Genomic DNA, 144,179 nt, shown 5'->3' on the forward strand with positions numbered 1-144,179 from the left:
AGTCTTCATTCCTAGAGACAGTATCATCACATGAGAGAATGAGCGCGATGTCTAATAACACACAGAGGATTTTCACCTATTCCAGGTCATCCTCCGTACCTCCCCAAAACAATAAACCTATTTTTGGCTACTGTCCCAGAATGCACCTGGCTGATTGACTGACAGGCTCTTTACTGAGGATGTTAATGGAGAATGTGCTAGTACATTTATATACACCTAAGCTAACCCGCTCGCTGAAGCCACGCCAGTAACAAATAATTCCTCACGTTGACAGGTTGCCATCTCTCCTAATTTCCAGCAGACTGTGCCGACATATTTCCATTCGGCTCGGATTAAACAGCTGAGAAAATGAGCTCCCAATCAATTTTCCAAATGAAAACACTGGGGCCCTGTTCACCCATTTCTCTCCCTTCAGAAGATACTGCCATCCATCTAAAACAGACAAGAGGGTGCACTGGTCCTAGGGGAGATAACTCAGGAAACAACCTGAGCAGGAACAGAAAGCCACAGTAAACCGATACAACCGTGCGCAAGCACACACACACGTGTGCATACACACACAATCATAAACATAATAGCACACAAAGACGCATACACACACTTACTCAAAAGCACAGACTCACACACTTTGTGAAGTAAGTCACCCTAACGCACACAATAACACAATAAATATATTATCAGCAATATAAACATGATCTATGGTTGTCAAAACAAATCATTAGCCTTGCGACCAACCCCTCCCTAAAAATACATGAGTCAGCTGCTCTGTTTGCTTACCCATTGATGCACATTATTGATAGCAAAATGTTCAAGGCATTTCAATGAGAGAGCATTCATTATTGAGGTTATCAGTAATAGAGAACACCAAGAGAGGAGAAAAGCCTTAAAGAAACAGTCAAGACAGAACATTAGATACCAGATACCGTCAGTCTCAACCAGACCAGCGGCTCAGGAAACGACATACATGTGGTCATGTAGTCACAAAAACATTTTGAAGTCTGTTTTGTGTCTGTATTTTCTCCCGTGTCTGATTCGGCAGCTTAATGCCACGATGGATACCATTGACAAAGCACGCATTTCATGAATGAATGCACCACGCTTTCTCTCTCTCACAGTGAGGGTGGTGCTATCAGGGCTAGACAGCTGTTATTCATAGGGCTGTCTTTATTCCTAATGCGATAAAGGAGGTCATTTATGGAGGTCATTTTCCTCCACTGTCTGGCGCAGTGAGTGGATCTGGAATATGGCCAGAGCTACCTCTAGTGGAGAGAAATCAGAACTAACTTGTTTGGTATGGGGTTCTTCTGTGCTATTTTTACTGAATGGTTGGGTAAGGCTGTTAATACACAAGAAGTTCACTTTGTGAGTGCAAAATGGTAGAGATCTGTTACAGTAACAGCAATACAGCCTTTGTGGTGGAATTATTGTAATCAAAAGGAGAGACTTTTAGATTTCTTCAAAACAATCTACCTTTATTATTTAATTAGTGCAGTAATGGAGCTGGTCGGTAATCAACCCTGGAGGTGATCACTGAGAACTCAAGCAGCTGGTTGGAGCCACAGCATTTTATAGCAAAGTCCATCCTCCTTCAGTCTACATGACAAACAACAGATGTATGGAATGGGTCACAAGGTTAAGATTTTGTATGAAAGATACTTATAATTCACAATAGACAGTATCTTCTGTAAAAACATGAGAACTTATTGTGTAGAGACCAGTGTCTGCCCCCTCAACTCCATACTGGAGCCATCTCCCCCTGGTACCCCAGTACAGAAACATTAACTCTTGCTCTGGAATGAGGTATCACCCAAAGACATCGTAAATATTCCAGAGGCCCATCCTCAGTAGAACACACACAGATGAGCGTTCTAACAACCCCTTATTCTGTTGCTTAAAACAACCATTTGATGCAATAAAAGTATTATAACATAATCTTGCATTTTGCTTACACCTTGCAAATTAAAATCACATAGAAAGTCATATCAAAGTGGGTCAATACAAATAATTGTCTGGAACAAAATGAGTTTATTGTGAAATTGGCTTGATTCTGCTTTGATGTTTAAAACAGTGATAGAAAATAACCAGATACTGTACCCTGGAGGGTAGCCAATAAAGTTTCTGCTTCCAAGTCCAGAGACAGTATGAATGTGTCCTTGAATAGGGTACATAACCTGTTGGCACAGACAAATATGTGGCTGGATAAATTAAAAGTGTGCCTTGGAACAGCAGCAGTTGCCAAACATAGAAATTGAATTCATTAATCAGTATTGCTGTGCCCATAATCCATAATCCTAGGTCGAAATCTCCCAAAGTACATAAAGATGGGCAAAGATTTCTATGCTGTTCCTGGTTGACATGATATGGACAGCTAACTGTTCCCTTTGTATCATTCAGGTGTTGCTTGACTGAGAGGTTTTATGACGAAGGTGCAGAGGAGACCCCAGTGGTCGCTGGTAAAGCGTTGACAGTCATCCAACCTCTTCAGACCCACCAGGGTCATGCCATCTGGGCTGACCTTTGACCCCTTGCCGGCCTGCCTCAAGAAGATGCGGTCGAAGCGCAGGCGTGCGGGGAAAGGGAGGTCCTTGTTGTCATTGGTGACACAGTCCCAGGTGTACCGGCAGTCTTCCGGCTGGCCCAGGGACTCCCATACGTCACAGATGCTCTCGGGTAGACCGCCCTGGTTCTTCACCTGGAAACACACACAGACATGTTGCAGACATACACACATGATGTACATGTCAAACACATCGCTCCCTCTCCCTGTCTCACCTCCCAGTCCCTGAGGTTGGTGTCTCCCCCAAAGATAACGCTGCAGTCCTGGGGTTGCTCCCTCATTGTCTTCCACACCGTCCTCAGCTGGTTCTGGCGTTCCAGGGATTTGGGCTTCATGCTCTCCATGTGGGACGTCATCACACACAGCGGATGGCCAAGGAAAGAAACCTGGTCCACGACAGTGAGAGCAGAGAGACACTGAGTAAGGGCAGAATCATAACTTGAGATCTGCATGTGTAACTTGAATATCTGTGCACATTTTCTATTACTTAATGAAATTTGATGGAATGAGAGACGACAGGAAAAGATAAAGCAAGGTAGAGTGTTCTTACATGGGCCATAAGCAGGTTTCTCCTCATCTCTGTGGTAGGGTAATTCACTAAGCTACTCTCCAGAAGTTGAACTCTGGACTTCCTTAGCAGTATGGCAGTGAAATAGCTTCTGTCACTACCTGGGATGGACCATATCAACATAACACAGGAAGGATAACCATAAACACAGTCATATAAGTACATAATTACAGTCATATAATCCACATCTGGCCAAAGAAAAGCTAGAAATTCTCTCAAATGACTTATAATGACTGAAAAGGTATTTATAATGCTATTGCTTACCCGGCAACAGATGATATGGCTTCAGAACCTGCTGTAAAACCTGGTAAATTGGTGAAATAACCTCTTGCAGTAGCACAATGTCAGGATGGTACCTTCAAGGGAGAAAGAACATGAGAAATCAACACAACACTATTTCACTGCTTAAGATGTTGTTTAATGACTTGTAAACATATCATTTTGTTCTGTGACTTGACCAGAAAGTTAATGAAAAAAAATAACATTGTTTTTGATGGATAATAAAGGTTCATATGTGCAGTTTTAACAGGGAGGGTAAAAATAATTTACTCTGTGACAAAAGTGAATTCGAAAATTGTGCCGAAGATGAATCTAGGACAGACTTCAAAAGCAATGGGCCAAAATCTCATTAACTGTGACGACTGTCTCCCTCCGATTAGTCACAGCTTCTCTCCACGCAGTGGGAGGGTGGGTTATGGGAATGACACACAAACATCTCATCCTAAAGACTATATGAAGAAATGTGTTGTGTGTTGATGTGACTCACTTGATCAGGTAGTCCAGTAGCTTTGAAAGACGTTCCTTGATATCGTCCAGGTCCAGGCCGTCTATGTTCCAGGTCAGAAGGGTGAGTTTGTTTGGATCTCCCTTTTTCTTAGGTTTTTCCTCGTCTGGAGATGACTCTGATGACTGATCTGGCTGATCTGGTGATGACTGTTGTGGAGATGACTGATCTGGTGATGACTGGTGTGGAGATGACTGATCTGGCTGATCTGGTGATGACTGTTGTGGAGATGACTGATCTTGTGATGACTGGTGTGGAGATGACTGTTCTGGCTGATCTGGTGATGACTGTTGTGGAGATGACTGATCTTGTGATGACTGGTGTGGAGATGACTGTTCTGGCTGATCTGGTGATGACTGTTGTGGAGATGACTGATCTGGTGATGACTGGTGTGGAGATGACTGTTCTGGCTGATCTGGTGATGACTGGTGTGGAGATGACTGATCTGGTGATGACTGGTGTGGAGATGACTGATCTGGCTGATCTGGTGATGACTGGTGTGGAGATGACTGATCTGGTGATGACTGGTGTGGAGATGACTGATCTGGCTGATCTGGAGATGACTGATCTTGTGATGACTGGTGTGGAGATGACTGATCTGGCTGATCTGGTGATGACTGGTGTGGAGATAGTGCTGAAGGGAGCGTGGCTGGGTTTTGATGCCCTGTAGATGGTTGGGCAGGATTACGTTGTGCTAGTTTGGGTGTCTCTGGTTTGGGTTGCTCTGGGATAGGTTGCTCTGGTGTAGTTTTCTCTCGATTAGATTGCCCTAAGGGTGGGTCAGGTTGCACTGATAGGAATTTGGCTGGGTTAGATTCCTCTGATTGTGGTTGAACCAAGACAGACTGCAATGGGGTAGATTTTCCCATCTCTCCCTCCTTGTCCTCCATCTTCTCGGCACTCCTCTTTTTCTTTCCTCTCTTCTTCTTTCTCCTCTTGGAATTTCCAGAGGCTGTAACCTGTTGGAGGGAGTCACTCGTCTGGTTCTTATTGCCATCTGCTGGCCTGTTTATGTAGGTGTCATAAGATGATCACAAGAGAGGTATTAGTTAATCAATTATGAATGGGAAAATAGACTGACTTTACAAAATGCCAGACACCTATAATAATATGGCCACTGATTTAGTAGATGCTTTCTTTTATCCAAAGTGATCGCTAACACTATTCAGTGCAGTATGTGGCTCGTGTAGGAATCAAACCCACCACATACCAGGTGTTGTCCCACTGTGCCCCTGTTGTGCCGAAAAGCTCCCCCCTGACCGAATTCGCCCCTCCCTTTGCGTGAACGCGCACGCACTCAATTCTTCATTACTGCGACTTGCTTGCTAGTTGAGATTTCTGATCACATTCGGCTGCGTTTCATTACATTTTTTATGTCGGTTTGATAGCGGGGGAGGCACTAGTAATGTCTGCAGTTTTAGGTTTGGCTATTTGTTTCAAGTGTATTAGTCTATAAAGAAATATCTTTGCCAAAATTCGTCATCTCTCCCATGTCGTATTCGACTAGTAGTGTTGTAGTAATGTTCATTGCTTGCCTACATTTTACTCCCTCCTCAATGTTTAATATAACACACATACATTAATTATTAATTTCGGTTGCCTATCCTGACGTTTGTTCTATAGAAAGTATTTGACTCTGATGTGTGCCGCAGAAAGTATTTGACTAGCCACAAAATTAAGGAAATTGGGGGGGGGGGGGGCAAGCCTATTTTCTTGCCTGACGAAATTCTCCCCCCCCCCCATTGGTGAAAATCTGATATCAACTTTGGAGGGGACAATTACATTACATTTTCTCAAGAGCAATTCCTGAGGGGGACACCAAAAGTAGTGCTGTAAAACATAGCCTACATTGTAATATGATAAATGTATATTGAGGAACCAAAGAAATAAGGTGTTTGCCGTACTCCTAACTACCGGTACCCAAAACTACACAACTAATCACAACAGCAATACCATTGCCTTTAACAAATCTTAGTTCAGTCACCAGTTTAAGTTGAGAGTGGGGGTATCCGTGGCATTTTCCAATTATGTTCCTATTTTACAAGTCAAAAAAAATGGAGAACCTTTCATAATGTTGCCAAACAAAGACTCAACAAACTTACCTGAGACTCCCTGTGTCTGCCAGTCTGTCCCTGCATATCTGTCCCCAACTCTGCTGTCTGTGTGCCATCTGTTGCCTGCTCTGCCTAATGACATCATTGTGAAACATTTCCATTAGAATTTCATTTCTTTCTTATGAACATTTTATCAACTAGTCTTTGAGATATTAGGCTACTAGGGTTCTTACTATATGTTTTGGTGTATTGAAAAATACTCTGATGTCCGTCTTTTATTTTTCTGCCATTTTTCAACCTGGCTGGCTGGCTACACACACAGTGTGTAGGTTATTTACAGTAGGAGATGGGCTTCTATCATCTTCAATCATTCTATTTGGGCTTCGATCTAAAAGGTAGCTAGCAAATGTGAAACGGATTAAAATGACAAGAGTTGACAGCTGTATGAGTTCACCATTTACACAACATATGCTGCAACCTTTTGTAATTTTAATAGTTTGTTTCATATTGGCTGGCTTCCAACAATAGCTGAATTTGCAAAGCTAGCGAGCACCAATTCAGTTTCAGTGGTGTTTGCTATAATCTTTGCTACCCGGGTTAAATAAAGGTGAAATAAAATAAATAAATAAAAGTTCACTTGCGACAATTTAGCTTTTGCAACGAGACCATTAAATATATTTAAGACAATGGTAGAAGAGAGTATAGTTCTGTTCAGTTTGGATTTCAGTTTATCGCTAACCTTATCACAGGGACTTTGAAGCACTAACTTACATCCCCTGCATGCTGATTCCATCTTTGACGACGCCACATAAATGGAATAGGTACTAGCTAGCTTAATAGTTAATATTTGCGCGCTAGCTCTGCATATTCAGCTAGTGTGTGTGCGCGATTGACTGGATTAACCTCACTTCAGTTACGTGCATTGAGTGCCTTTCAGACAGTAGATACGGCCTCTCTGTTACCGAGTAAGGAACTGGCAGTGGATCAAACCATTGTGAGGCAAAGGGTGGGGGGGTTGCAATCTTTTGAAACTTAAAAACGCGCTATTAAGTGTCTATAATCAGCACAATTGCTTTCATTGCGTATTATTAATATTATTTAAATTACATAGTTATGTTTCAGTGATATATTGGGGGGGACAAATCATATTTTTCCCAGGATGGGGGGGTCGTGTCCCCCCCGTGATTTCCGCCCCTGCACACTTTAGAATCATTTTTGGTGACCTATCATGACCTCTGATGTGTGCCACAGGAAGTATTAGACTCTAGTCACAAAGGGAAGTGGTTATTTCAGCAATAATAGTTTTCAGAGAGCTCTAACTGTTCTCTCTAGCCATCTCTCAATCCCCCATCCCATCGTGCTTTTCTCTCTTATGGCTTTTCCTACATTTTTTTTTACACTTTTTTCCTGTTTTAGTTTTTAAGAATGTAGGTACAGTAGTAATATTAAAATAATAACAACAATAAATCAAAAATTTGTACTCTGGGCGAAAAATAAAGTTCAAATATATAGGTCAACATGTGTGCATATCCATAATCACAGTAAACTGTTATAATAGGAAAAAAAAGATTAAAAAAAGAATTATACTAATATAATAAACAAAACTATGACTGAATGTGCCTCCATGAAGAATCCCCTCCCCAATAGGTCTCTTAGCCCTCAATAGGACACCCCCAGCACCTCCACCATCCCCATCAACCTCCCCCCACCCCTGAACCACAAAACACAATTATTATAATAATAATAGAAATTAAAATAAAAAATATATATACACATACATACACATGTACAGTACATATACATAAACATATTCACAGGACACTCAACTTATCTCTTCTCTTTTTTCCTACATCAGATATGCAGGTGACATTTCCACGTGGATGACAGCACATAATCAGCAAGACGGAGATGCTCTTCATCCGAGGGATTGCCTGCCCATTCTCAGATGTTAGATAATATAATTAATATAATTGTACATTAAAAATAAAAATGTATATGGATTTTTCAAGGTTGTCTTTGATCCAACTTCTGACTAGATGACCACTAAAACACATGTATTTAAATAATGATGTTACAAGAAACCTATACTATTCCCTTGTTCCCTGTTTGCTCAAAAAAATGCATGTAAAGATGTATAAACTACTTGATTATGTTTTGCTAGATGACCTGTGCTAACTGTGCCACTTCTGTGGGGAGGTGGACAATAATGAGGAAGACACTAACTGGGTGATTGCTTGTTCACTTCTAAAGGCACATTTTTAGGACTACGAATTTGTATAAGCAGTAATATTTCTGGAGATAGTATCATCCACTTTCTCTGATAATGAAATGATTGTAATTCAATAAAATGTTTTTAATGTTTTAAATATATTAACATTTTTCATCATAAATTTCAGATTGGTTGTGACTGCTGCCCACGATGGTTCCACCAGTCCTGTATGAAAACCATCCCATCATTGGAGGATTATGTCTGTGCTGCCTGTCAGGACTAGGTTAGGGTTGAGTTCCAGGTGACTGTCACGTTCGTGTGGAGAGACGGACCAAGGCGCAGCGTACGAAGAGTTCCTCATTTTTATTATCAAGTGAAACTTCAGCAAAACAAAACAATAAACGAACAACGAAACGTGACTACGTGGTGCACATGCACAAACACAAAATAATATCCCACAAACACAACGCTTACCAGCTGCCTCTTATTGGGAACCATACCAAGCAAACCAACATAGAAATAAGAAAACTAGAACACCCCCCTAGTCATGCTCTGACCTCAACACCATAGAGAACCAAGGGCTCTCCATGGTCAGGGCGTGACAGTACCACCCCCCCCCCCACCCAAAGGTGCGGACTCCGGCCGCAAAACCTGAAACCAGATGGGGAGGGTAGGGGGGGTGACTAGTGTCGGTGGCGGCTCCGGTGCGGGTCGTAGCCCCCGCCCAGGCCCTGGATCCAGCCATGGCGTCGGACTGAACGTCGTGCCTGGACTGAGCATCGGCGCAAAGGAAGGCTCCGGCCTTGGAGTGGTACTGGATGCCGTGCCTGGACTGGGCACCGGCGCAGAGGAGGGCTCCGGCCATGGAGCTGGGTTGGACGCCGTGCCTAGACTGGGCACCGGCGCAAAGGAGGGCTCCGGCCATGGAGCTGGGTTGGACGCCGTGCCTGGACATTGGCGCAGAGGAAGGCTCCGGCCTTGGAGCGGTACTGGATGCCGTGCCTGGACTGGGCACCGGCGCAGAGGAGGGCTCCGGCCATGGAGCTGGGTTGGACGCCGTGCCTAGACTGGGCACCGGCACAAAGGAGGGCTCCAGCCAAAAAAATCTTGGGGTTTCTGTGGCCGTGGTCCCCGGCATTGTCGCTGTCCCCCTATGCTCCTTGGCGACTCCCGCCAAGGACGGGTCTTGTGTCCTCTCATGTCCTCCCACGTCCAAAACATCGTTTCCTCATTCTCACGCTGCTTGGTCCTTTGTTGGGGTGATATTCTGTCACGTTCGTGTGTAGAGACGGACCAAGGCGCAGCGTACGAAGAGTTCCACATATTTATTATCATGTGAAACTTCACCAAAACAAAACAATAAACGAACAACGAAACGTGACTACGTGGCGCACATGCACAAACACAAAATAATATCCCACAAACACAGGTGGGAGAAAGGCTACCTAAATATGATCCCCAATTAGAGGCAACGCTTACCAGCTTCCTCTAATTGGGAACCATACCAAGCACACCAACATAGAAATAAGAAAACTAGAACACCCCCCTAGTCACGCTCTGACCTCAACACCATAGAGAACCAAGGGCTCTCCATGGTCAGGGCGTGACAGTGACGGTATCACCTGGAAAACTTTCCATAAAAAGTGGACTAAATGTTCAGTCGAGCTGTTGCAGCTTTCCAATATTTGTTTATGTTATTTATGGTATTTTTATATTTGATTTACTGTCATTTTATATCTTATTTTGCAAATATCAAAATTAGAGGTCGACCGATTAATCGGCATGGCCGATTAATTAGGGTCGATTTCCAGTTTTCATAACAATCGGTAATCGGCATTTTTGGGTGCCGATTATGGTCGATTACATTGCACTCCACGAGGAGACTGCACGGCAGGCTGACCACCTGTTCTGCGAGTGCAGCAAAGAGCCAAGGTAAGTTGCTAACTAGTATTAAACTTATCTTGTAAAAAACAATCAATCTTCACATAATCACTAGTTCACTACACATGGTTGATGATATTACTAGTTTAACTAGCTTGTCCTGCGTTGCACATAATCAATGCAGTCCCTGTTAATTTATCATCTAATCACACCCTACTTCGCCAAATGGGGGATGATTTAACAAAAGCGCATTTGCGAAAAAAGCACAATCGTTGTACGAATGTACCTAACCATAAACATCAATGCCTTTCTTAAAATCAATACACAGAAGTATATTTTTTTCAACCTGCATATTTAGTTAAAAGAAATTCATGTTAGCAGGCAATATTAACTAGAGAAATTGTGTCAGTTCTCTTGCGTTCATTGCACGCAGAGTCAGGGTATATGCAACAGTTTAGACCACCTGGCTCGTTGCAAACTAATTTCCCTGAATTTTACATAATTATAACATAACATTGAAGGTTGTGCAATGTAACAGCAATATTTACACTTAGGGTTGCAGCCCGTTCGATAAAATATGGAACGGTTCCGTATTTCACTGAAAAAATAAACGTTTTGTTTTCAAAATGATAGTTTCCGGATTTGACCATATTAATGACCAACAGCTCGTCTTACTGTGTTTATTATATTATAATTAAGTCTATGATTTGATAGAGCAGTCTGACAGCGGTGGTAGGCGGCAACAGGCTCGTAAGCATTCATTCAAACAGCACTTTGAGTTTGCCAGCAGCTCTTAGCAATGCTTGATCACAGCGCTGTTTATAACTTCAACCCTGTCAACTCCTGAGATTAGGCTGGCAATACTAAAGTGCCTATTAGAACATCCAATAGTCAAAGGTATATGAAATATAAATGGTATAGAGAGAAATAGTTGACCGATTACGATTGCGTCATAATAACTACAACCTAAAACTTCTTAACTGGGAATATTGAAGAACTGGGAATATTGAACCACCAACTTTCATATGTTCTCATGTTCTGAGTAAAGAACTTAAATGTTAGCTTTTTTACATGGCACATATTGCACTTTTACTTTCTTCTCCAACACTGTGTTTTTGCATTATTTAAACCAAATTCATTATTTATTTGAGATTAAATAGATTTTATTTATGTATTATATTAAGTTAAAATAAGTGTTCATTGTTCGTTCAGTACTGTTGTAATTGTCATTATTACAAATATATATATATATATATATATATATATATATATATATATATATATATATATATATATATAAACATCGGCCGATTAATCGGTATCGACTCGTTTTGGTCCTCCAGTAATCGGTATCGGCGTTGAAAAATCATAATCGGTCAACCTCTAATCAAAATGTGTATTTCTTATTTAATGTTTGTTAACAAACTTAACTTTCTGTAATGTTTTTGTGTTATTGTGTGATAATATTTGTGTATTATCATTATTTTCTTAAACATTACAAAATGTTTCTAAAATAAATATGCATGTTTCTTTATACATTAGTTTTGCTTTCTGTAGCACACACTGCTGGTCAATAGGAGCTACCAAAATTATTCTGAAGCCAGGCCTAACAGTCCCAAGATAGAAGGGGGGGGGGGGGGGGGCAGAATTTCGGCAGGCAAGAAAAAAAGACTTCCCGAACCCCCTCCCCCTTCTAATTTCCTTAATTTTGTGGCTAGTCAAATACTTTCTGTGGCACACATCAGAGTCAAATACTTTCTGTAGGACAAACTTCACGCAAGGATAGGACACCGAAATTAATAATTAATGTATGTGTGTTATATTAAACATTGAGGAGGGAGTAAAATGTAGGCACGCAATAAACATTTCAGACCAACTACAAGTCGAATAAGACATGGGAGAGATTACGAATTTTGGCAAAGATATTTCTTTATAGACTAATACACTTGAAACAAATAGCCAAAACGAAAACTGCAGTCATTACTTGTGCCTCCCCGCTATCAAACCGACATAAAAAAAATAAAATGAAACGCAGCCGAACGTGATAAGACATCTCAACTAGCAGGCAAGTCGCAGCAATGAAGAATTGAGTGCGTGCGCGTTCCAGCAAGTCACAGCAATGAAGAACTGAGTGCGCGCGCGTTCACGCGATGGGGGGGATTCTGGCAGGGGGGAGGTTTCGGCACAACACCCCCACCGAGCCTAGTATAACCTATCGTAAACATATATGGCTTGTCACTTACCTTTCCACTGAGTCTTGTTGCTTGTCCCCCATCTCTGTTCACCTTTTCACTTTTACACAGCCGTTTCCCCCATAGGTACAAATACAAACTGCATCCAGCTCCACTTACTCCCAACTGACAGAGTAGGCCTACAGGTCCTTTCCAAATAAAATGACATGTAAGTTAGGCTGCTTACTTAAGCCTACATGCTACATAGTAATGCAGATTTTCAAATTCAGACTATAAAAATAAATACAACGATTTTCGTGACGGACCGTGGATTGCAGTGGAAGTTCAGTCTGGAGACGTTAGTTTCGATTCTTCGTAAATACGCCCCCTCTCGAGAGAAACCACGCAGTCATTTGGTGAAACTGAAAGTGAACCGACTAGGGCCAGACAATAATAATAATAATAATAATAATTATAGGTGTTCTAATTTTTTTTTTGGGGGGGGGGGGGGGGTTATGTACCTGTTGTTAGTCCTGTTTGAAAATCCAATAACTGTATGGATAAAAAAGTAGTAAATTATTATAATAGGTATAATGGTGATGATGGCTTAAATATCTTATATGCCTATACCCATAAGGCTCATTATTATCTTTGAACATGAAATTATTCTGTATACAGTACCAGTCAAAAGTTTGGACACACCTACTCATTCAAGGGTTTTTCTTTATTTTTACTATTTCCTACATTGTAGAATAATAGTGAAGACATCAAAACTATGAAATAACACATATGGAATCATGTAGTAACAAAAAAGGTTAAACAAATCAAAATATATTTTATACTTGAGATTCTTCAAAGTAGCCACCCTTTGCCAAGATGACAGCTTTGCACACTCTTGGCATTCTCTCAACCAGCTTCATGAGGTAGTCACCTGGAATGAATTTCAATTAACAGGTGTGCCTTGTTAAAAGTTCATTTTTGGAATTTCTTTCCTTCTTAATGCATTTGAGTCAAACAGTTGTGTTGTGACAAGGTAGGGGTGGTATACAGACGATAGCCCTATTTGATAAAAGACCAAGTCAATATTATGGCAAGAACAGTTGAAATAAGCAAATAGAAATGACAGTCCATCATTACTTTAAGACATGAAGATCAGTCAATCCAGAAAATTTCAAGAACTTCGAAAGTTTCTTCAAGTGCAGTCGCAAAAACCATGAAGCGCTATGATGAAACTGGCTCTCATAAGGACTGCCACAGGAAAGGAAGACCCAGAGTTACCTCTGCTGCAGAGGATAAGTTCATTAGAGTTACCAGCCTCAGAAATTGCAGCCCAAATAAATGCTTTACAGAGTTCAAGTAACAGACACATCTCAACATCAACTGTTCAGAGGAGATTGCGCGAATCAGACCTTCATGGTCGAATTGATGCAAAGAAACCACTACTAAAGGACACAAATAAGAAGAGACTTGCTTGAGCCAAGAAACACGAACAATGGACATTAGACCGGTGGAAATCTGTCCTTTGGTTTGATGAGTCCAAATTTGAGATTTTTGGTTCCAACCGCTGTGTCTTTGTGAGACGCAGAGTAGGTGTACGGATTATCTCCGTGAAACCGTGAAGCATGGAGGAGGAGGTGTGATGGTGTGGGGGTGCTTTGCTGGGGACACTGTCTAACTGTCTGTGATGTATTTAGAATTCAAGGCACAAACAACCAGCATGGCTACCACAGCATTCTGCAGCGATATGCCATCCTATCTTGTTTGGGCCTAGTGGGACAATCATTTGTTTTTCAACAGGACAATGACTAAAAACACACCTCCAGGCTGTGTAAGGGCTATTTGACCAAGAAGAAGAGTGATGGAGTGCTGCATCTGATGACCTGGCCTCCACAATCACCCGACCTTAAACCAATTGCGATGGTTTGGGGTGAGTTGGACCGAAGAGTGAAGGAAAAGCAGCCAACAAGTGCTCAGCATATGTGGGAACTCCTTCAAGACTGTTGGAAAATCATTCCAGGTGAAGCTGGTTGAGAGAATGTGCCAAGAGTCTGCAAAGTTGTCATCAAGGCAAATGTTGGCTACTTTGAAGAATCTAAAATCTAAAATATATTTTGATTTGTTTAACACTTTTTGGGTTACTACATGATTCCATGTGTTATTTCATAGTTTTGATGTCTTCCCTATAAATCTACAATGTTGAAATAATACAAATAAAGAAAAACCCTTGAATGAGTAGGTGTGTCCAAACTTTTGACTGGTACTCTATATTGAAGATATATCGTCCCCCTCCCCTGATATATCCCGCTGGCGACACTTCCTCCCCTTGCATGGAAGGCAAGCCACCGAGGCCAGTCAAGGATGGTGAGCAGCATGACATGAGCAGCTTTTCCCCGAATATCAGTGCGCACTAATTTTGCTCAGCTGCAGAGCAAATTGCCTCTCGAGACCTACCACCACCCATTCGGCTGCGCCCAAAAGAGCTACAAAGGATGTCTACCGGTAACAGCAGCAGGGGAACAGTGGAGAAGGATGGTGCAGTAGCTGGCGTGAATAAGACTGTAGCAACCCAGCCGAGCTAGGTGTATTTCGACTGCACATTGTGTGAGCGCCGGGAATTTACAAAATGCCAGCATAATTTGTCTTATCGACTGGAACAAAGACTTTCACTTCCACCGCTATTTGGATACATTGTTGCACCCTTCATCCTTGGTGAGTGTCTCACGTGTAGCTAGCTACATCTTTCGCAAGTGCTGTATGAGCAGTGAGTAATGGAGGGCTGCTTTGAATAGTTGAACTGCTCTGGCTTGCTCGGTAGTATCTATTTCATTTCGATATCTTGTTGTAGACTACACATTCGAACCATGTTATAACCCTCAACAACCGTGAGGTTAGTAGGCTATTGACGTTAGCTTCCCAGTCTAGAAAACAGTTGGTTGCGTCATCATCAAATGCCTCATAAAACCTTTTTTCTCCACCTCCTCTCAGTTGCTGTCCTTGGTGCTGGAACAGCGTTTTATAATACAAGGGATGTGGATGGAGAAAGTAAAGGAAATCAGCTTGTTGACTTTATTGGATGTTGTGTTTTAGTGCGACCACACATTACCAATATGTTAGGTTTACTCATGATTAAGTAATTGATTAATTAATTAGTTATTTAGAGAGCCTTCTATGGTGTCAGCTTATTCAGTGACTTCCTCAGCATGGTATGCAAAAGGACAGACAATGGGGATCAAGCCTGAGGCCAAATTCAATGCTTTGTCCTGAGTTCAAATACAGTGACCAACAGTGACCCTTGATCTGTAGCCCTATATTAGAATCACACTTTATCCTAACCACTACCCTTAACAATTAGCTGAAACAACTTAAATATATGATCATTGTTTACCTACACAGTATGCGGAAGCAACAGACCAGTAAGCACACAGTATGGTGACAGTAGTAACAGGTTCCCACCAGTAGAGTCCACCATGGGAGGTATGGGCAGAGAGCGGTGCTGTGTCATCCTTGCCAAGGTGGCATGTGGCTTTACACTGAGTCACACACCATCCACTCAACATGAGGCAGGAGGATACTGACGGCCATTCTCTGTGGGTAGGAGAATCCATGTTGCTTTTGTGAGTGAGTATCAAAGTGGTCATTGGTAGATACAGTAGGTGATGTGTGATTATTATTATTAATATCTGGGACAATGAGTAATGTGTCTGTGATTTCTTCTGTGTTCCAGGTTTAGATCAGTCTGTCCGGTGCATCATGCAGACAGGAGCTCACCTGCTTCTCTGTCTCCTCCTGCACTATGTGGAAGGTTAGGGGACATCTTTAAAATGACATTCTTGTAAATGTACCTCATGTTAAATGAATATTTTTGCTGTGTGTTCTATGTTGTATTTGTATTGTAGCACACAGTTAACAAACAGCAGTCATGTTTGTATTGAGTTTCTGATTCCCATGTTGTCAAGAAGACAATGGTTTCACAAGAGATGCTTTTCGGGGGTTAAAATGAACAATTAATAACAGGATAATGAACCCAAATGTGTCCTTTAAGTACCTCCAAAAAGCTTATTGATTCATTCTAAGAGTGGCAGTATATTTGGGTGATGTTTACCAGGATCTGCTTGTGCACTCAATATCCCCTTGTGAGAGCAGCAGAAGAATTATGTTTGCTGTTATTGAGTCCATTTATTCATTATCATAAACTCTCCACTGTGACACAAAGAAAGCAGATGATGCCTTTTCCCTCAGTTATCAGATGATATTGTTGAGAGCTAAGATGTGAGTATACCTAGGCTCACAGTATCAGTGAAGTGATCGCTGAATAATTCATGCTAGTTTCCCTCCGTTTAATGCTTCCATCTGACTCTTTCTGATTTTATTGCTGACCTTTACTAAATATAAGCAAAGTTTAAGCAAAAGCTGTTTTACCATATATCTCTGTGCTCTGTACCATAGCTGCAGATGCGTCACAGTGCTGGCAGGGTGCGACCTACTCAGAGGCTGTGGTCTCCCCGGCCCTGAGGAACAGCAATATCTTGCGGGTGCCAGACGTGTCATCTCTGGCGCAGTGTGCTGGGGCCTGTTGTGATCTGCCCGGTTGTAACCTGGCCTGGCTGTTTGAGCGTCGCTGCTACATCCTCAGCTGCCAGCAGAGGGAGAACTGTCAGCCCAGACAAAGACCTGGAGCTGATTCCTATATGGCCTTCCTGCAGAGAGGACCCCCCCAGACCCTGCTGCTCCAGTCTCTGGTCAGGGGGGAGCCCTACCCCAGTCGCTGGAGGCCCCGCCCCTCTGGGGACGTGGAGGCCCTGAAGGACCTAGCCCTGTTAGATGGGCCCCAGACAGATTTTGGTGACCCAGGTGGGACGGATTTGGAATACCCTGAGAGTGAACTTGGCCCTGAGGATAACGGTGGGGATCTTCCAGATTGGCCTGCAGCATTGGAAGGGAGGGATGGTTTCAACCTATCGGAAAGTGAAGGCAGGTTAGAGGGGCTGGGATTTGCAACAGAAGGGGCTGAGAGCAGCCTGCCCAGTCCTTCCACTGGGGCGACAGTCAACCAGGGGGCACCCCCCAGTGACCCCACGTCTGGCGATACACCTGAAAACAAGAAAGTAAGTGTCAGATGGAACAATGGGCAGGAATCATGACGCAACAAGAAATGATGGCATGGATAGGGTTGCAGGCAGTGTGAGGACCACATACATGTTTGTCAGGACATGGTGGAAATAATACTGAGTTACATAGATGTTCTACGTTCCATTGATCCAGTACAGTGATTAGGATTTAGATAGCTCACTATTAGTGAACAAACTGGCCATGAAAAAGCAGTCTGTCTAAATTAAGGCAGACAGTTGGAAATATCTCCTGTAAAGACAGCTGGGACATTTTAAATAGGGTTACTTCCCTGAGGTATGATAAACGGTCACCCAGCTGACAGTCTGCATATATGTGTGTGTGTGTGTGTGTGTTATTACAGTGGCATTTTGCTGACTCAGTTGCTCTGTAGTCACATTCACTCAGCGCGCCTGACCTTCACGTATCCTTTGAGGATAGGACATACTGTAATCCATATAGCTTCTCTTGCTAATGTAGGCTTGTCAGCCATTCCCAGGAGGGGGATTTGGAGAGTGTTAATTTGGGAATGAGCAATACAGATTCTATATTAGAGAGTCATCATTTACTAATACGAATAGTAATGTATTTTCTGTTGTGTTTTCATTGTAGGATAGTGAACTACAGAACACATCCATGGCCAGCTCAGGGCCAAAATTCACGCCCAAACCACAGAATGACAGTGTTCACTCCTCCCAACCGAGCCAAGTAAGGACTTCCCATCCCAATAAAGCCCCAGCTCATCTGTCCAGTACTGTACCCCTGACCACATCCACACAGACAGGTACTGCAATAGGTTTTTGTTCATTGGATTTTTAAAATCTTTATTGGTGATCGTAGGTAGTCTTTCATATTCTTTGTTCCCCCTGTTACATAACCTGTTTCTATCTAATATTTTGTTGTTTTATTCTCAATCTCTTGTCTTTGTATAATCTGACAATCCTGTAGAGCTAACATTGCCCAGGGACACAGTGGAGCTGGTAGCCTCCGTCGGCCCAGAGCCCCAAACTGGTACAGTCACAAACACAAGGGTTTTTACAAGCATGATCGGAAGTTTATTTCCTGGATTAATTAGAAAGGGTACACAGCAGTCACACATTGCTGACAGTCCTAATGGATGGAATATCTCTTACCTTACAGCTGCGAGAAGGAACCAGACCCCCAAAGCCATCACCCTCCCAGTAACCGAGGTCGTGTCACTTCCTGCCAGCTCAACCATCATGAACGGCAGCCGTATGTATGAAATAGTTGGCTTTGGATGGTGACTAACCTTACCATAATTTTACTCTTTACTTTTAGAGTAGGCCTACTAAAGATAAATATATATCAGATGAATGATCAGAGTCACAGCTCCGATGTACCATTAAACACACTAATATGAATACAAATACTAAATACTTACTGTGTGTGGTTAATGTAAAAGTGTATTTTCAAATTAATAGATGCAGCAAACTTAAACTTAAAAGCAAATGTTGTTAGTGCTTGTGTGTGTATGTGTGATTGGCTATGTGGCTGGGTGCAAATTCATATGAGTAAATATCAATGATTTTCGACTTCTTCTGGCTGGGAGGGATATTGAAGAAGCGTTTGGATTTGGAGTTGAGTCCTACTCGTTCCATCTGGCTGGCTGCTCTCTTCTGTCCCCTGCCAGACTCCCCTGAGGTACAGGTTGAGCTTCCTCATTCCATCTGGCTGGGTGTTCTCTTTTGTCCCTTGCTGATAGAAGATTTATCTGACGTACTGGCAGAGCCCCCTTCCATCTAGAGTCTGGGTTTCACCCCGTTGCAGCTTGAGGATTACTTTAGGCCTCTGCAGCTGGCTCTATTTCTTTTCCAGTTCCTTTCTTTTTATTTATGTATTTTTTTACTTCCAATCTTTTCATTTCTTTCTTTGTTAAGTTGTTCAGCTGCTTCTCTGTCAGTGGGCAGGAAACGTGACCAGGCACCGGACTGGCACTGCCCTCTACATGCTGCACAGGACACTGTGAGACCCGCTGGGACGGCTTAGGACATGACACAGCCGTCTGAGATGAGCTTAGACAACCAACCTTCCTCAGGATCATCCTGATTTCATTGGGGTTTCTGGGGTCAACAAGCAGGAGGGACTCATATAGGACTTTAGCCTTTTGGGGCTTTGACGGGTGGTGCAGGTCACCAGTAGCACTGTGAGCCAAGAGATGGAGCTGTGACTTTTCCCCTTGGAGACCAGACATTTGACATGTAGGCCACTGTCACTTTGGATCCAGTGATTCTCCTCTGACTTAGATATATGAAATGTGGGGGAAATGATTGAGTTTACAAGCTGAATTTACATTATTTCTTATAGCTACAATACATACTGTTTGCTTGACATAGAAAGACTCTGTGAGGACTTATGGGCTATTCCTGTAATGGCTGTCTTCGTCCTCAGACGAAACAGAGAAGTCATCGTCTGAGAAAGTGGACCAATACGCAGCGGAGTTAGTGTTCATCTTTGTATTTAATTACGGCAAGAACACTATACAAAAACAAAACAAGGAAACCGACAGCCAAACAGTCCTGTCAGGTGCAAAACACTAAACAGAAACAATCCCCCACAAAACCCAAAGGAAACACATGCTCCTTATGTGTGACTCCCAATCAACAACAACGAACTTCAGCTGTGCCTGATTGGGAGCCACTCATGGCCCAAAACAAAGAAATACAAAAACATAGAAAAAGAACATAGAACGCCCACCCAATGTAACACCCTGGCCTAACCAAAATAAAGAACAAAACCCCCTCTCTATGGCCAGGGCGTTACAGTACCCCCCCCCCCAAGGTGCGGACTCCGGCCGCAAAACCTGACACTGAAGGGCAGGGTGGGCAGGGTACGGGTGGGCCTTCTTACGGCCGCGGCTCAGGTGCGGGACGTGGCCTCTGTTCCACCCTTGGCGTCGCCCTCTTAGGTGGCGCATCTGGCCGCGCCGAAGTTCTGGTGGGCGACCCTGACTTCGCCCGGCTAGCGGGCGACCCTGGCTGCGCCAGGCTGGCGGACGACTATGGCTGCGCCCGGCTGGCGGACGACCCTGGCTGCGCCCGGCTGGCGGGCGGCGATGGCTGCACCCGGCTGGCGGGCGGCGATGGCAGATCCGGACAGGCGGGCCATTCTGGCAGATCCGGACAGGCGGGCCATTCTGGCAGATCCGGACAGGCGGGCCAGTCTGGCAGATCCGGACAGGCGGGCCGCTCTGGCGGATCCGGACAGGCGGGCCGCTCTGGCGGATACGGACAGGCGGGCCGCTCTGGCGGATACGGACAGGCGGGCCGCTCTGGCGGATAGGGACAGGCGGGCCGCTCTGGCGGATCCGGACAGGCGGGCCGCTCTGGCGGATCCGGACAGGCGGGCCACTCTGGCGGATCCGGACAGGCGGGCGGCTCTGGCGGCTCCTGACTGGCGGGCGGCTCCTGACTAGTGGGCGGCTCTGGCGGCTCCGGACTGGCGAGACCCACTGGAGGCCTAGTCCTGGGAGGTGGCACAGGACGGACCAGGATGGGGAGACCCACTGGTGGCCTGGTCCTAGGAGGAGGCACAGGACTGACCAGGATGGGGAGACCCACTGGAGGCCTGGTCCGAGGAGGAGGCACAGGCTTAACCAGGATGGGGAGACCCACTGGAGGCCTGGTCCGTGGAGCAGGCACAGGACAGACCGGGTCCTGAAGACGCACTGGAGGTCTAGAGCTCACGGCCTGCACAACCCGTCCTGGCTCGATGCCCAACCTCCCCCGGCAGATGTTAGGAGCTGGGATGTAGCGCACCGGGCTCTCCACGCGTACTGGGGACATCGTGCGCTTTACCGCATAACACGGTGTCTGACCAGTACTGCGCTGCCTCCTGTAAGCACGGGGAGCTGGCTCAGGTCTCCAACCTGACTCTGCCACACTCCCCGTGTGCCCCCCCAAAACATTTTTTTGGGGCTGCCTCTCGGGCTTCCTTGCCAGCCGTGTTCCCTCATACCGTTGGTCCTTCTTTCCTGCTGCCTCCAGTCTTCTGAGTGCCTCTACCTGTTCCCATGGGAGGCGATCCCTTCCGACCAGGATCTCTTCCCAAGTGTAGGATCCCTTGCCGTCCAGGATGTCCTCCCATGTCCAGTCCTTTCTCTCCCTGGTCCAGGATCCTTGCTCCTCCTGGCGCTGCTCCTTCCTCCGCTGCTTGGTCTGTTGTTGGTGGGGGATTCTGTAACGGCTGTCTTCGTCCACAGAGAAGTCATCGTCTGAGAAAGTGGACCAATACGCAGCGGAGTTAGTGTTCATCTTTGTATTTAATTACGGCAAGAACACTATACAAAAACAAAACAAGGAAACCGACAGCCAAACAGTCCTGTCAGGTGCAAAACACTAAACAGAAACAATCCCCCACAAAACCCAAAGGAAACACATGCTCCTTATGTGTGACTCCAAATCAACAACAACGAACTTCAGCTGTGCCTGATTGGGAGCCACACACGGCCCAAAACAAAGAAATACAAAAACATAGAACGCCCACCCAATGTAACACCCTGGCCTAACCAAAATAAAGAACAAAAACCCCTCTCTATGGCCAGTGCGTTACAATTCCTAATGAACATTAGAGCATATTGTACAGAATGGCTTTCAGGCCAAGCTAGCCTACTTTAACATAACATTAGGGTTGCATTTTAAAATAAACAATGTCAAATAATGAAAAAAGAGATACTAGAACAAAACATCCCAATAAAAGAGGGGAACAAAGAAGTGGCCATTTCCACCGTGGCATCTATATTCTACTTCTAATCGCCTTATAAACTAACAATTACTATCTTATTGTAAACAAAATAAGCTATCTGTTTCAGATATTGCGTAATTGAATAGTTTGTATATAATACTATATAGCTGGGGTGGCAGGTAGATTAGTGGTTAAGAGCGTTGGGCCAGTAACCGAATCCCAGAGCCGACTACCTGAAAAATCTGTCGATGTGCCCTTGAGCAAGGCACTTAACCCTAATTGTTCCTGTATTTCGCTCTGGATAAGAGTGTCTGCTAAATTACTAAAATGTTAATGTAAGACCATATTCATTCAATTGAGAAATGGTTTTCGCATCAGTGTGTTCTTTCTTTTCCAAGTTTGTAACAACCTCAATAAATAATTTGTTTTAGCTGTTGGGTTCATGCATTATCTAAATATTCATCATCATGACAGTGGCCCAAAATGAGAAATGGTAAGGAGAAATATTCCCCTGTGGGTGTCAAGATGCTGCTGGACATGGTATGGATGAATCAGTAGAGGGCAGTCTTCCTCTTGTCTTCAGAGCAGTAGTATCAGACAGATGAATGAACATTACAGATCAAGGAGTTCAGTCTAATATCAAATACTGGACTAAGAGCCATTAGGGCATGCACACTCAAATGCTCCAACATTTATTGATGTGAAACAAAAACAATGTTTCAATCGAGGATGAAGATCTGTTTTGGGTCGTAACATTCTCTTACTGCTGTATTTAAATACCGTTAGCCAGTATTTCAATCTGTTGAAGAATTTGAGTCTGCAAGTCCTATCCAATTATTTGAATATGAATTCTATCAAGCACCCACCTAATAATATACTATGTTGTCCGTTTACAGAATAGATTTGGCCTATATTATGACTATCTTGTGTTTGATGGTCCCTCACAGAGAGTACTGATGATGGAGTGATGATCAGCCATCACTGGGAGCAGGTTGGAGGTCCATCCATAGAGCTTGGAGCTTTCTCAGACACACAGATTCTCAATCTATCCAACCTTGCCCCTGGAGAGTACACGTTCAGGTATGGGTAGGACCTCTGTGGCCTAGACTTGGGGTCCAATTAAATTTAATCTCAGTCAATTCAAGGATTGAAATTCAAATAATGAATGGAAGAAAAAATAGTTTGTGTATGCTGCTCTACCATGGAACACAGGTCAGACTGCACTATTAATCATAGTTGGTGTTTAACCAACAGGAATACAGGACCAAAGGTTTTCTGCCTTTAGATAGTTATATCTATGAATGAAGCCTCATGGAAACGTGACATAGATACTGTGTAAGCCATTACCATCAATGTTTCCCCCACCACTACAATACAAGCGTACAAGAGTAGCTGGATTCATCTTGATTTTTTTCCAGGTTGACCATTACAGATTCTGCCGGGTTGTCAGACTCCACCACGGCTGCAGTGAAGGTCATTCAGCCAGTGGAGAATGACCAAATGCCCTACCCCAGCCATGTCACCCTCGCTCCCACTTCCAGCCCTGGCCTTGCTGCTACCCTGGCCCACAGGCAGGGTGACCCTACTACAGCCACCTCCTCTGTCAGTACCGCTGCCACTCAGATGACAGGTAAATGACATAAGGACAGTATTAAGATTATAACAGAGTATCAGATATGTTCTACAACATTGTATTGTCCTCAGGCATTCCTTTACCCTAGTCCACCTAGTAGTAAACCTAGGGGTATCAAAACATGCATAGGACATGTTTCAACAAATTATCTGTTTTGCTCTGTCCCATAGAGAACAAAAGCACCCCCATAGCTGAGGTCAAGGAGTCAAACGGAGCCCCTGTGGCTGTAGTGGGTCCTAACAGGCAGCTGACCCTCCCAGTGACCAGCGTCACCCTGGACGGAAGCAGCAGCACTGATGACCACGCCGTCACCAGCTACCACTGGGACACCATCAGGTACCAACGCTGTTCATATATGTCAAAGGTTGTGTCCAGAAGAGTCTATAAAGATATGAAGAACAAGCTGAAGAGCTTTCTCATGATGTTTTTCTGTGTTGTTTTGTAGAGGTCCTCCAGGGTCAAGGACAGAGGGTGTGGACAAGCCCGTAGCCATAGTAACGGGCCTCAGAGCGGGCCGCTACACATTTAGTCTGACTGTGAGTGACCAGGAAGGGCTGACAGACAGTGCCTTTCTCACAGTCAGTGTTCAAGAGGGTAAGAAAACACAGGTTGGCATTTATTGGGATGACTCATGTACTGGAGGCAGCTCTGCAGAGAGGTCACTAGCTGGCACAGCCACAAAGCAATACAATTTGATTTTAAACCTAACCTTAACCACACTGCTAACCCTAACAATAATTAATGACAATAAACGTCAACCTGCTAAGAAAACACACAATGCTTCAATCACAGCAAAAGTGTTCAAAACAAGATGAGACATCATCACCCAGGCTGGTTGAGCATGATGGTACTCATCTACAGCCCGTTGTCCATCCTCCCTCAGCCAGAAGCCTTCCACCTGTAGCACATGCCAGCGGCAGCCACACCCTCACCCTGCCCAACAACTCCCTGGTGCTCAGAGGCTCAGTGACGGATGGTGACCCAGCCGAGGTGCACTTCCTCTGGGTCCGGGACAGTCAGAGCCCTGCTGCTGGGGTGAGTGAGAGGAGTCTTGATACTTAGGTATACGGTAAATATAGTTTGAACTTGTAATATGCTGTTAGCTAAACTGGTAGGAAGGTAGGAAGTAGGAACTACTTTAAGGTAGGAACTACTCTGTCCTGTTGTTTCCCCAGGACGTACTATATGGTTCAGAGCAGCAGGCCTTCCTGTGCCTGGCCAACTTGGTGGAGGGGACCTATCTGTTCCAGCTGCGTGTCACAGACACCCAGGGACGCAGCAGCACTGCCACAGCCACCGTGGAAGTGCGGCCAGGTAGATGTGTGTTCTCAGACTGTGTTTCCCCACGGACCATGACGAGCATTAGGAGGAAGAGCTGAACAGCACGTACAGCATATGTGTGTTCTGTCAGAGTGTGTATGTTCTCAGACAGTGTGTGTGTCCACAGACCCTGGTGGTCGTGAGGAGGTGGAGGTGGAGGTGTTGGTGGCGCTGGCCCAGGTGAGTGTGTCACAGAGGGACACAGTGCTCAGACAGTTGGCTGCACTGCTCCACGTCCTGGACAATGACATCCACCTCAGGGGCCTATGGGGACACTCAGATCTCAGGTACTGCCCGACGCAGCAAACACATACAAAACACACATGGTTGTGTTTTTACACATTGTATTACTGCATTGTTTGTGTGTGTGTGTGTGTGTGTGTGTGTGTGTGTGTGTGTGTGTGTGTGTGTGTGTGTGTGTGTGTGTGTGTGTGTGTGTGTGTGTGTGTGTGTGTGTGTGTGTGTGTGTGTGTGTGTGTGTGTGTGTGTGTGTGTGTGTGTAGCACAGTGCTGAGGTTCTCAGTGCAGGGTCCTGAGGGGCCAGTCCCTGGTCCTAAACTGGCCAGTGTGCTGCGTGGGCAGCTGCTGAGGGAGAAGACTGACTACCTGCTCTTCAGAGTCCTTCGAGTGGATACAGTCAGTGAGTACCACAACACAGAACACCACATCTTACCTTATCATACCATATTATATCAAAGCCTGTTACAATGTTACAACAACATTATAGACCATCTCTGATTATATTACATGAGAGATTAAATTAGACTAGATGACATCTCATCACTTGGTGACTAATAAAGCTGTCTGTCTTTGTCCTCTGCCTTGGTGTATGCTGATCCTGTTTGTGTATTGGTGTTCATCCCACCACCCACACAGTGTGCTTGCTCCGCTGCTCGGGCCGAGGAACGTGTGACCCAATCACCAAGGAGTGTGTCTGTGACCCCTTTTGGACGGAGAACCTCATTCGCAGGTTCTTTGGTGACGGAGAGAGCAACTGTGGTGAGCTATGTTCATTCATGGGTCCTGAGAGGATGATATACTTTTTGCCCCGTCTGCTGTGAGATGCTACATTCACAGTGCCAGTCCTTTCTCTCTTCTGTTTGGCAGAGTGGCGGGTTCTCTACTTCATCCTGTCCTTCTTCATGGTCATTGTCTTCATCATGACAGTCACCTGGGCGTGTGTGTACTGCTGCAAAAGGTCACTTTTCTTTTCTTGAACAGACACACAGCAATGTCATATATAGATTTTATGATTAGCTGTTTGTTAAAGGCCCAGTGCAGTAAAACATGGAATTTCCTGTGTTTTATATATACACTACCGTTCAAAGGTTTGGGGTCACTTACAAATGTCCTTGTTTTTGAAAGAAAAGCACATTTTATGCCCATTAAAATAACATCAAATTGATCAGAAATACAGTGTAGACATTGTTAATGTTGTAAATGACTATTGTAGCTGGAAACGGCAGATTTTTTATGGAATATCTACATAGGTGTACAGAGGACCATTATCAGCAACAATCACTCCTGTGTTCCAATGGCACGTTGTGTTAGCTAATCCAATTTATAATTTTAAAAGGCTAATTGATCATTAGAAAACCCCTTTTGCAATTATGTTAGCACAGCTGAAAACTGTTGTTCTGATTAAAGAAGCAAAAAAACTGGCCTTTAGACTAGTTGAGTATCTGGAGCATCAGCATTTGTGGGTTCGATTACAGGCTCAAAATGTCCAGAAACAAAGAACTTTCTTCTGAAACTCGTCAGTCTATTCTTGTTCTGAGAAATGAAGGCTATTCCATGCGAGAAATTGCCAAGAAACTGAAGATCTCGTACAATGCTGCGTACTACTTCCTTCACAGAACAGTGCAAACTGGCTCTAACCAGAATAGAAAGAGGAGTGGGAGGCCCCGGTGCACAACTGAGCAAGCGGACAAGTACATTAGATTGTCTAGTTTGAGAAACAGTTGCCTCACAAGTCCTCAACTGGCAGCTTCGTTAAAATAGTGCCCACAAAAAACACCAGTCTCAACATCAACAGTGAAAAGACAACTCCGGGATGCTGGCCTTCTAGGCAGAGTTGAAAAGAAAAAGCCATATCTCAGACTGGCCAATAAAAAGAAAATATTAAGATGGGCAAAAGAACACAGACACGGGACAGAGGTACTCTGCCAAGAAGGCCAGCATCCCAGAGTCGCCTCTTCACGGAAAAGCAGCCAACAAGTGCTCAGCATATGTGGGAACTCCTTCAAGACTGTTGGAAAAGCATTCCAGGTGAAGCTGGTTGAGAGAATGCCAAGAGTGTGCAAAGCTGTCAAAGCTGTCAAAGGCAAAAGGTGGCTACTTTGAAGAATCTCAAATATAAAATATATTTGGATTTGTTTAACACTTTTTTGGTTACTACATGATTCCATATGTGTTATTTCATAGTTTTGATGTCTTCACTATTATTCTATAATGTAGAAAGTAGTAAAAATAAAGAAAGACCCTGGAATGAGTTGGTGTGTCCCAACTTGACTGGTACTGTGTATATATACAGTATTTCCACACTGAGGTTGGAATAATACTGTAAAATTGTGAAAATTATGATATTGCCATTTTAGTGTAAGAACTGTTTGAAAAGACTGCCTGAAATTTCTGCCTGTTTTGGTTGGATGGGGTTTTGGTCTGCCTGGTTACATCGCCTGGTGGTAAATTAGTTAATAGACCAATAAGAAAGAGAGTTCCAAACCTCTCTGCCAATAACAGCAAGTTTTCAGTTTCCCCCTCCCCACTCAGACCACCCCCAGACAGTCCTAGCAAAATTGTTGCTTGAGAAATGGCTATTAGCTAACAAGTCATTTTTTGTATCTTTTAGACTATTTTAATTGAAAACAATCACAGTAAGGTACTTAATTGTTACCTGGAAATGATTTGATATTGAGATTTTTTTTACGGCTGCATTCGAACTTTAATAGAAATGTGTTTTTTTATGTTTAGGAGGAGTCGCACTAAGGTCAGGAAGAAAACCAAGTACACTATACTGGACAACATGGACGAACAGGAGAAAATGGAGCTAAGGCCCAAATACAGTAAGTGTCTGATTTTTCAATCAACATTTCAAACATTTCCTGTGTTTGGTGACCCTGCCATGATCTACCCGGTCTGTCCCCATCTCAGACATCAAACACAGGAGCACAGAGCACAACTCCAGCCTCATGATGTCCGAGTCAGAGCTGGACAGTGACCAGGACACCATCTTCAGCCGAGACCGACCGGTCCGGAGCAGAAACCGGACCAATGCTCAGGCTGCCCGCAACGGGAACACCTTCGGATGAGCAGGAACACACGAAACCGGGGTGGTTATCGGACAACATGAGTGAAACCCACTTTTGCGATTGTGGCAGGGGTGCACAGCTCGAGTCCTCGAGTGCCATAGTGTCTGCTTGTTTTTGGTCTCGTCTTCTATTCAAATACTGGTTTCGACCAGATGTGTACTTTCTATGACATTCATTGGACGACTTAGCACCAGGGAGATGTGAAAATCCAAGGGCCGTAGAATACTAGAGTTGGGCATCCCTGGATTCTGGGGACTAACAGTAGCATTGAGTTTACATACATACAGACTGTTTGAATGATTCGACACTAAGGATGAAGGTGCTCTTTGTGAGGAGCACAGTGAGGTTCTGTGGCCTCACATACTTCTACAGATAACCAGATTGGTGAATGTACATACAACTATCCATTATGCATACTAGTCTACCGACTACTACTGACCTTTATCTTTGCCTTGTTATCCAATAATGTTTTTTTTTACTGTCATTATTTTATAGGAAATGGAGACAAGCCCAACCCTGGTTGTGAGCGTCTGACGCCTCTCCTGTAAATTATTTGACAAATTGGATTTGTCAAAATGGCTTGAGTGCACATTTGGGGAAAAGTCTCATAATTCTTACATTTACTACCCAGAATCCATCTTGTGATGCTACTCGTGAATGATTTAATCAGAATCTAACTCAATTTATCTGGGATCCTCTCTATGAGTGTCTTTGACTTTTACACAATACAACACAGCATTTTACTGTATCTGAACTGTATTGAGTTTGAGTTTGCACCCTTGTCCTCCAAACTAGTTGTATAGTTTTGGTATCTTTCTCCTTTTAAAGCTTCTTTATGCTAAATAAGCATAATAGGTCTTAGAAATGGGCCTGAAGAAACAGAACCAGGCATTTCATGGGACAAGCCATAAAGGTGCCAAGCTGCACTATGCACCATAAGCTTGTGGCTGACAGAGACGCTGTTCTATCCAAGTACTTGGCAAAGCATCCTTTCTTCCTTCCCTTGGTAAGATCTATTATCTAACTTGAACATGGTGGGTGACATGCTTTCAATCAGTAATTCCTTTGTGTAATGATGGATTTTTTTGCCTCCTGAATTCAGTGTCAGAGAATGTCTGATTACATGAGTATAGTGCAAAATAATGATTGACAGGACAGTCAGGACACACAGTTTAAGGGTTAAGAAGAGGACTGTTGTATTTGATAAGTAACGTTAATTTGCAGGACAGGTAACCATTGATGGAATGGATAAAATACTTTAGACATTAAAGTAACATAAGCATGTCCAATGGTTGCTTTACATTTTTTGTTCTCGTAAGCGACTGGGGAGATATTTCCCCAATATGGACGGAAACACTAATAGTCATGGATTTTTCCCATTACACCACCCAATTTTTGGTATATAATTTGTTTACTTAACTAATTACAGCTACCAATGTTTTTACAGATAATATATTGCCAGAAATAAAACAAATGCATCAAATCAATGAACAGTACTGAATTCTGTGTAGTTTTCTTTCCTGTCCATAATGAATAGTAAGATGAAAGGCAGTGTTTCCCAACCCTGGTCCTCCAGTTCCCTCCACAGCACAGTGTTTCCCAACCCTGGTCCTCCAATTCCCTCCACAGCACAGTGTTTCCCAACCCTGGTCCTCCAATTCCCTCCACAGCACAGTGTTTCCCAACCCTGGTCCTCCAATTCCCTCCACAGCACAGTGTTTCCCAACCCTGGTCCTCCAGTTCCCTCCACAGCACAGTGTTTCCCAACCCTGGTCCTCCAATTCCCTCCACAGCACAGTGTTTCCCAACCCTGGTCCTCCAGTTCCCTCCACAGCACAGTGTTTCCCAACCCTGGTCCTCCAATTCCCTCCACAGCACAGTGTTTCCCAACCCTGGTCCTCCAATTCCCTCCACAGCACAGTGTTTCCCAACCCTGGTCCTCCAGTTCCCTCCACAGCAGTGTTACCCAATCCTGGTCCTCCAATTCCCTCGACAGTACACATTTTTATTGTAACCCTGGACAAGCACACCTGATTGAACTTGTCAACTAATCATCAAGCCCTCAATGAGTTGAATGAGGTGTGTTTGTCAAGGGCTACAATGAGTGTGTACTGTTGGGAGTACTGGAGAACCAGGGTTGGGAAACACTAATCTAAGATAAACCAAATGATATTGTTCCACAAACAACAAAGTAACTCACAGTCATTTATTTTATATTTTCTGAAATACTCCATTAATATTTACAATAGTTAGAAATATATATTTTAAAAATTTTTACAATAAGAATGTCACAACTAGAAAACAGAATTTGTCAAATCATTCAAACGGCACTTAGGAGACAATGTTTGGCAAGAGACATTACTTCAGTTTCAGAGAACACAACATTTACATTGCAGGCTCAGATACAGCACACAGTTTGTACCACCTGTCTGAATATCGTAAGGCAGCTCTACTGTATAATATATTGTATGTGGGAAGACTAGTGCATTAACATATGTTTGTTAATATTTCTTTCCCTGTATCTGAGCGATGAAGGCTCTCAATGACAACATATGCAGAGGATCAGAATCACAATCATTTGTGAAGGAATCATATTTGAGGATTGTAATCCATTGTATTTAAAAAAAAAAAGTGAAATATGATTAAGTAACTGTTACTAGAGCCTAAGAATCCTCCCTTTTCTCAACATCACCGCTTCCTACTTGGGGGTGGGGGTGGGGCAGTGGACCCTCAGGGGGTTAGCCCTCCAAAGCACATGTACTTGACGTCCAGGTACTCCTCGATGCCGTACTTGGAGCCCTCACGGCCTAGGCCCGATTGTTTGACCCCACCGAAGGAGGCCTCTGGGGTGGAGAGGAGACCCTCGTTGACCCCCACCATGCCTACCTCCAGATTCTCCGCCACCCGCCAGATCTGACTGACGTCCTGGGAAAAGAAGTACCCTGGGAGGGGGTGGAGAAGAGCGTAGTTGAATGAAACTCATCAACTCAGATTCTGAGATAGACTTTCTATTGACATTAAATAATAAAATTTGTAAATCAGACTGGCTCTGTCAAATAATTATTCTATTATAGGTTTGAGGGATTTTCAGACATGACAGCAAGGTGCATACAATAATGTTTAGCTCACCTGCTAAACCCACATGAGATGCATTGGCAATGGAAAGTGCTTCCTCCTCTGTGTTAAACCTGTCATAAGGAAAAGAGAATAAACACCTTGAGTTAGCTCCCATTTCAGCATCCATCCAGTCTTCAGTTGTCTGATCTCTCCTAGCTCCACTGACCTGATGACTGGCAGGAGAGGACCGAAGGTTTCCTCTCTGGTACACAGCATGTCTGTGGTGACGTCAGCCAGCAGAGTGGGCTGATGGAATGAGCCATCCAGACGCTTCCCCCCCCTTAGCACCTTGGCCCCCCGCGACACTGCATCCATTACCTGGTGCTCCACCTGGGAGAGACATAGGAAATCATAAGGTTATGTAACATAGAATATAAACAACATCATGCAGATAATACAGTTATAGTATAGTTATAATACAAACACCCTCTTGACAGAAGGAACCAGGTTACCTTCTCAGAGGCACGGACATTGATGAGGGGTCCCTGGGTGGTGTTTGGGTCAGAGCCGTGGCCCAGACGGAGCTCTGCGTCCATGGCTTTCCCCAACTTCTCTATGAAGCGATCGTGGATCCTACTCTGGACCAGGAAGCGGTTGGAGCAGACACATGTCTAACGGGGGTCAAAGGGCACATTGAGGGACATGGAGGTTAGGCCACGACTTAAGACACCCCATTTTAGAATGACACGCAACATTTCGATATGGTGTATTTCACAGTTTGAACAGCACAGTAGACACAAAATGATTTGTTTTGAGATAACTCCTATTCCAGTACCTGTCCTGAGTTCCTGAACTTGGAGTTCATGGCTCCCGCCACAGCCTTGTCCACATCTGCACTGTCAAACACAATGAAGGGGGCATGGCCACCCAGCTCCATTGAAACCCTCTTGACGGTGTCAGCGGCATGCTTCAAGAGAATCTGAGGATGAGGGAGGAGTTATCAGGAAGATCACAGGCCTTTTCATGGAAAAATTATCCACCTACAATATTTAAGACTAACATGAAATGTATATTGCATTTTCAGGATTGATTAAGCTAACTCTGAAGCCATTCTAGATCCGTTTCCATACCTTGCCAGTGGCAGTGGATCCAGTGAAGGAGACCTTCCCCACCAGGGGGTCTGTGCAGAGGACAGTCCCAATGGAGGGGGTCTTCTCTCTGGAGCAGGGAACCACGTTAAACACCCCCGCAGGGATCCCGGCCTGACTCGCCAGCTTTACACACACAAAAAGTAAACATATGAATTAGACAAATGAAGTGTCATTGGGGACCCAGCCACAGTGCACAGTGAGTGTTGTTGTGGGAACGGAAGCACTGACCTCAGCGAGCGCCAGGGCAGAGAGGGGTGTGTCCTCGGCAGGTTTCACCACGACGGTGCAGCCCGCGGCCAGGGCAGCACCCACTTTCCTGGTGATCATAGCACTGGGGAAGTTCCACTGTGTGTGTGGGGGGAGGGGGGAAGGAGGATAGGCTAGGTGTTACGCAGGAAGTGAAAAGCATTACGAAGGTAGCTCTCCAGGACCTAAGTTGGACATCCCTGACATGTAGTAGATGGATGAAGCATTACGGCTCACCGGAGTGATGATGGAAGCCACACCCACAGGCTGTTTGAGCAGAAGGATCTTACGGTCCTTGGCAGCTGAGGGCACAACATCCCGGTGACACGGCGCGCCTCCTCAGAGAACCATTCCAGAAAGCCAGCAGCGTAAGCAATCTCCCCCAGGGACTCCTTCATGGGCTTGCCCTAAGAGGTGCAGAACACACAAGTGGTTTACAACTCAGAATGAAATTCAAATCATTACAAGGACAGCACCCCTGTTGCATCCAGCAAGACAATACTCACACACTCAAAGGTGATCAGCTTAGCAAGGTCCTCCTTGTTCAATGTCAACAGATCGTACCATTTCCGTAGAAGGACACTTCTTTCCTAAGGAAGAAAACATTCAATCAGATCATGGAATCAATAAGTTGCATGATCCACAAGAATCTGGAAGAATCCATCTGGTCTTACTAGCGCTCCCTGAAACTAGCAGCTCCTGATAACAGAGATGGAACTTGATGCAACAATGTTTGCTGTGTATTGAGAGTGTATGAGGTGTTGATGGTGAGTGGTGACTCCGGCTGTAGCCTTTCCACTCACTCAGTCCCTCTCGCTCCGAAGCATTGCTTCACATGCATGGCAGCAGAGCATTTATTTGCATGATGAAAATGGGACAGAGAGTCGGAAAAGGGGGGATGGATAAAAAGACAGGGGGGGGGGGGGGGGGTTGTTGGCTGCATGGACAGAAGAAAACCAGTACAATGAAGCCATCTTTACCAGATCAAAGACAAAACTGGAGTGAACAGGATTCTCCCCAAACTACAGCATAAGATGTTGGAGTCAGACTTTGATATTCTCTCACTTAGTGATGTATTAATATGGCAGTGAGTGAGTTGCGCTTAATAATTGCATAATCACTCATGGACTATTAATTGGCCGATTAATTAGGGCCGATTTTCATAACAATCAGTAATCGGCATTTTTGGCCGCCGATTATGGCGGATTACATTGCAATCCACGAGGAGACTGAGCGGCAGTCTGACGACCTGCTACGTGAGTGCAGCAAGGAGCCAAGGTAAGTTGCTAGCTAGCATTAAATGTATCTTATAAAAAACAATCAATCTCAACATAGTCACTAGTTAACTACACATGGTTGATGATATTACTAGTTTAACTAGCTTGTCCTGCGTTGCATATAATCAATGCGGTGCTTGTTCATTTATCATCGAATCACAGCCTACTTCACCAAAACTGGGTGATGATTTAACAAAAGCGCATTCGCGAAAAAAGCACAACCGTAGCACCAATGTACCTAACCATAAACATCAATGCCTTTCTTAAAATCAATACACAAGTATATATTTTTTAAACCTGTATATTTAGTTAAAAGAAATTCACGTTAGCAGACAATATTAACTAGGGAAAATGTGTCACTTCTCTTGCGTTCAGTGGAAGCAGAGTCAGGGCCACCTGCAGCAGTTTGGCCCACCTGGCTCGTTGCGAACTGTGTGAAGACCATTTCTTCCTAACAAAGACCATAATTAATTTGCCAGAATTTTACATAATTATGACATAACATTAAAGGTTGTGCAATATTTAGACTTAGGGTTGCCACACGTTCGATAAAATACGGAACAGTATTTCACTGAAAGAATATACATTTTGTTTTCAAAATGATAGTTTCCAGATTTGACCATATTAATGACCAAAGTCTCGTATTTCTGTGTTTATTATATTATAATTAAGTCTATGATTTGATAGAGCAGTCTGACTGAGCGGTGGTAGGCAGCAGCAGGCTCGTAAGCATTCATTCAAACAGCACTTTCCTGCGTTTGCCAGCAGCTCTTCACAATGCTTGAAGCGCAGCACTGTTTATGACTTCAAGCCTATCAACTCCCGAGATTAGGCTGGCAATACTATAGTGCCTATAAAAACATCCAATAGTCAAAAGGTACAGTTGAAGTCGGAAGTTTACATACACTTAGGATGGAGTCATTAAAACTAGTTTTTCAACCACTCCGCAAATTTCTTGTTAACAAACTATAGTTTTGGAAAGTCGGTGCATTGCTGCAGGAGGGACTGGTACACTTCAAAGTAGATAGCATCATGAGGAAGGAAAATTATGTGGATATATTGAAGCAACATATCAAGACATCAGTCAGGAAACCAAATTGAACCAAACTGAACATGTTTCATTATTTATTTGAGACCAAATTGATTTTATTTATGTATTATATTAAGTTAAAATAAGTGTTCATTCAGTATTGTTGTAATTATCATTGTTACAAATATACACTGCTCCAAAAAATAAAGGGAACACTAAAATAACACATCCTAGATCTGAATGAATGAAATAATCTTATTAAATTATTTTTTCTTTGCATAGTTGAATGTGCTGACAACAAAATCACACAAAAATAATCAATGGAAATCCAATTTATCAACCCATGGAGGTCTGGATTTGGAGTCACACTCAAAATTAAAGTGGAAAACCATACTACAGGCTGATCCAACTTTGATGTAATGTCCTTAAAACAAGTCAAAATGAGGCTCAGTAGCGTGTGTGGCCTCCACGTGCCTGTATGACCTCCCTACAACGCCTGGGCATGCTCCTGATGAGGTGGCGGATGGTCTCCTGAGGGATCTCCTCCCAGACCTGGACGAAAGCATCCGCCAATCCTGGACAGTCTGTGGTGCAACGTGGCGTTGGTGGATGGAGCGAGACATGATGTCCCAGATGTGCTCAATTGGATTCAGGTCTGGGGAACGGGCGGGCCAGTCCATAGCATCAATGCCTTCCTCTTGTAGGAACTGCTGACACACTCCAGCCACATGAGGTCTAGCATTGTCTTGCATTAGGAGGAACCCAGGGCCAACCGCACCAGCATATGGTCTCACAAGGGGTCTGAGGATCTCATCTCGGTACCTAATGGCAGTCAGGCTACCTCTGGCGAGCACATGGAGGGCTGTGCGGCCCCCCAAAGAAATGCCACCCCACACCATGACTGACCCACCGCCAAACCGGTCATGCTGGAGGATGTTGCAGGCAGCAGAACGTTCTCCATGGCGTCTCCAGACTGTCACGTCTGTCACATGTGCTCAGTGTGAACCTGCTTTCATCTGTGAAGAGCACAGGGCGCCAGTGGCGAATTTGCCAATCTTGGTGTTCTCTGGCAAATGCCAAACGTCCTGCACGGTGTTGGGCTGTAAGCACAACCCCCACCTGTGGACGTCGGGCCCTCATACCACCCTCATGGAGTCTGTTTCTGACCGTTTGAGCAGACACATGCACATTTGTGGCCTGCTGGAGGTCATTTTGCAGGGCTCTGGCAGTGCTCCTCCTGCTCCTCTTTGCACAAAGGCGGAGGTAGCGGTCCTGCTGCTGGGTAGTTGCCCTCCTATGGCCTCCTCCACATCTCCTGATGTATTGGCCTGTCTCCTGGTAGCGCCTCCATGCTCTGGACACTACGCTGACAGACACAGCAAACCTTCTTGCCACAGCTCGCATTGATGTGGCATCCTGAATGAGCTGCACTACCTGAGCCACTTGTGTGGGTTGTAGACTCCGTCTTATGCTACCACTAGAGTGAAAGCACCGCCAGCATTCAAAAGTGACCAAAACATCAGCCAGGAAGCATAGGAACTGAGAAGTGGTCTGTGGTTACCACCTGCAGAACCACTCCTTTATTGGGGGTGTCTTACTAATTGCCTATAATTTCCACCTGTTGTCTATTCCATTTGCACAACAAAATGTGAAATTCATTGTCAATCAGTGTTGCTTCCTAAGTGGACAGTTTGATTTCACAGAAGTGTGATTGACTTGGAGTTACATTGTGTTGTTTAAGTGTTCCCTTTATTTTTTTGAGCAGTATATATATAAAAATCGTCCGATTAATCTATCGGCTTTTTTCGTGACCCAATAATCGGTATTGGGGTTGAAAAATCATAATCGGTCGACCTCTATGATGGACAGTAAAAAAAACAACAATGCAACCTGGAGTGGCTACTTTGCGGGCCAAGCTATTATAGAGCGTACACTACAGTACAGGCCCCAAAACAATGAACCCTGGGATATAGGCTATGATGCTTGTAATAGATGTCATTGTGCACTTTGACTGTCTCTATTTGGTTATTATATTCTGCCTAACATGCATGTCACACTGTTGATTTCATGCAACTAGGAAATGTGGGGGAAACGGTGGTGCTGATGAAGAAGGAAAACAATATTAATATGCTATTCACAGAATTGTGGATCGTGAACTGTCAAGTCAACTGTCTTACAGCATAATTAAAGTAGAGGCATACTTTCGCTGTGTGTTGTTTCCAGGAGTAGAATGCCTTGTAGGCTGCGTCGATAGCTAGTTTAGCTTCTGCTGGACCTCAGTCTGCGACGTTCGCAATCTCTTCACCCGTCGCTGGGTCCAGCACTGGGAAGGTAGAGGGAGCAATTGCCCGTTCACATAGCCCTGCGTTCGGAGAAGCTGAGCGGAAATGTCGAGGCTGTATTGCCGATGCATGACAAATGGTAGGCCGAACTGGCGGAGGAGACACCGACTTCTTAGGAGACAGAAACTACCCATAGCAGGAGAATAGCTTTATCCACAAGAGGTTTCAAGTAGAATGCTGTCTCGCTCTGTCAGTCAAAGAAAAACTGCTGCAGTGAGTGGGAATTTCAATAAGGTTGTCGTCCGTGGATAGATACGAGTTTGAACCCTTCTTTAAGGCGATCGATGTAAACACGTGATCATGCACACACACAATACATTACTGACTAAGTGAAACCATAATTCGTGTGCTCCTTCGCTCAAAATAGATACATTATAACACAAATGTCATTATCGAAAGCAGCAAAATGTGTAGGTACATGTATTCTTCGTATTGACTGCAAGTGCTACAATACGTTACAATGCAAAGACAGTATCTAAGATACTAGGCTAGTTATAGTTATGAAATAAGCGAATGTATTGACAAATAGTTTGTTACAACGTTACATCGTCTGTCTTTCCCATCGCCATTGATGTTTAGCTGGCCAATCCACGCGCTTGGATATCTTCTCTTGCGTCCAATAAGAGCCCGCAAACTATAACCAGCTTCCCTGAAATGTAGGCATGTGTACATTGCATCATTAGTAAAGTCTTAAATCTGTCAAAGTTCAGTCCTTTCAGTCTCAAGCCGACTTTAAAGGCGAAGCTGACTAATCTATAAATCACATTGCATCAACTGCTCAATGGGCTTGTTCGACATTTCAGCAGACTGACGACTAATGATCTACAAATCACCTTGCATCATAAATAATGACTCGTTATTAATAATCAGACAGCCACAATTTAACAATGATACATTTAAGCAATACGCCTGATCAATATACCACGGCTAAGGGCTGTTCTTATGCATGATGCAACAGCAGAGCGACTGGATACAGACAGCCATTAGCCTTGGTATATTGGCCCCATCACAAACCCCCGAGGAGCCTTATTGCTATTATAAACTGGTTACCAACGTAATTAGAGCAGTAAAAATTAATGTTTTGTCATAGCTGTGGTATAGTCTTTTATAAACTGGGTGATTTGAGCCCTGAATTCTGATTGGCTGTATGACCGTATACCACGTGTATGACAAAACATTTATTTTTACTGCTCTAATTATGTAAATAACCAGTTTATAATAGCAATAAGGCTTCTCAGGGGTTCGTGATATGGCCAATATACTACGGCTAAGGGCTGTGTCCAGGCACTGCTCATGAGAACGGCCCTTAGCTGTGGTATTTTGACCGAAACCACACCTCCTTGGCCTTATTTGTTAAATATGTCAGCCAATCACAATTCTAGGCTCAAACCACCCCTTTATAATTAAGCAATAAGGCCAGTGTGGTAAATGACCAATATACCCCACCTTAGAGCTGTTCTTAAGCACAACACAAGGTGGAGTGCCTGGACACAGTCCTTAGCTGTAGTATATTGGCAATATACCACAAACCCTGAGGTGCCTTATTGCTATAATAAACTGATTACCAACATAATTAGACTAGTAAAAAAAAGTCATACCGTGGTATTCAGTCTGATATACCACAGCTGTCAGCCAATCAGCATTCTGCGCTCGAACCACCCAGTTTATAATTCCGTTTTGATACTCTTGAATGCAGCCAAAATGATCTAGTCCCTGCTATCTGGGATCCTTGGGACATCCCTAACCCCCATTGAAGTTTAATGTAAAATGGTTAAGGTAGGAACATCCCAAAGATTCCAGATTGTACTGACCAATATTGTTTGTAGCCTAGTCAGGCAGTTACAATTTACATGACATCAAGGTTTTGATGTGCTGTAACAGGGCCAATATCTTAACTGTTTAACGCCTTAGTAACGAGTGTCTTTGCTTTAGCAAAACACTAGATAGACAAGTGTTCGTTCAAAAATCTGATTTAATTTATATGCATAACATTGGAAGACAATTTCATTCAATGACACTTACTTTGTCAAAGGTATATTGACTAAAAAAATCCAACTCTTCATTGAGCAAGGTAACAACTACATAAATCAGATCATCCTGTACTGCATACAGAGACAATATAAGGACTAAAACAGGATCTCATCAAAAGTAAATGATTCAAAAATGTACACATTTACATATAAAAACATGAAGTCTTATAAATGCAATCAAGGAATATGTTTGAAGACTTGACCGTGACAAATACTTTTCAAAACTCAATTGAACAGCTTGCCATGCAAAACCATTTTACACAAAATGCCTAGGGGGAAGGGAAGAGGGGTGGAATCATTAGTCCAAAATGTTTTGCAACAGAAACAGTTTACTAAAAACCGAAAGTTTATTGGTCAAATTCCTGTAGGTCCCTCCCCGTTTGGTTCTAGTGAATACACCCCAGCATACATACATACCACTGCCTTGTTGCTATAAAGCTGTTATATGTGCATCAAAACCCCAGAGGGAAAGATTTGAAATCCTCCACAGAAGACAAAGGCAGTGGACAGCTACAGTGAGAGGGGCCTTATTCTATTTTGACTGGTCAAGTCAAGAAATACATTTAAAATCAACAATGTGTGAATTCATGCATTGCCTGAGGACATGTTTCCATTTACAGTGACCAACCTTGAATCTCTAAACACTGTTCGTTTAGCCTAAATACCCTTTGCTTGGGATCAGTAGAAAACTGTAAAGTGTATTAACAAAGCAGATTATTAACAAGCAATGACTCAAATGCATAAGCCTTAAGTAGCATGTTAAATATGACCTAAGAGAAGTGTGCAGTCAAGTTGGAAATGACAATACAGAAACAAAAACATTTTGATTCAAATAAAAACAAACACATAAAGAAGTAAACCTGGGGTTTGAGCAGTTCTAAGGTAGGCACATTCTTTTGATTATCCTTTTCCAGAATTGGAACGTTCCCACAGTTATTTGTCACAAGGACCGTTTTCATGTCCTTTTTTATGTCCTTTAGGAAATCAGCTGCAACGAACAAAACAAAACAGACGGTTATACAAAGAAATCAGTCTGCCAACAGATAAAACAATTGAAAAGCATTCACACACACACACAATTGTTTGTGGGTAATGACTGACAGACTTGAGTAGTCTAAGAGGCAAGCACAGTGCTGCTATTCCAGAACACCAAGGGAGGACAGGTAACTCACCGTTTTTACTGTCTGCTTGACATAGTCCTTTCTGCTGGTCAGGTCATAGTCTGGGTATGTGTCGTACACCTGGGACAGAGAAGTTGTTGCGTTAGACTTTTACAGGTAAGCCAACCATCATTGTGATATCAAATCAGAGATGTTTGAGAAGCAAACATACCTTCTGGCAGATCTTCTTCATGGTCATCTCCTCCAGGTTGGCGTCTTTCAGCAGCCTCTTCACCGTCTCCTTTAGCTGCTCATCTGTAGGAGGCTTCTTGATCATCTTGATCAACGGCTCATCGTCGTCCGAACTGTCGAGTGCTGCTATTTAGGAAAACAAGCAGGGAAAAACATAACAATAAGCATTAGGCTACAGGTTGCCAATGATGTATGAAACGTGCTATAAAAGTAAATCTACAGATTCTTACCATTGCCCTTGTTGGCTGTCTTTTTCTGGTTGTTACTGCTGCTGTCTGCTTTCTTGGTCTTAGCTGCTGGCTTAACCGGTGCTGCCCTCTTAGCTGCCGGATTATTTTTTGGCTGAGGACAAATCAATCCATGAGTTCATTCCATTAGTTCAAGATAAAAAAAGACAAATGGGTAAAAACCCTATCCAGATATTATAGACATTATCTATTACATACAAATATGGACACAAACCCAAACTGTTGACTTTTGTATTCATAAGACTTGCTGTGAGTTTAGCAAATCCAGAATCTGGGACAGATTGACAGAAGAGTCTCACCTTCTCAACTTCACTCTCGCCATCTTTCTCATCCTCATCCTTGTCTGAATCAGACTCAGACAGGTCGGAGTCTTCCACTTTTGTTTTCTTTTTGGCAGGAGCTGCCTTCTTTGCTGGTTGCGCACGCTTCTTGGAAGGTGTTCTCTTGCCCTTGGCTGCTGGATTTGACTTGGGATCCTGATTGGTAGGAGAGAAGGGACTTCTGTGGTTAATCTTTGAGTGACAGAACAGGCTGACCGTTCCCTTTTACAGTTCTAAAATATTTATATAGTGGCACTAGTATCGTCCAAGACCAAATAAGGGAAATATCAATTTCCAATGGACAATACCTATCAGTTTACATTAAAACATTTCAGTTCCTCACCTCATCGTCGTAGTCTTCAGAATCATCGGTATCGTCATCGGTCGTCACCCTTTCCCTCTTTCCCTCTTTCCCGCTCTTCTTTTCAGCGTCCGACTCGTCTTGTTCTACTGTGACTCCTTGCTCGTCGTCCTCATCGTCATCACTGCTAGAATCAGTGACGATAGCTTTGGACTTGCTCTCTGCTTTGACCTTCCGGGGGCTGCTGGATGCACTCCTGTCCTTAGCCTTGGTCTTGCTCCTAGAGTCTTTGGTTGAGATATTCTTCTTAGACTTCTTCTTTCTCTTTGAGATCACAGGCTGCAGATGGGAAGGATAGAATTATAGGTAGGGCCTATATGTTTTTGAAGACCTCATTGGTGAACACAGTTCAGTTTTGTATTCTATTTGACAAGACAACAAACTCAAGAAATGTCTACCTAGCTAAAGAACAAAGACCAATCACTCACATGAAAATGACTTATTTGAAAAATAAAGAGAAGACCTGTAACTCACCTTTCCTGATATTCTGGGACTCATGAGGAAAGTCATGATCCTGTCGATGAGGACTGACTGGTTTCCACCCTTCTCCAGGTCCAACACTTTACAGATGTTCCTCAACCTTACACATGTTATCCTGAATCAGTGCACACAATTACTAGTCATTAGTTCGCTTGTTTATAATAATGGAGTAAGTTTGATCCACAATCACAACAATATTTCAGATAATGTTTAAACATGTTACTTCATTAAAGCCGTTAGAAGCACCTTATGTGGAACAATGTTAAAAATGTTCGTGTTGGTGCCCCTAGGGAAATTCAGAAAGCTGATTTGAGGACCTTTTTACTGATGAATGTGTTCATTTTTATGACTGTGTTTTTCTTTCTGGTTGCATTTATATGTTGATGGGTGTATTTTCTGTAATTCAGGACTCATCTGTAAGAGACCTTGATCTCAGTACGACTCCCTGATAAAAAAGGTAAAAAATATACAGTACCAGTCAAAAGTTTGGACACACCTACTCATTCAAGGGTGTTCCTTTATTTGTACTATTTTCTACATTGTAGAATAATAGTGATGACATCAAAACTATGAAATAACACATATGGAATCAAGTAGTAACCAAAAAATAGAAGTGTTAAAGATCAAAATATGTTTTAAATTTGAGATTCTTCAAAGTAGCCACCCTTTGCCTTGACAGTTTTGCACACTCTTGGTATTCTCTCAACCAGCTTCACCTGGAATGCTTTTCCAACAGTCCTGAAGGAGTTCTGACATATGCTGAGCACTTGTTGGCTGCTTTTCCTTCCCTCTGCGGTCCAACTCATCCCAATTGGGTTGAGGTCAAGTGATTGTGGAGGCTAGGTCAATTGATGCAGCACCCCATCACTCTCCTTCTTGGTCAAATAGCCCTTACATAGCCTGGAGGTCATTGTCCTGTTGAAAAACAAATAGTGGGACTAAGCCCAAACCAGATTGGATGGTGTATCGCTGCAGAATGCTGTGGTAGCTATGCTGGTTAAGTGTGCCTTGAATTCTAAATAAAATCACAGACAGTGTCACCAGCAGAGCACCCCCACACCACCTTCTCCATGCTTCACAGTGGGAACCACACCATAAAGAGATTATGCATTCACCTACTCTGCATCTCACAAAGATACGGTGGTGTGGACTCATCAGACCAAAAGACAGATTTCCACTGGTCTAATGTCCATTGCTCGTGTTTCTTGGCCCAAGCAAGTCTCTTCTTATTGGTGTCCTTTAGTAGTGGTTTCTTTGCAGCAATTGGGACCATGAAAGCCTGATTCACACAGTCTGAACAGTCAATGTTGAGGGGTGTCACTTGAATTCTGAAACATTTATTTGGGCTGCAATGTCTGAGGTGTATTTAACTAACGAACTTATCCTCTGCAACAGAGCTAACTCTGGAACTTCCTTTCCTGTGGCGGTCCTCATAGGAGCCAGTTTCATGATAGCGCTTGATGGTTTTTGCGACTGCGCTTGAAGAAACGTTCAAAGTCTTAAAGTAATGATGGAGTGTCGTTTCTCTTTGCTTATTTGCTGTTCTTGCCATAATATGGACTTCGTCTTTTACCAAATAGGGCTATCTTCTGTATACCACCCCTACCTTGTCACAACACAACTGATTGGCTCAAATGCATGAAGGAAAGAAATTCCACAAATTACCTTTTAACAAGGCACACCTGTTAAGTGAAATGCATTCCAGGTGGCTACCTCATTAAGCTGGTTGAGAGAATGCCAAGAGTGTGCAAAGCTTTCATCAAGGCAAAGGGTGGCTACTTTATATTTTGATTTGTTTAACACTTTTTTGGTTACTACATGATTCCATGTGTCATTTTACAATGTAGAAAATAGTACAAATAAAGAAAAACCCTTGAATGAGTAGGTGTGTCCAAACTTTTGACTGGTACTGTATGCATGCATATATATATATATATATATATATATATATATATATATATATACACACACGCTACTACTGTTGTTTCATAAGTCCTAATTGAGAAAACCTCTCTCCTTCTTACTTCATCATCCTCTCCTTCTTCTTTATATAGGGATCACTGTCAACCTCGAACGGGAAGCCATTGAACAGCCGCATGTTTTTCCTCATTGTGGCAATCTGAGGAGGGAACCATCAACAATGACAACCGACTAAGAACAACAACTCTAGAGTTGTTTTACCCACACAGGGGTGTCCATTGTGACATTACTCAACCTTTTAAAAAGTGTAAGATACACTTACCTTACCTGGCATATCAAAGAGAATTGTATGAAGCGGTTTCAGATCTGGAACCTTCAGCTTTCCAAGGTGGTGGTTCACTCGCACAATGTCTCCTAATTTATCTCCACCACCTGAGAGGGAGTGGAAATTAGGTTTGTACTGTTAAATAATGAGCTGACTACAGAGGGCAAAATGATGGTGGGAGCATGATATGGGATCCCAGCGGGGCTGGTACATGATACAGTTGCATCCCAATACATAGACTACGAGAATGATGAGAACTTATTTACAAGCTTCATTCTGTCTCATGTCAACAAAACTTTGGAAAAGTTCTCTGTGCTCATCGCCTTTGGCGATAGACATGTCCGAGGATGCTCCATCTTACCATTTTCAACTTTCAGCACCTTCGCAGGTTTCGCAACCTGGAAATCAAGTCTTTGCACCGTCTTTTTCTCCCTCTTCCCTTCAACTATTTGAGATAGAGCTGCAAGAAGAACATAACAGGTCAAATATAATTCATTGCTGCTGGCTTCATCAACTGTAGCAAACCAGGCCTCTGTGCATGCAATTACTAACAAGCTGGACCCATGCAAAGCTGAAGAAGGTAAAGGAGGGTTGATATCTAGCTAGATACCTGTACTGAACTATAAGTTACAGTGTAGGCCTATTGAGCAAAACGGGTTCATAAACATCATTGACTTATCATACTTATGTCTCTACTCATTTCATTCCGTGGTTTTCGGGCATTATATGGTGAGTCGGCCAGGTCTTCAACCTTTGGTTCTTTCTCTACAACATCCGACAGGGGACAAACCTCCATCTTTTCATCCATAGCTTCAGTCATGTCAATGCACTTTGTAACATCTGCTGACATGCCCTGTTTTGGAAGAAAGAAGTTTCCCCCATCAGTTTAGCCAGATATCCCTGGAGAAGCACCTGGCTATAGTCCCTCCTTTTTATGTGAATTATATTAACTACAACATTAAGCTAACGTTAGCTAGTCAACAACTTTCCATCGAACTTAATGTCATGTCCGAGAACATTGTTAGCTAGATAGTTTTTGTTCAATTGCATCGTTTGTGCTTGCTAACCACTTATAATCTGAAATTAGTTATCTAACGTTACCTAGTTAGTTAAAATTACAATCTAACAATTTACCCAACACCAGATAGTTGTCATTATTAGTATACATAGCTAGCCAGCTACAACAGTACATTCAAATCTTGTGGAGTTTAATTTTTGCAGTGTGGCGCCCGGAGACATGATTTGGCGCGCAGGTTTGTTTTGAACACAGAGAGCTAACGTTAGCCAGCTAGCCAACTAACGTTACGTAGACTACGCCATGTCTCAATGTTCACCACCACACAGACTGAAAACTAGCTATCTTGATATTTGCTAACCTGTTGAATTGACAACGATGGTGTTTAAGTAGAAACCGATCAACGGGATAGTTAACTAGTAAAGTCAATACATTCCCGCTGATGCTGCCTGACTTGGCTAGTTAACGTTACCGCGGTTAGCTCAGTCTTCTTGTCAACGTAGCAGCCAGTCAGGCAGCTTTTTAGCTACTGAATGCATTTAAAAGCTGAATATTTATATTTGTTTCATCACTATAATTATACTTAATATGACCATTCTGGCTCATTCGAAATCTATAGCCAGCTATTACAGTATGCCAATATATTCAATACTTTACCTTGTCACCAAAACAGAATTGGATTAGGTTCCAAATGGCGGGGTTGTTGAGGTGTGGGCGTCAATGGGCAATCATTTAGATGACGTACAACACAACATTAGAAATGAGTCAATCATGACTAACTAAACCACACAATATTATAAATGAGCCAATTAGGACTAATCTAACATCCGACGTCGTATATCCCTGGTTTTATTGGTCGATTGGATAATACACTCAATGAGGGGATTCGATTATCTGTCCCGAGTTACCCCGGTGGGAAGAGTTTAATGCGGGTGAAAAAATGCGCGGCCTCAAAATGTGCGTTCGAAACAACTGGTTACTCAGAGAGAGAAAAAATGTGCTCCAAATCGATTTGAATGGTCCGCCAACTCGGAATTCCAACTCTGGAACTCGGACGTCTTTCTAGAGCTCCGGCTTTCCGACCTGAATATCACTGACGTCATGATTCGACCTTGTATTTTTCCGAATTCCCAGTTGCTTTGAACCGGGCATAAGCACATAGAGTAATGAGTATATTGTGTTTTTTGTTTTGTTTTTACACGCAAAAGTGATTGCTTTTGATAAAAACGCTTTATCTGCCTTCCCACTGAAAACTAGTTAGAAAATTCGAATATGTCGTTACAATATTTTATGGAAAATAGATATGTTTATGTTTCTGGATGATGCATCATGCTGCCTTGTTAACAACATAACCTAGTAGCGCAGATTACTGTTCGAGTTGAGATTTGCGCTCCTCCCTCTCGGTTTTTGCCCGTTCGCGTCACGGGCCATTGACCGGTGCAACGCGGCTCAGGTTAATATAACTCCCTCAAGAGTTAACATTTTGGCATGTCAATTAATCAGTAGAAATCGATCAACGGGACACGCTGTACAGTACTTTCTGCTGCTACCGCCTTTATACCTTGTTGTGCAGGAAAACAGCGGGGGCAAGGGACTCACCTGCTAAGGCCTAAAACTGATGAGGCGACTGTTGCATTTGGGCTATTTCACAATATTAGTGCTTTTTCAGAATGGGATTTTTTAAATTCTATCTCACACTAGACTGAGTGTATTATGGAAAGGCCGGGTTGCTTTCTGTGTTTAAAATATAGGTTTATTTATGTGACTGGAAATAAAATATTTAACCTTTAAAAAAAAACTGCATCTTTGATGCACGGTACTCTCTTTATGATTTGTATGCTACATGTGCCATAACCACATTGTACCATCAAAATACATCTTTGACCAGGAGTAAAAAGACAATCTCCATCAAAGTTGACAGGCTCCACTCAGACAACCATTCTGCCAATGCTATAAATGCCAAGTTTTCATCTGTCACCACATCATTACCTACACTACACCTGTCAGACCTACCTAGATTTTTGCCAGCTATGCCACGCCCTACTGTTGAACCATGGGAAATGCACAGGAGACTACTCTCCGTCCCAACCAGAAAAGCCCCTTCATCAGTGGCAGATTCACTGTGGAAGAGTAATCCTCTGAGCATTGACCAGCTACGGTCAGTCTTGCTCACGCCCCTTCTGGCAAAGGCGTGTGAAGGTTTTGTTGTTGAATGGACAACACAGGATATCCAAAAGAACATCTCCAAACAACAGTTTGGCTGCCTCAAGGGACACTCAACCACCCACTGCCTGTACAGAACAGCAAACACCAGAGGCACCTCCAGCACATTGGTCCTGACGGACTACAGCACGGCCTTTGATCTTGTGGCTCACACCATTGCAATGAAACACCTTTTGCAATTATCTGTCCGACCAGAGACCATGCCATGAATTTTAAACTTCCATTCTGGCCATAGCCAGGTTACAAGATCTCTATCCCAGGCCTCAAGAACTTTCCTGTGGCCTCCCCCAGGGCACACGGCTTGGTCCAAATGTATGTGGCTCACATCAATGGCGCAGGTAAGGGTGCTCTCGAGCGGCTAGATGTTCTTTACCATTCGGCCATCAGATTTTCCACCAATGCTCCTTATAAGACATATCACTGGACTATATACTCTTCTGTACACTGGTCATCTCTGTATACCTGTCGCAAAACCCACTGGTTGATGCTTATTTATAAAACCCTCTTAGGCCTCACTCCCCCCCCCCCTATCTGCGATATCTACTGCAGGCCTCATCCTCCACATACAACACCTGTCTCCAAAGCACACACATCCCTGGGTCGCTCCTCTTTTCAGTTCGCTGCAGCTAGCGACTGGAACGAGCTGCAACAAACACTCAAACGGGACAGTTTTATCTCAATCTCTTCATTCAAAGACTAAATCATGGACACTCTTACTGACAGTTGTGGCTGCTTTGCATGATGTATTGTTGTCTCTACCTTCTTGCCCTTTGTGCTGTTGTCTGTGCCCAATGTTTGTACCATGTTTTGTGCTGCTACAATGTTGTGTTGCTACCATGTTGTTGTCATGTTGTGTTGCTGCCTTGCTATGTTGTCTTAGGTCTCTCTTTATGTAGTGTTGTGTTGTCTCTCTTGTCGTGATGTGTGTGTTCTATATTTGTTTTTATTTTTAATCCCAGCCCCCGTCCCTGTAGAAGGCCTTTTGCTTTTGGTAGGCCGCCATTGTAATTAAGAATTTGTTCTTAACTGACTTGCCTAGTAAAATAAAAATCAGAGGGTACCCTATCCAACTCCTGGGCCTTTGTGGATGACCTGAACCTCATAGAATCAAGACACGTGACACTTCCAAAATACATCAGGGCCTCTACCAACTAACCGACTGGTCAGAACAAAACAAGATGAATCTCAACCAATAAAGTGCAATGTCATGTACACCTGTTTCAGTCACAATCCTGATCCAGCCTCTGCCATTATCCGCCTCCGGCCACACACTTGAGGTGGTGTCCAGCGCCAAAGAGCTCGGTGTGGCACTCCAAGCCAACTTAAAAGGGGACACACACATCACCACCAAAGGTTCTTCATGAACCATCTTCGCCACTTCAACCCCCCCCCCCGAAGACCTTCTGACATTCTACACCTGTTCTGTCCATCTAGTGCTAGAGTACGCCACTCCAGTATGGCACCCAGGTCTCACAGCACCACCTACACCTTCTGCATGCAATGACCTGGGCTTGCATGCCTTGGAGTCCGGTCGCACCCATCTCTGCAGATCCTTTCCCCAGAAGCTTGCAAAATCCCAGGATTACAACAAATAGCTGCCTCAGAAGAAAGGCCATGTGAGTGGCAGATCTACCTGATCCAATCACAAACTGCACCTTAATTTTATTTTAAAAATTAAAACAGAAATACCTTATTTAGGTAAGTATTCAGACCCTTTGCTATGAGACTTGAAATTGAGCTCAGATGCATCCTGTTTCCATTTATCATCCTTGAGATGTTTCTACAACTTGATTGGACTCCACCTGTGGTAAATTCAATTGATTGGACATGATTTGTAAAGGCACACACCTGTCTATATAAGGTCCCACAGTTGACAGTGCATGTCAGAGCAAAAACCAAGTCATGAGGTCGAAAGGAATTGAGCTCCGAGACAGGATTGTTGAGGCACAGATCTGGGGAATGTTACCAAAAAAATGTCTGCAGCATTGAAGATCCCCAAAAACACAGTGGCCTCCATCATTCTTAAATGGAAGAAGTTTGGAACCACCAAGACTCTTCCTAGAGCTGGCCACCCTCAGGGAGGTGACCAAGAACCCGATAGAGCTCCTCTGTGACCAGAGTTCCTCTGTGAAGATGGGAGAACCTTGCAGAAGGACAACCATCTCTGCAGCACTCCACCAATCAGGCCTTTATGGTAGAGTGGCCAGATGGAAGCCACTCCTCAGTAAAAGGCACATGAGAACCTTCTTGGAGTTTGCCAAAAGCACCTAAAGACTCTCAGATGATGAGAAACAAGATTCTCTGGTCTGATGAAACCAAGATTGAACTCTTTGGCCTGAATGCCAAGCGTCACGTCTGGAGGAAACCTGGCACCATACCTATGGTGAAGCGTGGTGGTGTTTGCATCCTGTTTTGGGGATGTTTTTCAGTGGCAGGGACTGGGAGACTAGTCAGGATCGAGGGAAAGATGAACAGAGCAAAGTACGGCGAGAGATCCTTGATGAAACCCCAGTTTGAGGTCCTGAGCAGGTTGAAGGTTCACCTTCCAACAGGACAACGACCCTAAGCACACAGCCAAGACAACGCAGGAGTGGCTTTGGGACAAGTCTCCCCTTCCAACCTGACAGAGCTTGAGAGGATCTGCAGAGAAGAATGGGAGAAAATACAGGTGCGCCAAGCTTGTAGCGTCATACCCAAGAAGACTTGAGGCTGTAATCGCTGCCTACGGTGAAATAAACTTTTTTTTTTGCTTTGTCATTATGGGGTATTGTGTGTAGATTGAGGGGAAAAACAATTCAATGCATTTTAGAATAAGGCTGTAACGTAACAAAATGTGGAAAAGAAAGGGTCTGAATACTTTCCGAATGCACTGTATCTGAAATATTGTGAGATTAGGCATGTATGGTGCTTTTATTATGAAAAGAAGCAATCCATTTCCTGATTATCAAAGGCAACTAAATTCTCTCCTCTTTCCTTTCCTCCTCATCAGTTTAACCTGGTGTGTGACAACAAAGGTGTGAGTGAGGCATCACAGTCCATCTACATGACCGGCCTCCTAATAGGGTCCCTGGTGTTTGGTCCTATGGCAGACAGGTAAAACACACAATCCACTTATAAATTGTCACGAGTTTAGTGAAGAGGTCACCCCAAAAAATGTGAAATACCTCCGCAGGTTTGGTTGTCACTTCGCCATCCTCGTTTCCCTGCCTATCCAGTTGCTGTTTGGAGTGGCCGCTGCCTTCACCCCCAACATCTGTCTATTGGCCTTCGGTTCGTGGTCAGCATGACAAAATCAGGCAATGCCATGAACACATTTCTGCTAGGTGGGGCAATACTCCCAGGTTGTCTCTTACCACATAAACTCCAATCTCTAATCTCAATTAGCCAAAATATAACACCTTGTACTGTCTACAAACATCAAACAGTGTTTGACTATTGAGCGAGCTGACAGCCCCAAACCTTTGTAGTGTGTGATTGTTATTTTCCTATTTTGAAGGGGCTGAGTGGACCAATACACCAGTACACTTCCGAAGGCTGTTTCCAGTTATGCAAATGCTCAAACACCTACCCTATCTGGGTTTATACTGTGTAGCATTCAAATGTTTTATCTTTGTCGAATTTCCCTGAACTTTTTTTTATTGAATATCCGAAGCGTACAATATACTTGCAGTGAAGCCGCTCAACAACTACATCATACCAGTCATCCAACAGACTTCCATTCAGAGTGACACACAGAAGCATCCAGAGTCAATGCCCTGCTCAAGGGCACGTTGACAGATCTCCCACCAGGCAAAAAAACGTGAACCCGAACCCTCCAAGATCCCCCCCCCACACAGTTCCCAGTTCCCCAATAGCTGTCCCACAACCATTTGAGACCCCTCCCACAGCCCCCCCCCCCCAAGAAAAATAAAACATAAAAATACAATTAATTCCATTCCCCACCCCCAAGAACCCCCCAATCTCCCTGAACTTGGTGTAGTTGGCGTTATATTCTGAAACATACCTGTTGATGGTACTTATTTCTGTCTTATTTTGACCCTTAGACCTTCCAGTATTGGTGACAGTCATTGCAGTGACTGGAAAGTTTGCTATAGCAGCTTCTTTCACTATTGTCTATGTGTATATACTGCTGAACTCTATCCCACCGTTGTAAGGTTAGTTAAATTCCCAATGTATACAGTTTATTACAGCAGAATAATATCCTCATTCTTCATACTGTGTATGTCAAATTTTCTCCTGTGGGTCTGAACTCCATGTGTGCCCGTGGGGCGGGCATCCTGGCCCCTCTGATGCATCTGCTATGCCCTGTCCATGCTCATCTGTGGCCTCCTGCCCATCATCGGCGGGGGGCTGTGCTTTCTACTGCCAGAGACCCTCAACACTGAGCTCCAAGACTACATAGACCCACTCGTGGAGAAGACAATGTGGGTAACCCCTCTGTTTTAGACATTTTAGCTGTCTATATTTGAATTGTGGAGTATGTGAATTGAATCAAGCACCATACTTATGGATTTTTACTTGTTGATGTTAGAACATCGGAGAGCGTGACTATTGAAAACGGACTCGATGAGGAGAAACCAATTGAATTGAGGAGCTCAAAATTCTGATCACTGTCTGGTCCATACTCTCTGGAGGTGTGAGTTAGTTATTACTCTAAAATATCTCTTATGTTTTGTAAATGATACCACCTTTTGGGACTGATATTTTTTGTTAATGAATGAATAATACAACATTGTTGTGCATAAAATAAAATGGACCCATCACAATTTGAATATTGTTGATAACTCTCATGAACAGCAGATGGTTGTGTATAAAATAAAACGGACCCATCACAATATTAATCTTGGTGATACCTCTCATGAACAGAAGATGGTGCCAAGTAACTTATCAATGGGAGCAATGGTACAGATATTACAGTGCCTCTGGAAACTGACACCAAATTGCTTAGATACATGTTAGTGGGACTGCAGATAAATTAAAAAGTCTCAATCGAACAATGGTATACTATTGATATATTAACTCTGTAGCCATATGAACTTGAAACTATCATTTTTCGTAGACACTTTACAGATAAACCTGGATCCTGATGTCCTGCATGTCACATAGGACCCATTGTATCCTATTGTATACATATTCTTTCCATGCACATGGGTGAACAATGTGAGAAATGCCACATATAGATGGACAGTAATTGCATGTCTGGAGAGCTGTGGAGGTGCAGTCACAGCAGACCAAGCCTGTCTCAAGGCTTCCATAATTGCCATAGGAAGTGAAGAAAAGATCAGAGGGCTCTCTGGGGTCAACGGAAGGTGAACTGTGACAAGTAGAAACGAAATGGGAATTCAGGAACCTACCTTTTAAAAATAATGTCCTGGATCTGTACAAATAGATGTGGATATTTTAAGTACCAAACTCCTACAAAAAAAGTACTTTGACGTTTCTCCCCTGCCTTGGCTTCCTCTCATTGAACAAGGAAGGAAAATAAATCTCATTACAGAACTGAAATGGCAGGTAAAAATTAAATTGAGGAACCTTGGCTTTGTCTGATTCAAAGCATATGGTTGGGGGACTTTTGCAAATACAAATTAGATGAGAACATACAATGGTGCATGTAGATGAGCGCTTTTTCAGAGACATGTTTGAATGGACAAAAATGCGTTGCAGTTAGAGAACCTTTGAGATGGGCCACATTTTTTGATGGAACAATTTTGTGAAATTGTCTAAAATGCCATCTCTCTGGAAATATCAATCTGCATAACGTAATATCATTGATAAACCAGCGTTCAAAACTTTCATATGAAATATTTATTTTCATGGTTTCTAATATGAATAAGGTCAATTGGATTTTTAAAGACCCATAAGACATTTGCATGCACTATATTCAGAAAAACGCCTCTCCTTGCGTGTGCTCGATGCTACTCAACATTTTTAAACGACACCGCGAGCCAAGAGGGTTAGTACAAACCGGAATTCTTGGGACGTCCATAACATTATCCCCTACCATTAACCCTAACCATTTTTTATTTCAACTTTAAAGGGGTAGGGACGTCCAAAGGATCTAAGATAGCAAGGACAGAGTCAAGAGAGTCTAGCGCACGGTGCGCATCTGAGGTATTAGAGCTGTTTGCAACGCACGGAGTTTTGTCACGTTTTCTTCGAATAACTGGAGCTCTTTTTCACTTATGCTCACAAGAAGATAAGAATCATGACCAACACTAGTGTCAAAACGCATAACTGGCTGTTCTACGCAGAGTATAAAAAGGAACTTGGCTAATGGAAAACTCAACTATCCCTTTTATCAAGATGGAAATTCTCAATATATAGCCAGGTAAGACCAACATTTTCCCCCTTGTTATGTTAAATTGGCTAAGATATATTAGTTGGGCTAGTTTCGTGGCTACTACTGTAGTTTTGTGGTCCACTTGGTACAGTACAGGCTAATCTTTCAGAGATGGTTCATTCCAGTAACCTACTATCTCTGACAACAAAACAATTTAATGCAAAACATATTAATACTTTATTTCAATCTAATAAATATTTGACAGCAACTTGTATATTTATTCATGATTCATATAATAACCAGAATATCTACAGCTATTTTTCATTCGAAACACATGTGTTGCTCTGTTATTACATAATCCAAACTGCTCACCTCCTAGGCTTACAAAATGTAGGTAGTTATTTTATTTGCGAGTGAAATTAAAACCATGAATACTTGTCGTTTTCATTATGTTGTGCCAGTAATATAATATTGTTATGTAGTTATTGTGTAATAGGAATCCAGTTTACGTCTAGACGCCCCCATTTATCCTGCCTTTTCTGTCATGTATGCTCATCACATATCTTCTGCAATGACCATTCATTAATTAATGTGATTGCCGGCATGAAAATACAATTTACTCATATTTTATTTTCTCATTATACAGTTGAAGTCGGAAGTTTACATACACCTTAGCCAAATACATTTAAACTCAGTTTTTCACAATTCCTCACATTTAATCCTAAAAATTCCCTGTCTTAGGTCAGTTAGGATCACCACTTTATTTTAAGAATGTGAAATGTCAGAATAATAGTAGAATGATTTATTTCAGCTTTTATTTCTTTCATCACATTACCAGTGGGTCAGAAGTTTAAAAACACTCAATTAGTATTTGGTACCATTGCCTTTAAATTGTTTAACTTGCATCAAACGTTTCGGGTAGCCTTCCACAAGCTTCCCACAATAAGTTGGGTGAATTTTGGCTCATTCCTCCTGACAGAGCTGGTGTAACTGAGTCAGGTTTGTATGCCTCCTTGCTCACACACGCTTTTTCAGAGGACCTGCCTTACAACAGGCCTACAAGCCCTCAGTCCAGCCTCTCTCAGCCTATTGCGGACATTTTGGCCTATTCCTCCTGACAGAGCTGGTGTAACTTAGTCAGGTTTGTAGGCCTCCTTGCTCGCACACGCTTTTTCAGTTCTGCCCACACATTTTCTATAGGATTGAGGTCAAGGCTTTGTGATGGTTGCTCCAATACCTTGACTTTGTTGTCCTTAAGCCATTTTGCCACAACTTTGGAAATATGCTTGGGGTCATTGTCCATTTGGAAGACCCATTTGTGACCAAGCTTTAACTCCCTGACTGATGTCTTGAGATGTTGCTTCAATATATCCACATACTTTTCCTACCTCATGATGCTATCTATTTTGTGAAGTGCACCAGTCCCTCCTGCAGCAAAGCACCCCCACGACATGATGCTGCCACCCCCGTTCTTCACGGTTGGGATGGTATTCTTCAGCTTGCAAGCCTCCCCCTTTTTCCTCCAAACATAACGAAGGTCAATATGGTCAAACAGTTCTATTTTTGTTTCATCAGACCAGAGGACATTTCTCCAAAAAGTACGATCTTTGTCCCCATGTGCAGTTGCAAACCGTAGTCTGGCTTTTTTATGGCGGTTTTGGAGCAGTGGCTTCTTCCTTGCTGAGTGGCCTTCCTACCTGAGCGGTATGACAGCTGTGCGGTCCCATGGTGTTTATACTTGCGTACTATTGTTTGTACAGATGAACGTGGTACCTTCAGGCGTTTGGAAATTGCTCCCAAGGATGAACCAGACTTGTGGAGGTCTACAATTTATTTTCTGAGGTCTTGGCTGATTTCTTTTGATTTTTCTATGATGTCAAGCAAAGAGGCACAGAGTGTGAAGTTAGGCCTTGATATACATCCACAGGTACACCTCCAATTGACTCAAATGATGTCAATTAGCTTATCAGAAGCTTCTAAAGCCATGACATCATTTTCTGGAATTTTCCAAGCTGTTTAAAGGCACAGTTAACTTAGTGTATGTAAACTTCTGACCCAGTGGATTTGTGATACAGTGAAATAATCTGTCTGTAAACAATTGTTGGAAAAATGACTTGTGTCATGCACAAAGCAGATGTCCTAGCAGACTTGCCAAAACTATAGTTTGTTAACAAGAAATTTGTGGAGTGGTTGAAAAACGAGTTTTAATGACTCCAACCTAAGTGTATGTAAACTTCCGACTTCACACAGCCATTTAGAGACATTAGAAATATGTAGAGTAAACATACCCAGAAACTTGTTTGGTAGGACCATTTTAAGCTTTTGGTTTAAATAGCAATTTACATTTTGCCCCTTTTGGATTTGTTATTATATCAATTGGTGTAGCTTAGGCATTATCTTCCTCCTCTCACTTAAAATGGAGGAAAATCCTAATCTTTCACCACTTTTACACACAGGGCATGTTTTCAGTATATGGTAGTTCCTTTCAATCATGACAGATGAGCACATTTTACAGTGTCTGTGTTCTTGCCAACAGATCAACTGCTCTGATATCCATTTTTCAGGATTTATCTTTTGAATATGTGTGACTTAAAATTACCACCATGACGTTGTTAGATAGCAGATAGACTTAACAAAGGGTATTAATGATTACAGGAATAGGAACATTAATTCTATTAATTAGGTAGGCCAGCTAAAATATTTACATCTCCACAAAGAGCTTTGAAGAAGCAGGACACAGCCAGAGGCTCTTTCCCTGTCTTCCCCTCTCTCTCTCTCTCTCTCTCTCTCTCTCTCTCTCTCTCTCTCTCTCTCTCTCTCTCTCTCTCTCTCTCTCTCTCTCTCTCTCTCTCACTCATCTGATGTCAGACATGATGCTTTTGGTAGGAGCAGCCAAGGAAATGTGGATTCCTTCATTCAGGGAGCAGAGGGAGTTTAACTGAGGATTAGGGATAACTAATGGCTGCTTCTAGCCAAGCTGTACAATGTATTCCCTTGCCACATGGCTAATAGGCTACACAGGGGATGGAACAAGCAGGGACAGAGTAGAGAATTCCTCTTGGAATTAGTATGAAGATTCTACCTTACATGTTAACTGTTCTCTATGTGGTCTCAATTGGATTTGGTGCCAGTCACTATTTTGAACCTGAACAAATGTTGACCTCAGTGTTTTACCTTTTCCTTGATATCCAACTGCACTCCTAGTCCCCCTTCAGGTTTTCCCCTCCACCCCAAGCAGGCCTGTGCCCGCCATGATGAGCAGCTCATCCAGCCCAGCTGAGTTCTACAGGGACAGGACCTCCCTCCTGTCCATAGACTCTAGCGTCTTCTACAGCGAGCCCCCTCCTGTCTGTGACGACCCGCTGGACTTCTTCACCATCAACGTGGGAGGCAGCCGCTACGTTCTCTCCCAGGAGCTGCTGGCATCCCACCCAGAAACCCGTCTGGGCAAGCTGGCCCTGTCCACACGGGACTCTGCCCTGGAGCTCTGCGATGACGCTGACTTCCTGGAGAATGAGTTCTTCTTCGACCGCAGCTCACAGACCTTCCAGTATGTGATTAACTTCTACCGCACAGGCCACCTGCATGTCAGGGAGGAGCTTTGCGTGCTCTCCTTCCTCCAGGAGATAGAGTACTGGGGCATCGACGAGCTCTGCATCGATCCCTGCTGCCGGGAACGCTACTACCGCCGCAAGGAGCTCAAGGAGAGCCTGGACGTGCGGAACGAGGCTGAGGCTGACGAAAGCCAGGATGAAGACTTCAACGGCGCTGCGTGCCCAGATCTCCGGCGGCGCCTGTGGAACCTGCTGGAGAAGCCAGAGTCTTCAAGAGCGGCACGCGCCTTCGGCACGCTGTCCATCATCTTCGTGGCGGTGTCCATTGTCAACATTGTGCTCATCTCGCTGGACCTGGGGGATGTGGGTGGGAACGGGATCGGTGACGAGAGCGGGGGCAGTGATGGGGGTACACCTTTCTTCGTGGACGCACTGGAATATGTGTGCGTGGTGTGGTTCACCGGCGAGCTGGTGTTGCGATTTGTCTCCGTGCGCAACAAGTGCCGCTTCACCCGTAGTGTTCCCAATGTGATTGACCTGCTAGCCATCCTGCCCTTCTATGTGACTCTGGCAGTTGAGAGTCTGCACGGTGGCTCTACAGAGCTGGAGAACATGGGCCGCGTGGTGCAGGTGCTCAGGCTCATGAGGTCCCTCCGCATGCTCAAACTAGGACGCCACTCCACAGGTAATGTAGTCGTCTATCCAAACATACAGATACGCAGCCATTTTAATCCTGTCATGATTCCTAAACCTGATACCGCTACCTATCATTTGTCACGCCAAGCTGCAGTAGTCCAGGATGTCAGATTGTCCAGGATCTCAAAGTTGATTTTGAAGGTAGCAGTCCAGTTGAGATACAACATTATTTTCAAAGGATATATCACACCTTATTTCTTTCTTCCAGCAACTCATTATGTGATTGTAGATGTGTGTAAAAAGTACAGCAGGGTAGACAGACAAGATGGCTGATGTTACTTGCACAACAGTGTGTCATTGTAGTCTGTAGGCCAAAAATTCTGAAGAATCTGTTGAAACTAATAGAATAGAGAGTCAACTTTTGTGAAACATCACAGCACAGTGGAAAAAAATACATGGCAGCTGGAATTCAGAACTGGATGGTCTTCAGAGATAGATGGGAGGGGTTGAGGGTAGCTGAAGGCTGGGACAAAAAACAAACAAAAGATATCTAATGTAAAATATACTGTCCGTGAAATGTAAGTAGTGTGTCTAAGCTGGAAGTGGAAGCCTACGTATTGTTGTCCATTAGTTTACTCCAATTAGGAGAGGTGTGGTAAGGGGAAAATAATAAAGAAGGAAAATATATTTTAACGCGTTTGAGCCAATCAGTTGTGTTGTGACAAGGTATGGGTGGTATACAGAAGATATCACTATTGGGTAAAAGACCAAGTCCATATTATGGCAAGAACAGCTCAAATAAGCAAAGAAAAATGACAGTCCATCATTACTTTAAGACATGAAGGTCAGTCAATCCGGAAAAGTTCAAGAACTTCAAGTGCAGTTGCAAAAACCATCAAGTGCTATGACGGAGTACTGCCACAGGAAAGGAAGACGCAGAGTTACCTCTGCTGCAGAGGATAAGTTAGTTATAGTTACCAGCCTCAGAAATTGCAGCCCAAATAAATGCTTCACAGAGTACAAGTAACAGACACATCTCAACATCAACTGTTCAGAGGTGACTTCATGGTCGAATTTCTGCAAAGAAACCATTACTAAAGGACACCAATAATAAGAAGAGACTTGCTAGGGCCAAGAAACATGAACAATAGGCATTAGACCGGTGGAAATCTGTTCCAAATTGGAGATTTTTGGTTCCAACCACCGTGTCTTTGTGAGATGCAGAGTAGGTGAACGGATGATCTCTGCATGTGTGTTTCCCATCGTGAAGCATGGAGGAGGAGGTGTGACGCTGTGGGGGTGCTTTGCTAGTGACACTGTCTGTGATTTATTTAGAATTCAAGGCACACTTAACCAGCATGGCTACCACAGCATTCTCCAGCGATACGCCATCCTATCTGATTTGGGCTTAGTCCCACTATCATTTGTTTTTCAACAGGACAATGACCCAACATACCTCCAGGTTGTGTAAGGGCTATTTGACCAAGAAGGAGAGTGATGGAGTGCTGCATCAGATGACCTGGCCTCAACCCAGTTGAGATGGTTTGGGATGAGTTGGACCACAGAGTGAAGGAAAAGCAGCCAACAAGTGCTCAGCATGTGGGAACTCCTTCAAGACTTTTGGAAAAGCATTCCAAGTGAAGCTGGTTTAGAGAATGCAAAGGGTGGCTACTTTAAAGAATTTAAAATCTAAAATATACACTTCCCAAAAAAATAAAGGGAACACTTAAACAACACAATGTAACTCAAAGTCAATCACACTTCTGTGAAATCAAACTGTCCACTTAGGAAGCAACACTGATTGACAATACATTTGACATGCTGTTGTGCAAATGGAATAGACAACAGGTGGAAATTATAGGCAATTAGCAAGACACCCCCAATAAAGGAGTGGTTCTGCAGGTGGGGACCACAGACCACTTCTCAGTTCCTATGCTTCCTGGCTGATGTTTTGGTCACTTTTGAATGCTGGCGGTGCTTTCACTCTAGTGGTAGCATGAGACGGAGTCTACAACCCACACAAGTGGCTCAGGTAGTGCAGCTCATCCAGGATGGCACATCAATGTGAGCTGTGGCAAGAAGGTTTGCTGTGTCTGTCAGCGTAGTGTCCAGAGCATGGAGGCGCTACCAGGAGACAGGCCAGTACATCAGGAGACGGGGAGGAGGCCGTAGGAGGGCAACAACCCAGCAGCAGGACCGCTACCTCTGCCTTTGTGCAAGGAGGAGCAGGAGAAGCACTGCCAGAGCCCTGCAAAATTACCTCCAGCAGGCCACAAATGTGCATGTGTCTGCTCAAATGGTCAGAAACAGACTCCATGAGGGTGGTATGAGGGCCCGACGTCCACAGGTGGGGGTTGTGCTTACAGCCCAACACCGTGCAGGGCGTTTGGCATTTGCCAAAGAACACCAAGATTGGCAAATTCGCCACTGGCGCCCTGTGCTCTTCACAGATGAAAGCAGGTTCACACTGAGCACGTGACAGACGTGACAGAGTCTGGAGACGCCGTGGAGAACGTTCTGCTGCCTGAAACATCCTCCAGCATGACCGGTTTGGCGGTGGGTCAGTCATGGTGAAGGGTGGCATTTCTTTGGGGGCCGCACAGCCCTCCATGTGCTCGCCAGAGGTAGCCTGACTGCCATTAGGTACCGAGATGAGATCCTCAGACCCCTTGTGAGACCATATGCTGCTGCGGTTGACCCTGGGTTCCTCCTAATGCAAGACAATGCTAGACCTCATGTGGCTGGAGTGTGTCAGCAGTTCCTGCAAGAGGAAGGCATTGATGCTATGGACTGGCCCGCCCGTTTCCCAGACCTGAATCCAATTGAGCACATCTGGGACATCATGTCTCGCTCCATCCACCAACGCCACGTTGCACCACAGACTGTCCAGGAGTTGGCGGATGCTTTAGTCCAGGTCTGGGAGGAGATCCCTCAGGAGACCATCCGCCACCTCATCAGGAGCATGCCCAGGCGTTGTAGGGAGGTCATACAGGCACGTGGAGGCCACACACACTACTGAGCCTCATTTTGACTTGTTTTAAGGACATTACATCAAAGTTGGATCAGCCTGTAGTGTGGTTTTCCACGTTAATTTTGAGTGTGACTCCAAATCCAGACCTCCATGGGTTGATAAATTGGATTTCCATTGATTATTTTTGTGTGATTTTGTTGTCAGCACATTCAACTATATAAAGAAAAAAGTATTTAATAAGATTATTTCTTTCATTCAGATCTAGGATGTGTTGTTTAAGTGTTCCCTTTATTTTTTGGAGCAGTATATTTAGATTTGTTTAACAGTTGTTTTGGTTACTACATGATTCCTTATGTGGTAATTCATGCATGTGAATGGCTTGGATGTTGCTGATTTTGACGAGGGATGAGAGCCCTGGTTTGGGATGTAGGCTGTGAGGCCATGCATAATGAAGGGAGATGATGTTACCACACCAAAAGAGAAGATAAGAGGGGAGGAAGTAGACCAGAGACTGTGACAGATACAGAGCCAGCACGTCACATCTTGTCCTTTCAATGAAGAGGAAAGAAAAAAGAAAAGGCGATGAGAGGTCGACTTTGTCTTTGATCTAGGATGAAATGACATAGTAGGCCATCGTTACACTTTTATAGAATTATGGGATGTATTACAAATCTTTGTTGGCATCCATGACTGCAATTGTACCATATTCCCTCTAGTATGCTACTTCAACAAATTGGTAAGTATGGCATGTTGCGTCAGGAAAAGAGAGAAAAATAGATTTCTCACTCTGGGTGATAGCTGTTAATAAAACAGATTATTTTAGGGGAAAAGTGTGGATTTACAGGGCATGTTCTCCACTTTGTCTACATGCTGGTATATCTTGATATCCCTGAGGAGTCTATGACATTTGCTCAGTTTCAGTCCCATGGTCTGACTAAAATGACTTGAAAATATAAAGGCAGGAGTGTTCTTGCCATGTGTGTGACAATATGTCTGTCTGACAATATCCTGAAGAAAGGTGCATCCTGATAACTGTATCATTTTGTAAACAAAAATGCGTTTGCTTTACTGTTTGGTTTATAGACAACTTCCAAAGAACCAAATGTACTAGCTAGGTCTCATTTTGATCCCATATAGTGTTTCAGTACATAAAAAGAACATTAAAAAGTATACTTACTTGGCAAACTTAACCAAATATTTATTTTCTACTTGAAGAGTTTGGAGAGCTTACAAGCAATTTCAGTGCGTGAATAGACCTACCACCTGCTCAGTTGTGTGTATTTCGAGTTTTGCACTTATTTTAACTACAAAATTTCAAATTTATTTTTATATAGCCCTTCGTACATCAGCTGATATTCTCAAAGTGCTGTACAGAAACCCAGCCTAAAACCCCAAACAGCAAGCAAAGCATGTGAAAGAAGCACGGTGGCTAGGAAAAACTCCCTAGGAAAAACTCCCTAGAAAGGCCAAAAACCTCGGAAGAAACCTAGAGAGGAACCAGGCTATGAGGGGTGGCCAGTCCTCTTCTGGCTGTGCAGGGTGGATATTATAACAGAACATAGTCAAGATGTTAAAATGTTAAAATGTTCATAAATGACCAGCATGGTCAAATAATAATAATCATAGTAGTTGTCGAGGGTGCAACCAGCACGTCCGGTGAACAGGTCAGGGTTCCATAGCCGCAGGCAGAACAGTTGAAACTGGAGCAGCAGCACGGCCAGGTGGACTGGGGACAGCAAGGAGTCATCATACCAGGTAGTCCTGAGGCATGGTCCTAGGGCTCAGGTCCTCCGAGAGAAAGACAGAAAGAGAATTAGAGAGAGCATATTTAAATACACACAGGACACCGGATAAGACAAGAGAAATACTCCAGATGTAACAGACTGACCCTAGCCCCCCGACACATAAACTACTGCAGCATAAATACTGGAGGCTGAGACAGGAGGGATCAGAAGACACTGTGGCCCCATCCGATGATACCCCCGGACAGGGCCAAACAGGCAGGATATAACCCCACCCACTTTGCCAAAGCACAGCCCCCACACCACTAGAGGGATGTCTCCAACCACCAACTTACCGTCCTAAGACAAGGCCGAGACCAGCTACCAGCTTTCAATTTTCCCCACTAAATTCTCAGTCATGAGTTTCTCACATTTTTTTATATTAGCTGTTTGTGGAATACAGTGTATAATTTGAATAGATGCACTATAGTACCTTCATGTTAGGCAAGTGAAAAGGTATTAAGACTGATTTTAAGAGTTTATTATTCAGGTAATTATTCTACAGTTGAAAGTGTGCACCTGCCACACTCTGTAAGATTTGCGTACCATCAAAGAGTGTACACTTTCAGCATGGTCTTCCAACAGATGGCATCATCAGTGCAGACAGCCGTAAGACTCTGACGTTAGACAAGGCACTTTCAGGTGTACGACCTGAATAAGTAATCTGTCATTTAATCTCCTGAACTGATGTATAATTGACCGCAGCCCTCTGTATCCCTGTGTCTCCCAGGCCTCAAGTCCCTGGGCCTGACCATCACCCAGTGCTATGAGGAGGTGGGTCTCTTGCTCCTCTTCCTCTCCGTGGGCATCTCCATCTTCGCCACGGTGGAGTTCGCCCTGGAGCATGACATCCCCGGCACCACCTTCAGCAGCGTGCCCTGTGCCTGGTGGTGGGCCACCACCTCCATGACCACGGTGGGCTACGGAGACATCCGCCCCGACACCGCCCTGGGCAAGGTGCTGGCCTTTCTCTGCATCTTGTCTGGCATCCTCATCTTGGCACTGCCCATCGCTATCATCAACGACCGCTTCTCTGCCTGCTACTTCACTCTCAAGATGAAGGAGGTGGCGCTGCGGCACGGGGAGGCGCTCAAGAGGCTGGCGCGGGGTTCGCTGGGTGACTCGGAGGTGGGTGGGGCAGCAAGGGGAGGAGGGGTGAACCTGAGGGATGTTTACGCCAGGAGTGTGATGGAGATGCTGAGGCTGCAAGGGAGGGAGAGGGCCAGCACACGGAGTAGTGGAGGGGGTGAGCTCTGGTGGTAGTGTGGAAGATGGAGCACGAGAGCGGCTGTGGAGAAAAAGCTATGGAAAAGTTAATTGGGTTAAAGATGGAATCCGCCTTAGGGGGAAACACCACTGGCTGCCCCACCACTGTTATTGTTTTTGTTTCCGAGCTGAGGAGCGTCGCGAAGCATGGTAAAAATGTAAATCGGTTCATACTGTGCTCTTTTATCACACGTGCAATGATGTCAGAGGGGGAAAAACTGTGCAAACTGACGTGGTTGTTTCACCATTAAGGATTCCAGCTTTAAGAACACCATCAGAATATGACAACAATGTGTACAATGTATAGGACATATCTAAAGGATGATGAGGGGACAATTACTTTTATGTCACCTGAAAGATTAGCCACAACTTTCATGGCTAACCTTTTTCAGTGTTGTGTTCTCTGACAACTGTTGCATGTTCTGTCTCCTCTGTATGTGTCACATAGGCAAGATGTACAGTATTGACTGAATGATGTTACATTGTGTTTGATATTTTAAAACTTATTGAAAGATGCAGTATGTTGTGGTGTATAGAACAGCACAACATGATTTCATTGGAGAGCAATAAAAATATTTGCCTTCACCCCTGTCTCTGTTTCCTGCACGGTCACAGTGAAATTCACCTCTCTAAAAATAAGTCTCTCACTGTTGCCGCCTGCTATAGACCACCCTCTGCCCCCAGCTGTGCTCTGGACACCATATGTGAACTGATTGCCCCCCATCTATCTTCAGAGCTCGTGCTGCTAGGTGACCTAAACTGGGACATGCTTAACACCACAGCCATCCTACAATCTAAACTTGATGCCCTCAATCTCACACAAATTATCAATGAACCTACCAGGTACCACCCCAAAGCCCTAAACACGGGCACCCTCATAGATATCATCCTAACCAACTTGCCCTCTAAATACACCTCTGCTGTTTTCAACCATGATCTCAGCGATCACTGCCTCATTGCCTGCATCCGTAATGGGTCAGCGGTCAAACGACCTCCACTCATCACTGTCAAACGCTCCCTGAAACACTTCAGCGAGCAGGCCTTTCTAATCGACCTGGCCCTGTTATCCTGGAAGGATATTGACCTCATCCCTTCAGTAGAGGATGCCTGGTTATTTTTTTTTTTTATTCCTTCCTCACCATCTTAAATAAGCATGCCCCATTCAAGAAATGTAGAACCAGGAACAGATATAGCCCTTGGTTCTCTCCAGACCTGACTGCCCTTAACCAACACAAAAACATCCTGTGGCGTTCTGCATTAGCATCGAACAGCCCCCGTGAAATGCAACTTTTTGGGGAAGTTAGAAACCAATATACACAGGCAGTTAGAAAAGCCAAGGCTAGCTTTTTCAAGCAGAAATTTGCTTCCTGCAACACGAATTCAAAAAAGTTATGGGACACTGTAAAGTCCTTGGAGAATAAGAGCACCTCCTCCCAGCTGCCCACTGCACTGAGGATAGGAAACTCTGTCACCACCGATAAATCCACTATAATTGAGAATTTCAATAAGCATTTTTCTACAGCTGGCCATGCTTTCCACCTGGCTACCCCTACTCCGGTCAACAGCACTGCACCCCCCACAGCAACTCGCCCAAGCCTTCCCCATTTCTCCTTCTCCCAAATCCAGTCAGCTGATGTTCTGAAAGAGCTGCAAAATTTGGACCCTTACAAATCAGCCGGGCTAGACAATCTGGACCCTTTCTTTCTAAAATTATCTGCCAAAATTGTTGCAACCCCTATTACAAGCCTGTTCAACCTCTCTTTCGTGTCCTCTGAGATTCCCAAAGATTGGAAAGCAGCTGCGGTCATCCCCCTCTTCAAAGGGGGGGACACTATTGACCCAAACTGCTACAGACCTATATCTATCCTACCCTGCCTTTCTAAAGTCTTTGAAAGCCAAGTCAACAAACATTACTGACCATTTCGAATCCCACCGCACCTTCTCCGCTATGCAATCTGGTTTCAGAGCTGGTCATGGGTGCACCTCAGCCACGCTCAAGGTCCTAAACGATATCTTAACCGCCATCGATAAGAAACAATACTGTGCTGCCGTATTCAATGACCTGGCCAAGGCTTTCGACTCTGTCAATCACCACATCCTCATCGGCAGACTCAACAGCCTTGGTTTCTCAAATGATTGCCTCGCCTGGTTCACCAACTACTTCTCCGATAGAGTTCAGTGTGTCAAATCGGAGGGCCTCAATTCTTGGGCAGACTCTTTTCTCTGTATACATCAATGATGTCGCTCTTGCTGCTGGTGTCTCTGATCCACCTCTACGCAGATGACACCATTCTGTATACTTCTGGCCCTTCTTTGGACACTGTGTTAACTACCCTCCAGATGAGCTTCAATGCCATACAACTCTCCTTCCGTGGCCTCCAACTGCTCTTAAATACAAGTAAAACTAAATGCATGCTCTTCAATCGATCGCTGCCTGCACCTGCCCGCCCGTCCAGCATCACTACTCTGGACAGTTCTGACTTAGAATATGTGGACAACTACAAATACCTAGGTGTCTGGTTAGACTGTAAACTCTCCTTCCAGACTCACATCAAACATCTCCAATCCAAAGTTAAATCTAGAATTGGCTTCCTATTTCGCAACAAAGCATCTTTCACTCATGCTGCCAAACATACCCTCGTAAAACTGACCATCCTACCGATCCTCGACTTCGGCGATGTAATTTACAAAATAGCCTCCAATACCCTACTCAATAAATTGGATGCAGTCTATCACAGTGCCATCCATTTTGTCACCAAAGCTCCAAATACTACCCACCACTGCGACCTGTACGCTCTCGTTGGCTGGCCCTCACTTCATACTCGGCGCCAAACCCACTGGCTCCAGGTCATCTACAAGACCCTGCTAGGTAAAGTTCCCCCTTATCTCAGCTCGCTGGTCACCATAGCAGCACCCACCTGTAGCACGCACTCCAGCAGGTATATCGCTCTGGTCACCCCCAAAGCCAATTCCTCCTTCGGCCGCCTCTCCTTCCAGTTCTCTGCTGCCAATGATTGGAACGAACTACAAAAATCTCTAAAACTGGAAACACTTATCTCCCTCACTATCTTTAAGCACCAGCTGTCAGAGCAGCTCACAGATTACTGCACCTGTACATAGCCCATCTATAATTTAGCCCAAACAACTACCTCTTCCCCTACTGTATTTATTTATTTATTTAGCTCCTTTGCACCTCATTATTTCTATTTCTACTTTGCACTTTCTTCCACTGCAAATCTACCATTCCAGTGTTTTACTTACAATATTGTATTTACTTCGCCACCATGGCCTTTTTTGCCTTTACCTCCCTTATCTCACCTCATTTGCTCACTTTGTATATAGACTTATTTTTCTACTATATTATTGACTGTATGTTTGTTTTACTCCATGTGTAACTCTGTGTTGTTGTGTTGTTGTATGTGTCAAACTGCTTGCTTTATCTTGGCCAGGTCGCAATTGGAAATGAGAACTTGTTCTAACCTGACTACCTGTTTAAATAAAGATGCAAATAAAATACCAAAAGGGCACTGGGAGGAGGAGTCTCCGAGTCAAGTCATGACAGCCTGTATGCAAGAACACACACACATGAATATCCTGAACTGGTTAAAACATTATTTCTACCCAACAACCCCAGCAGTGGTAGATTAGCAATGGCATGCACTGCTGCAGCAGACCCTAACCTTGGCAGTTCTAGAAAATATAATCACGCTCTAAAAAGAAAAGGTTCCTGGAAGATCTTTTAGGTGTTCTTCAAATTGAAACTCTGGGGGAACCTATTAGTTCTTAAAATAACCCTTTAAAAGGCTTCTTCAATGAAACCCCTTTTAATGGTTCCTCAAATAACCTTTTAGGCTTACCACCCATTATTATTATTAATCAGCATAACAATAAAACAATATTTTTGTTGTCAGTGTTTTATGATTTTAGTGGCAAAACAGAATTCAAAAGCCAAATATGATGTAAACTCCCAGCAGAGCTCCAAGTTCAGTGGAGAGACTTTTCCAAGTCTAGCCCACCTGTGGAGAGAACAGTCAGGTACTTCTGCTTCTATCACCACAGGAGTCCAAGTACTCTCTCTATCTCCTTCCCTCCCTTTAGCCTTTCTATTTGTGTCAAATGCGGAGAGATCATCCAGCTCATTTACAGTCATGATAATTTCACTTGAGATGTGGAGTTGTGCTTTGACACAGCCGATGTACTCCCAAATGGCACTTAAAGTGTGATGTCAGGAAAATGGTGTGCCAGTGTAAGTGATTTTGTTGGTAAGAGGAGAGGTCATGACTGACAATCCACAGGGCACAAACTGGTTAAATCACCTCTGTTTCAACATAATTTGTCAACGTATTGTGACGTAGAATCTATGTGGAAAATACATTGGATTTGAAAAAAGTAATCAAAAATACGTTGTTTTGAGGGTAAAAGGTTTGCGAAATTTCCACAACAGGATTATGTTATCATGGTAACCAATTTTCAACATAGACAAACTTTGTAAAAAAAGATGTTGAATTTGTACCTTGAGAAATCTCCACTTAAAAGATTCACTGTTGCTATCAAAGTCATTCCAAAGGGTAGGTTTAACAGAGCAAATTAAATTTGACCATACTTTATCAATCATATAACATCAGTGAAACTATTGAGGCCTGTATAGCATTTGGGAAGTCATCAACCGCTATTGTTTAAACTAAAAATAGACAATACATACAGGCCTAGTGTTTCAAGCCGTGGTTGATTTCAAATGGAATTTTGATAATAATAATATATATTGGATTCAGGTCTGTGGAGATCTTCACAATTGCTATAATAATCTGTTCAGAATCTCAAACAGCTCTGACCACTTGCACTTAAATAATCTCAATTGCAATCCAGGTCATTTGGTTGTGCTAGTAAATGAAGCACAGTGATAACACATTAAGTTGTTGTATAAATTAATAAAATATCTACCCTACCCTCTCATTGATCAACGTATCAACCAAATATTACGCAATTCTCCACTTTGAAATGAAGTGGTGTGCCCAGTGAGAAGAGACCGTGCCCAGTGGGAAGAGACCGTGCCCAGTGAGAAGAGACCGTGCCCAGTGAGAAGAGACCGTGCCCAGTGAGAAGAGACCGTGCCCAGTGAGAAGAGACCGTGCCCAGTGGGAAGAGACCGTGCCCAGTGGGAAGAGACCGTGCCCAGTGGGAAGAGACCGTGCCCAGTGGGAAGAGACCGTGCCCAGTGAGAAGAGACCGTGCCCAGTGAGAAGAGACCGTGCCCAGTGAGAAGAGACCGTGCCCAGTGGGAAGAGACCGTGCCCAGTGGGAAGAGACCGTGCCCAGTGGGAAGAGACCGTGCCCAGTGGGAAGAGACCGTGCCCAGTGGGAAGAGACCGTGCCCAGTGGGAAGAGACCGTGCCCAGTGGGAAGAGACTGTTCCATCTCCATAACACAATACAACTTGCCTTCAGAGTAGAATATTTTCTTTATGTAGCACTAAAACAAAATGTTTTTCTCACATTTCTCCCCTGCTGTCACCTATAAATACTGTAAATGATATACTGTAGATACATAGGGATTATACTGTATTTAAGCATGTAGGGAAAATATTTCCAGACCATAGGCTTTTTAGCCTATTCCAAACCTCACCTTCAATGCTTTTCCCAAACATTCTCAAGAAAGTATTGTTTTTACTCCTGACAGTCACAGAAAATCATTTGGCCACTTAGATTTCCTTGCATGGCTATTGGGTCACAGGGCCAGCCCCTTATCTCTTGGACACGTAGGAGTGCCTGATATTATGGCCAACCTGCACAGATGTCAATGCATTATGGGCCGGTCAACATATGAGGACATTCTAAATATTAATTAGCAGTCTGAGACATTGGGCATACTGCACTGAAGTAGTGATGAATGATTTCATTAAATGGAACAGAGTGGATTGCATGCATATTGTAAATCTACATGGTATGGCAGCCATTTTGAGATAAGATGCAGAAGAAAATTGATGTACAGTGAACCCTTTCCCTACCATTTCTGGCCAAACAAACAAAATAGCAGTAATTCACAGCAGTAGTTCTCACTTGGCAGAACACATTTTTAATATTTTCATGACACCTTGTTTTACCACAAGGGACCTCTGACCTACTTATTTGTCTAGACCAGTGGTTCCCAACCTTTTTTAACCTTAGCACACATTGATGGGATGTAAAAATAATTTGGCACACCTAAAATTTCCCTATTAATTTATTTAGTGGTAATGACATGCATCTCATCTGAGCCATACTGCCAATCATCTATTTTCTGTGACATTTAAAAATATATATATATTTATATATATGTAAATAAGGTTTATTTGAAATATTTTTGTAGTTTTGATAGTTCCTTGCTTATGTTGGTTAATTTAGTTTAGAATGGTTTGGGCTACAGACGAGCGGTTTTCTGCATGGCAAATGTGCAACCACGAACATAAAGCCATGCTCTGTTTATTTTCATGGCAGAGGCTGTGGTATAGCTAAGCACAGAGCCATAATAAATATCAGACTTGTCTGTGCTAATGTTTTTCCCAGATGAAGCAAAATTATACACATTACCTTGCTCGTGATGCGCACCCCTCAAACAGCCTGAGAAACAAGTTAGGATACAGATCCCATTTAATGTATTATCTGACTGGCACTAGTGCTCCTAAGTCTAAATTCCATGTGCATTCCACATGTCATGTTTAGCCTATAATTGACTGTTACATTTTTTTTCAATATTAGGAAAAGTTTCAAGGCACATCTGAGAGTTCCTGGAGGCACACCAGTGTGCTGTGGTACACGGGTTGAGAATCACCTGTCTAGACAAGAGAATCAAGGACAATAATCCACATCCATCTCCGGAGTGCATCTCAGTACACTCATTCAATATTATTGGAAGGATTGTATCATTTATACAATGTTCTATCCTCTGTATTTGTATTTGGCGAATAAATTACAAATAGAACTGGCATCAACCCCAGGAAAACGTTTTGTGTTGGCAGGACAGTAATCAACATGAGAGTGATAATAGTCCTTTTGATTGCTGCATCAGATGAGTCCCGTTTGAACAGGCCCTGTGAGTTTTTATAAAACACACATGAAACTCAAATAATAAGGGAGTCAATCAGACAAAGCGCACCAATCAGCATGCTCTCTGGTGAGGCTATTGGAATATAATTTATTTGCATGTGTTTGATCTACAGGGATGAGAGCACTATCCATGTCCCAGCTGGACAAGTACTTCCAAACCTCTGGAAAAAAACACACACACACACACACACACACACACACACACACACACACACACACACACACACACAGTCAGACAAGCTAATTAGTAGTGTGTGTGTGTGTGTGTGTGTGTGTGTGTGTGTGTGTGTGTGTGTGTGTGTGTGTGTGTGTGTGTGTGTGTGTGTGTGTGTGTTTTGTTTTTGTTTTTGTTGAACTATCCTTGTGGGCCCCATGAAGAAAAATGCTATTTTAGGCTTAGGAGTTAGGTTTAGAGATAGTGTTACAATTAGGGTTAGGGTCAGAATTAAGGTTAGTTTATGGTTAGGGGTTTGGGGTTAAGGTTAGTCTTAGGTTTAAGGTTAGTGTTATGGTTAGGTTAACGGTTAAGTTTAGGGAAAATAAGATTTGGTCCCCACAAGGATAGCAAAACAAAACTGTGGGTGTGTGCGCATGTGTGCGTGCGCGTGTGTGTGTGTGTGTGAGAGAAAGAGAGAGTGTGTGTTGACAGTGATCAGACACCATCCAGACCAGGCATGTCATAACAGTTTTTCCTTCAGGTGCTTTATGGGTTGAACTGTTTATTTTACTGCATCCTTTTCCTGGATAATTTTTAGAGGACAAATCTCTTGGGTTTTACAAGAGGCCCAGTACAAGTTACTTACACTAAACGGACATACAACACTCAACTGATGTTACCTTTTAAAAGAGTAACTATCGAACATAGCCAATAGCCACTGTTTTGTTTCTCATACAGGATGGTAATAGAGAGGAGAATATAAACTGTTTTAGTTTGAATGCTAGTTGTGTTTATGTACTTGGACCCCAAACTCAATTCCTATTTCATGGCTCTGGAAGTATATTCACTTTGCTAACAGTTCTATCCCTGGGGTAAATCTTTCTGCCTGAGAGAAACGGTTAGACATCTGCAGCCTTGCAGCTGTTTAACATACAGCAGGTTTAGTCAGGAAACACTGATAGTGAATATAGTTTACATTACTGATCACAATATCATACTTTCTTGTTAAAATGTATGTGAGATGTATGTCAAGATGTTTTAGTTTCTATTAAAAAAAGATTCCAGTTGATAAACAACCCTGCCTTCTCTGCTTTTACTTTCCCTGTATATCTCTGGCATCTTCTCTCTCACTCGTTCTTACTATTTTAAGATGACCGTAGAGTGGTTCAAGGAGGGATATTGTTGCTTGGACTGGCAGAAGGACATGGGCTGGGCTATCAAATCAAATCAAATCAATCAAATTTATTTTTATATAGCCCTTCGTACATCAGCTGATATTCTCAAAGTGCTGTACAGAAACCCAGCCTAAAACCCCAAACAGCAAGCAAAGCATGTGAAAGAAGCACGGTGGCTAGGAAAAACTCCCTAGGAAAAACTCCCTAGAAAGGCCAAAAACCTAGGAAGAAACCTAGAGAGGAACCAGGCTATGAGGGGTGGCCAGTCCTCTTCTGGCTGTGCAGGGTGGATATTATAACAGAACATGGTCAAGATGTTAAAATGTTCATAAATGACCAGCATGGTCAAATAATAATAATCATAGTAGTTGTCGAGGGTGCAACAAGCACGTCCGGTGAACAGGTCAGGGTTCCATAGCCGCAGTACATCTTCTTTTAGGGGTATGGGGTGAAAGAGACATGAGAAGAGATTGACCTGTAATTTCTGGTAGTATTTCACAAATAGGTCAGAGTAGCAGAGGACATATGTGAGTATTCAGTGTGTGTGAGATCAATAGGATATTTATGTTTTACCACATGTTCCCCCATTTCCTCCCTCCCATTCATCTCTCATTTTGCTGTACTAAAGCCCTGTCGGAAATAGGACACACAATCTACTGTAGGTGAGTAAAGTAACAATGTTAAAGCAAAAGGGCTTTGTTACACCATTGTTTATGACCTGTGTTGTCATTTATGAACATTGTTGACATTGGCAACCAACTGTTTCATCAATGTCATTTGAAGCGAATCCGGATTGCAACTTCATGGCTAGTACAGAGCCTCAATCTGAAGCAGGATGGTGCAGAAGTTAAAATGAGGGCCAGGCATTCCCAGGGCAGAGAGAGAACAAAACACGCCATGAGGCAAAAACACTGCTGGGACACTCAGGGAGAGAACACCGGGCCAAGATCACTGAAAGTTATGGAGAAACGTCCTGATATAGCTTCAAAACTATCCTCACGTTCTACTAGTATGGTTATAAAATAATGGACTTGTAGAACCCAGCTCTTTATTTTAACCTTTTATTTAACTAGGCAAGTCAGTTAAGAACAAATTCTTATTTTCAATGACGGCCTAGGAACAGTGGGTTAAATGTCTTGTTCAGGGGCAGAACGACAGATGTTTACCTTGTCAGCTCGGGGATTCAATCTCGCAACCTTTCAGTTACTAGTCCAACACTCTAACCACTAGGCTACCTGCCGCCCCAATACCGAGCACGTTGCTTGTTGCTGGGGGTATTTCAAGTGTCTCGTGTGTGTAGATATCTGGTCCTCCCCCATCGCTGAGGCCCTGAGCACAAGCCTTTCATCCCAAACTTCAAACGTAGTCTCATTAAACCCTTACGTCACACAGTCCTTAAGGAAGCACAGTGTCCATTTTGGAAGCAGATTAGAGAATCGATCCCCCCTTGCTTTCCAGGGTCCCATAGTTCATTAGGATCGGCAGTTAACTCTCATGGTAAGTCTTTAGTAGTAAAGTTCCAGTGCCATGCTCTATAAATGATCAGCAAAAGGCTTGTTAAGATGATGGCCTCTGACTGTTCTAATCAGTGTTTAACCATTTGGAAGTTGTCTGACTAAAGCTGCATGGATTTTTTTGGGGGGGTGGGATGCTATTACAACAGTCAATTATAAGTATTCTTTGAATGAGTTAGCTGCTATTCAGTACTGAGGTTATAAGTAGTGGTCTACATTGATGTGGTGCACGGAGAGAAAGGCATGCAGCATTAGTGTATTCTATTCCAGCTCCACCCACCTGTCTGACCTCTGAACCCAACAGGGAATATCCTTCGCTTCGTCCTTGGAAGAAAACACCCTTCCTGTCTAATGCAACTGGATTAATGAGCTGGGAACACTAGCACCTGGAATTATTTACATCCAACATTTCCCCTAACAAAGCCTACAATAACTCTCAAATTAGACTAAATTGGTGTGATATCACTAGTGCAGTGTTTGCTTTAGACCTCTGGTCTATTATTCATTGGGTTGTTATTGTTCATTTGCAATGTTTCTGTTTGGTTCACTTCTTTCATATTTCCTGGTTCCAATGTAGATGTAGTGACCACCTACAGTTGAAGTCGGAAGTTTACATACACTTAGGTTGGAGTCATTAAAACTCGTTTTTCAAACACTCCACAAATTTCTTGTTAACAAACTATAGTTTTGGCAAGTCGGTTAGGACATCTACTTTGTGCATGACACAAGTCATTTTTCCAACAATTGTTTACAGACAGATTATTTCACTTATAATTCACTGTATCACAATTCCAGTGGGTCAGAAGTTTACATACACTAAGTTGACTGTGCCTTTAAACAGCTTGGAAAATTCCAGAAAATTATGTAATGGCTTTAGAAGCTTCTGATAGGCTAATTGACATAAGTCAATTGGCGGTGACCTGTGGATGTATTTCCCCTTGACATGTATTTTTAACCTCACGCTTGATGTTAAGGAAATCCCCAAGTTATGGAAATCTGCTTTTGTACTGCCTCTCCTGAAAGGTGGAGATCCCTCGCTACTTGACAACTATCGACCCATAGCAAAATGATCTGTACAGTCTAAGGTACTGCAGTCCTTAGTTAGTAGGCAGCTAACGGCCTACTTCCAAGAAAACAACATCTTAAATGGAATACAATCAGGTTTTAGGTCTGGACACAGCACTGTTTCATCAACATTGAAGGTTTTAAATGACATCCACTGTGCTCTTGATAAGAAGTTACATTGTGTGTCTGTCTTTATTGATTTGTCGAAGGCTTTTGACACTGTGGACCATGCTGTGTTTGTGCAAAGGTTAAAATGTTGTGGAAATACTGGTCATGCTCTAGATTGGTTTATAAATTACCTATCAAATCGTATACAATGTATAATGGCGGATGGTTGTAAATCTGAGTCCATAGAGGTGTGCTCAGGTGTTCCACAAGGTTCTATTTTGGGCTCACTGTTGTTCATTTTATATATCAACAACATTGGAGATCTTATTGAAACAGCGGATGTCCATTTTTATGCAGATGGTACTGTTCTTTATTCAAGTGGTAGTAGTTTATCTTTAGCTTTTGAAAATGCCCAAAGAGCATTTAACATCATACAACAGAATCTGTACGATTTAAAGCTGGTTTTAAATTTGTGTAAAACAAAATGCATGGTATTTTCAAATGCCAGTCATGTTACTAATCATGTCATTGCTACATTGGCTGGACATACTATAGAGCAAGTTAAAGTGTACAAATATTTGGGTGTGTGGGTTGATGTAGAGAACTTGATTGGTTTGGTTTTTATTACCGGCATAAGGCTTGTTTTTCTTTTGAGGCCAGGAAGGAGCTGGTACGATGTACATAACTGGCTGTTTTAGTGATGTTATATATATGCAGGCCTCAACCACTAGCCTGAGAGCACTTGATTCAGTGTATCATGCAGCCCTCAGGTTCATTACAAATCAAAAACATCTAACACATCATTGTGATCTCTACAGCGCTGTTGGCTGGTCGTCATTGACCTTCCGTAGGCTTATACACTGGTATACACTGAATTATAAGGCCATATTGGGTAATATGCCATTTTATCTCTGTTCTTTTTTAGTCAGGTCGGTAAATAAATATCAATTACGGTCCCATTCTCATTTGCTTCTAACAGTACCAGAAATTAGAACAGGTCATGGTAGAAATAGTTTAAATTACTTAGCTCCGTGGTCCTGGAATTCTCTCCTGAACATTTAAAAACTTGATGATCTAGTTTCGGTGGTGGAGTTTAAACACTTGATCGATGTATATATCATAGAAGAGTGTAATTGTCTTTAGGACAGATGTTTTTAGTCAAGACTTTCGTGTTTTTGTACGTAAAATGTTTTTGTTGAACTGTATGTGTGTTTATAGTTTTGTTTAATGTTGTGTTAGTGTATGTAAGTTGTTTTGTCTAAAACGTTGTTCCCCCTGCTGTTATTGGACAAGGTCTCTCTTGGAAAAGAGATGTTATCTCAATGAGAAAAACCTGTATAAATGAAGGTAAAATAAAGTCATTGCCTCTTTGCTTGACATCATGGGAAAATCAAAAGAAATCAGCCAAGACCTCAGAAAAATATGTAGACCTCCACAAGTCTGCTTCATCCTTGGGAGCAATTTCCAAACGCCTGAAGGTACCACGTTCATCTGTACAAACAATAGTACGCAAGTACAAACACCATGGGACCACGCAGCCGTCATACCGCTCAGGAAGGAGACGCATTCTGTCTCCTAGAGATGAACGTACTTTGGTGCGAAAAGTGCAAATCAATCCCTGAACAACAGCAAAGGACCTTGTGAAGATGTTGGAGGAAACAGGTATGAAATGATCTATATCCACAGTAAAACGAGTCCTATATCGACATAACCTGAAAGGCTGCTCAGCAAGGAAGAAGCCACTGCTCCAAAACTGCCATAAAAAAAGCTGCACATAGGGACAAAGATCGTACTTTTTGGAGAAATGTCCTCTGGTCTGATGAAACAAAAATAGAACTGTTCGGCCATAATGACCATTGTTATATTTGGAAGAAAAAGGAGCAGGCTTGCAAGCCGAAGAACACCATCCCAACCGTGAAGCACGGGGGTGGCAGTATCATGTTGTGGGTGTGCTTTGCTGCAGGAGAGACTGGTGCACTTCACAAAATAGATGGCACCATGAGGTAGGAAAATTATGTGGATATATTGAAGCAACATCTCAAGACATCAGTCAGGAAGTTAAAGCTTGGTCGCAAATGAGTCTTCCAAATGAACAATGACCCCAAGCATACTTCCAAAGTTGTGGCAAAATGGCTTAAGGACAAGAAAGTAAAGCTATTGGAGTGGCCATCACAAAGCCCTGACCTCAATCCTATAGAAAATTTGTGGGCAGAACTGAAAAAGTGTGTGCGAGCAAGGAGGCTTACAAACCTGACTCAGTTACACCAGCTCTGTCAGGAGGAATGTGCCAAGATTCACCCAACTTATTGTGGGAAGCTTGTGGAAGGCAACCCGAAACATTTGACCCAAGTTAAACAATTTAAAGGCAATGCTACCAAATACTAATTGAGTGTATGTAAACTTCTGACCCACTGGGAATTTGATGAATTTTTTTTTAATCTGAAATGAATCATTCTCTCTGCTATTATTCTGACATTTCACATTCATAAAATATAGTGGTGATTCTAGACAGGGAATTTTTACTAGGATTAAATGTCAGAAATTGTGAAAAAACTGAGTTTAAATGTATTTGGCTAAGATGTATGTAAACCTCCGACTTCAACTGTACACAGAAAGACAAAATACATAATTATACGGAACAAAAATCTAAACGCCACATGCAACAATTTCAACGATTGGGAGCCAGGCCCACCCACTGCAGAGCCAGGCCCAGCCAATCAGAATTAGTCTTTCCCCACAAAAGGGATTCATTACAGATAGAAATAGTCCTCAGTTTCATCTACTTTCCAGGTGACTGGTCTCAGATGATCCCGCAGGTGAAGAAGCCGGATGTGGGGGTCCTGGGCTGACATGGTTACACGTGGTCTGTGGTTGTGAGGCCGGTTGGTCGTACTGCCAAATTCTCTAAAACGACATTGGAGGTGGCTTATGGTAGAGAAATGAATATTCAATTCTCAAGCAACAGCTCTGGTGGACATGCCTGCAGTCAGCATACCAATTGCACGCTCCCTCAAAACCTGAGACTTCTTTGGCATTGTGTTGTGTGACAAAACTGCATATTTTAGAATGGCCTTTTATTGTCCCCAGCACAAGGTTCACCTGTGTAAGGATCATGCTGTTTAATCAGCTTCTTGATATGCCACACAAATCAGGTGGATGGATTATCTTGGCAAAGGAGAAATGCTCACTAACAGGGATGTAAACAAATGGATGCACAAAATTGGAGAGAAACAAGCTTTTTGTGCATATATAAAAATTCTGGGATCTTTTATTTCACCTCATGAAACATGGGACCAACACTTTACTTATTGCGTTTATATTTTTGTTCAGAATACATTGGGTTGAGTAACACTACTTTTAATGCTTTCATTTACAAGCGCGGAGGCGATGTTTTCAGTCCAGTTGGGAGGACTAAAAACTAAAACAAGTCAAGATGTGAGCGATTAAAACACACATATTAAGGGCTCTTATGTTACTTTATGGCTCAAAACTAGAGCAGCACTTTCGGTTGAACTAAAGTGTGGTGGAGGAAAAGGCATGAGAGTGCCACTTGGAGCTTGAGTGAGCGCTCAGCATACAATTTCTCCTTTCTGTGTCAGTGGGTGGAATATGTAATCCATCTATGATCATGTCAGTGGAAATCTCTAAAACACAAGTGGGCTGGATAGACTGCCAGTTGATATTTAAAATGAGAGGAGATTAAAAACACTGTTTATTTGATAGAGCGCTTTGGATTAAGTTGCCTTTTGATATTGATATACAGTGCATTCGGAAAGTATTCAGACCCCTTCACTTTTTCCACATTTTGTTACAGCCTTATTCTAAAATGGATTAAATAAAAAAAAAAAAAAAAAGGTTTGTCATCAATCTACACACAATACACCATAATGACAAAGAAAAAACACGCTTTTAGACATTTTTGCAAACGTATTTAAAAAAAATTCAAAAAAATGCGTATTCAGACCCTTTGCTATGAGAGTCGAAATTGAGCTCAGGTGCATCCTGTTTCCATTGATCATCCTTGAGATGTTTATACAACTTGATTGGAGTCCACCTGTGGTAAATTCAATTGATTGGACATGATTTGGAAAGGCACATATCTGTCTATATAAGGTCCCACAGTTCACAGTGCATGTCAGAGCAAAACCAAGCCATGAGGTTGAAGAATTGTCCATAGAGCTCTGAGACAGGATTGCGACAAGGCACAGATCTGGAGAATGTTACAAAAAGATGTCTGCAGCATTGAAGGTCCCCAAGAACACAGTGGCCTCCATCATTCTTAAATTGAAGAAGTTTGGAACCACCAAGACACTTCCTAGAGCTGGCCACCCGGCCAAACTGAGAAATCGGGGGAGAAGGGCCTTGGTCAGGGAGGTGACAAAGAACCCAATGGTCACTCTGACAGAGCTCCAGAGTTACTCTGTGGAAATGGGAGAACCTTCCAGAAGGACAACCATCTCTGCAGCACACCACCAATCAGGCCTTTATGGTAGTGGCCAGATGGAAGCCACTCCTCAGTAAAAGGCACATGACAGCCTGCTTCTAGCCTGCTTCTAGTTTTGGCACCAAAAGCACTCTCAGACCATGAGAAACAAGATTCTCTGGTCTGATGAAACTAAGATTGAACTCTTTGACCTGAATGCCAAGCGTCACATCTGGAGGAAACCTGGTACCAGCCCTACGGTGAAGCATGCTGGTGGCAGCATCATGCTGTGGGGATGTTTTTCAGCGGCAGAGACTGGGAGACTAGTCATGATCGAGGGAAAGAGGAACGTAGCAAAGTATCTGCTTCAGATCACTCAGGACCTCAGACTGGGGCGAAGGTTCACCTTCCAACAGGACAATGACCCTAAGCACACAGCCAAGACAAAGTCTCTGAATGTCCTTGAGTGGCCCAGCCAGAGCCCAGACTTGAACCCGATCGAACATCTCTGAAGAGACCTGAAAATAGCTGTGCAGCGACACTCTCCATCCAACCTGACAGTTTGAGAGGATCTGCAGAGAAGAATGAGAGAAACTCTCCAAATACAGATGTGCCAAGCTTGTAGCGTCATACCCAAAAAGATTAGAGGCTGTAATCGCTGCCAAAAGTGCTTCAACAAAATACTGAGTAAAGTGTCTGAATACTTACGTAAATGTGATATTTCTGATTTTTATTTAGTATAAATTTGCTATAATTTCTAAAAACGTATTTTTCCTTTGTCATTATGGGGTATTGTGTGTAGAAACTATTTGATACATTTTAGAATGACGGTGTAACAAGGTCAAGGGGTCTGAATACTTCTGAATGCACTCTGTTTTAATTGGATCAGCTTTTTTAAAGTGTGAATTAAGTGAGGAGGATTTTTCTGTCTTTCAAAAACCAGCTTCCAACGTAAGTGACACTAATTAGTTATCGTGTGAAACATTTTCTTCAAAGTGACAACTGGATTTTAAATATCATCCAAAATATTTTGCTGTGAGCCTCTAGGGCCCACACATTTTGGGAAGGGATTTGCACACTTGGTGAAGCAGTCCCATGCTAAAAAGACTAAGAGAGAGAGAGAGAGAGAGAGAGAGAGAGAGAGAGACAGAGATAGAGAGAGAGAGCGAGAGAGAGAGAGAAAGAGAGAGTATAGCAAAATTACTACTACACATTGTAGTCTGAAGGAATGACTCACTCCCTGATTTTAATCCAACATCATATGAATTGCCAACTCAGTCTTGTACAGAAGCTAAATGTTCATATTTATCCAGTGCCAGAGTTAGCTAAAGGGCTAAACATACACACGTCAAAGAGATGGCATGAATATCTTTCCATGCTTAAGCGATGTTGCAAGGATATTGAATGCCAAATAGCTAGCTTAAATGCTAAATATATATTTCATCCGACACCAAAAAGATTTCTAGGAGGAGGCTTTACAACATCCTCACCTTCGCAGCGAGGAAAAACATACTTTTACAGTGGATTAGTGATAAGGTTCCCTCTATTAAAGAGTGGCATAAGATACTGTTTGAATGGGTGCCGCTGGAATATCTGACATGTACATTGCATTCTAAGACAGATCAGTTCTACAAAGTATGGGAACCTTACCTAAATTACTTAGAACCTGAAGTATCAGCTATTATGCTGCAAGGTTTCTCTTAGAATGGTGATCTATGTATTTCAGAATTACACTGTACGTTCCATGTGGGGAACTCAACTTCTTGGTTTAAACTGAGCTTTTTTTTTTTTTTTTTTAAATTTAATTTAATTTAAAAAAATGTTTATCTCTGTTTATGTTTGTTTAAAATGTATGTATTGAGAGACGCAATGAGGGGGATGGGGTGAGAGAAGCGCTGAGCGGGGAGAGGGAAAGGGTGTGTGTGTGTGTGTGTGTGAGTGTGGTGTGTGTGTGTGTGTGTGTGTGTGTGTGTGTGTGTACGTGCGTGCATACATACGGATATGTGTAAGTGAGTGCTGTTTTTTTTACCTTGTCTTTGTTGTTGTATCTCTTAATATGGGTGAAAATTGTGAAACTCCAATAAAAATACTGTTACAAAAAAATATTTCTAGGGGCTACAAGTCAGCTTTTGTTAACTTTGTACGCCTATGGATCTAACTGGTTTTCTGTTCAAATTTCATCATTGACTGGTAAGGACAAGCCTTGTACGACCATCCATATCTAGCCAGCGTACATTCTGTTCTAAGCTCTCAAATCAGGATGGTCGTGCGAGGCTAGATAAAGATACACAGACGTCACTCCACTCTTCATTCTGAGTGAGTGGAGATGGAGAGAAAGGGAGAACGAAAGAAAGGGAGAGAGAGAGAGAAAGAGAGAGAGAGAAAGAGAGAGAGAGAGAGAGAGAAAGAGAGAGAAAGAGAGAGAAGTGTCTGCAGGTTTTTGGTTTTTCCTTTCAATTAAGACCTAGACAACCAGATGAAGGGAGTTCCTTACTAATTAGTGACCTTAATTCATCAATCAAGTACAAGGGCGGAGCAAAAACCCTCAGACACGCGGCCCTCTGTGGAATGAGTTTGACACGTGTCATACAGTAAGGCTCAGACAGGGCTGCATAACAAACCAATGGCTGATGTGCCATTGGTTTGGCACCTGTCTGTGTCTAGAACGATGTCAGTATACAACAATCATACCAATCAAATATTAATAGACTTCCTATGAAGCCTTTTCTCTCCCTGGTGCTATGAAGTGGAATTTGGTCGACCAGTCCCCTTGTTTTGCTGGGGCACTTCTCCAGGTGAGACATGGTAATGAGGTTAATGAACCCTGTCTGTTATCAGTACGTTAAACCAACGTTTTGTTGCTGCTTGTTCCAGTAACACATGCAGGTGTGTTCTAACTTTTTCCTTCCATGTGCCAAGCTGGTATCTGATCAAGGCGAGAGGAGAGATGGGTGGCACATCACAATAGCACCTGATTAGGTGTGGGTATTTCTGTCCTGAAAGCACCTTCCAAATAAGGGTTAAGGTTAAATAGGTAAAAGTGTAACCTACGATTGTCTTAAAAGAGATTGGATGCCATTTAAATGACTTCAGCCCCACTCTTCTAACCCTCTCTAATTTTATTTGGTAATTGTAGGGAAGAATTTAGGACAAAGAGCTTGTCCTCATGTATAAAATGATCTAGGATTCAATGTTTGTGACATTGAAAGCAATAGCAGCAGCAAGGTTTCCAGTATCTGGCATATCCTGAGGGAGTGGCACTGGCACACTTGGTTTTCTCTTTATACACATCTTTTGAAATGTTAAGGCTCTACGAAGGTTTGAAATTAAACTTTTCTATATGACAAATTATTTATAGTATTGTTGGTGGTTGAAATTGGTGGAAATGTCAACTTCATAGCCGTTTACACTAGCTGTGAATTCCCATATGTATATACGGAAGTCCATTAGTTTACATAATCTTATTCTTTGAGGTTATTGATTTATTTGGAAGCCAAAACGACTCAAATATTCACAGGGGGAAAAAAAGTAATTTGATGTTTTCCACGTCCTTGTCGTATACTGCCATCTGGTGTGTTTTCCTCAGTAGCACACTTTGTGTACTGAAAATTAAAGTGGTGGCTATCATAGTTTTATCCACATGCGGTCATCAACGGATTCAAACCAACAGAATGAACTCAAGGTCGATTTCTGTTTCAACATGAAGATAGATGTGTTCCGGAATTCCAATTTGAGCAGCAGCAGCTGAAAAATGAGCTCCTACAAATATTGAAATTTACATGGTTTTTAGAGTGAAGTACGGAAAAAAGCAAAAGAAAACTGCAAGACTGAATAGGAGAAAAAACAAGCAACAAACAAAGAAGATAGGCTTTTGAAAAATAACTATTTTTCATAAAATTGTAGTTATCTTAGCTAGCTGAATTGTTTACCAGTTGCTAAGCAGTTGCTAGGGACTCTTTTGGAAGAAGCTAGCTAGCTAACGAAGAACAACAAAGAATATCTAGTTAACAGAAGAAAAGAAAGAGAAAATCAGGACAGAAGAAAAAGGATATCAAAGTGAAACAGTTCTCTAAAGACACAAGAGACAATAATACAAGAAACAACACTTCTGTAGCTTGTCAACTATGTGTCTGTCTATCCCTGTTCTCTCCCCTCTGCACAGGCCATACAAACGCTTCACACCGCGTGGCCGCTGCCACTCTAACCTGGTGGTCCCAGCGCGCACGACCCACGTGGAGTTCCAGGTCTCCGGCAGCTTCTGGAACTGCCGGTCTGCGGCCAACAAGGCTGAGTTCATCTCAGCCTATGCTACCCTCCAGTCCCTAGACTTCCTGGCGCTGACGGAAACATGGATTACCACAGATAACACTGCTACTCCTACTGCTCTCTCCTCGTCTGCCCACGTGTTCTCGCATACCCCTAGCGCACCGAGCCAGCGGGGTGGTGGCACTGGAATCCTCATCTCTCCCAAGTGGACATTCTCTCTTTCTCCCCTGACCCATCTGTCTATCTCCTCAATTGAATTCCATGCTGTCACAGTTACCAGCCCTTTCAAGCTTAACATCCTTATCATTTATCGCCCTCCAGGTTCCCTTGGAGAGTTCATCAATGAGCTTGACGCCTTGATAAGTTCCTTTCCTGAGGATGGCTCACCTCTCACAGTTCTGGGTGACTTTAACCTCCCCACGTCTACCTTTGACTCATTCCTCTCTGCCTCCTTCTTTCCACTCCTCTCCTCTTTTGACCTCACCCTCTCACCTTCCCCCCCTACTCACAAGGCAGGCAATACGCTTGACCTCATCTTTACTAGATGCTGTTCTTCCACTAATCTCATTGCAACTCCCCTCCAAATCTCCGACCACTACCTTGTATCCTTTTCCCTCTCGCTCTCATCCAACACTTCTCACTCTGCCCCTACTCGGATGGTATTGCGCCGTCCCAACCTTCGCTCTCTCTCTCCCGCTACTCTCTCCTCTTCCATCCTATCATCTCTTCCCTCTGCTCAAACCTTCTCCAACCTATCTCCTGATTCTGCCTTCTCAACCCTCCTCTCCTCCCTTTCTGCATCCTTTGATTTTCTCTGTCCCCTATCCTCCAGGCCGGCTCGGTCCTCCCCTCCTGCTCCGTGGCTCGACGACTCACTGCGAGCTCACAGAACAGGGCTCCAGGCAGCCGAGCGGAAATGGAGGAAAACTCGCCTCCCTGCGGACCTGGCATCCTTTCACTCCCTCCTCTCTACATTCTCCTCTTCTGTCTCTGCTGCTAAAGCCACTTTCTACCACTCTAAATTCCAAGCATCTGCCTCTAACCCTAGGAAGCTCTTTGCTACCTTCTCCTCCCTCCTGAATCCTCCTCCCCCTCCCCCCCCCTCCTCCCTCTCTGCGGATGACTTCGTCAACCATTTTGAAAAGAAGGTTGACGATATCCGATCCTCGTTTGCTAAGTCAAACGACACCGCTGGTCCTGCTCACACTGCCCTACCCTGTGCTTTGACCTCTTTCCCCTCTCTCTCCAGATGAAATCTCGCGTCTTGTGACGGCCGGCCGCCCAACAACCTGCCCACTTGACCCTATCCCCTCCTCTCTTCTCCAGACCATTTCCGGAGACCTTCTCCCCTACCTCACCTCGCTCATCAACTCATCCTTGACCGCTGGCTACGTCCCTTCCGTCTTCAAGAGAGTGACAGTTGCACCCCTTCTGAAAAAACCTACACTCGATCCCTCCGATGTCAACAACTACAGCCCAGTATCCCTTCTTTCTTTTCTCTCCAAAACTCTTGAACGTGCCATCCTTGGCCAGCTCTCCTGCTATCTCTCTCAGAATGACCTTCTTGATCCTAATCAGTCAGGTTTCAAGACTGGGCATTCAACTGAGACTGCTCTTCTCTGTGTCACGGAGGCTCTCCGCACTGCTAAAGCTAACTCTCTCTCCTCTGCTCTCATCCTTCTAGACCTATCTGCTGCCTTTGATACTGTGAACCATCAGATCCTCCTCTCCACCCTCTCCGAGTTGGGCATCTCCGGCGCGGCCCATGCTTGGATTGCGTCCTACCTGACAGGTCGCTCCTACCAGGTGGCGTGGCGAGAATCTGTCTCCGCACCACGCGCTCTCACCACTGGTGTCCCCCAGGGATCTATTCTAGGCCCTCTCCTATTCTCGCTATACACCAAGTCACTTGGCTCTGTCATATCCTCACATGGTCTCTCCTATCATTGCTATGCAGACGACACACAATTAATCTTCTCCTTTCCCCCTTCTGATAACCAGGCGGCAAATCGCATCTCTGCATGTCTGTCAGACATATCAGTGTGGATGACGGATCACCACCTCAAGCTGAACCTCGGCAAGACGGAGCTGCTCTTCCTCCCGGGGAAGGACTGCCCGTTCCATGATCTCGCCATCACGGTTGACAACTCCCTTGTGTCCTCCTCCCAGAGTGCTAAGAACCTTGGCGTGATCCTGGACAACACCCTGTCGTCTCCACTAACATCAAGGCGGTGACCCGATCCTGTAGGTTCATGCTCTAGAACATTCGCAGAGTACGACCCTGCCTCACACAGGAAGCGGCGCAGGTCCTAATCCAGGCACTTGTCATCTCCCGTCTGGATTACTGCAACTCGCTGTTGGCTGGGCTCCCTGCCTGTGCCATTAAACCCCTACAACTCATCCAGAACGCCGCAGCCCGTCTGGTGTTCAACCTTCCCAAGTTCTCTCACATCACCCCGCTCCTCCGCTCTCTCCACTGGCTTCCAGTTGAAGCTCGCATCCGCTATAAGACCATGGTGCTTGCCTACGGAGCTGTGAGGGGAACGGCACCTCCATACCTTCAGGCTCTGATCAGGCCCTATACCCAAACAAGGGCACTGCGTTCATCCACCTCTGGCCTGCTGGCCCCCCTACCTCCGCGGAAGCACAGTTCCCGCTCAGCCCAGTCAAAACTGTTCGCTGCTCTGGCACCCCAATGGTGGAACAAGCTCCCTCACGACGCCAGGACAGCGGAGTCAATCACCACCTTCCGGAGACACCTGAAACCCCACCTCTTTAAGGAATACCTGGGATAGGATAAAGTAATCCTTCTAACCCCCCCCCCCCCCCCCCCCCCCCTCTTAAAAGATTTAGATGCACTATTGTAAAGTGGTTGTTCCACTGGATATCATAAGGTGAATGCACCAATTTGTAAGTCGCTCTGGATAAGAGCGTCTGCTAAATGACTAAAATGTAAATGTAAAATGTAAATAGTAAACTCAGCAAAAAAAGAAACGTCCTCTCACGGTCAACTGCGTTTATTTTCAGCAAACTTAACATTTGTAAATATTTGTATGAACATAACAAGATTCAACAACTGAGACATAAACTGAACAAGTTCCACAGACATGTGACTAACAGAAATTAAATAATTTGGCCCTGAACAAAGGGGGGGTCAAAATCAAAAGTAAAAGTCAGTATCTGGTGTGGCCATCAGCTGCACCAAGTACTGCATTGCATCTCCTCCTCATGGACTGCACCAGATTTGACAGTTCTTGCTGTGAGATGTTACCCCACTCTTCCACCAAGGCACTTGCAAGTTCCCAGACATTTCTGGGGGGAATGGCCCTAGCCCTCACCCTCCGATCCAACAGGTCCCAGACGTGCTCAATGAGATTGAGATCCGGCCTCTTCGCTGGCCATGGCAGAACACTGACATTCCTGTCTTGCAGGAAATCACGCACAGAACAAGCAGTATGGCTGGTGGCATTGTCATGTTGGAGGGTCATGTCAGGATGAGCTTGCAGGAAAGGTACCACATGAGGTAGGAAGATGTCTGTGATGCTGTGACACATCGCCCCAGACCATGACGGACCCTCCACCTCCAAATCGATCCCGCTCCAGAGTACAGGCCTCGGTGTAACGCTCATTCCTTCGACAATAAACGCGAATCTGACCATCACCCCCGGTGAGACAAAACCACGACTCGTCAGTGAACAGCACTTTTTGCCAGTCTTGTCTGGTCCAGCGACGGTGGGTTTGTGCCCATAGGCAACGTTGGACCTGCCTTACACCAGGCTTACAAGCCCTCAGTCCAGCCTCTCTCAGCCTATTGCGGACAGTCTGAGCACTGATGGAGGGACTGTGCGTTCCTGGTGTAACTCGGGCAGTTGTTGTTGCCATCCTGTACCTGTCCCACAGGTGTGATGTTCGGATGTACCGATCCTGTGCAGGTATTGGTACATGTGGTCTGCCACTGCGAGGACTATCAGCTGTCCGTCCTGTCTCCCTGTAGCGTTGTCTTAGGCGTCTCACAGTACGGACATTGCAATTTATTGCGCTGGCCACATCTGCAGTCCTCATGCCTCCTTGCAGCATTCCTAAGGCACGTTCACACAGATGAGCAGGGACCCTGGGCATCTTTCTTTTGGTGTTTTTCAGAGTCAGTAGTAAGGCCTCTTTAGTGTCCTAAGTTTTCATAACTGTGACCTTAATTGCCTACCATCTGTAAGCTGTTAATGTCTTAACGACCGTTCCACAGGTGCATGTTCATTAATTGTTTATGATTCATTGAAGAAGCATGGGAAACAGTGTTTAAACCCTTTACAATGAAGATCTGTGAAGTTATTTGGATTTTTACGAATTATCTTTGAAAGACGGTCCTGAAAAAGAGACGTTTCTTTTTTTGCTGAGTTTATATGGCTATGCCTACTTCTCAACATGTGCTCACCAAACAGGTTTATATGGAGGAGCATTTTTTGTAGAATAAACACAAGTACAGTTGAAGTCGGATGTGTACATACACCTTAGCCAAATACATTTAAACTGAGTTTTTCACAATTTCTGACATTTAATCCTAGTAAAACATTCCCTGTCTTAGGTCAGTTAGGTACACCACTTTATTTTAAGAATATGAAATGTCAGAATAATAGTAGAGAGAATGATTTATTTCAGCTTTTATTTCTTTCATCACATTCCCAGTGGGTCAGAAGTTTACATACACTCAATTTGTATTTGGCAGCATTGCCTTTAAATAGTTTAATTTGGGTCAAATGTTTTGGGTAGCCTTCCACAAGCTTCCCACAATAAGTTGAATTTTGGCTCATTCCTCCTGACAGAGCTGGTGTAACTGATTCAGGCTTGTAGGCCTCCTTGCTCGCACACGCTTTTTCAGAGGACCTGCCTTACAACAGGCCTACAAGCCCTCAGTCCAGGCTCTCTCAGCCTATTGTGGACATTTTGGCCCATTCCTCCTGACAGAGCTGGTGTAACGGAGTCAGGTTTGTAAGCCTCCTTGCTCGCACACACTTTTTCAGTTCTGCCCACAAATTTTCTATAGGATTGAGGTCAGGGCTTTGTGATGGCCACTCCAATACCTTGACTTTGTTGTCCTTAAGCCATAACTTTGGAAGTTTGGTCATTGTCCATTTGGAAGACTCATTTGCGACCAAGCTTTAACTTCCTGACTGATGTCTTGAGATGTTGCTTCAATATTTCCACATCATTTTACTCCCTCATGATGCCATTTATTTTGTTAAGTGCACCAGTCCCTCCTGCAGCAAAGCACCCCCACAACATGATGCTGCCACCCCCGTGCTTCACGGTTGGGATGGTGTTCTTCGGCTTGCAAGCCTCCCCCTCTTTCTTCCAAACATAACAATGGTCATTATGGTCAAACAGTTCTATTTTTGTTTCATCAGAGGACATTTCTCCAAAAAGAACGATCTTTGTCCCCATGTGCAGTTGCAAACCGTAGTCTGGCTTTTTTATGGCGGTTTTGGAGCAGTGGCTTCTTCCTTGCTGAGCAGCCTTTCAGGTTATGTCGATATAGGACTCGTTTTACTGTGGATATAGATACTTTTGTACCTGTTTCCTCCAACATCTTCACAAGGTCCTTTGCTGTTGTTCAGGGATTGATTTGCACTTTCCGCACCAAAGTACGTTCATCTCTAGGAGACAGAACGCGTCTCCTTCCTGAGCGGTAGGATGGCTGCGTGGTCCCATGGTGTTTATACTTGCGTACTATTGTTTGTACAGATGAACGTGGTACGTTCAGGATTTTGGAAATTGCTCCCAAGATGAACCAGACTTGTGGAAGTCTACAATATTTTTCTGAGGTCTTAACTGATTTCTTTTGATTTTCCCATGATGTCAAGCAAAGAGGCACTGAGTTTGAAGGTAGGCCTTGAAAAACATCCACAGGTACACCTCCAATTGACTCAGATGATGTCAATTAGCCTATCAGAAGCTTCTAAAGCCATGACATCATTTTCTGGAATTTTCCAAGCTGTTTAAAGGCACAGTCAACTTAGTGTATGTAAACGTCTGACCTACTGGAATTGATACAGTGAATTATAAGTGAAATAATCTGTCATAAACAATTGTTGGAAAAATTACTTGTGTCATGCACAAAGTAGACGTCCTAGCAGACTTGCCAAAACTATAGTTTTAACAAGAAATTTGTGGAGTGGTTGAAAAATGAGTTTTAATGACTCCAACATAAGTATATGTAAACTTCCCACTTCAACTGTAGGTGTGGACATGGATCTGATTTTGGGTCACGCCATAGTCTAGAAAGAGGGAATATTGCAACATTTTCATAATGTAGCCTACTGCAGAACAAATTCTATTGTGTCATATAGAAAGTAATAAGGATTTGGGTCAACAGTGGTGGTTCTCTTCTTCATTTCATATGTTGGCATCTTTTGATCCCTAGACCTCTATGGAAATTCACTCGGGTATACTTTGACTTAACAGGGTGTGATTTCTGGATAATCAGTTATGAGAATGTTCCCCAGTCATATACGACAGTAAAATACAACCAAAACATGATACCATCTATTCTTTATTTGCTAGAACATCTGTATTTGTGACCATAAATGATAATGAGGTGTAGCTGAACATCCAGTATAAAATTAATGGGGGAGGAGATGCTTCAACAATTTTTTGACCCTCACACTGGCTATATAGTAAAGGGAAGAGCAGAACAAGTTTGACAAACTATCGTCAACCAGTGTAGTGTAGGCCACTGGGGGCAAACCCAGGAACATAACACTGTAGAAAATGGACATCTGTCCTTTCCAACAGTGACCACACACACAGGCAAGGCCCAACATTTTCCCCGAAAAACATATTGAACAGGGGTTAAATGTATTTGAGCATTAATTGATGGAATAAATAAAGCAGTTCATTTAAAATGGGGAAAGTGTAATCAGCTATGAAACTACACTGAACAAAAATATAAACACAACATGTAAAGTGTTGGTCCCATGTTGTTTGAGCTGAAATAAAAGATTGAGGAAATATTCCACACTCATGAAAAGTTTATTTCTCCCCAACATATTGCACATATGTTTACATCCCTGTTAGTGAGAATTTCTCCTTTTGCCAAGATAATCCATCCACGTGACAGGTGAGGCATATAAAGAAGCTGATTAAACAGCATGATCATTACACAGATGCACATTATGCTGGGGACAATAAAAGGCCACTAAAATGTGCATTTTTGTTACACAACTCAATGTAACAGATGTCTCAAGTTTTGAGGGAACGGGCAATTGGCATGCTGACTGCAGGAATGTCCACCAGAGCTGTTGCCAGCGAATGTAATGTTAATTTATGTACTGTAAGCCACCTACAACGTTGTTTAGAGAATTTGGCAGTACATCCAACCAGCCTCACAACTGCAGACCATGTATAACCATGCCAGCCCAGGACCTTCACATCCAGGATTGTCTGAGACCAGCCACCCTGACGAAGCTGTGGGTTTGCGCAACCGAATAATTTCTGCAAACTGTCGGAAACCATCTCAGGGAAGCTCGCCTGTGTGCTCTTTGTCCTCGCAAGGGTTTTCACCTGGGTATAGTTTCGAGTCGTAACCGACCTAAGTGGGCAAATGCTCACCTTCGATGGCCACTGACACGCTGGAGAAGTGTGCTCTTCACGGATGAATCCCGGTTTCAACTGTACGGAGCAGATATCAGCGTGTATGGATGGCGTAGTGTATGCGATCGGTTTGCTGATGTCAACGTTGTGAACAGTGCCCCATGGTGGCAGTGGGGTTATGGTATGGGCAGGCATAAACTACCGACAACGAACACAATTGCATTTTATCGATGACAATTTGAATGCACTGTGATACGGTGACGAAATCCAGAGGCACATTGTCATGCCATTCATCCGCCGCCATCGCCTCAATGCGTGGTTCCTTGTCGCAAGGATCTGTACGTGTTTCCTGGAAGCTGAAAATGTCCCAGTTCTTTCATGGCCTGCATACTCACCAGACATGTCACCCATTGATAATTTGGGATGTTCTGATTTGACTTGTACAACTGCGGGTTCCAGTTCCCGCCAATATCCACCAACTTCGCACAGCCATTGAAGAGGAGCGGGACAAAAATTCCACAATCAACTCAATGCGAGAGGAGATGTCGCGTTCCATGAGTCAAATGGCGATCACACCAGATACTGTTATTCTGATCCACTCCCCTAATTCTTTTAAGGTATATGTGACTAACAAAAGCATATGTGAAATCCATAGATTGGGGCACTAATGACTTTTCAAATTTACTGATTACCTCATGAACTCAGTAAAATATTTGAAGTTGTTGCATGTTTATATTTTTTATTCATTGTACATACGGCAGCGTTTTGTATAGTATGTCGACAGGCTTCCCAAATACTGTAGTTACTAGCTATATTTTATTGGATCCTTTATCTGATGGCGAAAAGCATACACATACACAAAATTGAAGAAAAAAAAACACCGTGTTTATTTTAAGACAAAGGCCTGAATACTCAGGAACATTATAAAATACTTCGTTGCGAAGTAGTCGTGGTAAATCACTTGACACAGACAATGGGAAAATGAAACATCCGCATCCCATTATGAAAAGAAAATACGCCGCCCCCAGCCAGTTCGAAGAGACATTTAGTCAGAACCATTTGAAATGTCGCCTGCCTCCGTCTCTTACACGAATTGGTAGCTGGTTGTTGATCCCGTTCCTTCTGCGTAAAGGAGATACAAAGCTGCCGTCAGTGTTGCGTTTCTGGAGACGTTTGGAATCCACCCTGGTATGAGTGTGGCGTTAGCCTAGCATGCTAACTAGTAACGTAAAACCTTAGATTTGAAACGACCCGATTCAAACGGACCAAAACAGGCAATGATGGCGGCCTGAGATTAGATTTGTAAACAATGTCAACGTAAAGCGTTCACTTGGTTGACATAGCATTCACTTGGTTTACATAACTAGCTACTAACTAAGCCAACGAAGTGTGAAAAGGACAGTCCCCACCCATAAACAAAAATCTAACGAACCATCAAGATGACGTGAGTTGCAAACATGGCTAACGTTAACTAGCTAGGTAACTCATTGGCTAAATGAAAAACCTAAATTAGCGGTCACAAATTAGACATGTTAACGACGTTACCACCATGACATATTTAATCGTTCTCAACATGTATAGTCTAACGTTATAGCTAGCTATGTCAGCAAAATTGTTAAGTTTTGTCCGGAAAATATCATTAATTAATACATTGTCCGCATCATCAGCATTTCAGATTGTCCGAAATATCCACACACTCCGTCGTAGAGAACTGCAGCCGCCTGACTGCTTCTTTGATTAGATTCCCAGACAATATTAATTCCTGAAGTAACTGATGTGGGTCGTCCTTCTCGACAGCTGCGTTGATCCCCTTTCGGTCCCAACGTTTGAAATTGTCCCACTCCTGGTTACTTGAGCCAGGGAAGCTGTATGGACTAGTTCTGTTACTACGTTGCCTCCGGTTTCGAAGCCGTATGCAGCACCCGGTACGTTTTTGCAGGGCCACGCCATTGTTGTTGTTGGCTTGTTTGGTGATGTTACTACTGCTGCAGTTGCTGGTGAGACCGTGGAGACACATCGTCTTTTGATTAGTACTATTGTTGTGAAGCTGCAGCGCCTCGCCGATTTTCGTGACCAACGCGTCCACTTCTTTTGAATCGACGGTAACAGACTGCTCCAAGAGGATGTAGTTCTCCTTTCGACAAGGCATTTTGTTGTATTTTGTGTGTTTCTTGGCTGTAGTTTCGAAATGAATGGGAGTGTAGCTCAGTTCCTTCCTCTCACCACGTTGCTCGGCAGAAAAGCAAGTAAGCAAGCGACCCTCGATATTTTGTAAACAATGGATGACGTATGATCCGGAATGTACCATTTCCAATGTGGGTGCAATCATCATTGAAATGATTTCAAATAGTGGGAATCATAATTTCTATTATTTTCCGTACAAAGTATTAATTTATTTATTTCATTATAGAATTCCTTATTATGTATGACATATTTTCTGAACACAACTCTGACTATTCATATCTTATTTAAAGACAGACCTGCACGATTCCCCTGATTTTATTCAGTCTTGGCACATCTAGCCAACTGGCCATAATACATAACTCGTAACTGTCTAGCTATGTTATGTGGGTCAAATAAACGTATGTTTTTACAATAACACCAAATTGTCATACACCTCTGACTTATTTATTGTTGCAAATTGCTATATTCCACAACCCATGAAATCAAAAACCTTTGACTGCGAAGTATTTTATCTCAATTAGCTATCATTCAATTGTTTTCATGCAATATTATTTTCAATATCATCCCTCCACTCTAAAATGCTGCTTTTTTCAATTGTTTGACGACGATTTGCTAGATTGTTAAAATAACCATAATTGATTAATGTTCGGATTATATAAATAACAATTATTACATTATGGTAATAAACGATGATGTTTGTTTTAAGCATTATATGTGCAGATGTACATGTCAATGCATCAGAATGCACGATCTATTATGCGCAAAACAGGTTAGAACACGGAGTACATTTCTGATTTCTCTAAATCGTACTGAACTCAAACGCTCCAGTCAAAGAGCGCACTCACGGCCTTATAAGGGACGACTATCGTGTTCACGTGGTGCATGTCTGTACTACAGCCTGTCCCTAGACCTGCTGCTGCGTTGCAATTGCAAGTCATTCGGGTATGTGGTGTATTTCCTTAACACTTCGCAAGGCTCAAAATAAAGTCGTTATGGGGGAATGGATTTCATTTATATGTGAAAGATGTTTACTAGGTTCAGAGTACAATACCGATTTACTCATTCTCTTCCGCTATTACTGAGACATACAGTAAACAGCTGGCTGATCAACAACAATTCCTGTTTGTATGTGGTCTGCACTAGCAGCTGGTTGTATTCCTGTTGCAGGGATGTTCCCATTTTACTAGTATGACTCTGTCCTTGTCGGAGAGGGGAACTGGGGAAACAGTGTATTGAGTGTACCGTGTCTATTCATTTGACTTTGATAGGACTTTGAGCTCTGCCAAAACTGGGGGTCATTGGGTTTCTTCCTTCCATTGAGTATGTGCTGACACCATATAAGGCTCTTCCGAGTATTGCATCCACTGAAAAACAATAGAAGAATTATTACATTGTTCAACATAAATAAACCCTGAGCTAACAGTCAAGTTACTCATCCGAGTTTGACAATGAGATCCTGTCCTATGGGACATACAGTTCAGAGATTACATGACAGACAGAGCCCTTTGTAGTGTGTCTCATTTGGGCTGAAACTCAGCAAAAATATGTAGTTGACTTCACTAAATATTTGGTAGAGTTGAACTTGATGGATATGTAATGTGATGCTCCCAGAGATCTTGTATTGGAATAATTGACCTTTATCATATATATCTTTGATTCAGTAAAAGAGAAGAGGGCATCCTCTACTGTTAACTAATATACCACTTTTCCAAGGAATAATTTTGCCCTCTGGTGTGTTTACCATGAACTGAACTTCGTCTACGACTTCATCTAATGTGCAATTCGCTATCCAGCTCCCTATCATATGGCAATGTTTGCATCGTGAACGTGATGCAGTGAATGACATTGGCTGTTGGACTCACTTGGCAGAGCTGCAGTGCATGCTGTTACTTGAGAAAAAGCAACGCTCTGCAACTGCCAGCCAATCATAAAGCTCTCTCACCATAGGAGATTGATCAACAAAGATTACATGCTGTTAGCCCATAAACTTTTCAGGAGCATAGTGACCTTAATTCACCTGATGTTCCTGTAATTTACAGGCTATTAATCTGTCAAGAGTTACATCAGTGTCAAGAGTCACATAACAGCCTTATAATACTAAGGGGTTGTGGAAGTAGATTCCTGGCTGTAAATTTCAGTGCTGCACAACTTCTGTTCACAGTTGTAGTCCAGGTACCTTTAATTTACCACACCCTTTTGTCTGATTAGAAATAATGACACGCCCTTAATATTGAAGGCCAAATGTATCATAATACACACCCAAGTTCTGAAGTACTATTCATGTTTTATCTCAAACGGCTATCAGTGGGTATTCTAACTCTGATGAGGAGGAGGGAGTGTCAGAGTCAATTTCACATTAATTTGTCAGTGCTGTGAGTAAAATCACCTCAACCTGAACTCCCAGTTTGCCCAAAAGACAGCCAAACACTAAGTCCCACTTTTGCCTATAAAAAGCGTAGCTTGTTTTCCACCCTTAATTTAGGTCCTGAAAATGTCATATCTAATTTGGTTAGGGAGAATGCATGCGCTGTGTCAGTGATTAAGGGATCCTGCTCAGAGGCGGTGGATAGTTTGCTTGGCGTGCTGTTGCTCCATGGTGCAACCATCAACTGGGTCCCCGTAGAGAGTCAGTTCTAGGAACCTGCTCCATGGAGAAACAGACAGAGTGTTGGACAAAATCTGAGATCCTGTGTGCTAACATAACTTCATCAGTTGATGACTCAGTAATGCATATAGATATGTGGCAGTAATTTGGATGGATGATGCTTGTACTAGATAGGTGGTGATTGAAATGAGATGTGATTGAAGGAAGGGATTAACAATGAGTCACTACTTAATTACAAAGTGTTGTAAATAACAATATTTTAAAAGACTTTAAACAGTTTCTTACCCTGAAAGATGTCCACAGAATGATTGGGGAAAACTATGTGGATCTTAAATGGCTGACACTGAAATAGCATGCTAATAGTAGTAGCTAATTCCAGGTTCATGTACTCTTAGTAATTTAGACTAAAGTTAGCTATTGTAGGAACGGAACTACAGCCAACTTTCAATGTCAGAAAACTATTTAAGAACATTGACATTTAAGCGACCATATGGGCCTACCTTTAAAAGGATAGTTCAACCAACTGACAAATGCAGGCTACCTAATATTATGGGTAATTAGCACAATATTGTGTTGCCATAAAACTTGGTTTGAAGTTACTTTGATTTAATTTAGGCATACTATTTGAAGCATTCTTACAGAGCTCCTGCTTCTTCCATTATTTTGCATTAAACAATTCTAATGATATACTGTGGGTATGACATCTAAAACATATGTTTTTGTTTTATGTCAGACCTTGCTCTACTGCTATTGGTGTAAAGATCTGTATTAAAGTAAACAGAGAGCATTGCTGGACCTTATCATTTCTTCCCTTTGCATAATATTCAATACACAGCACCACCAAATGACCCCATACAGGTTTGTACTGTACATCCTGTACCACTGAGTTGTGTAACCCATCTGCCTTTGGATTTCTGCCTCTCAAAGTCATGTAAGGTGAAAGTACAGTAAGAGACATTTGGGAGGTGCCTGCTCTGAAATGCTGTCCTCTGCAATGAGGACAATAATGGGCATGGACAGGTTTATTTTGAAATGCTACAAAGGAGCAAGAGGTCAACACAAGCACTATAGCACTAATACTATTACTACTACTGCTACTACTACTACTACTAATGTTAGTAATAATAGCACAAGTAAAACTGAAGTATAAAAGAAAGTTCATACATGCCACTCAAGCATTCTATAAACAGAGAAAGAGGAGAATGGTAGATTAGAACATTAATTAGATTACAACATACTAGAACATGCTGTATTTATAGAACATATATAAAATACATAGACTAAACATAGAAATAAAGGACTTGAGGGTCATATTCCAGAACGTGCGAGATAAGTGTGAGATAAGGATTTGAGAAGTGTTATTGTATAAAGGTTAAGAGCCACCATTACCATACATTTCAGTTGAAGGCATTCAGTTGTACAACTGACTAGGTATCCCCCTTTCCCTTTCATTTAAAATACTTTATCAACACCTCTTTTTCTTTCATTGTTGTCAAAGCACAAAGCATGCTACTGCCAAGTAACCTAGGCGATAATCCTTGTGCTTCACATTTAACTTGTAAACATAGGGAGAGTGTGTGTGTTCCTGTGAGTGTAGATTCGTAGTCCTATCCTCTTTGCGGTGGGCTAGCTGAGATTAGCTAGACATGTTCCCACTTCCTGCTAATGCTAGTGTGGCGTGTCCTTGGTGCACAACCAAACACACTGAACAAAGTGATAAAGGCATGAAAGAGCCTTGAGTTGTTCAAACAACTTTAACAAAGCTTCATTTTGTGACCCCTTTACTTAATTCTGCGTATGTAATTATTTCAATTTTACAGGAACTGCACATAGGGGTATTCCATAGAATGTATATGCATATGGATTAAGGATTTGAAAGTAGAGAATTGAAAACTTAAACTGATTCTAAAAACTCTTCCTCAAAAGATTATCTAAAAAATGGCCCAATCTGCTCTTCCCAACTCCCAAGGTCAACAGACCTGCTTGGATAACAGGGGCTGTGCTCCAATACTGTGATTGAATTAATCTATTTCTCTCATTTCCTTTTGTCCCATTGATTGATGGATTAGTTGGATATGTTTCCATTATTGTTTACACCTATTGCCTCCTGCTGCTTTAGAGAAGTGGTCATCATGAAGGAAAGCAGATAAGGAAACGATGCTCTTTAAGCCAATTTAGATGCAGCCAGGGGGTTGGAAAACCTTGAGCACAGCGATCAAGAAGACATCTTGTTAGAACAAGCCTATTCAAGGATGTAACTCTGCCTACTCTGGCCAACATGGGGGATATGTAGATAGTGAACCAACCACATGGGTTTGCTATTTAAATGCCTGCATAGCGTTTACTGTTTTATTGACCTCCCAATGCTTCACATTGAGCAAGCAGAATCCCTGTGTATTTGTGTTCATTTTGTTTTTATGCAGGGTGTTTGTGCATCAACAGTGCGTGTGTGGGGGGGTGGGGGTGTTTGTATGTTTGTGTGTGTCACGTCCTGACCCTAGTAAGATGTCATTTTCTATAGTAGAGTAGGTCAGGGGGTGTTTTGGGTTGTTCTATGTTTTCTATTTCTATGTTTAAGTTCTAGTTTTTCTAATTCTATGTTGGGGTTGTTTGGGTTGATCTCCAATTGGAGGCAGCTGATCCTCATTGCCTCTGATTGGAGATCATAATTAAGTAGGGGTTTTTCTTCCTGGGTTTTGTGGGTAGTTGTTTTCTGTTTAGTGTATGTTCACCTGACGGAACTTTGTCGGTCGTTTTGTTGTTTTGTTCAAAAGTCTTCATTAAAAGTAAATATGAGCACTCTACACGCTGCTCCTTGGTCCACTTTAGACGACCCACGTTACAGTGTGTTTTAATCAGGCTCTCAGATCAGTGGATCAGGGTCACAGGAGGGGTTTCTAGTGGCTATGAAACAACAACACATTAGGAGATTAATTTAGTATCGATTCCAGGGCTGTTTGTGAGAGCGGCTGTTTGTGTGTGTCATAGGGTAAATCCATTTGAATTCAATCTGTTTTTGACATCACCCCTTTTAATTTGAATGAAATCTTCCATACATATTTGCTCAGGAAGTTACTTTTTGGACCTGAATGCCAAAACATTCAAGAGATTAAAGTGCTCGAAGTTGACCCCTTTTGCATACCCCATCATATCATGAGACATCCATGTCTTAATCACTGGAAAAAATAAACGGTTGAGATTTATATCATTTAAAAGCTTACAAACAGGGTTGTCAAACTGTTTTATAATTTATTGAAAAAAATAATCGGAGGTGTTTGTGTTGTGCCCGCCATCAGTTGAGACACAACATGCTCTTGAATACAGGGCGGGTATCATGTTTTGGCTAATACATGTACTAAAATGTCAACTTTCAAATGGTACCACAAAAATGGTTGGAGGTCCACATATCATATAATCAGATAATGTTGACTTGAATGGGAATATCTGTTTTAAATTTAACTGTTAATCCTCCATAGAAAACCTATTGAAATCATAGAAATATAGATAATAGACTTGACCATTTAAGTCAGGGGTGTCAAACTATTTTTCCCTGGGGCAGCAATTCGGTCTTCAATGAGGAGGGCTGCACTGAAGCCCAATCCGGAGGGCTGCACTGAAAATGTGTTATTTCCTCGCTGTCAAAATATGATAAAAATAGTCCTCTATCAATGTTATTTTTTATTTTCTGTGCTTCCTGACTGTCTAGCTTTCACTTCAGTAAATGTGTGAGCTGAACACGGTCAATAAACTGTATGAATGTAGGACATTATCATTTCTACACAATTTCAATTTGGTTTTAGTCATTTTAAAGTATGTTAAGTTTGAGCACCTTTATCTCCTGAATGTTTTGGGATTCATGTCCAAAAAGTCCCTTCTTCCATGGGCAAGCATGTATTGAAAGTTTTGTTGAAATCAAAAGCGATGCTGTCAAAAAGTGATTGAAAAGTATGATGGCGCCGGAGGGGATGGCTGCCGTCTTATCGATTCTTAACCAGCCATGCAAATTATAATTTTTTTGCGTTTTTCATAACTTGTTTTGTACATAATGTTGCCGCTACCGTCTCTTATGACCGAAAGAGCTTCTGGACATCAGAACTGGGATTACTCACCTCAGATTAGATGAAGAGTTTTCTTCAATGAGTCGGACGGAAGGGATATACTACAGACACCCGACCAGGCCCAGATCCCCGTCATTCACTAGAGAAGGAAACAGAGATCTTACGGAAAAAGATCAGGATGCCTTGTGAGGATCAGGCGACGACTGGCTAATCTGACTTTGCCTTCCATTCTGCTAGCTAACGTTAAATCGCTGGAAAAATAAATGGGACGAACTGAAAGCACGTATATCTTACCAACGGGACATTAAAAACTGTAATATCTTATGTTTCACCGAGTCGTGGCTGAACGACGACATTTGGCCCTGTCCGGGGGTATCATCGGATGGGGCCACAGTGTCTTCTGATCCCTCCTGTCTCAGCCTCCAGTATTTATGCTGCAGTAGTTTATGTGTCGGGGGGCTAGGGTCAGTCTGTTACATCTGGAGTATTTCTCTTGTCTTATCCGGTGTCCTGTGTGAATTTAAATATGCTCTCTCTAATTCTCTCTTTCTCTCTTTCTTTCTTTCTCTCGGAGGACCTGAGCCCTAGGACCATGCCTCAGGACTACCTGGCATGATGACTCCTTGCTGTCCCCAGTCCACCTGGCCATGCTGCTGCTCCAGTTTCAACTGCTCTGCCTGCGGCTATGGAACCCTGACCTGTTCACCGGACGTGCTTGTTGCACCCTCGACAACTACTATGATTATTATTATTTGACCATGCTGGTCATTTATGAACATTTTAACATCTTGACCATGTTCTGTTATAATATCCACCCGGCACAGCCAGAAGAGGACTGGCCACCCCTCATAGCCTGGTTCCTCTCTAGGTTTCTTCCTAGGTTTTTGGCCTTTCTAGGGAGTTTTTCCTAGGGAGTTTTTCCTAGCCACCGTGCTTCTTTCACATGCATTGCTTGCTGTTTGGGGTTTTAGGCTAGGTTTCTGTACAGCACTTTGAGATATCAGCTGATGTACGAATGGCTATATAAATAAATTTGATTTGATTTGATTTAAAAACATACAGCTGGCGGGTTATACACTATCGGCAGTATAGAACAACAGCCTCTGGTAAGACACAGGGCGGGGGCCTATGCATATATGTAAACAACAGCTGGTGCACGATACCTAAGGAAGTCTCAGGGTTTTGCTCACCTGAGGTAGAGTATCTCATGATAAGATGCTGGCACTAAAACCGCACTCAATGAGCTGTATACCGCTATAAGAAAACAGGAAAATGCTCATCCAGAGCATCCATCGCTCCTAGTGGCCGGGGACTTTAACCTGTTAGGGCTAGGGGGCAGTATTGACACGGCTGGATAAAAAACATACCCGATTTAATCTGGTTACCACTCCTACCCAGTAACTAGAATATGCATATACTTATTACATATGGATAGAAAACACCCTAAATTTTCTAAAACTGTTTGAATGGTGTCTGTGAGTATAACAGAACTCAAATGGCAGGTCAAAACCTGAGAGATTCCTTTACAGGAAGTGGCCTGTCTGACCATTTCTTGAACTTCTTTTCCATCTCTATCATTTACTAAGGATCTCTGCTCTAACGTGACACTTCCCACGTCGTCCATAGGCGCTCAGAGCCCGGGAAAAAACAGAATGTCGTCATTCCAGCCCCAGGCTGAAACACATTATCGCCTTTCTCAAGTGGCCGATCAAGGGACACTGGGCTTATGCGCGTGACCCGACCGCCCCCGCCTTTGGGATTTTTTTCCTCTGTTTGCCGAAAAGGAGATTCCCTGTCGGAATATTATCGCTTTTCTACGAGAAAAATGGCGTAAAAATTGATTTTAAACAGCGGTTGACATGCTTCGAAGTACGGTAATGGAATATTTAGAATTTTATTGTCACGAATTGCGCCATGCGCGCGACACTTCTTTACTATTTCGGATAGTGTCTGGAACGCACGAACAAAACGCCGCTATTCGGATATAACGATGGATTATTTTGGACCAAACCAACATTTGTTATTGAAGTAGCAGTCCTGGGTGTGCATTCTGACGAAGACAGCAAAAGGTAATCAAACTTTTATAATAGTAAATATGATTATGGTGAGTGCTAAACTTGCCGGGTGTCTAAATAGCGAGCCCGTGATGCCTGGGCTATGTACTTAGAATATTGCAAAATGTGCTTTCACCAAAAAGCTATTTTAAAATCGGACATATCGAGTGCATAGAGGAGGTCTGTATCTATAATTCTTAAAATAATTGTTATGCTTTTTGTGAACGTTTATCGTGAGTAATTTAGTAAAATGTTAGCGAATTCCCCAGAAGTTTGCGGGGGGTATGCTAGTTCTGAACGTCACATGCTTATGTAAAAAGCTGGTTTTTGATATAAATATGAACTTGATTGAACAAAACATGCATGTATTGTATAACATAATGTCCTAGGGTTGTCATCTGATGAAGATCATCAAAGGTGAGTGCTGCATTTAGCTGTCTTCTGGGTTTTGGTGACATTATATGCTGGCTTGAAAAATGGGTGTCTGATTATTTCTGGCTTGGTACTCTGCTGACATAATCTAATGTTTTGCTTTCGTTGTACAGCCTTTTTGAAATCGCACAGTGTGGTTAGATTAACGAGAGTCTTGTCTTTAAATAGCTGTAAAATAGTCATATGTTTGAGAAATTGAAGTAATAGGATTTTTAAGGTTTTGAAAATCGCGCCACAGGCTGCCAGTGGCTGCCAGTGGCTGTTACGTAGGTCCCACCTAGCCCATAGAGGTTAATGCAGGGAAACTTAAGTCAGCTTTACCTCATTTCTATCAGCATGTTAAATGTGTAACCAGAGAGAAAAAAATTCTAGACCACCTTTACTCCACACACAGAGACACATACAAAGCTCTCCCTCGCCCTCCATTTGGCAAATCTGACCATAATTCTATCCTCCTGATTCCTGCTTACAAGCAAAAATTAAAGCAGGAAGCACCAGTGACTAGGTCTATAAAAAAGTGGTCAGATGAAGCAGATGCAGGACTGTTTTGCTAGCACAGACTGGAATATGTTCCGGGATTCTTCCGATGGCACACCACATCAGTCACTGGTACACCACATCAGTCACTGGCTTTATCAATAAGTGCATCGAGGACGTCATCTCCATAGTGACTGTACGTACACTACCGTTCAAATATTTGGGATCACTTAGAAATTTCCTTGTTTTTGAAAGAAAAGCAAATTTTTTTGACCATTAAAATAACATCAAATTGATCAGAAATACTCTCTAGACATTGTTAATTTTTTATATATTTAACAAGGCAAGTCAGTTAAGAACAAATTCTTATTTTCAATGACGGCCTAGGAACAGTGGATAAACTGCCTTGTTCAGGGGAAAAACGACAGAGTTTTATCATGTCAGCTCAGGGATTTGATTTTGCAACCTTCCGGTTACTAGTCCAATGCTCTAACTACTAGGCTGCCTGCCGCCCCAATGTTGTAAATGTCTATTGTAGCTGGAAACGGCAGATTTTTTATGGAATATCTACATAGGCATACAGAGGCCCATTATGAGCAATCATCACTCCTGTGTTCCAAAGGCACGTTGTGTTAGCTAATCCAAGTTTATCATTTTAAAAGGCTAACTGATCATTAGAAAACCCTTTTGCAATTATGTTAGCACAGCTGAAAACTGTTGTGTTAATTAAAGAAGCAATAAAACTGGCCTTCTTTAGACTAGTTGAGTATCTGGAGCATCAGCATTTGTGGGTTCGATTACAGGCTCAAAATGGCCAAAAACAAAGACCTTTCTCCTGAAACTCGTCAGTCTATTCTTGTTCTGAGAAATGAAAACTATTCCATGCGAGAACTTGCCAAGAAACTGAAGATCTCGTACAATGCTTCACAGAACAACGCAAACTGGCCCTAACCAGAATAGAAAGAGGAGTGGAAGGCCCCACTGAGCAAGAGGGCAAGTACATTAGATTGTCTAGTTTGAGAAACAGACGCCTCACAAGTCCTCAACTGGCAGCTTCATTAAATAGTATCCGCAAAACACCACTCCGGGATGCTGGCCTTCTAGGCAGAGTTGCAAAGAAAAAGCTATATCTCAGACTGGCCAATAAAAATAAAAGATTAAGATGAGCTTATAAGAAATCCCGCTATGCCCTCTGACGAACCATCAAACAAGTAAAGCATCAATACAGGACTAAGATCGAATCGTACTACACCGGCTCCGACGCTCATCAGATGTGGCAGGGCTTGCAAACTATTACAGACTACAAAGGGAAGCACAGCCGAGAGCTGCCCAGTGACACGAGCCTACCAGATGAGCTAAATAACTTCTATGCTCGCTTCGAGGCAAATAACAAAGGAGAGGGGATAAGGTAGTCGGGTGTGCTATTTACAGATTGTCTGTGTACAGGTACAGTGATCGGTAAGCTACTCTGACAGCTGATGCTTAAAGTTAGAGAGGAGATATAAGACTCCAGCTTCAGAGATTTTTGCAATTCGTTCCAGTCATTGACAGCAGAGAACTTGAAGGAAAGGCGGCCAAAGGGAGTGTTGGCTTTGGGGATGACCAGTGCAATATACCTGCTGGAGCGCACGCTACGGGTGGGTGTTGTTATGGTGACCAGTGAGCTGAGATAAGGCGGGGCTTTACCCAGCAAAGACTTATAGATGACCTAGAGCCAGTGGGTTTGGCGACGGATATGTAGTGAGGGCCAGCCAACGAGAGCATAGAGGTCGCAGTGGTGGGTAGTATATAGGGCTTTGGTGATAAAATGGATGGCACTGTGATAGACTACATCCAGTTTGCTGAGTAGAGTGTTGGGGGCTATTTTGTAAATGACATCACCGAAGTCAGGGATTGGTAGGATAGTCAGTTTTACGAGGGTATGTTTGGCGGCATGAGTGAAGGAGGCTTTGTTGCGAAATAGGAAGCCAATTCTAGATTTAATTTTGGATTGGAGATGCTTAATGTGAGTCTGGAAGGAGAGTTTACAGTCTAACCAGACACCTAGGTATTTGTAGTTGTTCACATATTCTAGGTCATAACCGTCAAGCGTAGTGATGCTAGTCGGGCGGGAGGGTGCGGGCAGCAATCGATTGAAGAGCATGCACTTAGTTATACTAGCATTTAAAAGCAGTTGGAGGCACCGGAAGGAGTGTTCTATGGCATTGAAGTTTGAAGGTTTGTTAGCACAGTGTCCAAAGAAGGGCCAGATGTATACAGAATGGTGTCGTCTGCGTAGAGGTGGATCAGAGAATCACCAGCAGCAAGAGCGACATCATTGATGTATACAGAGAAAAGAGTCGGCCCAAGAATTGAACCATGTGGCACCTCCATAGAGACTGCCAGAGGTCCGGACAACAGGCCCTCCGATTTGACACACTGAACTCTGTCTGAGAAGTAGTTGGTGAACCAGGCGAGGCTCACATTTGAGAAGCCAAGGCTATTGAGTCTGCCGATAAGAATGCAGTGATTGGCAGAGTCGAAAGCCTTGGCCAGGTTGATGAAGACGGCTGTACAGTACTGTCTTTTATCAATGGCAGTTATGATATCGTTTAGGACCTTGAGCTTGGCTGAGGTGCACCCATGACCAGCTCGAAAACCAGATTACATAGTGGAGAAGGTACGGTGGGATTTGAAATGGTCGGTGATCTGTTTATTAACTTGGCTTTCAAAGATTTTAGAAAGGAAGGGCAGGATGGATATAGGTGGTATGCAGACAGCTAGTCTGTGGTGGTATGTAGACAGCTACGAAAAATACAGATGAAAAGTCTCTAGGCAGATAGTGTGGTCTACAGCTTATCATGAGATACTCTACCTCAAGCATGCAAAACCTCTAGACTTCCTTAGATATCGTGCAACAGCTGTTGTCTTACCAGACGCCGCTGTTCTATCCTGCCAATACAGCGTATAACCAGCCAGCTGTATATTGATAATGTCGTCGTTCAGCCATGACTCCATGAAGCATAAGATATTACAGTTTTGAATGTCCCGTTGGTAGTTTAGTCTTCCGCGTAGGTCATCGATTTTATTTTCCAATGATTGCACGTTTGCGGGGGGTTTATTCGATCGCCTACGAATTCTCAGAAGGCAGCCTGCCCTCCAGCCCCTTTTTATCCACCTTCTCTTCACGCAAATGACGGGGATCTGGGCCTGTTCCCGGGAAAGCAGTATGTCATTTACATTTACATTTACATTTACATTTAAGTCATTTAGCAGACGCTCTTATCCAGAGCGACTTACAAAATGGTGCATTCACCTTATGATATCCAGTGGAACAACCACTTTACAATAGTGCATCTAAATATTTTAAGGGGGGGGGTTAGAAGGATTACTTTATCCTATCCTAGGTATTCCTTAAAGAGGTGGGGTTTCAGGTGTCTCCGGAAGGTGGTGATTGACTCCGCTGTCCTGGCGTCGTGAGGGAGCTTGTTCCACCATTGGGGTGCCAGAGCAGCGAACAGTTTTGACTGGGCTGAGCGGGAACTGTGCTTCCTCAGAGGTAGGGGGGCCAGCAGGCCAGTGGTGGATGAACGCAGTGCCCTTGTTTGGGTGTAGGGCCTGATCAGAGCCTGAAGGTATGGAGGTGCCGTTCCCTTCACAGCTCCGTAGGCAATCACCATGGTCTTGTAGCGGATGCGAGCTTCAACTGGAAGCCAGTGGAGAGAGCGGAGGAGCGGGGTGACGTGAGAGAACTTGGGAAGGTTGAACACCAGACGGGCTGCGGCGTTCTGGATGAGTTGTAGGGGTTTAATGGCACAGGCAGGGAGCCCAGCCAACAGCGAGTTGCAGTAATCCAGACGGGAGATGACAAGTGCCTGGATTAGGACCTGCGCCGCTTCCTGTGTGAGGCAGGGTCGTACTCTGCGAATGTTGTAGAGCATGAACCTACAGGATCGGGTCACCGCCTTGATGTTAGTGGAGAACGACAGGGTGTTGTCCAGGATCACGCCAAGGTTCTTAGCACTCTGGGAGGAGGACACAAGGGAGTTGTCAACCGTGATGGCGAGATCATGGAACGGGCAGTCCTTCCCCGGGAGGAAGAGCAGCTCCGTCTTGCCGAGGTTCAGCTTGAGCTGGTGATCCGTCATCCACACTGATATGTCTGACAGACATGCAGAGATGCGATTCGCCGCCTGGTTATCAGAAGGGGGAAAGGAGAAGATTAATTGTGTGTCGTCTGCATAGCAATGATAGGAGAGACCATGTGAGGATATGACAGAGCCAAGTGACTTGGTGTATAGCGAGAATAGGAGAGGGCCTAGAACAGAGCCCTGGGGGACACCAGTGGTGAGAGCGCATGGTGCGGAGACAGATTCTCGCCACGCCACCTGGTAGGAGCGACCTGTCAGGTAGGACGCAATCCAAGTGTGGGCCGCGCCGGAGATGCCCAACTCGGAGAGGGTGGAGAGGAGGATCTGATGGTTCACAGTATCAAAGGCAGCAGATAGGTCTAGAAGTATGAGAGCAGAGGAGAGAGAGTTAGCTTTAGCAGTGCGGAGAGCCTCCGTGACACAGAGAAGAGCAGTCTCAGTTGAATGCCCAGTCTTGAAACCTGACTGATTAGGATCAAGAAGGTCATTCTGAGAGAGATAGCAGGAGAGCTGGCCAAGGACGGCACGTTCAAGAGTTTTGGAGAGAAAAGAAAGAAGGGATACTGGTCTGTAGTTGTTGACATCGGAGGGATCGAGTGTAGGTTTTTTCAGAAGGGGTGCAACTCTCGCTCTCTTGAAGACGGAAGGGACGTAGCCAGCGGTCAAGGATGAGTTGATGAGCGAGGTGAGGAAGGGGAGAAGGTCTCCGGAAATGGTCTGGAGAAGAGAGGAGGGGATAGGGTCAAGTGGGCAGGTTGTTGGGCGGCCGGCCGTCACAAGACGCGAGATTTCATCTGGAGAGAGAGGGGAGAAAGAGGTCAAAGCACAGGGTAGGGCAGTGTGAGTAGGACCAGCGGTGTCGTTTGACTTAGCAAACGAGGATCGGATATCGTCAACCTTCTTTTCAAAATGGTTGACGAAGTCATCCGCAGAGAGGGAGGAGGGGGGGGGGGGGGGAGGAGGATTCAGGAGGGAGGAGAAGGTAGCAAAGAGCTTCCTAGGGTTAGAGGCAGATGCTTGGAATTTAGAGTGGTAGAAAGTGGCTTTAGAAGAGGAGAATGTAGAGAGGAGTGAGTGAAAGGATGCCAGGTCCGCAGGGAGGCGAGTTTTCTTCCATTTCCGCTCGGCTGCCCGGAGCCCTGTTCTGTGAGCTCGTAGTGAGTCGTCGAGCCACGGAGCAGGAGGGGAGGACCGAGCCGGCCTGGAGGATAGGGGACAGAGAAAATCAAAGGATGCAGAAAGGGAGGAGAGGAGGGTTGAGGAGGCAGAATCAGGAGATAGGTTGGAGAAGGTTTGAGCAGAGGGAAGAGATGATAGGATGGAAGAGGAGAGAGTAGCGGGAGAGAGAGAGCGAAGGTTGGGACGGCGCAATACCATCCGAGTAGGGGCAGAGTGAGAAGTGTTGGATGAGAGCAAGGGGGAAAAGGATACAAGGTAGTGGTCGGAGATTTGGAGGGGAGTTGCAATGAGATTAGTGGAAGAACAGCATCTAGTAAAGATGAGGTCAAGCGTATTGCCTGCCTTGTGAGTAGGGCGGGAAGGTGAGAGGGTGAGGTCAAAAGAGGAGAGGAGTGGAAAGAAGGAGGCAGAGAGGAATGAGTCAAAGGTAGACGTGGGGAGGTTAAAGTCACCCAGAACTGTGAGAGGTGAGCCATCCTCAGGAAAGGAACTTATCAAGGCGTCAAGCTCATTGATGAACTCTCCAAGGGAACCTGGAGGGCGATAAATGATAAGGATGTTAAGCTTGAAAGGGCTGGTAACTGTGACAGCATGGAATTCAAATGAGGAGATAGACAGATGGGTCAGGGGAGAAAGAGAGAATGTCCACTTGGGAGAGATGAGGATTCCAGTGCCACCACCCCGCTGGCTCGATGCTCTAGGGGAATGCGAGAACACGTGGGCAGACGAAGAGAGCAGTAGGAGTAGCAGTGTTATCTGTGGTAATCCATGTTTCCGTCAGCGCCAGGAAGTCTAGGGACTGGAGGGTAGCATAGGCTGAGATGAACTCAGCCTTGTTGGCTGCAGACCGGCAGTTCCAGAGGCTGCCGGAGACCTGGAACTCCACGTGGGTCGTGCGCGCTGGGACCACCAGGTTGGAGTGGCAGCGGCCACGCGGTGTGAAGCGTTTGTATGGCCTGTGCAGAGAGGAGAGAACAGGGATAGACAGACACATAGTTGACAAGCTACAGAAGTGTTGTTTCTTGTATTATTGTCTCCTGTGTCTTTAGAGAACTGTTTCACTTTGATATCCTTTTTCTTCTGTCCTGATTTTCTCTTTCTTTTCTTCTGTTAACTAGATATTCTTTGTTGTTCTTCGTTAGCTAGCTAGCTTCTTCCAAAAGAGTCCCTAGCAACTGCTTAGCAACTGGTAAACAATTCAGCTAGCTAAGATAACTACAATTTTATGAAAAATAGTTATTTTTCAAAAGCCTATCTTCTTTGTTTGTTGCTTGTTTTTTCTCCTATTCAGTCTTGCAGTTTTCTTTTGCTTTTTTCTGATGTACTTCACTCTAAAAACCATGTAAATTTCAATATTTGTAGGAGCTCATTTTTCAGCTGCTGCTGCTCAAATTGGAGTTCCGGAACACATTCATGTCGAGCTCGTCCAACTCGTTAAAGGAAAAAAAGGATTCTGCCAGTTCGTGGTGAGTAATCGCAGTTCTGATGTCCAGAAGTTATTTTAGGTCATAAGAGACGGTAGCAGCAACATTATGCACAAAATAAGTAAAAAAATAAGTTACAAACAACGCAAATAAACAAATACAATTTGGATAGGAACACGTAAAACATCATCCTTCTTCGGCGCCATCTCTGATATGGGACTGATGCCCATTCCTGCTATGGCCATTGCTTTGTTTTGCACATTTGTTTTTGGCGGGCCACACATGTCACACTCATTTACTATTTCTAAGAATCCCCCCCCTTTGCCCCCTCCCCTCTCTCCCCTCCCACCCTTTCCCAGGCCCCCGTGTCATAGTGAAGGCCAGGTTTGTGTTGTTGGTCGACAGGAGCACGTGTTCCAGTGAATGCACCGATTACCCTCTGATGCTGGCCCACTGCCAATTGGCTGTTTACTCTGCGGAGAGTCTCTGCCCTCCAGTCCTGCTCCTGCTTTCACTCTGTCCTGCTTCTTCACCATATCATATTATCTAACTGTCACAGTTTCTCTCTCTCTCTCTCTGGCCTCACCCCAGTACAAAGGGCAGCAGTGACCGTAGCAGTGAGAGGAGAATGCTACCTTAGGAATGACTGTTGTTATCGATGAGCCTTCTGTCTACACCTAGCATTGAAGTTGGATTGGGGCCCACACTCAGTAATATCATGCTCACCATTGCCAGAGGAAACAGTTTGTTCCTCGAATACACTGGTCCAAACCTCCATGTTGTCTCTGTAGGAAAACACATCAGGCAAACATGACCCATCACCCAAACAAACAAACAGGCCCAACAAGGAGAGAAGTGGCATTGAACTTCAGAGTAAATAGAGCCATCTGTTTTGAAATGGTGGACCCTGGTTCGATGCTATTTCAGTCGTTTGACCGTCTGGGCTCTTTTTTTCTAAGTATAGCCATTGGTACACAGCTGGCTTGAGTGAGACATTTTCAACAATATGGCCATGGGGCCGGTGGGATGATCAAGCGTCACCCAGTTTTAGACCCACAAGGCTGTGAGTTATGACAGAGCTTGTTGGTACATAACTCTATCATGGCCACTGTATTCTGCTGAAGAGCACCTTTATCACAGATTGTAAAGTGCCTGGTGAATGATGTCCACCATGTTGTCTGACTAAAGGTTATGGAACTGAGTCCAAACAGACTCTGAAGCAGAGCACAAACAGCGAAAGCTTTATTGTGTAGGACGTGTCGGGACGATGGCAGATATTTTCTGTTTTTCTAGAAACTCTCCCACTTACACCTCCCCCTTCTTTTTCTCTCTGCTTGTTGCCACATGGCGCTCTGCTGGTCTCCTTAACAACGGTAGAACATTCAAGATAAAAAAAAATGTAATGGACAGAACTGTACACAGCCCCTATGCAGTGGCCCCAATAATAAAGTGTTACACAACATATTCATATCTAATCATCTGCTATTATGTGACGTGGGGAACAGAAAACAAAAAATAATCATATATTAAAGTGAACATGTTGACATGTTACACATGGTATCCTAAATCTACCAATCTGACCCACCCCACCCTATAGTCAATAATATGTGTAATCTATCTCTGTAATCATAGACCCAGTCTATGTTTTGCTCGTATGATACTATGTTTACACACTGCCAAAAGGCACCACCGGTAATCAGATGAATATATCTTGAGACCAGCAGTTAGAAGAGGAAAGCTACAACAAACAACCTCCTCCTCCCCTTCCCTGCTCTTCCCGGTCTCCATTGTTTTTCATAGCGATTGTCCGGAGGGTATCAGGTTCACTGATGGATTTGTGTATGCACACACAGAGAGAAATCTCTGAAGAGTTGTAGTAAATATTGACACGTTTCTTGGCTCCACCCTCTCACCATAAGGAAATCTACCCGAAGAGATACTGTTTCCTTGTGATTGGCTAGTTTTCTTACCTGTGATTCAATTGGTTTAGATTTTAGTTGCTCTCTCAACAACTGCACTCATAGAGATGTCTGCACACATAGAGATAGATAGAGGACTCATCTTTATATCTGTGGTGTTGAAGCGTCTGTGACAGCATGGGCAGTGCAATTGAGGCTACAATCCATAGGAATCCCCACCCAGTTAACCACTTTAAAATGGAGGAAGCATGGTGGAAGCAATCAATGGTGCACCCCATGCTAAAATAGCCTTTTGCCCACTAGAGTCCTCTATCATTGTCTATGGGTGCATGCTGCATGTGCTGTGGTCATACCACACCTTTAGGAGAACACCAACCCTTTTCTCTGAACTGCAAGTCACAGCTGTTTGTGTGTGTGTGTGTGTGTGTGTGTGTGTGTGTGTGTGTGTGTGTGTGTGTGTGTGTGTGTGTGTGTGTGTGTGTGTGTGTGTGTGTGTGTGTGTGTGTGTGTGTCCGCACACATGTGTCTATGTGTGTGAAGTGACATAAGATCACTTCAATTCAACCCAGTTGTGTTGAAAGCTGACCAGACTGGTAATATACTGTCAGGGTATGTCACACCAACAGAAAGACACACACAATAACATTTTCTCTCGCATACCACAAGGGTCAAACGTAAAGGTCAGATTCGATATACTTTCTGCTTGCACAAGTCTTGCATGAGAAACTATTTGTGGATCTCAGTCAATGAAATCAACACTGAAATGTTAGAATTGTATGTATAACCCGTCATTCAGTCATAATGTGTCTAACATTATTACTGTCATAATGTGCCTCAATGCAAATGTAATGAGTCATCGCAATATCAATAGTTATGGTACCATAGTACATCTACAAGAAATCAACATAACTGACATCTGTTTTGAACCACTGGAGGGCAGTGCCTATTTATTGAATGGACTCAACACAGTTGTAGTAGTGCATGTGTATCTTGAGATATTGATTCACCTGCTATTTTCATAAGATAAAATGTCTTCTCACTAATCCCATCTCTTTAATGTGTCAACATTTCCATGGATCTGATTAGAATTTGAATTGCAAACATAACAGTCCTTTGTGAATAATCGTCTTTCAACTGTGTGAACAGTTATTGACAACAGCACTGATATCAGTTATCACAGCCAGACAAACATATTAACAGACTGATAAACATATTGACCGGGTGATGTTGTGATGAACATATTCAGCCATTCAGCATTCTGTATGGCCCGTGCAGGAATGTTGGGTCATCAATACAGACTCTGGGAATGTCCACGTGTAGGCCCCATCTCTACCACAGGAGGTTGGTGGCACCTTAATTGGGAAGGACGGGCTCGTGGTAGTGGCTGGAGCCGAATCCGTGTAATGGTATCAAATACATCAAACACATGATCTCCAGTTGTTTGATGCCGTTCATTCGCTCCGTTCCAGCCATTATTATGAGCTATCCTCCCCTTAGCAGCCCCCTGTGATCTCCACCCATGTTCTGTGTGAAGTATTTGCTACTGTGGTTTTCCTAGAATCACACCTATGATCCCAGGCAGGAGAGGGTTGGGTTAGGTTCATGACTTATTATATAACACAGTAGCAGTGTGGGACACTGGTCCCAGATCCCTCCTCTTAGTGGGAGAGAGTATGGATAGTATGTGTTGTTCAGCAACCTCCTCTTAGTGGGAGAGAGTATGGATAGTATGTGTTGTTCAGCAACCTCCTCTTAGTGGGAGAGAGTATGGATAGTATGTGTTGTTCAGCAACTTCCTCTTAGTGGGAGAGAGTATGGATAGTATGTGTTGTTCAGCAACCTCCTCTTAGTGGGAGAGAGTATGGATAGTATGTGTTGTTCAGCAACTTCCTCTTAGTGGGAGAGAGTATGGATAGTATGTGTTGTTCAGCAACCTCCTCTTAGTGGGAGAGAGTATGGATAGTATGTGTTGTTCAGCAACCTCCTCTTAGTGGGAGAGAGTATGGATAGTATGTGTTGTTCAGCAACCTCCTCTTAGTGGGAGAGAGTATGGATAGTATGTGTTGTTCAGCAACCTCCTCTTAGTGGGAGAGAGTATGGATAGTATGTGTTGTTCAGCAACCTCCTCTTAGTGGGAGAGAGTATGGATAGTATGTGTTGTTCAGCAACTTCCTCTTAGTGGGAGAGAGTATGGATAGTATGTGTTGTTCAGCACGCCATGGCTCTCTACCTTTTTTATTTCGTTTTATTTAAACTTTATTTAACTAGGCAAGTCAGTTAAGAACAAATTATTATTTACAATGCCGGCCTACCAAAAGCAAAAGGCCACCTGCGGGGACAGGGGCCTGGGATAAAAAAATTAAAAATAAATACAATATAAATATAGATCAAAACACACATCACAACAAGAGAGACAGCACAACACTACATAAAGAGAGACCTAAGACAACAACATAGCAAGGCAGTAACACATGACACACAGCATGGTAGCAACACAACATAACAACAACATGGTAGCAACACAACATGGTAGCAGCACAAAACATGGTACAAACATTATTGGGCACAGACAACAGCACAAAGGACAAGAAGGTAGAGACAACAACGCATCACACAAAGCAGTAACTGTCAGTAAGAGTGTCCATGATTGAGTCTAGCTCACTTGTTGTGTGTGAGTGGATGAATGTTAAAGATTCCAGCCACCCAAGCCATAGACTGTTCTCTCTGCTTCCGCATGGCAAGCAGTACCGGTGCATCAAGTCTGACAGTAATAAACTCCTGAACAACTTCTATTCCTAAGCCATAAGACTGCTAAATACAGTTGAAGTCGGAAGTTTACATACACTTATGTTGGAGTCATTAAAACTCGTTTTTCAACCACTCCACAAATGTCTTGTTAACAACTATAGTTTTGGCAAGTCGGTTAGGACGTCTACTTTGTGCATGACACAAGTCATTTTTCCAACAATTGTTTACAGACAGATTATTTCACTTATAATTCACTGTATCACAATTCCAGTGGGTCAGAAGTTTACATACACTAAGTTGACTGTGCCTTTCAACAGCTTGGAAAATTCCAGAAAATTATATTATCGCTTTAGAAGCTTCTGATAGGCTAATTGACATAATTTGAGTCAATTGGAGGTGTACCTGTGGATGTATTTCAAGGCCTACCTTCAAACTCGGTGCCTCTTTGCTTGACATCATGGGAAAATCAAAAGAAATCAGCCAAGACCTCAGAAAATAAATTGTAGACCTCCACAAGTCTGATTCGCCCTTGGGAGCAATTTCCAAATGCCTGAAGATACGACGTTCATCTGTACAAACAATAGTACGCAAGTATAAACACCATGGGACCAAGCAGCCGTCATACCGCTCAAGAAGGAGACGCGTTATGTCTCCTAGAGATGAAAGTACCTTGGTGCAAAAGTGCAAATCAATCCCAGAACAACAGCAAAGGACCTTGTTAAGATTCTGGAGAAAACAGGTACAAAAGTATCTATATCCACAGTAAAACGAGTCCTATGTCGACATAACCTGAAGTGCCGCTCAGCAAGGAAGAAGCCACTGCTCCAAAACCACCATAAAACAGCCAGACTACGGTTTGCATCTGCACATCGGGACAAAGATCGTACTTTTTGGAGAAGTGTCTTCTGGTCTGATGAAACAAAAATAGAACTGTTTGGCCATAATGGAAAAAGGGGGAGGCTTGCAAGCCAAAGAACACCATCCCAACCGTGTAGCATGGGGGTGGCAGCATCATGTTGTGGGGGTGCTTTGCTGCAGGAGGGCTGGTGCACTTCACAAAATAGATGGCATCATGAGAAGGAAAATTATGTGGATATATTCAAGCAACATTTTAAGACATCAGTCAGGAAGTTAAAGCTTGGTCGCAAATGGGTCTTCCAAATGCACAATGACCCCAAGCATACTTCCAAAGTTGTGGCAAAATGGCTTAAGGACAACAAAGTCAAGGTATTGGAGTGGCCATCACAAAGCCCTGATCTCAATCCTATAGACAATTTGTGGGCATAACTTAAAAAGCATGTGCAAGCAAGGAGGCCTACAAACCTGACTCAGTTACACCAGCTCTCAGGAGGAATGGGTCAAAATTCACCCAACTTATTGTGGGAAGCTTATGGAAGGCTACCCAAAAAACGTTTGACCCAAGTTAAAAAATGTAAAGGCAATGCTAACAAATACTAATTGAGTGTATGTAAACTTCTGACCCACTGGGAATGTGATGAAAGAAATAAAGGCTGAAGTAAATCATTCTCTCTACTATTATTCTGACATTTCAAATTCTTAAAATAAAGTGGTGATCCTAACTGTGTCACGGTTGTCGTTGGTAATGGAGGACCAAAACGCAGCAGGTATGTGTACGCTCATCTTGACATTTATTAACTCAGAATGAACACACCGAAACGAACTTACGAACAACGAAACAGTCTTGAAAGGCTCACTCGGCAAAACAAGAAACAATCTCCCACAATTACACAGACAAACACACCCAACTAATATAGGACTTCCAATCAAAGGCAACACCAAACAGCTGCCTTCAATTGGAAGTCCACCCCAATTAACTCAACATAGAAACAGATTACCTAGACTAAACATAGAATTACATAAACAAGGAACAGTGCCCAAAAACCCCGGAATACATAAATCAAATGCCCTTTTTTAGAAAAAACCACCACCCCGAACCACATAAACCAAATACCCTCTGCCACGTCCTGACCAAACTACAATAACAATTAACCCTTATACTGGCCAGGACGTGACAAACTGACCTAAGACAGGGAACTTTTACTAGTATTAAATGTGAGGAATTGTGAAAAACTGAGTTTAAATGTATTTGGCTAAGGTGTATGTAAACTTCCGACTTCAACTGTAGCTAACAAAATGGCTGCACAGACTATCACTTTATGCACACTCACAGAACTCTACACACTCAATTAATTTGCTCACACACACACATTTATACTCTCTCTACACACAGACACTATACATATCTACCTCTATTTAACCTTTATTTAACTAGGCAAGTCAGTTAAATTAAGAACAAATATGTCACTGCTGGTGTGGTGTGTTTGAGTTCACCCCAGGTCTTTATGTCACTGCTGGTGTGGTGTGTTTGAGTTTACCTCCAGGCCTTTATGTCACTGCTGGTGTGGTGTGTTTGACTTTACCTCCAGGCCTTTATGTCCCTGCTTGTGTGGTGTGTTTGAGTTTACCTCCAGGTCTTTATGTCACTGCTGGTGTGGTGTGTTTCAGTTTACCCCCAGGTCTTTATGTCACTGCTGGTGTGGTGTGTTTGAGTTTACCCCCAGGTCTTTATGTCACTGCTGGTGTGGTGTGTTTGAGTTTACCCCTGCCTTTATGTCACTGCTGGTGTGGTGTGTTTGAGTTTACCCCCAGGCCTTTATGTCACTGCTGGTGTGGTGTGTGCCTATGTGTTGGTTTATGTTAGAGGGTCTCGTGCTCTATTGTTTGTGCGCTTGTCCGTGTGTGTGACTGTGTGTGTTTGTCTGAGTGAATGAGTGTGTTTGAGCGGAGGCCTTGTAATGTGTCTGCTGTGGTTTACGGGTGTGTCCCTGATTGTCTGCTTAGCTGGAGGCAGCCTCGTCTAAATTTTAACTACATAAATAACCAGTAGCATCCATGACATCCCTCTCACGTCAGATGACCTCTCTTCAATCAGCACCACACACACACACACACACACACACACACACACACACACACACACACACACACACACACACACACACACACACACACACACACACACACACACACACACACAATCAGGTACTCAAAGCTCTATGGACTGCTGTGTTATGTAGCAGTGTATCTGTTTTAAGACTGAATAGTTTGTAAAGGGTTATTTATTTTTCCCCTTCAGAATGAGAGAAACTAGGGGTCCAGTAACAATGTGTATGTGCTGAGTCTTTATAGACCCTTTGTAAAAATGCTTCAGTAATAGTCTCTTTCTTACTTTGGAGAACAACAGTGGAAGTGTTCTCCTCTCTTTTTTTTCTTCTTCATATATCTACTATATTCACAGTTTGTGCATGATGTACTGGCCGGTTGTATTTTTAATCCACACCGCCCAGCAAAATAACACAGAAATCAGGATTTTCTGGGGAATCTCAGTTTAGAATCACATCATCATCTTCAGAGAGCGCTTTAACAGGGTCGCGCCGCTCGAGTGTGTAAGAATTGATCGCCCTGGCGTATGATACTGATAGGTTGGGAAAGCGAACACAACACAATTGGGCGTGCCGGCTGATGAATCATGAGGATTTGTATGACAGAGGGTCATGTTGCTTTACGCTTCATGTGACAAATTCTGCCTGCTTTCCCCTTTGTTTCCCTCAATGTGTCACACGGCAACCATTCATATCTGTTCTGTTTGCATGGGAAGACCCAGGAGGAAGTCAGTGAGCACAGATATGATCCCTTGTACCTCTCACCCCTCTCTCTACCACACATTTGCTGTCTCTCCCTCTCTATCATCTCTTTTCTTCTCTCTTTGTCTTTCTTTGTGTCTGTCTCGGTCTCTCAGTCTATATTTTCTTTAGAGCTCAAATTATCCTCCTAATGTGTGCCACACTGGCTCCACTGTACAATGACAGGCAACCCCCTGGAATAAAATTCTACTGGGGAGGTTTTGTCAGCTCTCATGCTTCTATAGGCCACGGTCACCCCAAGGTGTTCCACTACACACACACCAGAAATGAGGTAGAAACCAAAAACATTGGCACAGAAGCCGGGAGCAATCTCTTATGACCTCCCTGTTGTAGGGCTTCTTCAAACCCATTAAGGTCTCTCTGGAGAATTTACACCTACACACATGTGCGCATACAGTTTCTCTCACCTTCTCTCTTCCTTGCCATTTGCTTTCATTCAATCTCTCCCCCCTTAATTTGTCTACCTTTCTCTCGGTCACTCTCCCAACTATGTCTCTTTCTCCCCCTCTCTCTACACCTCTGTGTCTCTAGGGGTAGTCTCTGTGCCTGCAGGTAAAGCCTGAGGGGCCAGCCCATCAAGAGTAGCCTCCCTCCTTTTCGTCCTGCTCTATCCTTTCCTCACCCCATTAGTTCTCTCTCTGTTCGATGTTTCTCTCTCACTCTTTCCTCCCTTCTCCATACATGCATTCTCTCTCTCCTTTTTCAGTTGAAAACATTAGTGTGTACTGGTATGACAAGTTCAGTATCTGTTGGGGAACATGCTTGAGTAGGCAGACTGCATAAGTTATAGACCACATCAGTTATGGCCAGCATCAGTCACAGTCAGCATCCATAGCACCCTATATATATCCCTCTGCTGGCTTCCATCTGGGCATGGTCAGAACCTGGATGGGAGACTACATGGGGAAATCAGTCTGGTGATATACCTTCATATCAGAACATTCATACTTCTATATCCCCATACCACATCAGTTGTAAAAGCAGACTTCCATACATCAATGAAAAGACAAACTCTCAAGACACAGATGTGGAACAATCAATAAATCAGCTGATGTCACAAAGTGCTGTACAGAAACCCAGCCTAAAACCCCAAACAGCAAGCAATGCAAGTGTAGAAGCACGGTGGCTAGGAAAAACTCCCTAGAAAGGCCAGAACCTAGGAAGAGACCTAGAGAGGAACCAGGCTATGAGGGGTGGCCAGTCCTCTTCTGGCTGTGCCGGGTGGAGTATATAACAGAACATGGCCAAGATGTTCAAATGTTCATAGATAACCAGCAGGGTCAAATAATAATAATCACAGTGGTTGTTAAGGATGCAACAGGTCAGCACCTCAGGAGTAAATGTCAGTTGGCTTTTCATAGCCGATCATTGAGAGTATCTCTACCGCTCCTGCTGACTCTAGAGAGTTGAAAACAGCAGGTCTGGGACAGGTAGCACGTCCGGTGAACAGGTCAGGGTTCCATAGCCGCAGGCAGAACAGTTGAAACTGGAGCAGCAGCACGGCCAGGTGGACTGGAAGTCCTCTGCAAGGAGTCATCAGGCCAGGTAGTCCTGAGGCATGGTCCTAGGGTTCAGGTCCTCCGAGAGCGAGAGAGCGAGAGAGCGAGCGAGAGAAAGAAAAAGAGAAAGAGAGAAAGAAAAAGAGAGAGAGAGAATTAGAGAGAGCATACTTAAATTCACATAGGACATCAGATAAGACAGGAGAAATACTCCAGATATAACAGACTGACCCTAGCCCCCCGACACAATCTACTGCAGCATAAATACTGGAGGCTGAGACAGGAGGGGTCGGAAGACACTGTGGCCCCGTCCGACAATACCCACGGACAGGGCCAAACAGGCAGGATATAACCCCACCCACTTTACCAAAGCACAGCCCCCACACCACTAGAGGGATATCTTCAACCACCAACTTACCACCCTGAGACAAGGCCGAGTATAGCCCACGAAGATCTCCAACACGGCACAACCCGGGGGGGCAACCCGGACAGGAAGATCACATCAGTGACTCAACCCCCTCAAGTGACGCACCCCTCCTAGGGACGGCATGGAATAGCACCAGTAAGCCAGTGACTCAGCCCCTGTAATAGGGTTAGAGGCAGAGAATCCCAGTGGAGAGAGGGGAGCCGGCCAGGCAGGGACAGCAAGGGTGGTTCGTTGCTCCAGTGCCTTTCCATTCACCTTCACACTCCTGGGCCAGACTACACTCAATCATATTACCTACTGAAGAGATGAGTCTTCAATAAAGACTTAAAGGTTGAGAACCAGTCTGCTTCTCTCACATGGGTAGGCAGACCATTCCATAAAAATGGAGCTCTATAGGAGAAAGCCCTGCCTCCAGCTGTTTGCTTCGAAATTCTAGGGACAGTAAGGAGGCCTACGTCTTGTGACTGTAGTGTATGTGTAGATATGTATGGCAGGACCAAATCGTAAAGATAGGTAGGAGCAAGCCCATGTAATGCTTTGTAGGTTAGCAGTAAAACCTTGAAATCAGCCCTTGCCTTAACAGGCAGCTAGTGTAGAGAGGCTAGCACTGGAGTAATATGATCACATTTTGGGGTTCTAGTCAAGATTCTATCAGCCGTGTTTAGCACTAACTGAAGTTTATTTAGTGCTTTATCCGGGTAGCCGGAAAGTAGAGCATTGCAGTAGTCTAACCTAGAAGTGACAAAAGCACGGATACATTTTCTGCATCATTTTTGGACAAAGTTTTTGCTTCTTGGGACCTAGAACAAGCATCTCTGTTTTGTCCAAGTTTAAAAGTAGAAAGTTTGCCGCCATCTACTTCCTTATGTCTGAAACACAGGCTTCCAGGGAGGGCAATTTTTGGGCCTCACCATGTTTCATCGAAATGTACAGCTGTGTGTTATCCGCATAGCAGTGAAAGTTAACATTGTGTTTCCGAATGACATCACCAAGAGGTAAAATATATGGTGAAAACAATAGTGGTCCTAAAACGGAGCCTTGAGGAACACCAAAATTTACAGTTGATTTGTCAGAGGACAAACCATCCACAGAGACAAACTGATATCTTTCCGACAGATAAGATCTAAACCAGGCCAGAACTTGTCCATGTAGACCAATTTGGGTTTCCAATCTCTGAAAAAAAGAATGTGGTGATCGATGGTATCAAAAGCAGCACTAAGGTCTAGGAGCACGAGGACAGATGCAGAGCCTCGGTCCGACGCCATTAAAAAGTCATTTACCACCTACACAAGTGCAGTCTCAGTGCTATGATGGGGTCTAAAACCAGACTGAAGCATTTCGTATACATTGTTTGTCTTCAGGAAGGCAGTGAGTTGCTGTGCAACAGCTTTTTCCAAATTTTTGGAGAGGAATGGGAGATTCGGTAGAGGCCGTTAGTTCTTTACATTTTCTAGGTCAAGGTTTGGCTTTTTCAAGAGAGGTTTTATTACTACCCCTTTTAGTGAGTTTGGTACACATCCGGTGGATAGAGAGCTGTTTATTATGTTCAACATAGGAGGGCCAAGCACAGGAAGCAGCTCTTTCAGTAGTTTAGTTGGAATAGGGTCCAGTATGCAGCTTGAAGGTTTAGAGGCCATGATTATTTTCATCAATGTGTCAAGAGATATAGTACTAAAAAACTTGAGTGTCTCCCTTGATCCTAGGTCCTGGCAGAGTTGTGCAGACTCAGGACAACTGAGTTTTGGAGGAATACGCAGATTTAAAGAGGAGTCCGTAATTTGCTTTCTAATGATCATGATCTTTTCCTCAAAGAAGTTCATGAATTTATCACGGCTGAAGTGAAAGCCATCCTCTCTTGGGGAATGCTGCTTTTTAGTTAGCTTTGCAACAGTATCAAAAGGACATTTTGGATTGTTCTTATTTTCCTCAATTAAGTTGGAAAAATAGGATGATCGAGCAGCAGTGAGGGCTCTTCGATACTGCACGGTACTGTCTTTCCAAGCTAGTCAGAAGACTTCCAGTTTGGTGTGGCGCCATTTCCGTTCCAATTTTCTGGAAGCTTGCTTCAGAGCTCGAGTATTTCCTGTATACCAGGGAGCTAGTTTCTTATGACAAATGTTTTTGGTTTTTAGGGGTAGGACTGCATCTAGGGTATTGCGCAAGGTTAACCTCTCAAGGGGGTGTTGGGACGCTACCGTCCCACCTGGCCAACATCCAGTGAAATTGCAGAGCGCCAAATTCAAAAACAGAAATACTCATTATAAAAATTCATAAAACATACAAGTGTTATACATCGTTTTAAAGATTAACTTCTTGTTAATCCAACCAGGGGGTCAGATTTCAAAAAGGCTTTACGGTGAAAGCATCCCATGCGATTATCTGAGAACAGCGCCCAGCAGACAAATCATTACAAACAGTTACCAGCCAAGTAGAGGAGTTACACAAGTCAGAAATAGTGATAAAACGAATCACTTACCTTTGATGATCTTCGTATGGTTACTCTCACAAGACTCCCATTTACTCAATAAATGTTTGTTTTGTTCGATAAAGTCCCTCTTTATATCCAAAAACCTCCGTTTTGTTCGCGCGTTTTGTTCAGTAATCCACAGGCTCAAAGGCAGTCACAACAGACAGACGAAAAATCTGAAAAGTATCAGTAAAGTTCGTAGAAACATGTCAAACGATGTTTATAATCAATCCTCAGGTTGTTTTTAGTCATAATAATCAATAACATTTCAACTGGACAAAAGCTTCATCAATATAAAAGGAAAACAAGAAAGGCGTGCTCTCGGTCGTGCGCATGAAAAAACCTCTGGGACACTGAATGGTCCACACATTCAAAGTGGTCTTACTCCCTCATTTTTCAGAATACAAGCCTGAAACAATAATTTGAGTCCTAAGTCAATGGATACTGTAATGGCATTCAATAGAAAACTACAAAATAAAAATAATCCCACTTCTGGATGGATTTTTCTCAGGTTTTCGCCTGCCATATCAGTTCTGTTATACTCACAGACATTATTTTAACTTCTCTAGGGCCAGTGGGACGATTTCGTCCCACCTACGTAACAGCCAGTGGAATCCCGTGGTGCGTTATTCAAATACCTTAGAAATGCTATTACTTCAATTTCTCAAACATATGACTATTTTACACCATTTTAAAGACAAGACTCTCGTTAATCTAACTACACTGTCCGATTTCAAAAAGGCTTTACAACGAAAGCAAAACATTAGATTATGTCAGCAGAGTACCCAGCCAGAAATAATCAGACACACATTATTCAAGCTAGCATAGAATGTCACATAAACCCAAATCACAGCTAAATGCAGCACTAACCTTTGATGATCTTCATCAGATGACAATCTTAGGACATTATGTTATACAATACATGCACGTTTTGTTCAATCAAGTTCATATTTATATCAAAAAACAGCTTTTTACATTAGCATGTGACGTTCAGAACTAGCATACCCCCGCAAACTTCCGGTGAATTTACTAAATTACTCACGATAAACGTTCACAAAAAACATAACAATTATTTTAAGAATTATAGATACAGAACTCCTCCATGCACTCGCTATGTCCGATTTTAAAATAGCTTTTCGGTGAAAGCGCATTTTGCAATATTCTAAGTAGATAGCCCGGCATCACAGGGCTAGCCATTTAGACACCCAGCAAGTTTAGCCCTCACCAAAGTCAGATTTACTATAAGAAAAATGTTATTACCTTTGCTGTTCTTCGTCAGAATGCACTCCCAGGACTTCTACTTCAATAACAAATGTTGGTTTGGTCCCAAATAATCCATAGTTATATCCAAATAGCGGCGTTTTGTTCGTGCGTTCGAGACACTATCCGAAAGGGTAAATAAGGGCGCCCGACGCGTTTCGTGACAAAAAAATTCTAAATATTCCATTACCGTTCTTCGAAGCATGTCAACCGCTGTTTAAAATCAATTTTTATGACATTTTTCTCGTAAAAAAGCGATAATATTCCGACCGGGAATCTGTGTTTTAGTTCAAAGAGAGAGAAAGTAAAAACATGAGGTCGCCCCGTGCACGCGCCTCAGTCTGATGGTCCTCTGATCGGCCACTTACCAAAGGCGCTAAAGTTTTTCAGCCAGCGGCTGGAATTATATCATTCAGCTTTTTCCCGGGTTCTGAGAGCCTATGGGAGCCGTAGGAAGTGTCACGTTACATCAAAGATCCTAAATTTTCAATAAACAGAGCCAAGAAGCCCAAGGAATGGTCAGAGAGGGTACTTCCTGTACAGAATCTTCTCAGGTTTTTGCCTGCCATATGAGTTCTGTTATACTCACAGACACCATTCAAACAGTTTTAGAAACTTTAGGGTGTTTTCTATCCAAAGCCAATAATTATATGCATATTCTAGTTTCTGGGCAGTAGTAATAACCAGATTAAATCGGGTACGTTTTTTATCCGGCCGTGTAAATACTGCCCCCTAGCCCTAACAGGTTAACAGTTTTGGAAACTTTAGCGTGTTTTCTATCCAAATCTACCAATTATATGCATATCCTAGCTTCTGGGCCTGAGTAGCAGGCAGTTTACTTTGGGAATGCTTTTCATCTGGAGGTGAAAATAGTGCCCCTTACCCTAGTGAAGTTAAATTGAGTGCCTCAGTTAGGTGGTTAACGGATTTGTGTACTCTGACTTCCTTGGGTAGGCGGAGGAAGTCTGGAAGGGCATCTAGGAATCTTTGGGTTGTCTGAGAATTTATAGCATGACTTTTGATGATACTTGGTTGGGGTCTGAGCAGATTATTTGTTGCGATTGCAAACGTAATAAAATGGTGGTCCGATAGTCCAGGATTATGAGGAAAAACATTCAGATCCACAACATTTATTCCACGGGACAAAACTAGGTCAAGAGTATGACTATGGCAGTGAGTAGGTCCGGAGACATGTTGGACAAAACCCACTGAGTCGATGATGGCTCCGAAAGCCTTTTGGAGTGGGTCTGTGGACTTTTCCATGTGAATATTAAAGTCACCAAGAATTTGAATATTATCTGCCATGACTACAAGGTCCGATAGGAATTCAGGGAACTCCGTGAGGAACGCTGTATATGGCCCAGGAGGCCTGTAAACAGTAGCTATAAAAGTGATTGAGTAGGCTGCATAGATTTCATGACTTGAAGCTCAAAAGGCAAAAAGTTTAAGTTTTTTTTGTAAATTGATATAGGCTATCGTAAATGTTAGCAACACCTTCACCTTTGCGGGATGCGCGGGGGATATGGTCACTAGTGTAACCAGGAGGTGAGGCCTCATTTAACACAGTAAATTCATCAGGCTTAAGCCATGTTTCAGTCAGGCCAATCACATCAAGATTATGATCAGTGATTAGTTCATCTACTATAACTGCCTTGGAAGTGAGGGATCTAACATTAAGTAGCCCTATTTTGAGATGTGAGGTATCACAATCTCTTTCAATAATGGCAGGAATGTAGGAGGTCTTTTTTCCAGTGAGATTGTTGAGGCGAGCACCGCCATGTTTAGTTTTGCCCAACCTAGGTCGAGGCACAGACACGGTCTCAATGGGGATAGCTGAGCTGACTACACTGACTGTGCTAGTTGCAGACTCCACTAAGCTGGCTGCCTGGCCAGCACCCTGCTGCCTGGCCAGCACCCTGCTGCCTGGCCAGCACCCTGCTGCCTGGCCAGCACCCTATCTCATTGTGGAGCTAGGGGAGTTAGAGCCCTGTCTATGTTCATAGATAAGATGAGAGCACCCCTCCAGCTAGGATGGAGTCCGTCACTCCTCAACAGGCCAGGTCCTGACGAACCACGTCCAGATAAAGCGTCCGGAGTGAAACTGTTGAATAAAAAAAGTAGAGCGAGGGAAAAACTAAAAATATAAACTGTAATTAAAAAGTAAAAACCGTAAAGTTGGCAGGTAGCAGAGTAAGGTTAGCAACAAAATGCACAGCAGCACATAAACAAGTCTACAAGTTGTGACCAGAAATGACATCACACACACACCCACCCACACACACACCCACCCAAACACAGACTCCTGCTGACCCTCGTCCACCCAGCTCTGACGCAGCCAGTCCAGTATGGAGTAGAGTTATGCCTTCATAAAACCCTTATGGTAGGTAATCTGTTAGGAGGCTGGAGCCATACTTTTCTGATCACACTCTCTCACATACACACTGACAAACACCATCCTCTGCTGATTGCCAAAGGCGAAGGTCAGGCCTTTAACGGAATGAGTGCCATTGTTGCGGAAATATCAGTGACAAGTGACAAGGATGTCAACCTTCGTGGGAGTTATGAGACCAGGGTCGGCGAGGGAGTGTATGGATGAAGTTGCCCCTAGACACTGATTGAAGTACAGTTTTGAGTTATCCCATCTAATGGTTAAGGTCAGAGTTTGGAGGGAGGGATCTGATCCTAGATCTGTGCCTTAGGGCGAGCGACTAAACTCCCACTGCCATCAATTCTACTTGCCAACATGCTATCATTGGAAAATAAAATTGATGATCTACGATTACGATTATCCTACCAACAGGACATTTAAGAACTGAAATATCTTATGTTTCACCGAGTCGTGGCTGAACGACGACACTGATAATATAGAGCTGGAGGGATTTTCAATGCACCGGCAGAAAAGAGAAGCTACGTCTGGTAAGACGAGGGGTGGGGGTGTGTCTTTTTGTCAATAACAGCTGGTACGCGTCTAATATTAAAGAAGTCTCGAGGTATTGCTCGCCTAAGGTAGAGTACCTTTTGATAAGCTGTAGACCACACTATCTACCAAGAGAGTTCTTATCTATATTATTCGTAGCAGTCTATTTACCACCACAGACTGATGCTGGCACTAAGACCGCACTCAACCAACTCTATAAGACCATAAGCAAACAAGAAAATGCTAACCCAGAAGCAGCGCTCATAGTGGCCGGGGACTTTAATGCAGGCCATCTTAAATCAGTTTTACCAAATTTTTACCAGCATGTCACATGTGCAACCAGGGGGAAAAATAACTCCACACACAGAGATGCATACAGAGCTCTCGCCAACCCTCCATTTGGCAAATCTGACAATAATTCTATCCTCCTGATTCCTGCTTACAAGCAAAAACTAAAGCAGGAAGTACCGGTGACTCGCTCAATACAGAAGTGGTCAGATGACGCGGATGCTACGCTACAGGATTGTTTTGCTAGCACAGACTGGAATATGTTCCGGGATTCATCCAATGGCGTTGAGGAGTATACCACCTCAGTCATCGGCTTCATCAGTAAGTGCATCGACGACGTCGTCCCCACAGTGACCGTACGTACATATCCCAACCAGAAGCCATGGATTACAGGCAACATCCTCATCGAGCTAAAGGCTAGAGCTGCCGCTTTCAAGGAGCGGGACACTAATCCGGACGCCTATAAGAAATCCCGCTATGTCCTCAGAGTCAATACAGAGTCAATACAGGATTAAGATTGAATCCTACTACACCGGCTCTGAAGCTCGTCGAATGTGGCAGGGCTTGAAAACTATTCTGGACTACAAAGGGAAACCCAGACACGAGCTGCCCAGTGACACTAGCCTACCAGACGAGCTAAATGCCGTTTATGCTCGCTTCAAGGCAAGCAACACCGAAGCATGCACGAGAGCACCAGCTGTTCTGGATGACTGTGTGACAATGCTCTCGGTAGCCGATGTGAGCAAGACCTTTAAACTGGTCGACATTCACAAAGTCGCGGGGCCAGATGGATTACCAAGATATGTACTCAAAGCATGCGCGGACCAACTGGCAAATGTCTTCACTGACATTTTCAACTTCTCCCTGACTGAGTCTGTAATACCTACATGTTTCAAGCAGACCACCATAGTGCCTGTGCCCAAGGAAGCGAAGGTAACCTGCCTAAATGATTACCGCCCTGTAGCACTCACATCGGTAGCCATAAAGTGCTTTGAAAGGCTGGTCATGGCTCACATCAACAGCATCGTACCAGATACCCTAGACCCACTCCAACTCGCATATCGCCCCAAAAGATCCACATATGACGCAATCTCAATCGCATTCCACACTGCCCTTTCCCACCTGGACAAAAGGAACACCTATGTGAGAAGGCTGTTCATTGACAACAGCTCAGCATTCAACACCATAGTGCCCACAAAGCTCATCACTAAGCTAAGGACCCTGGGACTAAACACTTCCCTCTGCAACTGGATCCTAGACTTCCTGATGGGCCGCCCCGAGGTGGTAAGGGTAGGCAACAACACGTCTGCCACACTGATCCTCAACACTGGGGCCCCTCAGGGGTGTGTACTTAGTCCCCTCCAGTAAAGGTTCTACAGCTGCAACATCGAGAGCATCCTGACCGGTTGCATCACTGCCTGGTACGGCAATTGCTTGGCCTCCGACCGCAAGGCACTTCAGAGGGTAGTGCGTACGGCCCAGTACATCACTGGGGCAAAGCTGCCTGCCATCCAGGACCGCTACACCAGGCGGTGTCAGAGGAAGGCTCTGAAAATTGTCAAAGACCCCAGCCACCCCAGTCATAGACTGTTCTCTCTACTACCGCATGGCAAGCGGTACCGGAGTGCCAAGTCTAGGACAAAAAGGCTTCTCAACAGTTTTTTCCCCGGACTATTTGCATTGTGTGCCCCCCCGCTACTCTCTCTTTATCTTTTATGCATAGTCACTTTAACTATACATTCATGTACATACTACCTCAATTGTCCCGACCAACCAGTGCTCCCGCACATTGGCTAACCGGGCTATCATCATTGTGTCCCACCACCCGCCAACCCCTCTTTTTATGCTACTGCTACTCTCTGTTCATCATATATGCATAGTCACTTTAACCATACCCACATGTACATACTACCTCAATAAGCCTGACTAATCGGTGTCTGTATATAGCCTTGCTACTCTTATTTTCAAATGTCTTTTTACTGTTGTTTTATTTCTTTACTTACCTACACCCACACACACACATACCTTTTTTTTCACACTATTGGTTAGAGCCTGTAAGTAAGCATTTCACTGTAAGGTCTACACCTGTTGTATTCGGCTCATGTGACAAATAAACTTTGATTTGATTTAATCCCTGTTTACCCACGACTGCGTGGCCAAACACGACTCCAACACCATTATTAAGTTTGGACACAACAGTGGTAGGCCTGATCACCGACAACGATGAGACAGCCTATAGGGAGAAGGTCAGAGAACTGGCAGTGTGGTGCCAGGACAACAACCTCTCCCTCAATGTGAGTAAGACAGAGGAGCTGATCGTGGACTACAGGAAAAGGTGGGCCGAACAGGCCCCTATTAACATCAACAGGGCTGTAGTGTAGCGGGTCAAGAGCTTCAAGTTCCTTGATGTCCACCAATGATCTATCATGGTCCAAACACACCAAGACAGTTGTGAAGAGGGCACGACAAAACCTTTTCCCCTCAGGAGACTGAAAAGATTTGGCATCGGTCCCCAGATCCTCAAAAAGTTCTACAGCTGCACCGTCTAGAGCATCCCGACCGGTTGCATCACCGCCTGGTATGGCAACTGCTCGGCATCTGACCGTAAGGCGCAACAGAAGGTTGTGCGTACGGCCCAGTACATCACTGGAGAAAAGTTTCCTGCAATCCAGGACCTATATAATAGGCGGTGTCAGAGGAAGGCCCATAAAATTGTCAGAGACTCCAGTCACCCAAGTCATAGACTGTTTTCTCTGCTACCGCACGGCAAGCGGTACTGGAGCGCCAAGTCTAGGACCAAAAGGCTCCTTAACAGCTTCTACCCCCAAGCCATTAGACCGCTGAACAACTAATCAAATGGCCACCCGGATTATTTACATTGACCCACCCCCCCCCCATTTGTTTTGTACACTGCTGCTACTCGCTGTTTATTATCTATGCATAGTAACTTCACCCCTACCTACATGTACAAATTGCCTCTAACCTGTACCCCCCGCACACTGACTCGGTACCTGTACCCCCTGTATGTAGCCTTGTTATTGTTATGTTTTAAGTTACTTTTTATTCTTTTTTACTTTAGTTTATTTGGTAAATATTTTCTTAACTCTTCTTGAACTGCACTGTTGGTTAAGGGCTTGTAAGTAAGCATTTCACGGTAAGGTCTACACTTGTATTCGGCGCATGTGACAAAGTTTGATTTGATTTGATGTTCAACCGAGAACTTCAGGGGATTCAGAGAGTTACTAAATGTAACCACCAGAGGGAGACAAAGATTTATTTACAATACAGATATTTGATGCTCTCAATCAGTTTTTTCTTTCTCCGTCAATTTTCTTTTCCTCTCCTCTTCTCCTTTTTCTCCTTTAGTCCGATGCTATTTTCTCTCTGAATCTCTCCCCTCTTTTATCGCCATCTGTCTATCTTCATCTCCCATCACAATGTCTCCTCTCTCTTTATCTATTTCTATAATTGCTGTATCTGTATTGTATGTTGGTCATCCTATGCCTTACCTTAGGCTTGAACACACACACACACACACACACACACACACACACACACACACACACACACACACACACACACTGCTCATACCTCTTAGTGGTAGTGGGGATTCAAGTGTGTCTAAGCCCATTGGGAAGGTGCTGGTAAATCTCCATGTCAGATTGGGGGGATTTTCAGAGCATGAGCCTATACCAGCTCCACTACTCTGTTAGTTTGTTTGTGTAGTTGCTATTGTGTTGTAGTCCTCTCATATACAGAAAGGGAAACAGAACCCCACTAACACACACATACCTTCCCCACTCCTCTCCATTCTGCCCCTCCAGCATTCTTCACCCCCTTCCCTACATTCCCTCCTCATTCATGTACAGGGTCCTGTCGTGGTGCAGATTCAGGTCAGTGTCCCTGATGACACAGCAGAGCGCACACACACACACACACACACACACACATTAGATCATACTATGTCCTGCTGCCTATCAGCAGTCTGTCTGTGGTCTCCCTAAGTCAGCGAGCCTGTTTGTGTGTGTGCGTGTTTGTTTGTGCGTGTTTGTTTGTTTGTGCGTGTGTGTGTGTGTGTGTGTGTGTGTGTGTGTGTGTGTGCGCAAGTATCGTTAGTGTGTGTCGATGAGTGTGTAGGGAGCAGCTGTTGGTAGAGATCCATTGATATTTCATCAGTTACATTATCTGGAGTTTAAATGTATATTGAGCGTCTTGCTAGACTCCTGTTCTTCTCCCCTCTACTGCCCATACATTCTGCTTCTTTTTACCCAATCCACTTTACTCTGCTCAATATTAATACTCACACGTACGCTATTTTGTTCTGTTGTTGATGTGCAAGGGAGAGGAAAAGGGATGAGAGAGAGAGACAGGGATTGAGAAAAAGACATGCAAAAGACACAGAGAGAGCAAGAGACGAAGAGAGAGAGAGGAGCAGATGGAGAGAGATGACACAATTTACACCCTCTAATGAGTGACGCACTTTTCGGCCCATCAAAGTGCCCGCTGAAAAATCATGGGTCCTCGGCTCCTGTCCCCCAGCCGTCAAAGTGAACCGACCGTGTCACAGGCCCGACTGGCGGGATGAAGGGAGAGAGAACGAGAGAATGACAGAAAATGAGAGAGAGGGAGAACGAGGGTAGGGGAGATTTATGATATAATATTAAGCAGCCAATGCCATGTTGTAATAATCTCACGTTCAAATGTTTTGGCAGGCAAGTGCAACGTTGTCCTTGTCTGCTGCAAAACTCTGTTGTCATTGCAGAATGTCAGTGTTACATTTTACTGCTATAGGCTGCATTAACTGCCCCTTCCTAGAATCATTTTATCTATAGCACCATCTCTCTTTCTCTCTTTTCTCATCCTTTTTTCCCTCTTAGTCCTACAACAACAGCAGGGATCCTCTCTCCCTCGTTCAGTCTCGCCTGTTCCCTCCACAAACTCTAACATTGAGTAACTTGCTATTGCTTGGGGCCACTAGTGTGTAAACATGTGTATTGCTGCTTGCCCTCTGTCAAGGTTAAAAGAACAATTGGGGTGATTATATATATGTGTGTGTGTGTGTGTGTGTTTGTATGTGTGTGTGTGTGTGTGTATGCATGTGTTTGTATGTACGTGTGTGTGGTGTGTGTGTGTGTGTGTGTGTGTGTGTGTGTGTGTGTGTGTGTGTGTGTGTGTGTGTGTGTGTGTGTGTGTGTGTGTGTGTGTTTGTACAAGTGGGAGAAAATGAACTGTCTCTGCTCGAGCAGCAGAAAATCTGTTACTGCCAGCAGACGTGGCCAGTGCCGCGAATCGCATCGGAGTGGAGCAGAATGCTGATCTCCTACCCCTCCTCCTCCTCCTGTCCTCCCTCCTCTATTCCTCCCTTCTCTCCTCCTCCCACTCCTCTCATCCTTCTGTTCCTCCCTTCCTCGTCCCCCTCTTCTCCTCCTCCTCTACTCTTCCCCCACCTCCTACCATCCACAGCAGACAGGATAGATAGACAAACAACCTCAAAATGTGTGGAGCTGCTGTATGTTTAACTCATTTTAGATGAAGTGCTGTCACGTCCAACTAAAATGAACAGTTATTGTGGAAACATTGTGTGCTGTGGAGAATGACTATGGTCATGTTAGCTTCCCCTCTCTGTCTTTCCTTTGACAACCTGCACTGTACTTATCCAACAGTCCCAAGGATGGAGCTCTCCTACCAGTGGAGGCTGCTGAGGGGAGGACGGCTCATAATAATGTCTGGAATGGAGTCAATGGAGTGGTATCAACCACATCAAACATGTGGTTTCCATTTGGTTGATACCACTCCATTGACTCCACTCCATTGACTCCACTCCATTGACTCCACTCCATTGACTCCACTCCATTGACTCCATTCCATTGACTCCACTCCATTGACTCCATTCCATTGACTCCATTCCAGTCATTATTATGAGCCGTCCTCCCCTCAGCAGCCTCCACTGTCTCACACATACCTTAGGCTTACATTCAGCAGTTTTATGTGAGTCCTTCTCCGGTGTCTACAACAATGTTTGACCATCTTTCTCTATATATTAGCACAACATTGCAACACTGTGAAGTAGTATTAACTAATTAGCCAGACAATGCCCATAATTTTTTAATAGGACTGGTGGAAAGCTTGACTGACCTTCTGAATACAGAACTACTAAAGGAGGGCTTGTAAAGAGTAATGCAGCAGACAAGGCTAGAGATCAGTGTCACCAGCCATAGAGCTGAACCAGCCATTCTCTGGACAGGTTACTGTGTTATTAGCTCTCCTGGTTGGGTTTTATGAGGCAACCCTTACAGCAAGCACCTGCTGGATGAGAACATCTCTATAAACACACACACACACAAACACACACACGTATGCCACACACACACACACACACACACGTATGCACACACGTACGCACACACACACACACACACACACACACACACACACACACACACACACACACACACACACACACACACACACACACACACACACACGGAGCTCCGGCAGTATTTCGTGATCACTCTCCTTTGCACTCTCAAACCGTGGGCATGTTGTTAGTGTCCCTCGTAGAGCCTGTCACCTCCAGACTCACACACTCATTCCCCCTTCTCTGTGTCCATTCCCCATGCTGTCTCTTTCTACAGACACACACCACGCCTGAATATTTTATACTAATTGGACATTTCAGGATGACTCTGCCACAACTGGGAGACGTTGGGATTGCCAGATGCATTATTAAAACTTTTCCTCCGTTCTCTCACCTTCCCTCTCTCACCCTCCCTCTCTGTCCTTCTCTGTCTGTCTTTTGTGCTCTCTCTTTCTTCATGGGCTGTGTTCTATTTCAGAAACAACGCATGCTCTTTGATCAGAGTGGCATGGTGAACGTTGCAACACCCCGGCCTCGTTTTGTTTATGTGCTGCACAGTACATAAGAAGGCGAAAAACAAAGTTGGGAGAAAGAGTTTTACTCTGATATACATAGCTAATGTAGAGGAAATCATCACAGACTTATTTCATCATTACTCTGAATGCTGTTTTTCAGCCACGGAAACCTGTGGTATCAGCAAGTTCAACTAGCTTTCTCCCTAATGCATCTGAGATGTGTGTGTGTTTACTTGGGGTGGGGGCGAATGGGTTAGAATGGACACATATATTTAAAAAACACATGTACACACATGTACACACACACACACACACACACACACACACACACACACACACACACACACACACACACACACACACACACACACACACACACACACACACACACACACGTCTTTCACACTCAGACATATGTACACAAAAGGGCCTCGTGCCTCTACGCCTGGTGATCATGAAGAAGAATAACATACCTGATGTGTGTCCCTAAAGGCCGGGGTGGTCGAGAGAAGAAGAGAGAGAGAGAGGTGGAGCAAAATGAAGAGAGAAAAAGAAGGGGAAGGGAGAGAAACACGTATAGTTGGGATAATGACAGAAGAGGACAGGCAAGAAGAGAGACAGAATGACGTATAGTTGGGACAATGACAGAAGAGGACAGGCAAGGAGAGAGAGGGGAAGCCAAGGGGGGAATAACTGAAGAAAACGGCAAAATGCATAAAGAATGCAGAGCAAGACAGCAGCCATGGCTGGGGCTGCCAACATCCAAATGAGATACCCTGGCATTTAGAATGTGGGGCGAATGCCCAAAATCAACAAGGGGCCATACGAATAATGAACAGAGAGAAACTTTCTGTTTGTGTGTGTGTGTGTGTGTGTGTGTGTGTGTGTGTGTGTGTGTGTGTGTGTGTGTGTGTGTGTGTGTGTGTGTGTGTGTGTGTGTGTGTGTGTGTGTGTGTGTGTGTGTGTGTGTGTGTGTGTGTGTGTGTGTGTGTGTGCGCATGAGTGCCGCCAGTTTCCTTTGTCATCCTATCAGGCAAGGTCATGCTTTCAACTCTCGCTGGCAGCCGTCGCTATCTCTGACTCTCCAGCACTCCCTCCTTCTCCCCTTTCCCTCTCTCATTATGCACTTTTTGCTCCTTCTGGGAACTTTTTACACTCTCTCTCTCTCCCTCCCTCCCTCTATCTTTGCCTTTATGTATGAGAATGTACTTTTGTATTGTTTTGCAGAACAGCACCTCCTCTGATCTAGGGTGCATCTCAATAGACTAAAGTGCCTTACTCTCCTGTCCTCTCAGTTTCATCTGCACTGATCTGAAGAAAAATAAACAGGGTGACATCAATATTTGTTTTGCATCTGTTCAACTCTCTCGGAGCAGTGCAGATCGAGTAAAAGAGATGAGGAGAAACCCTCTGGTAAGTTATTACGGCTTATTACTGAGTTTCTAGCCTGTTTTAGTCTCCTTCCTTTCTTATGTCTCTCTACAGTGCCTTCAAAAAGTATTCACACCTCTTTCAACCATCTACACAAAATACTCTGTAATGTCAAAGTGGAAGAAACATTTTAACACTTAAAAAAAATATATATATATCTTGATTAGATAACTATTCAACCCCCTGAGTTAATACATGTTACAATCACTTTTGGCAGTGATTCCAGTTGTGAGTATTTTGGGGGTAAATATCAAAATATTGGATTGCACAATATTTGCCCATTTATTATTTTTTAAACTCTTCAAGCTCTGTCAAGTTGGTTGTTGATCATTGCTAGACAGCCATGTTCTTGCCATAAAGTCTTGCCATAGATTTTCAAACAGATTTAAGTCAAAACTCTAACTAGGCCACTCAGGAACATTCAATGTTATCTTGGTAACAGGGGCGGAAATCCCGGGGGGGACGGGGGACACACGACCCCCCCATCCTGGGAAAAATATGATTTGTCCCCCCCAATATATCACTGAAACATAACTATGTAATTTAAATAATATTAATAATACGCAATGAAAGCAATTGTGCTGATTATAGACACTTAATAGCTCGTTTTTAAGTTTCAAAAGATTGCGACCCCCCCACCGTTTGCCTCACAATGGTTTGATCCACTGCCATTTCCTTAGCTTGCGAGGTAACGTAGAGGTCGTATCTACTGTCTGAAAGGCACTCAATGCACGTAACTGACGTGAGGTTAATCCAGTCAATCGCGCACACACACTAGCTGAATATGCAGAGCTAGCGCGCAAATATTAACTATTAAGCTAGCTAGTACCTATTCCATTTATGTGGCTTCGTCAAAGATGGAATCTTTGCTATCGTCAATTTATTCCAAGATCAGCATGCATGTAAGTTAGTGCTTCAAAGTCCCTGTGATAAGGTTAACTGAACAGAACTACACTCTCTTCTACCATTGTTTTAAATATATTTAATGGTCTCGTTGCAAAAGCTAAATTGTCGCAAGGGAACTTTTATTTATATATTTTATTTCACCTTTATTTAACCCGGGTAGCAAAGATTATAGCAAACACCACTGAATTGGTGCTCGCTAGCTTTGCAAATTCAGCTATTGTTAGAAGCCAGCCAATATGAAACAAACGATTAAAATTACAAAAGGTTGCAGCATATGTTGTGTAAATGGTGAACTCATACAGCTGTCAACTCTTGTCACTGCAATCCGTTTCACATTTGCTAGCTACCTTTTAGATCGAAGTCCATATAGAATGATAGAAGATAAGATGATAGAAGCCCATCTCCTACTGTAAATAACCTACATACTGTGTGTGTGTAGCCAACCAGGTAGAAAAATGGCAGAAAAAAGACAGACATCAGAGTATTTTTCAGTACACCAAAACGCAAAGTAAGAACCCTAGTAGCCTAATATCTCAAAGACTAGTTGATAAAATGTTCATAAGAAAGAAATGAAATTCTAATGGAAATGTTTCACAATGATGTCATTAGGCAGAGCAGGCAACAGATGGCACAGAGACAGCAGAGTTGGGGACAGATATGCAGGGACAGACTGGCAGAGACAGGGAGTCTCAGGTAAGTTTGTTGAGTCTTTGTTTGGCAACATTATGAAAGGTTCTCCATTTTTTTGACTTGTAAAATAGGAACATAATTGGAAAATGCCATGGATACCCCCACTCTCAACTTAAACTGGTGACTGAACTAAGATTTGTTAAAGGCAATGGTATTGCTGTTGTGATTAGTTGTGTAGTTTTGGGTACCGGTAGTTAGGAGTACGGCAAACACCTTATTTCTTTGGTTCCTCAATATACATTTACCATATTAAACGTATTCTATGTGTTACAGCACTACTTTTGGTGTCCCCCTCAGGAATTGCTCTTGAGAAAATGTAATGTAATTGTCCCCTCCAAAGTTGATATCAGATTTTCGCCCCTGCTTGGTAAGCAACTCCAGTGTATATTTGGCCTTGAGTTTTAAGTTCTTGTCCTGATGAAAGGTGAATTTGTCTCCCAGTATCTGTTGGAAAGCAGACTGAACCAGGTTTTCCTCTAGGATGTTGCCTGTGCTTAGCTCTATTCCGTTTCTTTTTATCCTAAAAACTCCTTAGTCCTTGCCAATGACAAGCATATCCATAACATGATGGAGCCACCCCCATACTTTAAAATATGAGGAGTGGTACTCAGTGATGTGTTGTGTTGGATTTGCCCCAAACATAACTATTTTTATTTCTCTGCCACATTTTCTGCACTATTACTTTAGCGCCTTATTGCAAACAGGATGCATGTTTTGTAATATTTTTTTTTTTTGCACAGGCTTTCTTCTTTTTCCCCTGTCAATTAGGTTAGTATTGTGGAGTAACTACAATGTTGTTGATCCATCCTCAGTTTTCTCCTATCACAGCCATTAAACTCTGTAACTGTTTTAAAGTCACCATTGGCCTCGGTGAAATCCCTGAGCGGTTTCCTTCCTCTCCAGCAACTGAGTTAAGAAGGACGCCTGTATCTTTGTAGTGACTGGGTGTATAGATACACCATCCAAAACCAAATTAATAACTTCACCATACTCAAATGGATATTCAGTGTCTGCTTGTTTCATTTTTACCCATCTACCAATAGGTGCCCTTCTTTGCGAGGCATTGAAAAACCTCCCTAGTCTTTCAGGTTGAATCTGTGCTTGAAATTAACTACTTGACTGAGGGACCTTACAAATAATTGTATGTGTGGGGTACAGAGATGAGGTAGTCATTCAAAAATCATGTTAACCACTATTATTGCACACAGAGTGAGTCCATGCAACTTATTATGTGACTTGTTAAGAACATTTTTTCTCCTGACCTTTAGGCTTGTCATAACAAAGGGGTTGAATACTTATTTGCTCAAGAGAAAAACAAAATTCCACTTTGACATCGCGGGGTACTGACACAAAATCTAAATTGAATCCATTTTAAATTCAGGCTATAACATAACAAAATGCGGAAAAAGTCAAAGGGTGTGAATACTTTCTGAAGGCACGGTATGTTACTGTCGTTCCCCCTTTTTCTACACTCTGTATACAAAAGTATGTGGGCACCCCTTCAAATTAGTGGAATGAGCTATTTCAGCTACAGCCGTTGTTGACAGGTGTATAAATTGAGCACACAGTCATGCAATCTCCATAGACAAAACATTGGCAGAAGAATGGCCTTACTGAAGAGCTCTGTGACTTTCAATGTGTCACCCTCATAGGATGCCACCTTTCCAACATGTCAGATCATCAAATTTCTGCCCTGCTAGAGCTGCCCCAGTCAACTGTAAGTGCTGTTATTGTGAAGTGGAAACGTCTAGGAGCAATAAAGGCTCAGCCGCGAGGTGATAGGCCACATAAGCTCACAGAACGGGTCCGCCGAGTGCTGAAGCGCGTAAAAATTGTCTTTCCTCGGATGCAAAACTCACTACTGAGTTCCAAACTGCCTCTGGAAGCAATGTCAGCACAAGAACTGTTCATCGGGAGCTTCATGAAATGGGTTTTCATGGCTGAGCAGCCACACACAAGCCTAAAATCACCATGCACAATACCAAGCGTCGACTGGAGTGATGTAAAGCCGGCCACCATTGGACTCTGGAGCAGTGGAAACGCATTCTCTGGCGTGATGAATCATGCTTCACCATCTGGCAGTCCAACGGACTAATCTAGGTTTGGTGGATGCCAGGAGAACGCTACCTGCCCCAATGTATAGTGCTAACTGTAAAGTTTGGTAGAGAAGGAATAATGGTCTGGGGCTGTTTTTCATGGTTTGGGCTAGGCCCCTTAGTTCCAGTGAAGGGACATTTTAAGACTATAGCATACAATGACATTCTAGACCATTCTGTGCTTCCAACTTTGTGGCAACAGTTTGGGGAAGGCCCTTTCCAGTTTCAGCATGACAATGCCCCTGTGCACTAAGCGACTTCCATACAGAAATGGTTTGTCAGGATCTGTGTGGAAGAACATAACTGGTCTGCACAGAGCCCTGATCTCAACTCTATCGAACACCTTTGGGATTAATTGTAACGTCGACTACGAGCCAGGCCTAATCGCCCAACATCAGTGCCAGACCTCACTAATGCTCTTATGGCTAAATGGAAGCAATGTTCCAACTTCTAGTGGAACGCATTCCCAGAAGACTGGAGGAGGTTGTTGTAGCAGCAAAGGGGGACCAACTCCATATTAATACCTTTGATTTTGGAATGAGATGTTCGACGAGCAGGTTTCCGAATTCTTTTGGTCATATAGTGTGTTTTCACCCATTTTCTCAGTAACAGCACCATTGTGCCACTGGTTTGCCTTGAGAACACCTTGTCCAGACCTTGCATGCTTTGCGTCATGTGTTTTTTTATGAGTTCATATTTAAAGGTAAAGCCCCAAAACCATACACTGAGAGGAAGAAGAAGAGAAGGAAGTAGAAGAGAGTCCACACCAGTCAACAGCCTTAGCCTCAGAAAGCTGCTGGTTTAGCATCTCTCCTCCAGATTATCTCCAGACTGGGGAGACACTGGTTTAAGGAAGTAAGGGCTAAAATAAACACAGCTCTGTGCATGTGCTCCAATCCCCCTATTCCTATAAGCTGCCTGATCCATCCCCTATTCCAGGCTGCCTGGTTGGGAATAGGTTCTGGAAATTCTGCTGATTGGGGGAAAATCACGTTAATGACTAGGAAAAGCAGGAGACGCACGTTTGAGTGGAGTAATACGATTAGAAAGGAGCAGGAGAGGCTGGGTTGAGTTTGAGATGATTTTGGGCAAAGAGGAAACATTTCAAAAAGGCTTCCATTTCTGGGAGAAGTTGAGGTTTTCAGACTCTTTTGAAATCTTTCAAGGTAAATATGTCCTTTCGGTAACACTTGACTTGGCATGCATGCGGATGTAAGACGTGTGTGAGACATGTATGTGTGTCTGCACAGACAGGATTGTTGACATGCGAGAAGCTGTCGTCTGGGATTGGCCTTGGGAGAAAGATAATCACATGTGAGAACCCTAGTGTGGTTTTCTAAAGGTTAGGGAAAGGGTGTGTTTTGGTGGCAATCCAGCGCCTGACCCAATTTCAATGAATTGTGTCATGCTATTTCCTCAGTCTTGTCTTAAGAAGTGTGTTTGTGCGTACATGTGTGTGTGTGTTTGAGTCTCTAGGTGTGTGAGGTTTAACATCCAGATAGTCAGGTATAGATGTGTGCATATGTGTGTCAGTGTGGTAGGTAAACATGTTTTCATCAAGGGGTTTTGGAGACACGTCCAAATCCTCATTCAAATCCTATGGCTTTTACCTGTCAGCAAATAATATACAGTACATTTACAGTGCCTTGCAAAAGTATTCATCCCCCTTGGAATTTTTCCTATTTTGTTGCATTACAACCTGTAATTTAAATTGATTTTTATTTGGATTTCATGTAATGGACATACACAAAATAGTCCAAATTGGCGAAATGAAAAAAATTACTTGTTTCAAAAAATTCTAAAAAATAAAAAACGGAAAAATGGTGCATGCATATGTATTCACCCCCTTTGCTATGAAGTTCCTAAATAAGATCTGGTGCAACCAATTACCTTCAGAAATCACATAATTAGATTGCACACAGGTGGACTTTATTTAACCAAGTGTCACATGATCTTTCACATGATCTCAGTGTAGATCTCAGGGTGGCAAGGTTGCAAGTTCGAATCCCTGAGCTGACAAGGTACAAATCTGTCATTCTGCCCCTGAACAAGGCAGTTAACCCACTGTTCCTAGGACATCATTGAAAATAAGAATTTGTTCTTACAACCTGTTAGGGCTAGGGGGCAGCATTGACACGGCTGGATAAAAAACATACCCGATTTAATCTGGTTACCACTCCTACTCAGTAACTAGAATATGCATATACTTATTACATATGGATAGAAAACACCCTAAATTTTCTAAAACTGTTTGAATGGTGTCTGTGAGTATAACAGAACTCAAATGGCAGGTCAAAACCTGAGAGATTCCTTTACAGGAACTGGCCTGTCTGACCATTTGTTGAACTTCTTTTCCATCTCTATCATTTACTAAGGATCTCTGCTCTAACGTGACACTTCCCACGTCGTCCATAGGCGCTCAGAGCCCGGGAAAAAACAGAATGTCGTCATTCCAGCCCCAGGCTGAAACACATTATCGCCTTTCTCAAGTGGCCGATCAAGAGACACTAGCTTATGCGCGTGACCCCGACCGCCCCCGCCTTTGGGATTTTTTCCTCTGTTTGCCGAAAAGGAGATTCCCTGTCGGAATATTATCGCTTTTCTACGAGAAAAATGTCGTAAAAATTGATTTTAAACAGCGGTTGACATGCTTCGAAGTACGGTAATGGAATACTTAGAATTTTATTGTCACGAATTGCGCCATGCGCGTGACACTTCTTTACTATTTCGGATAGTGTCTGGAACGCACGAACAAAACGCCGCTATTCGGATATAACGATGGATTATTTTGGACCAAACCAACATTTGTTATTGAAGTAGCAGTCCTGGGTGTGTATTCTGACGAAGACAACAAAAGGTAATGACATTTTTATAATAGTAAATATGATTATGGTGAGTGCTAAACTTGCCGGGTGTCTAAATAGCGAGCCCGTGATGCCTGGGCTATGTACTTAGAATATTGCAAAATGTGCTTTCACCAAAAAGCTATTTTAAAATCGGACATATCGAGTGCATAGAGGAGGTCTGTATCTATAATTCTTAAAATAATTGTTATGCTTTTTGTGAACGTTTATCGTGAGTAATTTAGTAAAATGTTAGCGAATTCCCCGGAAGTTTGCGGGGGTATGCTAGTTCTGAACGTCACATGCTAATGTAAAAAGCTGGTTTTTGATATAAATATGAACTTGATTGAACAAAACATGCATGTATTGTATAACATAATGTCCTAGGGTTGTCATCTGATGAAGATCATCAAAGGTGAGTGCTGCATTTAGCTGTCTTCTGGGTTTTGGTGACATTATATGCTGGCTTGAAAAATGGGTGTCTGATTATTTCTGGCTTGGTACTCTGCTGACATAATCTAATGTTTTGCTTTCGTTGTAAAGCCTTTTTGAAATCGGACAGTGTGGTTAGATTAACGAGAGTCTTATCTTTAAATGGCTGTAAAATAGTCATATGTTTGAGAAATTGAAGTAATAGGATTTTTAAGGTTTTGAAAATCGCGCCACAGGATAGCAGTGGCTGTTACGTAGGTGGGACGAATTCGTCCCGCCTAGCCTAGAGAGGCTGACTTGCCTAGTAAAATAAAGGTTAAAATAAAAATATACACCTGTTCTGAAAGGCCCCAGAGTCTACAACACCACCAAGCAAGTGGCACCAATGAGCTCTCCAAACAGGTCTGGGACAAACTTGTGGAGAAGTACAGATCAGGGTTGGGTTATAAAAAAAATATAAAAAACTTTAAACATCCCACAGAGCACCATTAAATCCATTATTAACAAATTGAAAGAATATGGCACCACAACAAACCTGCCAAGAGAGGGCCACCCACAAAAACTCACAGGCCAGGTAAGGAGGGCATTAATCAGAGAGGCAACAAAGAGACCAAAGATAACCCTGAAGGAGCTGCAAAGCGCCACAGCGGAGATTGGATTATCTGTCCATAGGACCACTTTAAGCTGTACACTCCACAGAGCTGGGCTTTACAGAAGAGTGGCCAGAAGAAAAAAAAATTCTTAAAGAAAACAATAAGCAAGCACATTTGTTGTTTGCCAAAAGGCATGTGGGAGTCTCCCTAAACATATGGAAGAAGGTACTCTGGTCAGATGAGACAAAAATGTAGCTTTTTGGCCATTAAGGAAAACGCTATGTCTGGCGCAAACCCAACACCTCTCATCACCCCGAGGTCACCATCCCCACAGTGAAGCATGGTGGTGGCAGCATCATGCTGTGGGGATGTTTTTCATCAGCAGGGACTGGGAAACTGGTCAGAATTGAAGGAATGATGGATGGGGCTAAATACAGGTAAATCCTTAAGGGAAACCCGTTTCAATCTTCCAGAGATTTGAAACTGGGACGGCGGTTCACCTTCCAGCAGGACAATGACCCTTTTGATGCCAAGGGGCTAAAGCAACACTTGAGTGGTTTAAGGGGAAACATGTAAATGTCTTGGAATGGCCTAGTCAAAGCCCAGACCTCAATCCAATTGAGAATCTGTGGTATGACTTAAAGATTTCTACCCCAAGAGACTTGCAGCTGTAATTGCTGCAAAAGGTGGCTCTACAAAGTACTGACTTTGGGGGGGGGGGGGGGGGGGGTGAATAGTTATGCACGCTCAAGTTTTCAGTTTTTTTGTCTTATTTCTTGTTTGTTTAACAATAAAAATGATTTTGCATCTTCAAAGTGGTAGGCATGTTGTGTAAATCAAATGTTACAAACCCCCCAAAAATCTATTTTAATTCCAGGTTGTAAGGCAACAAAATAGGAAAAATGGGGGGGTGAATACTTTCACAAGCCACTGTACCTGCTGTCCCACCCACCTCCTCTAGAGTCAGTTAGGCTGTATCTCTCCATAT

The 144,179-nt window shown here is 43.5% G+C and overlaps 5 protein-coding genes and 1 pseudogene across 14 annotated transcripts; 2 read left to right on the forward strand and 4 right to left on the reverse strand.

Moving 5' to 3' along the window:
* Window positions 1-1,444: 1,444 nt before the first annotated feature.
* LOC106580462 (uncharacterized) lies at window positions 1,445-12,633 on the reverse strand. 8 transcript variants are annotated; one of them, XM_014161573.3, is made up of 8 exons: window positions 12,551-12,633; window positions 12,297-12,433; window positions 6,012-6,095; window positions 3,892-4,914; window positions 3,390-3,481; window positions 3,108-3,226; window positions 2,773-2,943; window positions 1,445-2,692 (listed from the first exon to the last, which is right to left on the reverse strand). In XM_014161573.3, the coding sequence occupies exons 2-8, from the start codon at window positions 12,326-12,328 to the stop codon at window positions 2,387-2,389; spliced, it is 1,827 nt and encodes a 608-aa protein (XP_014017048.2). In that variant the 5' UTR covers window positions 12,329-12,433; window positions 12,551-12,633; the 3' UTR covers window positions 1,445-2,386. The 8 variants fall into 8 exon arrangements, with proteins under 8 accessions (XP_014017048.2, XP_045558550.2, XP_045558552.1 ...); XM_045702594.2 differs by lacking the exon at window positions 6,012-6,095 and having other exon boundaries at window positions 12,551-12,626; XM_045702596.2 differs by having other exon boundaries at window positions 3,892-4,868; window positions 12,297-12,608.
* Window positions 12,634-14,513: 1,880 nt separating this feature from the next.
* On the forward strand, window positions 14,514-29,788 carry LOC106580477 (dyslexia-associated protein KIAA0319). The gene is made up of 18 exons (XM_014161620.3): window positions 14,514-14,933; window positions 15,949-16,026; window positions 16,671-17,329; window positions 17,943-18,114; window positions 18,279-18,341; window positions 18,471-18,563; window positions 22,979-23,111; window positions 23,450-23,661; window positions 23,835-24,000; window positions 24,110-24,258; window positions 24,548-24,699; window positions 24,840-24,978; window positions 25,112-25,271; window positions 25,488-25,624; window positions 25,861-25,983; window positions 26,092-26,182; window positions 27,958-28,049; window positions 28,138-29,788. The coding sequence occupies exons 2-18, from the start codon at window positions 15,975-15,977 to the stop codon at window positions 28,293-28,295; spliced, it is 2,751 nt and encodes a 916-aa protein (XP_014017095.1). The 5' UTR covers window positions 14,514-14,933; window positions 15,949-15,974; the 3' UTR covers window positions 28,296-29,788.
* A 699-nt stretch (window positions 29,789-30,487) lies between these two features.
* Window positions 30,488-38,110, reverse strand: LOC106580498 (succinate-semialdehyde dehydrogenase, mitochondrial-like; annotated as a pseudogene). Its single transcript, XR_014380691.1, has 10 exons — window positions 37,258-38,110; window positions 33,256-33,339; window positions 32,987-33,156; window positions 32,732-32,848; window positions 32,483-32,626; window positions 32,188-32,331; window positions 31,865-32,023; window positions 31,579-31,742; window positions 31,425-31,483; window positions 30,488-31,237 (listed from the first exon to the last, which is right to left on the reverse strand). The product of XR_014380691.1 is annotated as a succinate-semialdehyde dehydrogenase, mitochondrial-like (transcript).
* A 1,643-nt stretch (window positions 38,111-39,753) lies between these two features.
* On the reverse strand, window positions 39,754-46,241 carry LOC106580504 (protein DEK). Of its 2 annotated transcripts, none has more exons than XM_014161664.3 (12): window positions 46,107-46,241; window positions 45,119-45,287; window positions 44,796-44,894; window positions 44,432-44,541; window positions 44,214-44,308; window positions 42,184-42,304; window positions 41,692-41,988; window positions 41,328-41,504; window positions 41,011-41,122; window positions 40,761-40,903; window positions 40,601-40,669; window positions 39,754-40,416 (listed from the first exon to the last, which is right to left on the reverse strand). In XM_014161664.3, the coding sequence occupies exons 2-12, from the start codon at window positions 45,282-45,284 to the stop codon at window positions 40,405-40,407; spliced, it is 1,401 nt and encodes a 466-aa protein (XP_014017139.1). In that variant the 5' UTR covers window positions 45,285-45,287; window positions 46,107-46,241; the 3' UTR covers window positions 39,754-40,404. The 2 variants fall into 2 exon arrangements, with proteins under 2 accessions (XP_014017139.1, XP_014017129.1); XM_014161654.3 differs by having other exon boundaries at window positions 40,761-40,906.
* A 7,375-nt stretch (window positions 46,242-53,616) lies between these two features.
* LOC106580557 (potassium voltage-gated channel subfamily V member 1-like) lies at window positions 53,617-64,745 on the forward strand. The gene is made up of 3 exons (XM_014161746.1): window positions 53,617-54,000; window positions 57,157-58,191; window positions 63,625-64,745. Exons 2-3 carry the CDS (start codon window positions 57,204-57,206, stop codon window positions 64,155-64,157), a joined length of 1,521 nt encoding a protein of 506 aa, XP_014017221.1. The 5' UTR covers window positions 53,617-54,000; window positions 57,157-57,203; the 3' UTR covers window positions 64,158-64,745.
* Window positions 64,746-92,260: 27,515 nt separating this feature from the next.
* LOC101448021 (GSK-3-binding protein) lies at window positions 92,261-93,778 on the reverse strand. Its single transcript, NM_001279048.2, has one exon. It carries the CDS (start codon window positions 93,681-93,683, stop codon window positions 93,198-93,200), a length of 486 nt encoding a protein of 161 aa, NP_001265977.1. The 5' UTR covers window positions 93,684-93,778; the 3' UTR covers window positions 92,261-93,197.
* Between the last annotated feature and the right edge of the window lie 50,401 nt (window positions 93,779-144,179).

This window comes from Salmo salar, chromosome 02, assembly GCF_965601325.2.
Source record: "Salmo salar chromosome 02, fSalSal1, whole genome shotgun sequence".
In the NCBI taxonomy this organism is placed as follows: domain Eukaryota; kingdom Metazoa; phylum Chordata; class Actinopteri; order Salmoniformes; family Salmonidae; genus Salmo; species Salmo salar.

Coding starts and splice junctions, on each gene's coding strand:
- LOC106580462 (XM_014161573.3), bottom strand. CDS start 12,328: ATGGGGGACAAGCAACAAGACTCAGTGGAAAG. Junction 2,944..3,107: donor GAAACCTGCTTATGGCCCAT/GTAAGAACACTC, acceptor GTCGTGGACCAG/GTTTCTTTCCTTGGCCATCC. Junction 2,693..2,772: donor CCAACCTCAGGGACTGGGAG/GTGAGACAGGGA, acceptor GTGTGTTTCCAG/GTGAAGAACCAGGGCGGTCT.
- LOC106580477 (XM_014161620.3), top strand. CDS start 15,975: ATGCAGACAGGAGCTCACCTGCTTCTCTGTCTCCTCCTGCACTATGTG. Junction 16,027..16,670: donor CCTCCTGCACTATGTGGAAG/GTTAGGGGACAT, acceptor TCTGTACCATAG/CTGCAGATGCGTCACAGTGC. Junction 26,183..27,957: donor TGTGTGTACTGCTGCAAAAG/GTCACTTTTCTT, acceptor TTTTATGTTTAG/GAGGAGTCGCACTAAGGTCA.
- LOC106580504 (XM_014161654.3), bottom strand. CDS start 45,284: ATGTCAGCAGATGTTACAAAGTGCATTGACATGACTGAAGCTATGGAT. Junction 44,542..44,795: donor GGTGCTGAAAGTTGAAAATG/GTAAGATGGAGC, acceptor ACTCCCTCTCAG/GTGGTGGAGATAAATTAGGA. Junction 40,907..41,010: donor GACAGCCAACAAGGGCAATG/GTAAGAATCTGT, acceptor TTTCCTAAATAG/CAGCACTCGACAGTTCGGAC.
- LOC106580557 (XM_014161746.1), top strand. CDS start 57,204: ATGATGAGCAGCTCATCCAGCCCAGCTGAGTTCTACAGGGACAGGACC. Junction 58,192..63,624: donor ACTAGGACGCCACTCCACAG/GTAATGTAGTCG, acceptor TGTGTCTCCCAG/GCCTCAAGTCCCTGGGCCTG.
- LOC101448021 (NM_001279048.2), bottom strand. CDS start 93,683: ATGCCTTGTCGAAAGGAGAACTACATCCTCTTGGAGCAGTCTGTTACC.